At 45.5% G+C, this 144179-nt stretch overlaps 2 protein-coding genes and 2 pseudogenes across 5 annotated transcripts; all 4 read left to right on the top strand.

Annotated features, from left to right (window-relative positions):
• Positions 1–11747: 11747 nt before the first annotated feature.
• Positions 11748–39984, top strand: LOC148474079 (ficolin-1-A-like; annotated as a pseudogene). The gene is made up of 8 exons (XR_015872925.1): positions 11748–11829; positions 20074–20187; positions 20297–20373; positions 20864–20885; positions 24707–24834; positions 26483–26612; positions 34997–35131; positions 39642–39984. The product of XR_015872925.1 is annotated as a ficolin-1-A-like (transcript).
• A 23673-nt stretch (positions 39985–63657) lies between these two features.
• LOC148474078 (ficolin-1-B-like) lies at positions 63658–123324 on the top strand. Of its 3 annotated transcripts, XM_088459187.1 has the most exons (8): positions 63658–63739; positions 70459–70572; positions 70690–70752; positions 72680–72709; positions 77611–77738; positions 79915–80044; positions 97655–97789; positions 123074–123324. In XM_088459187.1, the coding sequence occupies exons 1-8, from the start codon at positions 63658–63660 to the stop codon at positions 123322–123324; spliced, it is 933 nt and encodes a 310-aa protein (XP_088315313.1). The 3 variants fall into 3 exon arrangements, with proteins under 3 accessions (XP_088315313.1, XP_088315314.1, XP_088315312.1); XM_088459188.1 differs by lacking the exon at positions 72680–72709 and having other exon boundaries at positions 70699–70734; XM_088459186.1 differs by lacking the exon at positions 72680–72709.
• A 4824-nt stretch (positions 123325–128148) lies between these two features.
• Positions 128149–130145, top strand: LOC148474077 (lamina-associated polypeptide 2, isoforms alpha/zeta-like). Its single transcript, XM_088459184.1, has 2 exons — positions 128149–128245; positions 129133–130145. The coding sequence occupies exons 1-2, from the start codon at positions 128149–128151 to the stop codon at positions 130143–130145; spliced, it is 1110 nt and encodes a 369-aa protein (XP_088315310.1).
• A 756-nt stretch (positions 130146–130901) lies between these two features.
• On the top strand, positions 130902–132375 carry LOC148474076 (uncharacterized; annotated as a pseudogene).
• The last annotated feature ends 11804 nt before the right edge of the window (positions 132376–144179 follow it).

The following is a 144179-nucleotide window of genomic DNA, read 5'->3' as shown; positions in this document are numbered from 1 at the left end:
AAGTGACATATCTTTAGATATCTGGATATGTAATGTGGGTGGGGTGCCAAAAGAATGGGAAGACAGATTGTAAACCAGCTACTGTTGAGGAGGGGGAGGAGATGTTAAGGGCTCTGGACTTTGAGAAGTTAATTTTAAAATTGGATAAATCTCCAAATTTCACAAATTCAACCATTAGGTGAGGTAATGATATAGTTGGATGGGATATGGTGGCTAGCAGATCATCCGCAAATAAAGCAAGTTTATGTTCCACTCCACCTGCATATATGCCTGAAATTTTAGGATTGACCCGTATAGATCTCGCTAAAGCTTCCATACAAAGTTTAAAGATTAATGGAGATAGTGGACAACCCTGTTGAGTGCCTTCGTAATGGAAAAGACCTCTGACAGGCTGCCGTTAACTCTAACTCGTGCAGAAGGAGTCTCATATAAGGCTAAAATCCTATGAAAAGCAAGAGGACCCAGTCCCATGTGACCAGGCACAGACCTCATGAACGTCCAACTGATCCTATCAAATGCTTTTTCAGCTTCAGTTGACAAAAGAATGACAGGAGTATTCTTATGGGATGCTAGATGCATAAGATTGAGGACCTTTGTAGTATTATCGCGTGCTTCTCGGCCTCTAACGAAACTGACCTGGTCACTATGGACCAATTGAGGAAGTAAGGGATGGATCCTATTGGCTATGAGTTTGGCGTATAATTTAATGTCAACATTAAGGAGCGAGATGGGTCTGTAACTTTGGCACAGGGAGGGGTGCTTACCTGGTTTAGGGATGACTGAAATATCAGCTTCCAATGATTGATTAGAAAACAGAGAATCTGCAGAAACAGAATTGAAAGCACGAAGCAACATGGAAGCCAGTGTTTCTTTAAAAGTTTTGTAATAGGCTATGGTCAGATCATCGGGGCCAGGGCTTTTGCCTGAAGGGGAGGAGGAAATAGCTAATTCAACCTCCTTTAACATAAAAGGGAGCTCCAATGATTCTCTATCAGATGGAGAAAGGGCAAGAAAGGACACAGAAGAAAGATTATCTAATACAGTTTTAGAAGAAGGGGGGTGATGACCGTGCAGAGGAGTCTGTCAGATTGTAAAGAGTAGAGTAGTATTGTTGAAAGCAAGAAGCTATTTTAGAGGGTATGTGAGTGAGATGAGCCAGAACTATCTTTGATGGTATGTATAAACCTAGATGATCGCTGAGTTCTCAAGGCCCGAGCGTGCTTTAGACAACTCGAAGTAGGTATCACCCAAGAGGGAAGACTTGTGGGAGGTCTCAAGTTGACTAATACGCTGAAGCAAGGCCGAGATCTGCGTAGACTTCTGTTTTTTAATATAGGAACCCAATTGAATGAACTTGCCTCTGAGTACACATTTATGTGCCTCCCAGATAGTAATCTGAGAGACATCAGGAGTGTCGTTATGTGCAAGATAATCAACTAGAGTCGCAGTAATCTCAGCTTTGCAATGGGCGTCTTATAATAGAGACTCATTGAGTCGCCAAGTCCACTGTCTTGGCGAGGAATGGGGTAAAGCTAGCTTCAGCGAGACTGGAGCGTGATCCGACCATGTGATTGGGCCAATAGAGGCATCAGCGAGCAAGTGGAGATGTCTATGACTCAAGAACAGATAATCATGGCAGGAGTATGTTTTGTGAGGGTGGGAGAAAAAAGAATAGTCATGAGTTGAGGGATGTAAAACTCTCCATGAGTCGGCCAACTGGTAGTCATGAAATGTCTTCCTAACTTGGCGATATTTAGCATTTGAAAAACTAGGGGAGCTATTAGAAGTATCTAGAGTAGGATCCAGAGTCCAATTGAGGTTCCCTCCTATAACTACTATACCCTTTGTCAGGGGTTCAATCTGATCTAGAGTGGATTTGAGGAAAGTATGTTGGGCATGGTTGGGAGCGTATATGTTAATGAATGAGAAAGCTTGATTAAAAAGTTGACAATTTATCAAGAGAACCCTACCTGGGACTAGTCTATGGACAGTTATGTCGGTAATGGGAAGCTTCTGAGAAAAAAGGATGGCAACTCCCTTTGACTTCCCCTCAGGGTTATTGCTAAAAAAAGAAGTAGGAAAATGGTGATATCGGAGGGAGGGAGTTTTCGGGGCGGATTTAAAATGTGTTTCCTGGATCATTGCCACATCTACTCTACTGGTCAATAAAGAGCGCAAAAGCTTGGACCTTATTTCCGGGATGTTTAGGTCCCAGGCATTAATAGAAGAGATATGTAGTTTAGTGTCTGTAGTCATTGGAAGAAGCTAGGTATGGAGAGTAATAAGGATCCCAATGGGAAAGGAAAAAGAGAAAATTAGTGGGGAAAAAAAGAAAAAAAAAGCACACAAAAGTAGTATACAATACTAATACAAAAGTAGTATACAATACTAATAGTAACAATGAGAATCCCGCGACTGAGATCATGGAACATAACACATTGTCCAAGATCTCAGTAAGTGAAAACATGGAGTACGGGGTAAGGGGGCACAGGGGGTCTATGTCTAAATGCGGTCCTACTAACTAAAGGAACAAAAATGACAAAACATTAACATCTCATCTGTATAAAAAAGAGAGTAAGATAATGGGATCATTGTTGGAGCAAATGTAATGATACCAACATAGACCAATAATAAATGTAATAGTGTAAACCGTATCAGAACATATAGGAACAGCATCAATAGGTTGTAATCCCAAATAAGGAGGAATTCTACCAAACAAGAAATAAAAACTAGAACAGATGGAGAATAAAGATACCTGAAAAACAGTGAGCAAGGAATAACCTCAGGCAATGGAGGATTGAAATGAATGAGTAAACATCAATACTCATTTAAACTAATCACTCTTCTTTTGTTAATAAACATGACCCACTAATCAGGAGATCTCATGAAATCATTTAAACCAGCTGTTTTACTAACCCAGAGCATAATCTGCAAACTTTAAACCACCTGACTAATGGAGACCGAGCAGAACAAACACACCCCCATGATGTCACAGTTTGACCTATAAAAACTGCCCACATCAGGTTGACACCCACCAGACTCCCTAAGGAAGGCCAGAAGGCCGACACACGTTGGAGAACAAGCATTCCAGCAACTAACAGACCAGGACAGGACACCGTGACAGCTCCAAGTCTCCTTCCTACCCAGGGAAGTAAAGCGTGCAGACACCCAGATGCTCCGTTCGCGGACGGACCTTGCTGTCTCCCAACAACACTGTACTGACTGATGGACGCTGCTCCAGAGGACACCGTGGGGACCACGCCGGTGTGCAACTGAAGTGCACACTCCGGAATATGGCCCAGACGATCGCGGTGAAAAGCAAGAAGACATCGGACAGGTGAGGCCTCACCAGAGACTGTACATGCCAATCAGGCTAGGGACTTGTTAATTGAGAACCATAGTGATGCTCTGCGGTGGGAGTGAGGGACGTCTCACCACCCACCGATCTCCATTCAGACACCTCATATTTCAGTTGGCCATTGTAAACTCTGCAGTAGCCATTTATTTTTACCATTATCACTTCATTCTTCTCACTTTTCTTTAAACCTCCTCCCCCCCTGTGTCCCCGCCCTATTTCATTAAACCACACAAGCGGATTAATTAGATTAAATCAAGCATCTGCATAATCTATATTCCCTGAGCATTGACTCAAATAAAAGGGATTTCATTTCTATTGCATTTGTTGGCATTGTTTCACCTGGTTCTATACTCACTCACTCATATTTAACGTATCGTGTTGATGTACCAGGCGCAGACCTTCTGTACATGTTCACATGTACCAATACTAAACTGATACAATAGGAGAATAAGGGATTTTCTCCACTAAGGTTTTTATGGCCTACCCCCTTTTTAGAAAAGAAGAAACACCCAAAGTGAGCGCCCTGTCCATTACCTATTTACCAGTATATAAATAACTGGTAACAAATAAAGAAATAATAAAATAAATAATAAAAAAATGCCCATGTGTGAAAAGTGTATGTAGGCAAGGCCATGAGACTGTTAAAAATCAGAATATTGGAACATGTTGGCAGTAATATAGATGCCAAACACAAGACCCTTTTATATGACCAAACACGAGAACCTTACGTCTAAACGACTAAAGCAAGACACTTCCTGAAACACCACCATGGAAGTCCCAATGGCCTAAAGGCATTTGGGATGAGACATATCAAGTTAGGATTTCGAGGTGGAGATCTGGACCAAGTGCTTTTGAGATTTGAGACAAAAATTATATTTTTATTGGATAGTCTCCAACCCAAAGAATTAATTTAGGGAAATAGATGTTCCTCATTATTAGAAATTCACATGGGTTTTTAGTTTAAGTTCTCTAATAATATGTTGATGTGACATATCTGTATGAACAATATGTAATTTTTTATAAACCCCATTTTAAACTTGAATAATCTTTCATATTACAATATATCATCTAATCTAATCCTGATATGTGGTATTACACTATAATAATTTTTTGGAATTGTACAATTCACTATATGGATGGAATTTTTAAACTTTTTTGCACACATTATTTTTCACATTATTGCTTAGCGCTACATTCATTTCATATATTTGCAGTCTCTGGATGCTGTCTAATATTGTTGTAATTATGTTTAATTTATTATTGCCACATTCTATTTTTCCCTTATTATCACTTGGCACATTATTGGATAAATTAGTGAATTTCATACTATTGTATATTTTGCAATCACTTTATAATATCAAATTATTAGTTATCACACTGTTGGGTTGCAGTGTCATATCACCTTTTTTCATTTTCTTTTTTTGTGTTGTCAATTCGGCACATATGATACAGGTTGTCCATCACCTTTATATCATCATTAAAATTATCCATTAATATTTTATTTTGTCTTATTTTTGATGTTTTTGACTACTGATTAATAGTTTAGATTTAGCATAAAATTATTTAATTTAGTAGGGATGAAATAAGGGATGGATTTACACACATATATATATATATATATATATATATATATATACACATTAGATGCGCATTAATGTTAAAGTGATATTAAGCCATTATGATATGCACCCATATTGAAGAAATATATTTTGCGTCTCTGATAAAGCTCTATAAGTATATGGAATACATTTAATTAATATTAATTAAATATTTTTTGGATCCATTAATATAACCTATAATAAGTATTTGTTACCACTGGTATCTGTAGTATGACAGCATTATCATAAGAAATGTATTCTGTATGTTTGATAGCCTTCAAGTGCACATGGGATATAATTAATCAATATGTATAAGTATTCACCCATATTAGCTACTAAAGAATGTGCTGATTATTTGAATTTATTTTGGATCCATTTACAAGGAGATTTTTTTCCTGGTTACCTCATGCAAATATTGCTGCAAACATAAGATATCCTTAGTACCTGGATCCAGCTTACTGTGCATGTGATAGAGATAAGAAATGGCATGTTAAGTTGTACCAACCAAGTGACTGGTGTGTATGTCACTAATATGGAGACAACATCCGGCAGCCAACTTCCAGTTTGCACCTTAAATAGAGGGTCCCTGCATTTTTGTCTCATCACAAGGTTCAATAACTGAAGTAGAATGTACGTATGTTCCTCGATTGTCCAGGTGCGGGAATGCAAACAAAGCTCCCTGGAAACCATTATCTATGTTGAGACGAAACTCAACTGTCTGCATTATCTAAATGGAATCGGTATGAAATACCGACACTCGGGACCCAGGCAGTCAGAATCCCGACGCCTGGATCCCGAAAGTGTGATAATGATAATGTGAGCCATATATTCACATCATTGTAGGAGTAACATATTATCTATTGATCCTATATGAGGATTGTAAAGGTCGCATGACCGCAACTATGATAGTAAATATCTAAACCAACGAATTCTAGTTCACTACGTCTATCTCTCCAATTGCACTCAGGTCACATGACATTATCTGACCTATTGTGAATGCTTAAGAAACTGTGGGTCACGTGATCGGGAAGCCGGTCACGTGATCGGGAAGCTGCTCACGTGACCGCAATTGTGAATGAACATACAGGAATGTTCCTTTTATTATATATGGTAGGACAGTGGTTCCCAAACTGTGCATCTAGGCACCCTGGGGTGCCTCGGGACACTTGCAGGGGTGCCTCAGGTTGTTGGTCCAGCACCAAGTCAAATTATTTATGGTCAATGTAATGTAAATATGTGGACAAGCAGAAGCACAAACCTGTCCACCACCACATAACTGAGCCTAAGGATGACAGGTAAGTTCATTTACTTCATGTACTACTTCACTACATTTTCTTCTGAATTTCTCAATAACAAACTTTTGGCTTAGGGGTGCCGTGAAAACAATGCCGATACTCTAGGGTGCCGTGATTTCAAAAAGTTTGGGAACCACTGTGGTAGGAACACTCGTTTTTGTATTCTTTTATATCAGTGTGATCCCTCATATGATTGCCTTCATTCATTTCATTTTATTGGGTATTATTACTTAAAAAAATAAAAATAAAGAAAAATCCATTTGATTTTAACATATGGCTTGGTTAATTGATTAGATGCATCTGTAATTAATCATGCAATGAAAGCAGCTTAAATAGCAGTGTCTACATGGCTTATTCATTCATTTGCTCCTGACGAAGGTGCGGGTAACTTCCGCACGGAAACGCGTTGAGCCCTGCCAATTGGACCCCCCACTTACTAGAGCAATTGGAGGACATCTAACACAGCTTCCCGGACCAGGAATTTGGAGTCAAGTATTTTCTTTTAAGACCAATCCAAGATAAAGGACTAACATCATATGCAAGGACTTCTTGCTACAGTGCCCACTTGGTAATGTACTCCTATCCACTGGGAATAACGCCGGGTATATATTTGCTGCTGGACTCAGTGACTCAAACTAGTTTTGTGGGGCAATCCCAATATTTGCAAACTGCATAGTGCACGTTACATTCTTATTTTATGTTCATGATTTTAAATGTTCTTAAATAGTTTTTTGACCAAGCCATGTGTATATGATACGTAACTATAGCCATGCTATGGTCTCCACAAGCGCTGTATTCTTGTTGCTCATGTTCCTGTGTAGACTCCTCGTCTTGCCCAGTGGCGTGGTTCTGGGCTGTGTGTGCATTGGCTAAATTTCCAGTTGAACACACATGGTTGATGGTTCCCTGGTCATGGTTTTTGATCGGTTGGGTCTTTTAACTTTGCCTTCGGCTATGGCATGGTCTAAAGATTATGAGCCTCACCCTTGCTTTCCAGTGTGGGTAACTACGTTTGCTCTTGCCTCTGGCATTTGTGTTAGTGCTGCTGGTACACCATAGGTTCGCTGTTCGTTTCCGCTATCTTAGTCGCTGTCTGGGTTTCTTTGTTGTTTTGCATTGACAATTTTCAAAATGGATTCATCACCATTAGCGATGGGGCCCTCAAGGGATTTTGCCATGTTTTTGGCCTGGACAATGGAGCCTAATTGGCTGTGGCATTCCTGGCAAGTTTTTGCAGGTTTTTAGATCGGGCAAAGTTATCCCCACCCCACCCTCCCGCTTTTTCTCCCTCCCTCCTTCCCCTCCCTGTGCAAAAATATTTGTAGCATGTTTTAGGGTTTTAGTTTAGTTTGTGTTTATGGTGGCTGGAAAGAACTGCAGCCGGGAGGTCAGTGAGCTGATTAATAGGTCACTCCCCTTTGATATACCTTTTGGCTGATTGTCCCTGCTGGGACCAGCAGCCTTGGTTGACTAACCGGGCTTTGGAAGGTATGGGGTAGTCTCATGTGACCTATGGACTTGCTGAGTGGGCATTTGGCCCCTGCAAGTTTTTGTAGTCATCTGATTGGTAATCACTGATCGCTGCGGGCTGCTGTTTCTTTTGGTCGCCACCATCGTAAAGTTATTATTTATTGATATTTAAATAAAAAGGCTGACCAGTTTAAACACCACATCTGTCTCTGTGTCTTTATTATACTGTAGTTTAAGTTTATTGTTTAAAATTAGAGATGAGTGGTTCGGATTCTGTGGAATCCGAACCGCAACGAACATTGGGGATCCGAGTCCACCTGAACGCTGTTCGGGTGTTTCCCGCCTGACTCGGATCCCCCTTCGAGGCCGAACGGCGGCCTCCTGATGTCGGATTCTTGCAAGAGAATCCGACGTCAGGGTTACTAGTGTAGGGCAGAACGCAGTGATAGTGGTCTGCCATACAGAGAAACAAACACACAGCCGACAGCGGCAGCTGTGTGCTTGTTATAGCAGCCAATGAGAGTCAGACAGACTCTCATTGGCTGCTGCATGGAGGAAGCCGGCTGGAGCTCACTCATGAGCTCCGGCTTCCGGCTCCCTCCGCAGCGCATAATAGAGCAGAGTGGATAGCGGCAGGAGCTGGGATTCAGGTAAGTTTTTTTTTTTCTTATTTATTTGTGTGTGTGTGTAAGGGGGCACTCCTGGGGTCATACTACTTGGGGCACCACTGCTAATGGGGGCATACTACTGGGGGTACTACTAATGGGGGCACTACTAATGGGGGCATACTACTGGGGGCACTGATAACGGGGCATACTACTGGGGGCACTACTTATGGGGGGCACACTACTGGGGGCACTACTAATGGGGGCACTGCTACTGGGGGGCATACTACTGGGGGCACTGCTAATGGGGCCACTACTAATGGGGGCATTACTAATGGGGACACTGATAACGGGAGCATACTACTGGGGGCACAGATAATGGGAGCATACTAGGGGCACTACTAATGGGGGGCATGCTACTGGGGGGCATACTACTGGGGGCACTGCTAATGGGGGCATACTAGGGGCACTACTAATGGGGGTGCATTCTACTGGGGGCATACTAATGAGGGGAATACTACTGGGAGGCATACTACTGGGGGCACTACTAATGGGGGAATACTACTGGGGGCACTTCTAATGGGGGCACTGCTGATGGGGACATACTAGGGGCACTACTAATGGGGACACACCACTGGGGGAGCATACTACTGGGGGGAATACTACTGGGGGAATACTACTGGGGGCACTACTAATGGGGGCACTGCTACTGAGGGCATACTACTGGGGCACTACTACTGGGGGCATTATGTAAGGGTCACTACTGTGGGCATTGGGCCTGATTCAGGGCCGCTCGCGAGCGCTGTGCGCTCACAAGCGGCCCAATGTTTTGCTTCTGCGCATGCGCCGCGCCCGCGTGCGCGAGCCCCAGCGAGCGACTGAACTTCAGTCACTCCGGGGGGCTCGCTACAAGATGGGGCGGCTGTCGATGGTGAGTGACAGCTCGCCCCGTTTTGTAGGCGTGGAGGGGGGGCGGCTGCACAAATGCAGGCGTTCCCTTAGGATTGCCTGCCGTTTGTGGGAGGCCCTACTGACATCACTCGTGATGTCAGTAGTGGACCTCCTGCTCTAATAGAGCAGAAAGCCCACTCGGGCTTGCGGGAGCCGAGACCCTACCACAGGGTCTCGTTGCAAGCTCAATGGTCGCGATAATCGCGACCATCTCCAGCCCGCTTGCACAAGCTGTGGGTGGGCACCCACAGCTTAGCGAGCAGGCAGCAGAAAAGAAAAAAAACAAGCCCTGATTCAGAGCGAGCGCTCCCCAACAGCGAGCGCCTCTGAATCAGGCCCATTGTGTAAAAGGGTCACTACTGTGGGCATTGTGTAAAAGGGGCACTACTGTGGACATTGTGCAAAAGCGGCACTACTGTGAGCATTGTGTAAAAGGGGCACTACTGTGTGTCGTAACATAAATAATAGACACTACTTTATGGTGTAATGTGAATCAGGGGCACTATGTGCAGTGTAATGTGAATAAGATTGCCATAGCCCACTTTGTAAACAAGTTCTGTGACTCTGCTGGCCGTACCCCACTGGGTGGGTGGGAGGGCCCAAGGACAATTCCATCTTGCTCTACTTTTCATTTCTGCCACTGCTGTGTGGCAATGTTTCATAGATGTGCTTTAAACTGTGGTGTCTGTGCCGCTGCTCTGTCGCTTAGTAACCAGTCAGCTCACTGCAACCTTTGGCCAATAATGGTGAAAACAATATTATAAACTGTGAGGTGGTCTAAATTGACTGGAAATTAATGTTATCGAGTTTAATAATACTCTAGGAAGAAAAAAAAAAAATGTATGTGATTTTAGCTTTTTTTGTCAATTTTTGTAAAAAATCCAAATCCAAAGCCAGTCACTGCAGTTTGGCAAATCCAAAGCCGGACGACGAATTAGAACCAAATCCGAATCCAGCAAAAATGGTCCGGCGCACATCCCTATTTAAAACGCATAAGGTTATGTTTAAGTGTCAATTGCCGCTAGGGCGTTTACACATCAACCACTTGGCATTACTTATACGCTGTATTATCAGCCAGAGATCTACCTGGAAAATGACGTAGAGATTGCCATCCTGCAGCCTAACCCTAATCTCAACCCTATAACCCTCCCACATTCTATCCTTAACTGCCCCCCCCTGCAGCCTAATCCTAACCATCCCCTTTGGCACCCTAACCTCCCATCCCACAGCCTAACCCTAACCCTCCCCTTCTGCAGCCTAACCCTACCCTCCAATCCCACAGCCTAAACCTAATACTTTCCATTTGAAGTTCTCTGCATTTTGACCGGTCGGCAGAGCCTGCCCTACAAAATTAGTGCCCTAGGCAAGATTTTGGGTGGTGCCCTCTTCCCCGTAAGATACTGAAAAGGATACAGCAAGATGCGGATGGCGGACCCACTTTTCCAGTCTCAGGCTGGCAGGCCGCAGCTGTGTGTGATGACTGCTGGAGGCGGAGCCCAGAGCCGTGAGGTGTGACTCACTACTCCGAGCTCCGCAAAGGCCCATGGTGCAGCAGCCTCCTGTGACCCTTTACTAAAGTACTGAATGAGCCTCTGCCCATGCGCAAAAGCTCATTCTGAATGTGTGACCCCCTCAGAGCCGGCTTGATGCTAACCACTAACCGCCGTCCAGGTGCGCCGGCCTCACATACTGCTGCCGGCTGTGCTACCGCTGTCCGCTCACTGTTTGTTGCTGCCAGGCTGTCAGCTGAGCTCTGATCGTGGATGATGTGCAGCGGCAGTAGCCGCTGCCAGAGTCTCTGCCCAGCTGGCAGCAGGTGCACCGGCCTTGCCTGCACCAAACCTCCACTGGCTCTAGGACGGACCTTGGATGCCCCTAGGCATTCCAAAAGCCCTAGGCATTTGCTTAGTTTGTCTATGCCTAGGGCCGGCTCTGCCGGTCGGGATCCCGTAGCCGGTATATTGCACGTCAGTATTCTGACTGTGAGGATGCTGACTACTTCCCATAATGGGTGCAGGGTGTAGGGTGCACAGGGGTCCCTAGATCAAGGGTCTACAATGATGCAATCATGGTACCACATCCCTGATCCTGAACATGGCTGCACCTTGCCCCCAACACCTCCCACCTGGCTTCACCCTTCCCTAGGTGACAGCCGGAAAGTCGGAAACTATGGCTACTGGTAATATAATGTCCGCTTATAAAAACAATGAGAGCAGCTTTCTACAATACAAAGCTGTGGCAGACAGTGGGCACACATTAAGTGGCTTCCAAGACAAAAAAAAATTGTATGTGGGAAAAAATCTTGTCAGTGTGGTTAGTAAAAAGCTGAATGTCATCAAATAGTCTTTTATGCTGACATAATGATGACTACATGTCAGGAAGTACATTAGGACACATGTTTTACACAGTACATATAAAGCTTCAGAATGTGCTGCAGGGAAATAGTCATCAGCAGCTCCAGGGAACAGCCATGAGGGGACGCACTCGCAGCTCCATCTATTATCTGCTCTGGCTGAGCGTCATCCTTTGCTCGGCGGAGGACACGTGCCCAGGTAGGTGATTGATGGGACTGCTGCAGTGGCATAACTAGGGGAGGTCAAGCTGGGCACGTGCCCTAGGTGCTGTGTTGGACCTGGCGGCAGGGGACACCGCCGACCTCCATCAAGGAGCAGCCAGCAGCAGTCAATAAGAGTCTGGCAGATTCTTATTGACTGCTGCATCCAGGGTGGGCACCGGGCTGGAGAGGCGACTCCGCTATCCTACTGCATTTGCTGGATGCCCGCCGAGATTTTGTTACCAGCAGGCGCCCAGCAGCTCCTTCCCTGCAGAGGCAGCCGAATGCTGTAGGTCACTCCTGAGCGCTGCCTTCCGGCTCCCACATTGAGTGAAGGGACGGAGCAGTTGGATGGCGGCGGGCGCAGGTGCGGGGCTTCAGGTAAGTATAGTATTGTGTTCTGTGTGTCTTTTTGTGTAAAAGACACTACTACTGGGGGCACAGAATAAGGGGGCACTGTATGAGGGGCACTACTGGGGGCACTGTATAAGGGACGCTACTACTGGGGACACTGCATAAGGGGCACTACTACTGGGGGCACTGCATAAGGGGCACTACTACTGGGGGCACTGTATAAGGGGCACTACTACTGGGGACACTGTATAAGGGGCACTACTACTGGGGACACTGTATAAGGGGCACTACTACTGGGGACACTGTATAAGGGGCACTACTACTGGGGACACTGTATAAGGGGCACTACTACTGGGGACACTGTATAAGAGGCACTACTACTGGGGACACTGTATAAGGGGCACTACTACTGGGGATACTGTATAAGGGGCACTACTACTGGGGACACTGTATAAGGGGCAGTACTACTGGGGACACTGTATAAGGGGCACTACTACTGGGGGTACTGTATAAGGGACACTACTATTAGGGACACTGTATGGGGCACTGTATAAGGGATGCTACTACTGGGGGCATTGTATAAGGGGCACTACTGGGGGCACTGTATAAGGGGCACTACTACTGGGGACACTGTATAAGGGGCACTACTACTGGGGGTACTGTATAAGGGACACTACTACTAGGGACACTGTATGGGGCACTGAATAAGGGACGCTACTACTGGGGGCATTGTATAAGGGGCAGTACTACTGGGGGCACTGTATAAGGGGCACTACTACTGGGGGTACTGTATAAGGGACACTACTACTAGGGACACTGTATGGGGCACTGTATAAGGGACGCTACTACTGGGGGCATTGTATAAGGGGCACTACTACTGGGGGCACTGTATAAGGGACACTACTACTGGGGGTACTGTATAAGGGACACTACTACTAGGGACACTGTATGGGGCACTGTATAAGGGACGCTACTACTGGGGGCATTGTATAAGGGGCACTACTACTGGGGGCACTGTATAAGGGGCACTACTACTGGGGACACTGGACCTCATTCAGAGTCGGTCGCGAGCGCCGATGCGCTCGTAACCGACTGGATGGTTTGGCCTGCGCACTACTACTGGGGGCACTGTATAAGAGGCACTAATACTGGGGGCACTGCTGCTGGTGCACTGTATAAGGGGCACTAGTACTGGGGGCATTGTATAAGGGGCACTACTACTGGGGGCACTGTATAAGGAGCACTACTACTGGGGACACTGTATAAGGGGCACTACTACTGGGGGCACTGTATAAGGGGCACTGCTGCTGGTGCACTGTATAATGGGTACTACTACTGGGGGCACTGTATAAGGGGCACTGCTGCTGGTGCACTGTATAAGGGGCACTGCATACGGGGCACTTGTACTGGAGGCACTGTATAAGGGGCACTAATACTGGAGGGACTGTTTAAGGGGCACTGCATAAGGGGCACTACTACTGGAGGCATTGTAAAATGGGAACTACTACTGGGTAACTGCTTAAGGGGCACTACTACTGGGGGCACTGCATAAGGGACACTACTACTGGGAGCACTGTATAAGGGGCACTACTTGGGGTGTTAAGGTGCATAAGGAATGGAAAGGAATGTTCCCAGAGTGAGGATAAACGGTGGCATGTCATGCTGACACCAGCACCCCCATTTTTCATCAACTACGCCCCAATGGCAAGTGGCCACACCCATTTTTAGCATGCGCATACAGTTGGGGAGGGGAGCGCAATTTTCTTCTTGCCATGGGCGCCAAATATATATATGTCACATCAATGTGATGCGATATATAGTGGTATTTTGCGTGAGCCACTTCATGTTCTGCATGAATAGACGCATGCACAAGTCCCTGAAAGCAAAGTGATACGTTATACTCCAGACAGGAATCGCGAAGGCAGCAAGATTTCACTGATAAATCACGGTAATAGCAGTTTTTTTTTAATGCCATAATAAGTGATGATTTTACTAAATAGGCCCCCTAGTGTCTCTCCTTGCAGCTTTCTAGGTAAAGTAACAGATCATACTCCCTTTCATAAATGTATTATGACATTTTATAATATACAATTGATTATTAGATGGGCAGTGAAATACTTGTGTGACAGCTGTCATATTATTTAACCTCAAACAACATAAATCACTGAAATACAGTATGGTGCTCTTCAATGAATAGAATATAAATGAATGTGTATGTACAATGATGTAGTTGTGAGACTACACAGGCTCAGATTGTTTTAAAAAATAACACTGGGGAACAGTCAATCTGTTGCCAGGTATTTAAGAGTCGATTTCAATTAAGTTTGTGCTCCTGATCATCAATATGCCATGCTTATTTTTCAATTGGCTCTAGTTTTTGAGATATGTACATGTCGTTAATATTTCTGAAAAATTAAATTAAACAATGTTAAAAATAGTTAAAAATATATTTTTTTTTTATTCTGATTTCATTTGATTTGTAAAATGTTATAAAAAGACACAGGATAATTACAAACAGTACATAAGTGTTAGAAAGCTATGAGAACCGTTTTTTGTAGGATTTTCTTTTGTATTCTTGTTGCGGGCAGTCCCTCTGCAGACTCCAACAGTAATCGGCCATCATGTGACGATCCCACCTTCCGTGATCTCTTTCTTCCATTAATGTTTGTTAAATCATGCGCTCCCAGACCTACTGATAGCAGCTGTCTAATAATGTGGTTAAATCAATGACCCAATTAAAGGCATATTGTAAAAAATAGACGTGCTTATGTTGCAAAATGTGCTAATGATATCAATGGATCAGTTGGGGGATCTGATCAGAACAATTGAATATGCAAGGTCTCAGCAATGATGAATGACAAACAAACACTCAATACATATGACTCATAAAAAATGTTAATAGCGCTTTCTGTGAAAATGTTTTATGTGGTGGATCTCCCCATGACTGCCAGTGGGATAGGAGCACTGAAAATACTCGCCCTACCTTTCCCTGTCAGAGTCTCGCTTTGTGTGCGACTGGCGTCTTCAGCGTGGCTGTTGCTGGATCAGCTGTGCTGTTTTCCATCCGCTGACAGCCCACCTGGAACGGCGTCTTTCCACACACCCTCGTAGATGCTGCTCACATGAGGGGAAGCAGAGATCCTCGCGCTCACCAAATGGTGACGTCAATGGGGGTCCGACACCAACGCGTTTCGTCACGTGTGACTTTATCAAGGTTTTGTCTTTTTTACTTTTTATGGGGAAAAAGAAAGAGTCTAAAACATACCCCCCAAAACCAGATATATAGACCATATTTATAATATTAAATACTATTAGACTCAGGGTCAACAAACTAGATATACAATAAAAGGAAAAAGTTAAAATAATAAAAATACAATAAAATAAGTAAAGAAAAATAAAGGTAAAGAAATAAAATGTGATGAAAATAAAAATAAGATGAATCGTCTTACAATGTTCGAAACATATGATAATTATATATTGTTAGCTATTCCTCAGTGAGAATAAGTCCTACAAAGTGATATCATTATGTACCGATCCCAGCTATCAAGTTATTCGTCTCATCAGAGCCCAAGTGGTATTGTCAAAAACTTTCATAATATTATCGGATGTAGTAATGGGTAAAAAGTCTAAGTATATTTCCCATTTCAAGATAAAGATCTTGACTCCCCTTTCAATATCAAAAAGAGCAGTGCGTCTATCAAAATATATTACAGTCAACAATTCAAATTTCAACAGTTCTAAAGACGGGACTCCTTTTGATAGCCAATACTGTGAAATCTGTTTTTTTGCTAGGGTTATAATAGTCGTTAATAATGGCAACAATGTATTTTGAATTAGATTTGGAGCCCAGGAAGAAAAATCTGCTAATAGAAATGCTTTCCAAGAAAAAGGAAGATTGCTCTTTGTAATCTGTTGGGCAAAATTATGAACCTTATACCAAAATTTCTTGACCTTAGAGCACTGCCATATATTATGAATAAAGGTACTAGAAGATGAGGAGCATTTTGGACAACAAGCAAACTTAGGGTCTGAGTCGGTAATTGTGCTCCATTGTGCTTGGGGAAGATAGGCTCTATTAAGAAATTTTATATGAATTTCTTGGAGTTTAGCTGATTTTAGCCATTTTAGGATCGATGGGAGTTGGTTCATGGTTCTGTTGGAAAATATAAAGTCAGGAAAATCCTGTGACCAAGCGGACCATACTTTATACCATAACTTATTGATATCTTGTATCAACAAATCATTATACAGATAGCACAGTTTAAATTTGTGAGTAGAGGCTAGTGTGAATATTGAATAAATAGGGGTTAGTGAGTCATGATGTAAGAGCAAGTCATACGAGCCAAAATCCACTTTACTTTGGATGTAATGCCTGAGCTGCAGATACATATAAAAATGTGAATTGGGAATATTGTACAGGTCCCTAAGCTGCTGAAAAGAATAAAGATCAAACACGTTCCGAATGGCTGCCAATCCGTTTCGTTTCCACATCAGGTAGAAAGAATTTGAGAGCGAGGGGGCAAAATCGGGGTTACCCCATAATGGTATGAATGTGGTTTTGCTGAAATTTGAACCAAGACTTTTATGTATAGAAGACCATGCTCTATATGTGTCCATAAATAATATATTTTGAAGAATCCCTTTTGGCAATTTAGAACAAGGTAAATGGAGCAATGCTGGTGGAGCATAAGGTTTAAACAGTTCCTCTTCTAGTAGTTGATTTGTAAAATCAGCTTGACCTAAACACCAGTCCGAGGCATATCTAAAGGCAGCCGTGCAAGAGTGAGAGAAGATATCCGGAAGACCTAGTCCCCCTTTACTTTTAGGTTGAAGTAAGCGATTTCTAGCAATTCCAGGTTTCTTACGGTTCCATAGGAATCGTTGAAATGCCTTTGTACATCTAGAAGTGTCATTTTTGGATAGGAACAAGGGTAGCATTTGAAGCGGATACATCAGTTTAGGGAAGAAGTTTACCATTTTTAAATCGACTTATATAGAGGAAACAATATTTTCACACCAAGATTATTGGGTAGTAAGTAATATTGAAGTGAGGATGCCACATATCATATTTACAGTAATTCAGGTTTTTGATTCTATTTGTTTAATGGTGCCACCTACTGATTAGAATATATAGACCAGAATTTTCAAAAAGAAAATTCTGGTCCATTTTTAAATCGACACAAACAGACCATTGATGCTGAGAATAAGCAATTTTTTCTAAGACTAACTTGATATTTTCATGCCGTTCTTTGTTTTGTTGAATGACCGATAGGAATCGACGCTAATTTATTCCCATTGTGCAGTAATACGCATGTTAAGCTCCTTTTAGAACTATCCAAAAAGTGCCGCCATACTTCAAATGAAGAAAATAATTGAATTTTATAATTTTTCATTCATTTGAAAGCTGGAGCCAATTCAGCTATAGCAAAGATCTAGGACCTGCGAGTACTCCCAAACCGATCTTATGTCCTTGGTAAGAAAAAATATATATTTTTTTGTTCCCCAGTGTAATTGATCAAAATAAGAGATATATAGAATAAACACATAATAAATAAAATATACACATATTAAAAGTATAATTACATACATAAAAAGCAAAAATAATTATATTCTTTAAAATACATAACTGCTCTGTCTTTCTGTAAGCAGGTTGAAAGTATGCTTAGTGCAGTCAGAAAAAAAGCATATCAATGGTTACTAGTGCTTGAATAGTTAAAAGAAAAAGTTGCCTAATAGTAAATGCATAAGATAACCGAACAAGCTGTTAGTAAAAATACAAACATTATGCTGGCAACCCAGCAGGGGTTAATAAGTTAGTTTAAAAAAATAAAGTTAAGACCGGTACACACTAGACGATGCAGGATCCGGTAGGGGCAGGGCCGTAACTAGGGGTGTGCGAGCAGTGCGGCCGCACAGAGCCAGCTCTATGTGGGCGGCACCGCAGCTCGCTCACGGTCCCTACATCTGGCTAGCTGGGTGCCTGTAATGGCACCCTGCAGCCAGAATCTATGCAGCGGTGCCGCCTGGAGCATCCTTAGGACGTTTCAGGCGTGCCCAACACTGCCCTTACAGCAGAGGAGGGGGCACATGTGCAGACTCAGTGCAGGCCCTTTCCTCTCTCTGGCGGTCCAGCAGTGCAGTAGATTCTGGCATTGTGCCAGATTCTGCTGCGCATGCGCTGGTCTCCAGGAAATTGGCGCCCGCGCCATATTACCGGGGATAGCAGTACCACGCATGCGCGAGTCACTGGGAAAATGGGCGCCAACAATTTTCCCAGGGTTGTTGCTAGATCCAAGTTGGAGAAAGGACCTCTGACATCACAACCACGTGACCACTACAGCAGGGCCGGTCCACTACCAGTATCACTATCCACGTGGGCATAGAGGGAGAATATAAACCGTGCCCAAAGCATGGTGAGAAAAGCGAGCCCACAAGGAGACACTTTTGGCTCCTCGTTCTGAACCTTGTCCTTTCCCCTTTTGTCTCAGGTCACGTGGTTGTGATGTCAGAGGTCATGTGACGCACCTCGTTCTAGACCTAACCATTTTCCCAGTGATTTCTGCTGCTCTGCTGCACCGGTTTGGCACTGCAGAGCAGCACTATGGACAGGTAAGTATAAAGACTATGGGTGCTGGGTTTGCTGTGTGGGCCCCCCTGCACCGCACACCCTGCACCCATTATAGATACGCCCATGTGGGCCGCGCTAATTAGATCGCCCGTCAGTCCCGCATGCAGGGTCGTCGGAGGATGTTGCTGATGACATGCACGCATCGTTCTGACATAGTGGATACACGCTAGAAGGAGTGGGCAATAAACGGCCCTCCAGCTGTTGTTGAACTACAAATCCCAGCATGCATTGCAACATTTTTAGCATGGCCAAATAGCAAAGCTGTGGCAGAGCATGCTGGGATGTGTAGTTTTACAACATCTGGGGGGGGCACTTATTGCACACCCTTACGACTAGACGATATGCCCGATATGTCGCAGCCGTAAGCTAATTAGTAGTAATAATATTCCACCTCAATATTTATACAGCAGCAATAGTTACCACGTAGTATGTCAGTCTGGACTCTAAGGGCGGTATTCAATTGTTTTCATGGTCCGGATCTCCCGTCTATAGTGACGGGAGATCGCGGGCCGCTATCCAATTGTTACTGCTTTTCGTGCTGATCACGCTCAAAGTTTGGGCGCCCAAACAGGACACTTTTCGCCCATTTCAGCTCGCTCCCCCCTGGGGCTGCGAGCTGAAATGGAGCGCTGGCAGCTGATCGCGCCCGACAGGAGCAACATTTGAATAGCTCCATCGGGCGCAAAGGGGGCTGGAAACAATTGAATTCCGCCCTAAAGGTGTCTAGGCGTGGCCACACTTCTTTGCAAATAGCTGTAGTAGAATTCATGTTTGTAGTAACACAGCAGGATGGCTACTATCTGTAGAGGCGGCGCGTAATCAGCTGGCAGGCTCTCAACCACGCTCTACGCATGTGGGGATGCGCACTTGAGGGGGGGAAGTCTACTCTGCAGAAGGTAGTCAGCTGGCAGGCTCTCAGTCACATTTCCCCCGCATGAGGGGTTAAAGTCTGCGCTGTAAAGGGTAATCAGGGATGGTTATACTTGCAGCCAAAAAGGAGGTGGTGCCTCTGTGAAAGGGGACGGAGCCTAGTGGTACCGCCATTCACATCACTGTGGGTACGAGCCGAGCACTCTCACCAATTCTATGCCCATTACTGATGAGCCCATATCCCTTTTATAGCAGGGCATGCTGATTTTGGTTGCTTTAAATCAGGACTGTGAAGGACACTAGGTCCCTTGCTGACCCCTGAATGCGCCTGAAGATAGCGGGTAACTGATTGCAGCCCATGATAGTAAATATCCTCTTTTCTCACCACAGATTTGAAGCTCATGGGGGTCGGGGGATCAGAAAAAATGACTATTATAAGGGGTTGTGCTGGGACCCCAGGAGCACCAGGACATCCCGGAATGGCAGGATCCACTGGACCAAAAGGTAATAATTCTGCCGGCACACAATGCCATGTCAGTTCCTGGACCACAGCAGATTGCAACACAAGGAACAGACCCGCACCTTTCTAATTGTTTATATCTCATGGTTCCAGGAGACCGAGGAGATAAGGGCTCACCAGGAATTCCTGGGTACGTCGGTCCCATGGGATTGAAAGGTAAATAGATTGCAGTATCCAGAACATATACAATATAATGCATTATATACATTTCAGGAGTTATTGTAAAAGAAATAAATTCAGATGTTAACTTCTAACCAGTAGTGAAATGGGGAACCTTCTAGACTTCCCTAATGGTAAGGGTGGTTCTGGGAGGGGCAATTCCAATATGTTTAGTGAGATTTATGGAAGTGCTTATAATGTTGTTGCATGGTAATAGCCATCTCAATGGGTATTGAGTGTAAAGCCTACTACAGCAGGGCTCATCCAACATTAATAAATCACAAACTATAGCAAGACAAACGGCCACACTCACACGGGTTCTAAGCATTGGCTAGTAAACTTGTTTATACAGGTAAGTCGATGACTTCTAGAATTAATTGTGCTGGGTGTCAAGGAAAGCCCGGCTTATCAGCCCAGGCCTGGGGTGCCCTGGAGAGAGGGACCCCCTTTTTGGGGGCCTTGCCACCTCCCCGGGGATCCCCTGCTTGGGCTGACTAGCAGCCAGGTGTAATGCTTTGTCTGAGTCCAGTGCTGGTTATGGAAAATACAGGTGATCCCTACTCAATTTGTTCCCTGTATTTTCAAAACCATGACCAGCTTGCTGAGGCTAGTGCTGGTTGTGCTAAATACAGGGGACCCCTATATCTTTTGTCCCCCCGTATTGACACATTCAGGTCTGGCTCTGAAAAGTCCGGGCTGGTTGTGATTTTAAGAGGGGATCCCACGTAATTTTTTTTATTTTAAAACTTTTGAAGCTTTTTACACACAGATGCAGGCACGGATCTCACTGATCTGTGCATGCATCTGTGTCAATCAGACCTGCTCATGCTAAAATTGAAAGCATGAAGCAGGTTTATTCATTTGGGGATTTTCATTTTTTAGTGGGATTTGATGTTCGATTTGTACATGGGAATGCAAAATCAAACATCAAATCACTGTTGAAGGGGCGATATAACTGAAAACTTTACAGCTTGTATATATATGTATGGCCATGTGTTTCACCTGCCTGATTATAAATGGCCAAGCATTTCTCCAGGGACAGAGTATGCGCACTGATATAAGACAGCCGTGCATACCTAGGTTACAAATATCGGCTGTCTTGGCACATGCTCAAAGACTACAAACACTGGCGTAACTATAGAGGGTGCAAGGGGTGTGCTTTCTATGAGGCCCGGCGGCTTCGGAGGCCCACTGACCCAGCAAGCAACCCCCTGCACCCTGCCAAATACATGTATTTTTTATCAGGAGCAAGTCGAGAGCCAATAGGAGCTTGTGGACCAGCAGCCAATCAGCAGTGGCTGCTGGTCCGCGTGTTCTGTTTGGCTCATGACAGGTGCTTGACTAAAAATGACATTGGCTCTCTTAGAAGCAGGGAGGAGGAGTGGCTATGATGACATCCTCGGACCTCAGCCACGCCTCCTCCCTGGTTCAGTAAGTTCTGTGAGGAGAGAAATTTTACTATGGGGCCCTCACACCTCTGGTTACTCTCCTGGCTACAAAGATGGCTGTGCATTCCACCAGCCTTCGGGGAGGGGAGGGGGGGGGGTGAACCTGCACTTTGTGTAAGGATGGACATGTGTTCCACAATTTAAAAATTCGGGCGTCTGGATAAACAAATATCTATTCATTCAGCAATACAGCACAATACATTAAATATGCCTTACACATCCCTGGGTTGGGAATACTTTCCTATAATCCTCCTAAGGGACCTGGTATCACTATAGTACCAAATATTTATATAGATAACACATTATATAATATCTAAAAAAAACTTTACAAAATATAAAAAAACATATATTTCAAAATTTTCAATATATAAAACTTCATAAATAGGACCGAAAGACATATTACATGAGGACCTTAGGACTAGTGCCCACACTAAAAATAGTGTGCAACTCAATTCCTCACTTGTATTTTTTCTCTAGTTATATTTGCACTAGTTGAATGCCACAAAAATAAATAAATTTAGTTGAATCACAATTATGTGTGTTTTTAAAATGTGCTGACACACTATGTGTCGGAAGACCCTTTTTTATGTTCCGCAAATGTTCGGACTTTCTTTCTTTGAGTTTCTGTGAAGTTCTACCTACATTACTGTTTAATGTTGCAGGAACATTGTAATATTTCCTTCTTGCTGTGGCAATTAATGAATTGCTTGATTTTGTATTCTCTTTTGGGCCCCTATTTACTGCAATCTGCATTTAAAATGCAGTTGTAGTGTGATATTTCCGACTAAAGAAATATCACATGGATGTACTAACATCTGCATGCAGGGACAGAGCTTGCGATAAAGCTCTGCCCTTGCGAATCCCGTCTTCACACTTCTGGCTACCACAACCCCCGACCATGACCTTTTTCACAATATATTTTTAGTAAATCTGGGCAGATCACATTTTCCATTACAAGTATGGGAAATGCGATCTGCTTACTAAAAATATGTGAATTGCAGGGATTGGAGTGATTTTTCACGAAAACTACTCCAATTGCCCTTTAATAAATGTATGTGATACTAAATAATGTGAAGTGTGGAAACAGTAACACCCTTTTTTATAATATTCATAATATTTTAGTAAAAATAATGTTAATAAATAATAAATATGCCCCTTGATGTGTAAGGAGAGCTCATTTTGATCTAAAGAGTATGAAATAGTCTTCAACCCTTGTTTGTGATTAATAATAGTATACAGGAACGTAACATCCCCAGTAACCAATTGTAATAGTCAACAAAACCATAGAGTTGCAGGGCGAACACAGGATTTTTAGAGGAAATATTCCACGCTACCATGCTGGGCATGTCCATTATGCAAGGAGGCCTGGCTATCCATTGCTTACAGTACATCTTACATCTGGCTTTAATACTAGCCAATGCCTCCCCAGCCATTGACCTCACTGCACGTCACCGCTGTATACCTAGGTACCATTCTCATTGTCTATTACTTTTTTGTCTTTATGATTTAAAGGGATAATTCCACCCAAGTAAAACCCAAATCCAAAAGTTGACTGACCTGAGTACTGACATTCATGCTATCCAGAGGGTTCATGAACGTTTTGCAAGCATGTTCCGCTGCCCAACTTTCTCTAGTGGACAACATGCTGCCTATGTGGAAAAAAAGCTGGTGTGGCAGGAGCAAGGAGAGGATGGGAGAGGACTCTCCTGCAGTCCCACCATCAGAATTTTCTGATTATGGTGGTATTGTCCTGTTACACCTATTCAAGAGGAGCATGTAAGATGGCAATATAAAAAGTATTATTTCCAGAGCTGTAACTAGACAATTTGGTGCCCTGTGCCAGAAAGAGCATTGGTGCCCCTCCCTCCCAATTTTAAATAGAGACAGTGCACGCCCAAAAAAGAGGAATTGTCTTGTGGGGAAGGGGCATGGCCCCACAACAGTGCTCCCAATTCACATTACACCACACAGTATTGTCCCTTATTCACATTACACCACACAGTAGAGCCCCTTTTACACATACAGTACTATACAGTAGTGCCCCTTACACATTACACCACACAGTGTGGATGGGAGAAGGGAGTTTGGAGCTGTGAGAGGAGAGAGAGAAGGAAAGGGGAACCCGTATGGGGAAGGGAGGCTGCTGATGATGGAGGTATTTTGGCCCTGTCATTGGAGGGACGTGTGTAGGGGGTGAGAATAGGGGGGTTTGGAACTGCGTGAGGGGAGCTAGAGCATCAAAAGTTACCCTGTGTGGGGTGGGGTGCCATGAATGGGAGAGGGACAAGTTTGGAGCTGTGTGAGGGGAGTGAAAGCAGGAGAGGAGAACAGGTATGGGAGGATCGAGGGTGCAGCATATGGGATGGAGTATGGAGCTGTGTGAGAGGAGAGAGTGCAGCAAAGGATGATCTGTGTGTATGTGGAGGGGGGTGCTGTGATTGGGGGGAGGAGTTTGGAGCTGTGTGAGGGGAGAGAGACCAGGAGAGGAAGTAGCTGGGAGCACAACTATTAACAAAACTGCAACAAGTGGAGATTGCGGTGGCAGCTGGCTCCACCCCTATGGCATCCTGCGCACTGTGCGGTGGCACCGACCACACCGCCATAGTAACGGCTTTGATTAATATTATAACATTCTATAAACAAATCACAGTGTAGTTTGCAGGTCACAGAGCTCCATCTGGACAGTAATATATATGATGGATTTAGATGCTCTTGAAAAGTGTCTCTAGAAATTATTTTGAAACATTGGAAACTATTTATATATATGTACTTAGTTATACTAGAGTGTCAAATAATGTGTACAGTGTCCAGTTGGGTGTTGGTGACAGATAAGCTTTAATGTATGGTTCACGTATTCAATTCACTTAGAAAATAAAGTACCAATTACTTTATTTAGCTGCCCAGAACTGCAAGCAACTTCTGGACCAGGGACTGAGTATTACTGGCTGGTACACAGTTTACCCATCAGGTGGCGAACCTCTCCTAGTGATGTGTGACATGGAAACTGATGGAGGAGGATGGCTGGTAGGTCGGTTCTGAGTGTCTGATTGGTTCATGTTTATTGGAAGCAGTCATTCATGTTGGTGATGTAACAGCTACTGGATCATTTAAAATTAAACAGACTTTAAATGGTAATCAGCTGCGCATTGCCCCACTGAAATCACCCCCCCATTCAAATGCACATACTGTATTTATATCATACTTGCCGACATTCAGCTCCCTCCTTCCGGGCGGGAGCTGAATGCCTGCATACTGTGGGGGGCGTGGCCGGATACTGATGCCTTATTGGGGGAAGAGCCCCGCCCCCTCTTCACAATGCAAATCGCATCATCAATGCGAATCGCGTCATCGCCGCCCGCCGCTGCGGGGATTTCTATTAGTGGACGGGGGGCAGGCGGCAGCCTGGAGGCTTGCCTGCCTTTCTGGGGGTCGGGAGCGGCACCCGATATTCGGGAGGCTCCCGACCAAATCGGGAGGGTAGGCAAGCCTGATTTATATTAGAGATGAGCAGTTTGGTTTTGTTGGAAACTGAACACACCCGAACTTTGAGATTCCGAGATGAACCGACTCCTGGCTCGGATCACTTTGGGGTCGGATCTCAGATCTACAACACAAGTCTTGCATATTTTTGATGGTATATAAGTCCCTCCTTCATGATTTAAGGTGTTATTGATGTTAATAATACTGTTGGATCAAAAACAGGTCCATACATTACATGGTTTTAGCTGTTTTTATCAATTTTAAAGAAAACCAAAACCAAAACACGGGGGTCCACGCACATCTCTAATTTATATCAGGGAAAAATTCAATTTGGATCTTCAACTGTGGTTGAACTACAAGTCCCCAGCATGCTCAGCCATCTGGCAGAACACACAGTATATACAGGGTCTGATTCAGAGCTGGGAGCAAATAAGAAAAAATAGCAATTTACACCTTGGTTAAACCACGTTGCACTGCAGGTGGGGCAGATTTCAAATGAACAGAGAAGATGTATAGTTGGGAACGGGTGCAGGGTTGGACTGACCTACAGGGGTACAGGGGAAATCCCCAATGGGCCCCAATGCCTCTGGGCGTCAGGTTCCAGACCTCAAATTATAGTTTGTTACTCTATTAGACGGTCAGTTACCTGGTGGAGCAGGACCACTGATCAGCATGGGGGCTTGGTTCCCTTCTATAGAAACTACACCAAGAGTTACCTAATGGTAAGCCAAGCATGTGTGTTGTCTGGCCACACCCCCTCTGGTGGAAGACCACTCCCCTTAAGCATGGGGCCCTACCACTGCATTCCCCCGGTGGGCCCTTCATGTCCCAGTCCGACACTGAAAGGGTGTGTTCTAGCTTATCTCAATATTTCAGAGTGAAAGTAAAGCTGCCCAGTATTTGTTCTCTACATACAAAAGCAGACGGTATTTTCCCTGCATGTCAAAACATAAATGTATTCGCATCCCTGCATGGCAACATGGCTTGTTCCGGGAGCAAATTGCTTCTTTTCTTAAATTTTGCTCCTAACTCTGAATGTGGCCCATAGTGTTTGCTTGAGAATGTAAGGTATGCGCAATTACACAATATGGAATCTCCCCTGTGAGTATTGTAGACTCGCCCAGCAGCTAGCACTTCAGTGAGCACAATATTGTTACTATATGATTTGTGGACGTCATTCCTCTCTTCTCAGGTGTTCCAGAGGCGGGTGGATGGTTCTGTGGATTTCTATAGAGACTGGAACAACTACAAGAAGGGATTTGGATATCAAGGCGGCGAATTCTGGCTGGGGAACGATAACATTCACCGTCTCACGTCTTCAGGTTTGGTTGCACTTAGTAAATATTTGATTATAGTTCAGTGCATAGAACTGTGTGCAAATCCTAATAGGACTCAAAGTGCTTTACATTTGCCTTTGCACCACAAAATACAAAACCAACTTAACAAGGGACATTAGTGAAATGCTGGGTGAACAGGTAAGTCTTGAGTGAGTCTATTTTTGAATAGACTCTAGAGTGGAGGCTTCATGAACTGTGCGTTCCAAAGACTCGGAGACACAAAGCTAAAGGCTCAACCCCTAGATGAATTATAGGTACTGCTAATAGTCCTTCGTCAACTGATCGCAGTAATCAAGCGGGACAGTACCTTGGGCCCCGGTCATGTAGGGCTTTATAAGTCAGTAAGCCAATCTTGAAAACGATTTGTCATCTTACAGGCAGCCACTGAAGGGAGTAGAGAATGGGTGTTATGTGTTTGGACCAGGGCTGGTTGGTTAATAGCCTGGCAGCTGCATTTTGTACCATCTGCAAGTGGTGGAATTCTTTTGCTGGGAGACCAAGTAGTCTAGGCGTGATGATATAAATGCATGTATTACTTTAGGTAGATCTTCTGAGAGAATCAAGTGCTTGATTCTGGCTATGTTCCTCTGAAGAAAGAATGATACCTGATGCTTAAGTGTCAAGCCACTATCCAGGACAACTCCAAGATTCCAGACATGTTCAATGTTTTGTAGTTCTGAACCCCCAAGCGTATGTCCTATTGCTTGTCTATGCTGCAGCCTTGTCCTTTGATCCATCATCTGTTTTATCAGGGTTCAGTCACAACCAACTGGCACTCATCCACTCCTGGAGATAGGATTGGTATTGGGCTCTTAGTACCTGGAGCAAAGGACACAGTGGTGTAACTATAGAGGTTGCGGGGGGTGCACTTGCTATGGGGCATCCAGCCCAGCAAGCGTCCCCCTGCACCCTCTGTAGCCCGGCCAGCCAAGTTGCTGGTGCAACTGGGAACGCTGGTTTCTGAAGCGATCAGAGACTAAAGACACCTCTGATCGCTTCATAGGCCAAAGTTCCCAGTAATGCAGTGCGATGAGAGGAGCCTGCATCTGCTGCTGTAGTTAGTCAGATCCAGTCAGCGACACCGTCTACGCGGTCAGCTGGCGGCCGGAGTGGACTGGAGTGTGAAGAGTGGTAAGTACTGCACAGGGGAGTGGGGCCACAGTATAAGGGGCAGTACTAGGGGCATTACTGAGGGCACAGCATAAGGGGCACTACTAGGGGCATTACTGGGGGTACTGCATTAGGGGCATTACTGGGGCAAAACATAAGGGGCACTGCATAAGGGGCACTGCTTAATGGACACAACTGGGGGCACTGCATAATAGGCACTGCATCAGGGGCTTTAATACAGGGGGTACTGTAAAGTGGGACCGGGCATTACTGGGGCAAAACTGGGGCATTACTGGGGCAAAACATAAGGGGCACTGCATAATGGACACAACTGGGGGCACTGCATAATAGGCACTTCATAAGGGGCTTTAATACAGGGGGTACTGCATAAGGGGCTCTAATACAGGGGCACTACTGGGGGCACTGCATAATGGGCAATGGGGGCACTGCATAAGGGATTTTAATACAGGGGGAACTGCATAATGGGCACAACTGGGAGCACTGCATAATGGGCACTACTGGGGGCACTGCATAAGGGGCTTTAATACAGTGGGCACTGCATAATGGGCTCTAATAAAGGGGGCATTACATAATGGGCACAACTACAGGGGGCAATGCATAATGGGCACAACTACAGGGTGTACTGCATAATGGGCTCAACTACATGGGGCATTGCATAATGGGCACTGCACAGGGCTCCAACTACAGAGGGTATTGCATATAGAGCACAACTACAGGGGCACTGTATAGTAAGACCTAAGGGGGCCCCTAGGAAATTTTGCTATGGGGCCCCCATACCGCTGGTTACACCCCTGAACGGACAGGTACAGCTGTGTATCATCTGCATAGCAGTGGTATCCCAAGCCAGGACATCTGATTATTTTACCCAGTGGTAGCATGTATACTGCAAAAAGCATGGGAGATAGTATAGAACCCTGTGGGACACCACATGAAAGTGGCACTGGTGATGAGAGTTAACTCCAGAAGAACCTCTCTGTGACCTGCTGTTGAGAAATTTTTTGAACCTGATAAGGACTGTGCCATCCACTCCACAGAAGTGTAGGGAGAAAAGGAATCCATTGACAAGCAGCAGATGCCTTGAACAACATGTCTCACTGCAGTGCTATGTTCCCAGGCTTCAGGCACCAGAGTCCTATCCGATAACCAGCACAATCGGCTCTTATCTGATAACCAGCACAATCGGTTCCTATCCGATAACCAGCACAATTGGTTCCTATCCAGTAACCAGCACAATCGATTCCAATCCGATTGTCAACTCAATTGATTCCAATCATATAATCGGATCCATTTCCATCAGCTCCTATTATAACTACTCCAATTATTCTTGTCCGTAGATCTGGGGCGTAGGCCTCAGAATTCTCGGAGAGGTCCATATAGTAACAGAGTAGAGTCCAGTCTACCTGAGCTTACCTCCTGAGTCCAGTCTACCTGAGCTTACCTCCTGAGTCCAGTCTACCTGAGCTTACCTCCTGAGTCCAGTCTACCTGAGCTTACCTCCTGAGTCCAGTCTACCTGAGCATACCTCCTGAGTCCAGTCTTCCTAAGTTACCTCCTGAGTCCAGTCTTCCTAAGTTACCTCCTGAGTCCAGTCTTCATGAGTCACTTCCTGAATCCAGTCTACCTGAGCTTACCTCCTGAATCCAGTCTACTTGAGCTTACTTCCTGAATCCAGTCTACCTGAGCTTACCTCCTGAATCCAGTCTACCTGAGCTTACCTCCTGAATCCAGTCTACCTGTGCTTACCTCCTGAGTCCAGTCTACCTGTGCTTACCTCCTGAGTCCAGTCTACCTGTGCTTACCTCCTGAGTCCAGTCTACCTGTGCTTACCTCCTGAGTCCAGTCTACCTGTGCTTACCTCCTGAGTCCAGTCTACCTGTGCTTACCTCCTGAGTCCAGTCTACCTGTGCTTACCTCCTGAGTCCAGTCTACCTGTGCTTACCTCCTGAGTCCAGTCTACCTGTGCTTACCTCCTGAGTCCAGTCTACCTGAGTGTACCTCCTGAGTCCAGTCTTCATGAGTTACTTCCTGAGTCCAGTCTTCCTGGGTTACCTGCTAAGTCCAGTCTCCCTGAGCTTATCTCCTGTGACCTACCTGCCTCGGTTCATGTAACTGCACATGAGCAGAAACTACATCAGACCCGCTAGACTTCTGATCTCGGATTCCACAACTGAGCCACCAGTATCACAGTCAGGAACACAAGATACCACAGTTCTGACACTTTGGCCATATGGCCTCAGATGATGAAGTTTTGAACTCGCTGCGAGGGATACTTAAGTATGTAACTCACAGCGGGGGATAGGTTACACCAGAGCAATTCATCATTGCTTATGTGAGGGGACAACTGCTCCGAAAAGCAGCTGTCCCCATGGTTAGTATCGCAGCTACAGATGTAGCTGCATTACTTACCTTTTCCCTGGTGCCCCCAGGCTACGCATGCGTGACTCTAGGTCATGCATTCGCACAGCCGCTGGCGAGGTAGTGAGGAGGTGGCTCAGGGATCCCTCTTCGCATCCCCGGAACTCCTTCCCATTGGAAGGAGCAGGGATCCAAGAACAAGGGCCATCTGAAGATGGCACTTGCACTCGGCAGCAAATTCCAAAAACTTTCAGTTTTCAGAGGTTGCTGAATACCGGGGAGGTCCTTATGGACTCCTGATGATGAATAGTCCAGTAACCTAAATATGAGGAAACTAGCATTTCTGCATGGTTACCGGGCCATTTATCTTTTAATGAATAGTACCCTTTATCTGCAAAGAATTTTGCGAACTCATTGCATCTTGACTGGGAGAGGGATTCATCAAGCTGCAGGCAAGCTGGCAAAGCATCTCCACTGTATGGAAAAGCTGAGTTGGCCTATAGTTTGCTGCCATGATATCATTTGAAAGAAACTCTGTTGATTGTTGATTGATATTCTCCAATATGTATGATTAGTTTTAACTTATCCTCTACCTGGTTCATCTTCCTCCATCGCCTTTCAAGTGTACGACCCCTTTTATTGAGTTCACTAACACTATTGTCAAAGCAAGGGGCTTGACGGTGTGGTATGTGGGGTCGTATACGCACAGGGAGCCACTCCCCCTCCCCTGCGGTTCAGTCTTGGGTTGTGAATGACAGAATAGTTCCTTGGAGCTGCAGTTTCCACCAAAGGTGCTGCATTTCCGTCTAGCCAAGTCTCTGTAACACAGGCAAGATCTGAAGATTCAATAAGGTCAGCAATTGTAGCAGTCTTGTTTCTTATAGATCTGGCATTAGAAAGGACGGACCTGATTGGGCATACAAGAGGCCTGTAGTTTTCTTTATATTTAGTGTGGGAGATCTGGGGATGTCAGTCACAGAGCGAGAATTTACAGATCCGTTCTCCCAAGCACAGGGTGTCTGTTAGGTATCACTTCTATTTGTCTCCTATATGAAACTGGTGAGTCTAAAGGCAAGGAACTTAGATGGTTGCAGCGGATAAAAGATTTTCGGACTTGCTTCCCACGACTGCCCCGCTGCGTTTTTTTGACAATGCCAAGGGATTTAAGAATGGAGGCCTGTGCTGGATTAATAGGAACTGGCGCTCGTGGTGGGCAAAGTGAATTTATAATACAGTGGATCATCAATGAGAGAGTTAGAGCCTCATTTATCAAAGAGTTTTATCACTCACAACGAGTGATAAAACTCGTTGTGTATAATAAATGGTGCTCCAGCCCATCAGCTCCCAAATGTCATTTTTCAAACAGATGACAGCTGGGAGCTGATTGGCTGGAGCACCATTATCATACACATCAAGTTTTATCACTCGTTGTGAATAATAAAACTCGTTGATAAATGAGACCCTGAGTATGAATTGCAGTTGATGATGAGAGAACGGTGTTTTGTTTTTACTTTTTTCTCAATTCTGTGTGTGATCCAAAAAGTTATAATTGGATTCATGAACAAAGTCTAATTTAATTTGTTTATTGTCATATTGTCAATTGCTTCTCTCTTATACAAAAGGTATATTTGAGCAAGAAGTATCTAAATAAGCTCTCTTTTCTTTTCATTTGCTGATTTAAGGTGCGTACACCTAAACGAAGTTAGTAACCAAAGATTTTAGTAAATGATTTTCGTTCAGTTTTTCCCTTGAAAAAGTGAATGAAAATCGTTCACTAAAAATCGTTGGTTACTAAAATAATGAACGATTTTCAAAAACGATGAACGATTAACGATTTTTTAATCATGCATACAGTGAATGGAAATCGTTCTTCGTTTATCGTTCATTCTGCACAACATGAATGATTTTCTGAACGAAAATCGTTTGTTGGACAGTCAGAATGGACGATGAACTACAAACTACAAACATGAACACGCATGAACGATTATCGTTCATCGTTCAGCTTAAAAAGATAAAAGGTTGTACAAACGATTTAACGATAACGACGTCGTTATAGTTAAATCATTCAAAAAATCATTATGTGTGTACGCACCTTTAGAGTCACACAAATTATTCCAGAATAAAGCAGGCTTGAGGAAAGGTGTTAGAAGTAGAGATGAGCGGTTCGGATTCTGTGGAATCCGAACCGCTCCGAACATTGGGGATCCGAGTCCACCCGAACCCTGTTCGGGTGTTCACCGCCTGACTCGGATCCCCGTTCGGGGCCGAACGGCGGCCGCCTGATGTCGGATTCTCACTAGAGAATCCGACATCAGGGCTCCTATTGTGTAGAGCAGAGCGCAGTGATAGCGCTCTGCCCTACACAGACACAGACACACAGCCGCCAGCGGCAGCTGCGTGTTTGTCACAGCAGCCTATGAGAGTCACACAGACTCTCATTGGCTGCTGTACGGAGGGAGCCGGCTGGAGCTCACACATGAGCTCCGTCTTCCGGCTCCCTCCCCAGCGTGTGACAGCAGAGTGGACGGCGCGGGAGCGGGGAATCAGGTAAGTTTTTTTTTTTACTTGTCAAAGGTCCGGGGGCGCTACTGGGGGGGTCTGCTACTGGGGGGGCTATACTACTGGGGGGGTCTGCTACTGGGGGGACTATACTACTGGGGGGGTCTGCTACTGGGGGTCCATACTATTGAGGGGCCTGCTACTGGGGGGGGCAATATTACTGGGGGGGTCTGCTACTGGAGGGGGTCTGGTACTGGGCGTCCATACTACTGAGGGGCCTGCTACTGGGAGGGGCTATACTACTGGGGGGGTTTGCTACTGGGGGGGTCTGCTACTGGGGGGGCCATACTACTGAGGGGCCTGCTACTGGGGGAGCCATACTACTGGGGGGGCTTACTACTACTGGGGGGGGCATACTACTGGGGGGGCTTACTACTACTGGGGGGGCCATACTACAGGGGGGCCATACTACAGGGGGGCTACTACTGGGGCAGCCTACTACTGAGGGGGGCCTGCTACTGGGGGCAGCCTACTACTGGGGGGGGCATACTACTGGGGGGGCATACTACTGGGGGGCCATACTACTGGGGGGCCATACTACTGGGGGGGCTGCTAATGGGGGGCATACTACTGGGGGGGCCTGCTAAAGGGGGGCATACTACTGGGTGGCATGCTAATGGGGGGCATACTACTGGGGGGGCCTGCTAATGGGGGGCATACTACTGGGGGGCATTCTACTGGGGGCACTGCATAGGGGACCCTACTACTAAGGGGACTGCATAGGGGGCACCACTGCTGGGGGCATTGTGTAAAGAACACCGCTACTGTGGGCATTGTGTAAAAGGGGCACTACTGTGGGCATTGTGTAAAAGGGTCACTACTGTGGGCATTGTGTAAAAGGGGCACTACTGTGTGTCATAACATAAATAAGAGACACTACTTTATGGTGTAATGTGAATCAGGCCCTACGTGCGGTGTAATGTGAATAAGATTGTGCACTGTGACTCCTTGGGCCGTAGCCCACTATGTAAACAAGTACTGTGACTCTGCTGGCCGTACCCCACTGGGTGGGTGCACTACTTTTCATTTCTGCCACTGCTGTGTGGCAATGTGTCATAGATGTACTTTATACTGTGGTGTCTATGTCGTTGTGCCGCTGCTCTGTCGCTTAGGAACCAGTCAGCTTACTGCAACCTTTGGCAAATAATGTTGAAAACAATATTATGAGCTGTGATATGGTCTAAATTGACTGGAAATTAATGTTATTGAGGTTAATAATACTCTAGGAAGAAAAAAAAGACCAATTTATGTGATTTTAGCTTTTTTTGTCAATTTTTGTAAAAAAATCCAAATCCAAATCCAAAGCCAGTCACCGCAGTTTGGCAAATCCAAAGCCGGACGACGAATTAGAACCAAATCCAAATCCAAATCCGGCAAAAATGGTCCGGCGCACATCCCTAGTTAGAAGCCATTTCTATTGTATAGGTATGGATATACAGGTATTTAGTGTAATATTATATCCCTTTTATAACACTTGTTATGGGAGAGCTTTAGTTTTTGATGTAAGTCAACTGCAGCCCTCACAAATGCATTTTGTTATACTGCACATGTGCAATAAAATGAAATGTAATTTTGAGCTTAGTCTGACTTGCTGGGTACACACTAACAGATATATTGGGCGATCAATTGTTCGGCCAATATATCTGGTGCCCATCGGACAGTGTGTACCAGCTATATGTATGTGAATGACGTCGTTCACAGACATATCGGGTCGTCTCTGCTGCAGAGCCGATGGCAGATATATCTGCAGATATATCCCAACCGCCTGTACGAATGCATCAGAGACCGCGGGGAATGGGTGGAACACAAATGCACGCTGCCTCTCCTCCCAACTGATTACTTCCTCCCCCTCCCGCCTCCAAGATTTTGCCCGTGCTGCTCCCTAATTCTGGAACTCTCTCCCTCTCCCTATCAGACTCTCCACCTCTTTGTATCCACCTCTATACATATATTCAACAGAGTGATACTCCTGCATCTCTGCAAAGCCCGATTCTTACAGGGTTAATGTCCAATTTGGCCACATACATTATTGAACAAAGTAGACAAGACTTGAGTGAGAACTTCGTGGACAACTGGGGCCCATTAGCGCAACTGAAAGCTGACCAACTACACCAGTTCTTAGTGGTCATCTTCTGGTCCCATTTATAGCCAAGTCAAATAATGATCAACTCGATTGTATTACCATAGGGAAATGCTGTCACTTTGATACTGGGAAATCCCCTGGTACTGGCTATGATGTCATCATGTGTGTGGCTTAGCATAAATTGCTTCCCGATCTCATTTCTCATTGCTGATCCGTGAATCTTCTCTGTTGTCATTATCAGGAACGTTCCAGTTACGCATCGATCTCACCGATTTTGCAGACAGCCAAATTTATGCCTTGTACAGCAATTTCTACATTGCAGGGGAGAAACAGAACTACGCAATGACTGGTATCGACTATGTGAAAGGAAATTCAGGTATTACTGTGCAATCCTCCCAATAAGGCAAGACAAAGATGGGGGAAAGTTTGCAAATGTACCTAATGTACCCAAATTCCCCCTGTACCTAAAACATGACTTTTAACTGTAAACCCAGTACATTTTGTCCAGCAAATTGGGGACTGATGCAGATCATACATGTATCTTCTTTGTAAACATGCCATTGTGGCAACAGGGCCGTAGCTAGGGTAGTGCGGCCGGTGCCATCGCACAGGGCACCACGCTGTTTGGGCCTGTCAAATTTCTGTTTATTAACATTCTTGCTTGTAGCTTCCTCTTATTTCATCCCCAGCATCTCCTGACCTCCCCTATCTCTTCCCTGGCCCTTCCCCATGAAGCCATGGCCCTTCTTTGGGTGCATTATGTCCCTTTGAAAAATGAGGGGGGCGCCAATGCTCTTTCTGGCACAGGGCACCAAAAAGTCTAGTTACGGCTCTGAGTGGCAACATCTGTTTGGTGCAATCTAATATGGCCTTGGTCCTTACAATATGTGGTCCCCAATGACACTGTACCTATGTGCTTGTGGTGAGCGCATTTAAAGGACGACTTCATACATTCTGGACCCAGAAGAGGAAGGAGGCTCCATCGGGCTAGGTTGTGAAGGACAGTTATGGTGGATGTCAGATGACTGTTCTAAGTTTTCTATAGGGTCTGGTTCATGGCTCATGTTTCATGTCTCAGCCTTCTGCCGTCTCTCCTCTTTAGAATCAATGGCTGCATCGTCATTGGGGGCTGGTGATGCTTCTGCCTTCCGTAGCTGCACACACTCTCCCTATTACCTTACATATCAAATGTTCCCCATTAGAGTGCAAGCTCATCTTTACCTTGTGTTTCATGGCATATGTAATTAGTTTATATTAGTATCTAATGTTTGTACAGTGCTGCATAATATGACAGCATTTTACAAATACAACATAGTAATAGTAATGGAAGCTATGGAGATTGTACTGGGTAAGTCACTAAAAAGCCAGGGTGACCCACACGTCACCAGATGGACAGACTAGATCAAGGCAGATGTACAAGGGGAAATGTTGCACAGGTACTAAGCTTTGTGCTGGGGCTGCAAACCTGAAGAAACTAAACAGGGGTAAATAATGTGTTATTGGGGATTACGGTGGTCAGAATGCTGGCGCAGGAATCCCAACACCTGTCAGAATCCCGGTGCTGGCATCCCGAACCGCCAGAAACTCAAATTAGTTTTAGGGTTAGTCACTAGTGGGAGGGTTAGGCCCTAAGGGGGAGGGATAATTTTTACGGTGCAGGGGGGGAGGTTAGGTTTAGGCATTAGGGGGGAGATTAGGTTCAGGCACCGGTGGAGAGAGGGTTAGGGTAGGGAGAGGGGGAGGGTTAGGATACCTACCAACAGGCGTCGGTATCCTAACCCTGTCAGGACGCCGGCATTGGGATCCAGAGCGCTGGCATCCTGTGGGAACAGGCTCTGCAATATTATTGTGTGCTACAGTAGACTACAGGACCAAACCCTTTGTACAAGTCACCAAATCTTGTAAAACATATGTACAATAAGGGCATGCGTGCCTGCCGGTATTAGATCCAGCCAGCGACAAGCAGCGGATGACAACGCGGGAGCGCTGGCCAGGTAAGCAATGCACAGGGGAGGGGCACCAGTACTGAGGGCACAACATAAGGGGCATTACTAGGGGCATTAGTGGGGAACAGCATAAAGGGCACTACTGGGGGCACTGCATAAAGGGCACAACTGAGGGCACTGCATAAAGGGCACTACTGGGGGCACTGCATAAAGGGCACAACTGGTGGCACTGCATAAAGGGCTCTATGGGGCACTGCATAAAAGGCACTACTGAGGGCACTGCATAAAGGGCACTACTGAGGGCACTGCATAAAGGGCACTACAGGGGCACTGTATAAGGGGCACTACTGGGGGCACTGCATAAGAGGCTCTAATACAGGGGGCATTGTATAATGGGCACAACTGCAGGGGAAGTGTATAATGGGCACACCTACTGGGGGCATTGCATAAAGGGCACTACTACTAGGGGCATTGAATAAGGGGCACTACTACATTGGGCATTGCATATTGGGCACTACTACAGTGGTCATTGTGTAAGGGGCACTACTATGGGCATTGTATAAGGGGCTTTGCCAGGACAGACCCCCACGTCCCTTGCTGTGAGGTCACTCCCCCTTTTTTTGCATACCACGCCCCCATTTTTTGCTTGGTAGATCAGGAAAGGTTTTAGGTTTTAAAAGTAGATCACCAAGTCCAAAAGTCTGGCCACCCCTGATGTAGAGGTTTCATTAAACACAAATCCCACTCTCCTTATATCAGTGGCAAACACAGGATTCCTAGATTGGGTTTTCAAATGCCTGATTTTAGAGTGAGCATGGCCAGTCAATGAAGAGGGCATAATTAGAACTTAACCAGCGTCATACAAAGGGTATTGTGTGTCATATTTCCAGCATATACAGGACCAGCAATCAGTAAGCCATTTAAAGCAGTAGGGCCATCCTGTCTGAGCTGAATGTATTTATTTCAGATGTGGGCACCATTCCAAATCATTAGAGCAGATATATTGGCCGATCAATTGATCGGCCAATATATCGGGTGCCCATCGGCCAGTGTGTACCAGCGATATGTCTGTGAACAATGTCATTCACAGACATATTGCATCGGCTGTGCTGCACAGACGATGGCAGACTGATCGCCCGTACACTTGCAGCAGAGGCCACGGGGAGGGACACGCCCCCAGGCCAGAAACAGATGATGGTCGTTCAGTGTGTATGAACGAACATCATCTGCAGATATATGTGTACCAGCTTAGATTGTCTGTTGCCAGCTCCTGTTGTATCTATTTGTTTGGAATATAATCTAACTGTATTATTACTTTTGTTATTAAGCATCTTAAGTATTATGATGTAAATGGGCTTAACCAGCCGTATTCAATTTGAGCGGACGTGTGATACTTTTCCGCCTCCCAGGCTTTTCGTCTACATTGCGTGTTTTGCAGGTGGAAAAGTATCGCGCGTGCCTGCATATCCCCGTATTCAAATTGAAAGTACGCAAAAACAGGACCCGGCGAAACTTAAACAAGTGGAAAGTTATGTCAGATTTGGGGAAATCAGCCTGACACCCCCAAAAGATGCTCTAACATGGGGGTTCCCTATGGTAACCTCCGATTTGGCTTGCAGAAGGTATTTGGTGTTTTTATACAGGCTCAATAGCTGCAAAATAGCGTTTTTGTATAAGTGATGTAGAATAGTATTCAGGAGGTTTTTTTGCAGAAAATAAGTTATCTCAGGAAATTTGGGGTACTTGAAAATGGGGGTCAGCATATTTAAAAGTTGGTAAAGTTAAGTTTAAAAAATTGTAAAAAATCCATCTGCCGCATTCACCTGCAATCCAAAACACACTTGGGGCATACTTGGGGACCCCCCTGGATTCTAGTTCGCTAGTTTTTAACTTTGTCCCCCAACATATTTCTTTTCACCCATAATTGAAAGTGATTTTCTTTTGGTGTTCTTAAGTTTTTTGTATTTTTTTAAATTGACGCAGTTTACCTTTGGGCGACTGAAGGCTGCACAGGGGTTACCGACACGTTGCACCCCAAAACCCCAACTCTGCACTTATTTCCGCCTGCTATTCATAGGCGAAACTTTTCCACCTATTACATTGCATTGACTTTCCGCTTAGCCGGAAAGTCTTTCAAATTGAATACGGCGATACTTTTCTGCCTGGCGAAATGACGTCATCGGCGAAACTTTTTCGCCGATTCCAGCTTTTCGCCTCAATTTGAATACGGGCCAGGGATGTAACCTTGTCTTGAGTGATGTCAGATGTTTTTGTCTCAGTCATTTAGTTATTTCAAATGTAGATACTTAGGTATACTGTTTGTTCATTAGTTGTTCCTCATAAAAGACTGTGTATATAAATCTGGTCATGTAACATCTAATGCATTACATTTCTACATGTATCTCTGTCCTGACTGCTGCAAAGTATTTGATACAAGTATTTGATACTTGTATCAACTTTTCAAAGCTCCTCTTATTTCTTTGTTTCTGAGACCAAGCACAATGTCGTTGTTACGTTACTTACAATTATGTGCAACAGTGCAAACCATTTTTGCACATCATTTTTAATGTAACATGAAACACTGATTAATTACATCTAATGATCTTGCTATGATGACAGGGGCACACACAGACGCAGGCCTCTGTGTATCAGTGATACTAACGTTGTGAAGCGCGAAACCTTATTGGCCAGGGACTAGTAGTATCCTAAACTTCTATAGTACTCAACAAAGTTTTCAGTACCTAGATTAAGGATCCCCTTACTGAGCTGCAACATTACTATATGCTGGAGACTGCAGCAGCCAAAAATATATATATAATTAGTAGTACAAAATGTATTTATCGTTCTTTATCTGGATGTCCAGGCAGTTGATTAGGGGGGTACTTTATACTCTGTTTGATCAGCAATTTGGAATGTCATTATGTCTCCTGTCTGTTCCAGGTGACTCACTTACACTGCACAAAAATTCCCAATTTTCCACCAAAGACCGAGACAATGATGAATCCACAAGTAGCTGTGCCGAATCGTTCAAAGGAGGGTGGTGGTATAAATCCTGTTATTGGTCTAACCTGAATGGCCTCTACTGGAAGGGCGGCAATCACGACTTCCTACTCGGTGGAATTAACTGGAACGCCGGCCAAGGGTATAATTACTCCTACAAAGTTTCAGAAATGAAAATTCGACCACAATTCTGAGAAAAGTTTCAAAAGCGAAACTGTAGATAAGGGGTGAAACTTATCCTACGAATTCGATATAAGAGAACCCCACGCCATAATATACGGTATAAAAGGAAATGTTATTGTATTTTGCATTATTAAAATACATTTATGCTTATTATTAATTGTCAGTTGAATTTGTCCTCATTGTAATATTTAACCAGTGAATTAATTAAAGCTCTAACAACCGCAGCAATGTAACTTGGTCTGTTATGCACTTTCGCGGCCCTCTATCATATAAAGTGTAACACAAAGTATTAGTAATATATTGATCTCTTCATAAACAATTTTCAAGAAAGTCTACTCATGGTGGCTCCCTGCACTATAAGAAGAGCTAATTCCACTTGTATATAAAGTAAGGTAAAGCAGTAAACACCGGTACTCCTAAACCAAATTCATGTGAATACAGGATGATACAGATATGCAGAGTCCGCACTCTAAAGATCCAATAGAAGAACAGGAAAACTTATGGTAACAAGTATATATCATAATATTTGCCTAATTAAAAACAAATGAAATATTGCACACAGAGGCATATTCAATTAACCGCGGGGTTCACCCCACAATGAATTATCGCGATGCGTGGGAAAAAGTTATTTAATTAAATAGCCTTTTCCCTATGCAGTAAATCGGGGATTAACATGCGCTAACACATTGATTCCGTGTAGAATTCTAAATCAATGGGTTTTCCCTGCTGATTGAATATGCCTACCACGGCTAGTTGAATATGCCCCTTAGAGCAGGGGCACCTTAAGAGAGGAGGGGGCCCGTGTGCATTCCCCGTGTGGGTCCCCCTCCCCTCTCCGACTAATGCGGCTGACCGGCCACCGCAGTATCAGTAGCCTCTGGGCTCTAGAGTGTGCCTAGAGTCTACTACGCATGCGGAGAATGCCGGAAAAATGGCCGTGGCATCCATTTTCCGGTGTTCTGTGCAGCGCTGACACCCGATGCGGGACCAAGGACAGGTGAGTTTTAGATAATATGGGTGCAGAGAGTCCTGTGCGGGACCCCTGGACCCGGGGGCCCATGTTCACTGCACACCCTGCACCCATTATAGATACGCCCCTGCCTTAGAGGTGATTTCCTCTATACAACATCACCGAGACTTCAGAGCAAGAAAAAATATATATAAGTAATTTTAACAGCAATTGTATTCTGAAGTCTGCCCACAAGATGGCAATAAATAGCAACCATGATCAAAAGGTTAATAGATGTTAAACATAAGTGTGAAGCTGGGTACACACCACACGACTGTGATAGAGAAAGTTGTAGTAGATAGATGCAGTGGGTCGGGAGCAGGAGCGTATCTATGATGGGCGAAGGGTGTGCGGGGCACACAGTCCCATGGGTCCTGGGGGGGCTTGCACCACACACCCTGCACCCATAAAACTTACCTCTGCGGAGTCCCACATTGACTCCGGTGTCTGCGCCTTTAAAAACGCCTGGAAAATGGCCGTCACACCCATTTTCCTGTCGTTTGCACATGCGCAGTACAGGGAAAATGGCCGACGCTGCCATTTTCCCGGTGACCTGTGTATGCGCTATAGACTCTGGGCACACTCTAGTGCCCAGAGTCTATAAGTGCGGCGCTGGACACGCACCGCTCAGTGCGCAGCCGGCCGACGGACAGAGAGGAGGGGGCCCGTGTCGGAGACTGCACACGGGCCCCCTCCTCTCTAGAAATGCCCCTGGTCGGGAGGGTGACTGCAGGCAGCATTGTCACTGTGTAAGTCAGACGCACACTACAAACTGCAAACAGGCTACTGTGTGTGGCGCTCCAAATAGGCTCCTACTTATTAAAAGTGAACCTGCACATTTATTTTTCACAAAGAAATCACTGCAGTATACAGCACTTTGGGGGAGATGTACTAAGCTCTGAAGAGTGAAAAAGTGGAGAGTGATAAATGACCAACCACTCAGCTCCCAACTGTCATGCCACAGGTTGTGTTTGGAAAATGACGTTTTTACAGGCGCAGACACCGGAGCCGACGTGTATGATGAGACACATGTCTCTTGTGTATGAGGGCAAAGACAGTGTTAGATTTCAAAATTATTTGTAAAAAAAATAATACAGTGCTGTATTTGATTGGGGATACGTTCAATATCCTGACATTTATCGGAATACAAGCGCAGGTATCCCAACATGACCCTCTCCAGGAAGGACACAATGCTCTGGTCCTGGACTTCCCTGGTAATTTATGATTGGTGGAGGCTCCAGAGGCGGGGCTGCAGTACAGTCCAAAATTCAAATAGGGGAGTCACACCAACTGCCAGTGAGTCCCAGCCTGTGATGTTTGGCAGTGTGTGAGATGACAGTTGGTGTGACTCCCCTATTTGACTTTTGAACTGCGCTGCAGCCCCGCCTCTAACCAGGGAAGTCCAGGACCAGAGCATTGTGTCCCTCCTGGAGAGGGTCATGTTGGGACGTATGTATCCCGACCGCCGGCATCTCGAAGGTAAGTAACGGGGTGGGGTTAGGTTACGCACTAACGGAGGAGGGTTGGTTTAGGCACCGGGAAGGAAGTGTTAGACTTAAGGGGTGAGGTTAGGTTTAGGCATCAGGGAGGGAGGGGTAGAGTTAGGGGTTAGGTTAGGTATACTTACCTTGAGCCATTGGCAGAGCAGATTGTAGGGAGCGCAGCATTTCGCTGCCTGGGCTGCAGGTCTTCCCCCGGAGGTCCCCGCCCCCTCCTCAGCAGCAGCTCACCAGAGCAAGCACCATGTTATTAAGCTCCACCCACCTCACGGAAAAATGCTGCAATTCGCCGGTCAATCTGTTGGAGGCGGAGCCAATATGAAGCTATTCCATTAGAATTGTGTCATTTGGCCCCGCCATTTTCCCATTTACTGTACCCGCAAATCGCGCATTTTGCAGTGAGGGAGATGGAGCTTAACATGGTGCCTGTCTGCCAGGTCCTGTCCCTGGGCCCATCTCATCCACAACCTGTGCAGTCTGCAGATGCTGGAAGGTAAGTGTTTGTGTATAATGTATGTATGACTTGTATGTATGTGTGTTTATGTATGTGTGTGTGTGTGTAATGTATGTGTGACACATGCATGTGTGATGTATACAGTATATGTGCGTTTGTACGTGAATATATGTATGTCACACTTGTCCACTTTGCTGCCCCCTCTTCCAGGGGCTTTCCTGCACAAATATACTATAAACTTTTAATACAATTATATTGATAGGGGCCCCCATAAATCATAATCTGGCCTCGGCCCTCGGTATGGTAACCTAGTCGGAATTCCGGCGTCTGGATTCTGACCGCCGGGATCCCGAATTCCGGCACCCAACCCATTTAATTGAGCTGCACCTCAAAGAAGATAAGACCCTCTATTCCTACCTTTTTTCTGTTGTTTAAAAATAAATCCTGCAATCTTTTCTATTTTAATTCAAATTGTAATTTTCAAGCGAGTGTTTTGAGACGCAGAAAAGATTACTGTACTATATAGTTAGAACTAGGCGCAATAACAAATAAAAATTGTCAAATATATATAGTGAACTCACAGCAGCCTCCCGGTAAATAAATCTGAATGACCAATTAATACTAAGAAAAAATGCAATCAATTCACATCTTAGGGGGCGCGCACAAAATATTCCAGAACACATATAATGAAATAAAATATTTATTACATAAAATAAAAAATATATATAATTAAACCATAAAGTAAGGCCTAATAAAATCCAACTTTCACTTTAAAAAAGAGACCACATCCACCTTTATATATATATAAAAAAAAACTTTTTCCAATATAAATGCTCCCAAGGTTGGATCTGATGCAGGGTTTATTCCGTTTATAATGGGAACATAATTAACCCAAATCCGGACGTAGTAAAACCTTTCAATATAGTAGAGCCTCCAGTCCTATTATGGGTATCTGGCCAATAGCAAAATTAATAGAGCAACATTTGTCCCGGTATAATTACCCAGCTGTCTTCCGACCCTCTGTCTCCTAAAGCAGGGTACACACTGACAGATATATTGGCCGATCAATTGACATTGGCAAGTTTGTACAGGCAGTCTGCAGACCGCCCTAACCTTCCCCCCTAGTGCCTAACCCTAACTTCCCCTCGTTAGTGCCTAACCGTAACCCCACCTCCCCGCAGCCTAAACCTAACCCTCCCGGGGGGATGCCTAACCCTAACCTCCCCCTGGGGTTGGCTAACCCTAACCCTCCCTTCCCCTAGCCTAAGTCTAACCCTCCCGGGGAGGTGCCTAACCCTAAGCCCCCCCAGGAGCCCCTAACCTAATCCCCCCCCCCCGCGGCTGTCCACACCCGGCTCACCTTCGTTTGGTATGCCGGGGCGTCGGGCTTCCGGCGGAGGGATAATGATAGGCGTCAGGATTTCCATGCCTATCATTAGTCCCCTGCCGGGATTGCACAGCCGGAAAGCTGGCGATCAGCATTTCAACCGCCGGCTTCTTAACCACATCCCGGGTCTATAGAGTATCAATCCCTTAATGCGTTTCTCCATCCAGGTGATCTGATGGTTTAATCAGAAGGTAAGTATGAAACAGCTAGCATTCAATAAGTCCTTATATACCGCTCTTATCCTATCACAAGCAGGTATGCTAAATATTATATTACGAATCGCATGTGTCCATTTAATAATTAAAACCGTATGTGTTCCTAATAGTAAGCAGACATTTTCATTTCATCAGTTTAAACAAATATCTAATTACAAATTTATTTGACAGTTAAAAGCTAATCTTCCTAAAATAAGAAACAATTAACAAACAAAATATAAAATAACAATCCCTAATGCATCACTCGTAAGTGCAACAGACCTGAGTATGAAGTGAAAGTTGGATTTAATTAGTCCTTGCTTTATGGTTTAATTATATATTTTTTTATTTTATGTAATAAATATTTTATTTCATTATAATATGTATTCTGGAGTATTCTGTGAGCACCCCGTATATTACTGTTCTAACTGCGTACGTTAGTATCCCCATCACCCGCACACTAAAACAATTACTGAAAAGGAGGCCTTTTCTGCTCCTGGTGTGTAAAAAAAAAACAGCCAGTCTATTATAATCGAATAACAGAATTTGCATAGTGTGTTTTTGAGACACAGTGGTACAGTATATTTACTAAAGTGCCACTTTCTAGAAGTGGAGATGTTGTCCATAGCAACCAATTAGATTCTACTTATCATTTATCTAGCACCTTCTAGAATATAATAGCTAGAAGTGAGTTTTAGAAGTGATGTTGCCCATAGCAACCAATAAGATTCTAGCTATTATCTTCTAGAAGGTGCTAGTTAAATGTTAAGTGGAATCTGATTGGTTGCTATGGGCAACATCTCTTCTAAAACTCACTTTAGTAAATTTACCCCTAAGTTAGAAATCGTGGTATGATCTATAATCTCTCTTAAGAAAGTATAATGAATCGATATCGCTTTTTGAGTAGGTACTGGTCTGCTCAGAAGTCGATCCAAATTATTCTCCCAATCCTTATCTGAGAAATGACTCAACAAATGTGATACATAGAACCGTACTTGTAGAAAAGCCAAAGGGTATGGACTGACCACTGCATATGATGCTGAGATTTCAGAATACGAGAGGATATGTTTTTCGGGAATACATACAAATTACCGCCGGACACAAGGCCGGCGGTTCAAATCCCGACAGCGGCAGGCCGACACGGCTGAAAATCCTGATCGTCCCAAGGTAAGTATCAACTAACCTAACCTAACCCCCCTAACCCTAACCCTCCTTAGGGGAGCCTAACCCTAACCTTCCCCCCAGTGCCTAAACCTAATCCCCTCTCTAAGTGTCTAAACCTAACCCCCCCTTCCCCGCCGCCTAAACCTAAGTCCCCCGGGAGGGTGGCTAACCCTAACCCTCTCTCCCCCTAGCCTAACCCTAACCTCCCGGAGGGATGCCTAACCCTAAGTCCCCCCGGGAGCCCTAAACCTAACCCTCCCCCCCCACGGCTGTCTGCAGCGGCGCCCGGCATCACCTCGATCGGGATGCTGGGCGCCGGTCTCCCGGCGTCGGTAAAATGACAGGCGTCTAGAAGTAGACGCCTGTCATTTAACCCTCGCCGGGATAAAGCAGTCGGGAAGCCGGCCATCGGGATTACATCTGGTTTGAGTCGTTTCAAATGAGTTAATATTCTTTTCCGTTTTATAGAAGTATGTAGTCCACCAACATTCCAGGAAATAACAGCTAACGGCTGGGGCGGAAGGGGTGTGGAAAAAAAGTCCGTTCTAGAAGACGGCATGGCTACTCAACCCATTCACCCATAGATATTTTGCATGGAATCTCATTCATGGCGTCCCATATGGGTCCGTGTCGAATTCTGAACATTACCCTACACAGAGTTGAGTTGAATACATTAGAAATACATTGAAATCATAACCAGAATCACGACCGCCTTTAATAAGCAGACAACATATCTCACCGTACCTCCTACCACCTTTTTCTAAATTTTCCATAACAAAACTATAGTGGGCACCCACTAAATGTAGAGGTGCGCACTTCAACATTTTAACATACCAAATGGGAGAAGGAGGAAAGGAAAAAGAAAAACAAAATTTAGGGATTTATCCCATAGAGAGTGTATATTAGGATACTCAAAGGAACAAGCACACTTAAATTACCAAAATATAACAAAAATATTAAGTGTTCTGTGTTCCTGCTCAGGCAGAGCATTTCCAAACAAATAACAATGTGAAAATAATCTTAGAGAACAATCATCTGTTGGGAGATTGACGTGGAGACATGTTAGACATAAAGTGTGATTTAGCCAAAGAAGAGGCCGTAAAAAACAGATTAGATCCTTTCTCCAGGACTAGAAGCTTCGCAGGGTACAATAAGGCAAATCTAATATTCTTGTTATGCAGAAAAAAGCAAACTTCAGAAAATTCCTTTCTCTTTTGGCTTATTAAAGCAGAAAAATCTTGGAATATCAGAATTTTGTGGCCCATGACCAATAATTCTCTCGATCTACGAAATCCAATCAAAATATGCTCCTTTGTTCTGTAATCAAGGTATCGTGCTACTGTATCACAGGGCGTGACCTCTGACGACCTCTCTCTTCTTCCATCCTCACATCGAGCTCTCTCGATGTGAGGGATATCTATAGTATCCAGGATCCCCAAGGCTGTGGGAACATCTGTGGTAAGGAAAGATATTAATCCTGATCCAGATATAGTTTCAGGAACATAGAAAGGTTGTTGCAAAGGGCAACAGAAGACAAAAACTCGCTTTTTGGGGCACTCTTCAAGAAATAATCATTGAAAATTACATAATAGATAATAAATTGTTAAAATGTAACCTTTATTAAGTTCCCTCTAAAAAGAGTGATATTTAATACACTCTAAATTGACAGACAACAATAAACATTTAGTGGATATCACGCAGATCATACTGAGATGTCATATAATAATGTATATGAAAGGCAAAAATTTCTCTCTAATAAATTGTTCTAAATGAACCCTGAGGTAGAAAATTAATAAATATAACAAGATGTATAAATACACTCTAGCCCTCAGGGGTGAACCACTCAAATTTACTAATAATGCTACCTCTATTTATATATTAAATATTAGAATGGAGATAAATGAAAATATAAATTAACACAGCATGATAGTACTGAAACATAAAATGTACTCTATCTGCTAGAAATAAGATGATAAATAACTGTGTCATGTGAAGGCACTGCAATTGCACCTTTTACAATAATTTATCAGGGGTCCCTGACTGAAAATAAGGATACAATCAAAAAATGCTAGTACAATGTATATAGATGAATGAATACAGGCAGAATCAATAGCTGCAAATGGATGAGAGAAAATAAATGAATCCCAATGAAAGTTGATCAGTGGCTCCTGTCTTCAGAACAAACAGGACTCGTCTGAAACACATATATACATGAACCTAACACATGATTAGATCTACAAAAACAAACTAGATCTAAATAAAGCAGAGATGCAGTATAATAATCATAAGGTCAGTCTAAGTGGAAAGATTTGTAATTAGGTCACTCATCCCTGTTGTGAGAGATCTATAATGTGATGTTGCTCAACTGACCACATAATAAATATATATATATATATAGTAAATCACTTGTTTTTTTGCTGAAGCAGATCTATGCTGAAATAATCCATATCACATGGTCAAATAGGTGGTGCAATACAATGATATTAAGGGGCCTATTCATCATACCTGGAATCCGTGCTCTGCATGCGCTGTTACAATCGTAAACCTAGCGCATGCGCAGCACTACTTACAGCTGAGGTAAGTTTGTGTGCGCCCCCTCCGCTCCCCTCCCCCCGCACATACCTGCCCGCTGCAGCGCCTCCGGCTCTGTCCTGCTGGTCTGTCATGTGGTCTCCCAGCAGCACACAGTGCAGTTTAGAAAAAAAAAATATATTTTTTTTTTTCTAAACTTTATTGTGTTCTGCTGGTAGAACACAATGTCAGCATTGCAGACGGAGCCAGAGGACGCATCAGAGCGCCGGAGGGAGGCGCTGGGGGACCTGCACAGCTGGAACCAGGTAAGTCTCACCTGCTATTTGCCACCTCACAGTGGCGAATAGTAACTCTATCAAATTCCGAAAATACATAATTTTCGGAATTTGATGAATACCATAATTTCCATATCCCCATACTAATGTACTAATGTACTAATGTATGGGGAGTGTGGAAATTAACGTAGGGGAGCTTAGCAAGGAGATATCAGTGATATCTCCTGTGCTAAGTGGCTTCATGAATACTAAAATAACGTTATTTAAGGAAAATTTACTTAAAAACTTTATTTTAGTGTTGATGAATAGGCCCCAGAATCAACTGAATAGAATATGGAGAATTTCAAGTCACCTATGTCAGTGAGTGAAAGAAGTAAGGTCCATTAGTAGTGCCCCTAGTAGTATGCCCCGAGTAGTATGCCCCCATTAGTAGTGCCCCCATTAGTAGTGCCCCTAGTAGTATGTCCCCAGTACTATGCCTCCATTAGTAGTGCCCCTAGTAGTATGCCCCCATTAGTAGTGCCCCAGTAGTATGCCCCCATTAGAAGTGCCCCCCGTAGTATGCCCCCATTAGGAGTGCCCCTAGTAGTATGCCCCCAGCAATATGCCCATATTAGTAGTGCCCCCAGTAGTATGCCCCCATTAGTAGTGCCCCCAGTAGTATGCCCCCATTAGAAGTGCCCCCAGTAGTAGTGCCCCCAGTAGTATACCCCCATTAGTAGTTCCCCTAGTAGTATGCCCCCATTAGTAGTGCCCCCATTAGTATGCCCCCATTAATAGTGCCAATAGTAGTATGCCCCCATTAGTAGTGCCCCCAGTAGCGGCCACCCCCCCCCCCATGCAGTTCCACAGATTGGGGAGCTCTGGGTCACTGCTTGTCAGTGTAAAATAAAAACCCCCGGAGTGCCGGGACATGGCCGTATAATTGCTAATTTATCTGTCTAACTCAGATCAACCAGTTTCATCTTTAAAGACAACAAATTGAATGTAAACACTTATTGCAAACAGGAAGATAAAGAGGGAAAAACCTCTGCACAAGACTATTATGTTAATCACTTTATGAACAATAAACCCTGTATTTATTTCCTGCTCAGTGGTGTACTGTTCCATGGTGCTGCCAGTGACAATCAATAAAGCCAATCACAGAAGAGAAGAGAAGGAAAAGGGGTTGTCTTGTATACACATAACTTTTCATGAATTTACAATTAAATTGTTTTTTGACGAAACCAGCAAAATATTTCTAAAACCATAAACAGCACAAATAGTTTGTAAAAAATAATGTAAAAAAAATAAAAAAATGTGCAGTAATTAAAGAAATGTGATTTAAAATAAATGAGTCCAGCAATGTCTTTATTTAACCTTTGGCCATGCAGATTTCTGCCTTGTGAAATATGTTGCAGGTATGTTGTGTTTCTAGGGGTCTATGTACTGAGCCTTGGAGAGAGATAAATTGGACGTAGATAAAGTACCAACCAATCAGCTCCTAACTGTCATTTTTCAAACACAGCCTGTAAAGTGACAGTTAGGAGCTGATTGATTGGTTCTTTATCTCCATCCACTTTATCTCTCTCCAAGGCTTAGTACATAGCCCCTAATTTGAGCTATAAAATATTGATTATCAGAACGGACAACTCTGCCACATAGTATTGGTTATCTCTCCTTATCAGACAGACACAGAGTGTTCCTTTATCTGTGCTGCTCTCATCAATGTGTCAGTGTGGGTATGTATTACAGTGGCCAATCATCACCCTCATATTTTAATTTATAAACCACTCCCCACCTTTATCTCAGATGTCAATGTTACAGATGTTAAAAAATCCATCCATATAGGGAATAATACAATTCCAAAATATGAAAATACGATTATAGTGTAATACCACATATCGGGATTAGATTAGATGATATATTATAATATAAAAGATCATCCATGGTGAAAGTGGGGTTTATAGAAAAATAACATATTGTCCATACAGATATGTCACATCAACATTTTATTAGAGAACTTAATCTCAAAATCCATGTGAATTTCTAGAAATGAGGAACAACTAATTCCTTAATTAATCCTCTTGGTTGGAGACGGTCCAATACAAATATCATTGGTCTCAAATCTCAAAAGCTCTTGGTCCAGGGACCACATTCAGAGCCGCTCACAAAATGCGAGCACTCGCTCTGAATGAGGGCAGCCGCATCTCTAAAATGAGCCGGCTTCCTGGCCACTCGCTAAGCTGTGGGTGACCACCCACAGCTTTAGCGAGCGGCCAGGTTGACGGTCGCGATGGTCAAGACCATCGTGACCATCGGGGCTTGTGACGAGACCCTTGTGGTAGGGTCTCATCTTCCGCAAGCCCAGTGAGCTTTCGGCTCTATTAGAGCTGGAAGCTCACCACTGACATCACGAGTGCGCTTGCGAGCGGGTCTGAATGAGACCCCAGATCTCCACTTCGGATTCCTAACTGAATTTGTCTCATCCCAAATGCCTTTAGGCCATTGAGACTCCCATGAATATTTATACATATTGAATAACTATATCCCATATGCAAAGTCTATCAAACATACAGAATACATTTCTTATAACACTGTCGTACTACAAATACCAGTGTGGACGTATACTTATTATATGTTATATTAATGGATCCAAAAAATATTCCATTAACATATTCATACATATTAACTAAATGTACCCCGTATACTTATAGAGCTTTATCAGGCATACAAAATACATTTGTTCAATACGGGTGCATATCATAATGGCCAAATATAATTTTAACATCAATATGGGTATAATGTTTATCGGGACCGGTTCTTAAAGAACCAGCAACAACCGAATTTAGGGGTACCGTGTCGAACTGAGTCCCGGTTCGGATCTTCCCGTGGTTCGGAACTATGCTAACAGGTCAAAATGACATCACTTTAGCTGTTTTTGTTTTTGTTTTTTAAATACAGATCCAACACCAAAACACGTGAGGGTGGATTTGCAAAACCCAACCACAAAGATGTTTCCTGATCTAAAACAAAAACACGGGGGTAGGCGCGCATCTCTAGTTTATATATTTAAAGCCATCCCTGATGTCATCTCTACTAAATTACATTTTCACGGATACAGTATGTTCAGGAAATCAACTGCCACATAAGTCCCAGCCAATCAGCTTTTAACTGTCAGTTTATAGGCTGTGTTTGAAAATTGATAGGAGCTGATTGGCTGGGACCTATCTTTCTCCACGTTATCTCTCTCCAAGGCTTAGTGAATAGACCCCGATAGTCTGTTACATTCTTAAAGTTCACACTTACCTGCTACTATCACAGGGGTCACAAAATGTGAAATTCTGCTGACTAAAAGAAGCCGTTCGAATCCAGACAACTATAAGAAAAGAAACAATGATGTGACAGATTGAAGAAACGAGGATATAGTAATAGAATTATTAAACATGCAAAAACACTAAAATATATTCTTGTGATGCCTTACTCGTACCAAAATGTAAACACAATACAGAAGACCTAGATAGATTTATTGTAATTTTTAATAAGAAGTGTAGGGAGACTGACAACATCCTGCAAAAACACTGGACTGTTCTTCAGGCAGACATGGTTCTAGCTGCCATTTTACCATCAAACTCCAAAATATCTCATAATATTAAAGATTATTTGGTTCCTAGTCACTTACAACCAAGTAAGACTCCTAAATATAAAAATAATGGTTCAAATGGCTGCGGCCGCTGTAAGACATGACTATTTATTGTCCCAATGCAATGGTACTATGACAAATGTGGTCCAAGTGGACTATTACTAATCACATTAATTGCACTACAGTAGGTGTTGTATACCACCTCAAATGGGCAGCACGGATGGTGTAATGGTTGGCATCACTGCCTCACAGCACACAGGTCATGGCTTTAATTCTCTCTACGCCCTCACTATATGGAGTTTGTATATTCCCCCAGTGCGTGCGTGGGTTTCCTCCGGGTACTCTGATTTCCTCTCACACTCCAAAAATACACTGGTAGATGAATTGGCTCCCAACACAAATTAACCCTAGTGTGTATGTGTGAGCATGTGGTAGGGATATAGATTGTAAGCTCCACTGGGGCAGGGGCTGATGTGAGTGCCCAAATATTTTCTGTAAAGCACTGCGGAATATGTGTGAGCTTTATAAATAACTGGTAATAAATAAATAATAAAATAAATAATATATAAAATAAATGCCCATGTGTGAAAAGTGTATGTGGGCAAGACCATGAGGCCGTTAAAAATCTGAATATTGGAACATGTTGGCAGTAATATAAATGCCAAACACAAGAACTTTTTTTATTGGATAGTCTCCAACCCAATGGATTAAATTAGGGAAATAGCTGTTCCTCATTATTAGAAATTCACATGGGTTTTTAGTTTAAGTTCTCTAATAATATGTTGATATGACATATCTGTATAAACATTATGTAATTTTTTATAAACCCCACTTTAAAATTGAATGATCTTTCATATTATAATATATCATATAATCTAATCCTGATATGTGGTATTACACTATACCTGGAATAATATTTTGGAATTGTACTATTCACTATATGGATGGATTTTTTTGCACTTTATTACACACATTATTTTCCACATTATTCCTTTTATCACTACATTTATTTCATATACAGGTATTTGCAGTCTCCAGATGGCTTCTAATATTGTTGTAATTATGTTTAATTTATTATTTGCACATTCTATTTTTCCCTTATGATCTTCACACATTTTTGGATCAAATTGTGAATTTCATACTATTGTATGTTTTGCAATCACTTTATAATATCAAATTATTAGTTATCACACTGTTTGGTTGTCATGTCACCTTTTTGTATTTTCTTTTTTGTGTTGTCAGTTGGGCACATATGATACAGTTTGTCCATCATTTCTATAGCATCATTAAATACTTATCCATTAATATTTTATTTTGTCTTATTTTTAATGTTTTTGACTACAGATTAGTAGTCTAGATTTAACACAAAATTATTTAATTTAGTAGGAATGAAATAAGGGATGAATTTAGATATATAAACATTAGATGTACATGAATGTTAAAGTGATATTAGGCCATTATAATATCCACCCAAATTGAAGAAATATATTTTGTGTCTCTGATAAAGCTCTCTAGGTATATGGGATACATTTAATTAATATGCATGAATATGTTGATTAAATATTTTTTGGATCCATTAATATAACATATAATAAGTATTCGTTACCACTGGTATCTGCAGTACGACAGCATTATCATAATAAATGTATTCTGTATGTTTGATAGCCTTCAAGTGCACATGGGATATAATTAATCAATATGTATCAATATTCACCCATATTAGCTACTAAAGAATGTGAATGATGATTATTTTTATATATTTTGGTTACATTTACAGGGAGATCTCTTTCCTGGTTACCTCATGCAAATATTGCTGCAAACATAAGATGTCCTTAGTACCTGGATCCAGCTTACTGTGCATGTGATAGAGATAGATATGGTATGTTAAATTGTACCAACCAAGTGACTGGTTTGTATGTCACTAATATGGAGACAACATCCGACAGCCAACTTCCAGATTGCACCTTAAATAGAGGATCCCTGCATTATTGTCTCAGCTTCATCACAAGGTTCAATACCTGCAGTACAATGTACGTATATTCCTCGATTGTCCAGGTGCAGGAATGCGAACATACTGTAGCTCCCTGGAAACTATTCCTTATGCTGAGACGAAACTCAACTATCTGCATTATTTTAATAACTAGACAATAGTTGAGTATTACTTGGGTTGTTTGTTGTTTGCTACTTGTAATACTTGTAATACAGTGTGTTGATTTGCATAGCACTTTGATCTGAAAACAACCCACAGTATACATTTACTGATTTACAAATGACAATATGAGTGTGATGATTGGCCACTTTAATACATACCCATACTGGCACATTGATGAGAGCAGTACAGATTAAACCAGGGATGGGGAACCTCAGGCGCGGGGGCCGTATAAGGCCCCCGGAGTGATTTGGTCTGGCCCTCAGAGCTTTTTTCTGCTGGCCTCATCTGGCTAGCAGGGTGCCTAGAATGTCACCCTGCAGCCAGAATCTATGCAGCAGAGCCGCCTAGAGCATCCTTAGGACGTTTCAGACAGTCACACCGCTGCCCTAACAGCTCCCCGAAGCATCCTCAGGATGCTCCGGGCATTGCTTTACTCACTGGCGATTGTGGCTTAGTCCCCATGTGACTTACACGGAGGGGGCGTGGCCTGCACCGGGCCCGCGAATAATGTTATATACAGTCAGGTGCATAAATATTGGGACATTGACAGAATTTTCATATTTTGGCCTCTGTTCACCACCACAATGGCTTTGAAATGAAACAAGCAAGATGTGCTTTAACTGCAGACTTTCAGATTTAATTTGAGGGTAATTACACCCAAATCAGGTGAACGGTGTAGGAATTACAACGGTTTCTATATGTGCCTCCCACTTTTTAAGGGGCCAAAAGTAACGGGACAAACTAAACAATCCTAAATCTAACTTTCAGTTTTTAATACTTTGTTGCAAATCCTTTGCAGGCAATTACAGCCTGAAGTCTGGAACACATAGACATCACCAGACGCTGGGTTTCATCCCTGATGATGCTCTGCCAGGCCTCTACTGTAAATGTCTTCAGTTCCTGCTTGTCTTGGGGCATTTTCCCTTCAGTTTTCTCTACATCAAGTGAAATGCATGCTCAATCGGATTCAGGTCAGGGGATTGACTTGGCCATTGCATAACATTCCACTTTTTAGCCTTAAAAAACTCTTTGGTTACTTTTGCAGTATGCTTCGGGTCATTGTCCATCTGCACTGTGAAGCACCGTCCAATGAGTTCTGAAGCATTTGACTGAATATGAGCATATAATATTGCCCAAAACACTTCAGAATTAATTCTGCTGTTTTTGTCAGCAGTCACATCATCAATAAATACAAGGGAACTAGTTCCATTGGTAGCCATATATGCCCATGCCACGACACTACCACCACCATGCTTCACTGATGAGGTGGTATGTTTTCGATCATGAGTATTTCCTTCCTTCTCCATACTCTTCCCATCACTCTGGTACAAGTTGATCTTTGTCTCATCTGTCCATAGGATGTTGTTCCAGAACTCTAATAGCTTTTTTAGATGTTGTTTGGCAAACTCTAATCTGTTCTTCCTGTTTTTGAGGCTTACCAATGGTTTACATCTTGTGGTGAACCCTCTATATTCACTTTTGTGAAGTCTTCTCTTGATTGTTGACTTTGACACATGTACACCTACCTCCTGGAGAGTGTTCTTGATTTGGCCAACTGTTGTGAAGGGGTTTTTCTTCACCAGGGAAATAATTCTTCTGTCATCCACCACAGCTGTTTTCCGTGGTCTTCCAGGTCTTTTGGTGTTGCTGAGCTCTCCGGTGCGTTCTTTCTTTTTAAGAATGTTCCAAACACCTAATGTTTTTGCTATCTCTCTGATGGGTTTGTTTTGATTTTTCAGCCTAATAATGGCTTGCTTCACTGATAGTGACAGCTCTTTGGATCTCATATTGAGAGTCGACAGCAACTGATTCCAAATGCAAATGTCACACCTAGAAGTAACTCCAGACCTTTTACCTGCTTAATTGATAATGGAATAACGAGGGAATAGCCCACACCTGTCCATGAAATAGCTTTTGAGTTGATAGTCCCATTACTTTTGGCCCCTTAAAAAGTAGGAGGCACATATAGAAACCGTTGTAATTCCTACACCGTTCACCTGATTTGGATGTAATTACCCTCAAATTAAATCTGAAAGTCTGCAGTTAAAGCACATCTTGTTTGTTTCATTTCAAAGCCATTGTGGTGGTGAATAGAGGCCAAAATATGAAAATTCTGTCAGTGTCCCAATATTTATGCACCTGACTGTATATCAAAATGGCCCTCGGCAGGAAAAAGGTACTCCATCCCTGGATTAAAGGAACACTCTGTGGCTGTCTGATATGGCTCTTGCCTCGCTGTTGGTTTATGCTATTTTAGTCGCTGTCTGGGTTTCTTTGTTGTTTTAAATTGCCAATATTTCTAAATTTATTAACTGGGGAGCGTCCCGCCACTCGTCACGATTACTGATGGGACCTTCGAGGAATTTTGCCCTGTTTTTGGTCTGGATAATGGAGCCTGATTTTCTGTAGTACTCCTGGCAAGTTTTTGCAGGTTTTTACATCGGGCCAAGTTATCCCCACCCTACCCTCCTCCTTTTTCCTCCCTCCCTCCCTCCTTCCTTTCCCTCCATGTGTAGAGAATTTTGGAGCATGTTTTAGGGTTATAGATGGTTTAGTTTGAGTTTATGGTGGCGGGTTTGGCTCTTAGTGACTGGCGTGGCGGGATAGAACTGCAGCCAGGAGGGCAGTGAGCTAATTAATAGGTCACTCCCCTTTGATAAACCTTTTGGCTGATTGTCCCTCCTGAGGCCAGCAGCCTTGCGGCCATATTGAATTAGTTTCGCGCCCGCGATACTTTTTCACGTGCCGTACTTTTCGCCGACTTCGCGTGCTTTAGACGCGAAAAGTTATTGGGCGCACTCCCGCTATTCGCCGTATTCAATTCCAAAGCATTTGAAAACGGCACTCGGTGAATGCAAAAGACGCAGAAAGTCATGTCAAAATTGGGGAAATCAGTCTGTACCCCCCCTTGAGATGCACTAACATTGGGGATCAATATAGTTCAGCCCTAATAGCCTAACAAAGCGTTTTAGGGTACTTAACTTGTGTAAATTGTCTGCAAATAGCGTCTTTGTGTAAGTGGTGAAGAATAGCATTTCATTGTATTTTTTGTCAAAAAGAACTACTCCAGTCAAATTTGAAGTACATGAAAATGGGTGCTAGCATATTAGTTTTTCTCTAAAGTGAAGTTTTAAAAAACGGAAAAAAAAACCGCACCTTCAGCATACACCTGCAATCCTCCAAACACCTGGCCCATTGTTGCAGACCCCCCAGAAGTCTATTTCACTACTTTTTACACTTGTCCCCCCACTTTGCACGTTTTTGCCCCCAAATTCTAAAAAAAGTACTTTTTTGGGGTGTTTTTTTTAAAGATTTTTTTGACGCAGTTTACCTTTGGGGGACTGTCCAAATGGTGCAAAGTGGTTTCCGCACCTTTGCACCCCAAATCCGCAATTCTGCACTTTTTTCCACCGGCTATTCAGTGGCAAATCTTTTTCACATATTACATGGTAATGACTTTTTCCGCCTGGCGAAAAGCCGCAATTCGCGATACTTTTTCGCAAATCTCGGCTTTTCGCACCTAATTGAATAGTTGGCTAACCGGGCTTTGGAAGGTATGGGGGAGTCTCATGCGACCTATGGACTTGCTGAGTGGGCAATTGGCCCTGCTAGTTTTTGTAGTCATCTGATTGGTAATCACTGATCGCTGCGGGCTGCTGATTCTTTCGGTCGCCACCATCGTAAAGTTATTATTTATTGAAATTTAAATAAAAAGGCAGACCAGTTTAAACACCACATCTGTCTCTGTGTCTTTATTATAGTTTAAGTTTATTGTTTAAAATGCATAAGATTAAGTTCAAGTGTTAATTGCCGCTAGGGCATTTACACATCAACCACTCGGCATTACTTATACGCTGTACTATCAGCCAGAGATCTACCTGGAAACAGTGGCGGAACTCCCGGAGACATTGGAGTCAGTTGCCGCCGGGCGCACAGCCCTGAAGGGGGCATCTGGCTCCATTGTCTCCAGGGTCCCAGCCTTTCCACCTCCTTCCACCGCATCTACCGCCGGCTTCACTTCACTGTCAATAAAAGAAAGCCAGAGAGAGGAGCCGCTGAGCTGAGCGCCAATCAGCATCAGCGGCGCTCCTCCTCCGGCTCCACTACACACTCTACATGCTCTCGGCGGGCCGCGGACGTCACCACGCATCATGTGACCACCCGCGACCTACCCTGGCTGTGCCTGCCCCGTGCTCCTCTGAAGAGCCGCCCGACACTGCAGACAGAGTGCAGACGGAGTCGGACCGTAGTCGTGGAGATAAGACTTAGACACTGTCTGTGTAAAGTGCGGCTGGGACCCGGGAGACAGGATCTGCGTGGGCAGCGCAGCAGGCTGTGGCACTGTGACTGGGGACTCAGGCAGCAAGAATCAAGTAAGTGAGTGTCTGTCTGTCTGTCACAGTGTCTGGCAAGCCAAGCAAGTGGGGTCATTATCTGGCGTTGGACTCGGCGGAGGGGGGGGGGGGTTTGAGGGAGGGGGGGGATGATAGATCTACTATGCATATATTTATAATGCTTATTTTTTATCACTGCCATGTTGGGGGGGGGGGTGGAGGGGTGTGCTGAGGGAGCGGGGGATGAAATATTTATAATGCTTATTTTTTATCACTGCCATGTTGGGGAGGGGGAGGGGTGTGCTGTCATGACAATAACATACCTCTTGGATAATTTCATATGTGGCACAGATCAAAATAAACACGTGTGCAACGATTTTCAAAATTCCATTAGTGCTAGATAAGTTCAGTGAAGCTAGAGCCTACAATGAGGAAAACACGTTATCATTTGTAGTAAACATAAATTCTGGTTACCAATATATATGATAAAACATGATTTAGTATACTTTTATTACATGAAAACAAGATAAATAATTTTACATATTTCAAAATATGAAGACGCTTAGACTTTCTTTTGATTCTCAATAGATTGTTATTTAGCTACAGATCTCTTTAAAAAACCAAACTAATTTAATACATTACTTTGTCTTTCTGGCTACTATCCTGTGCTTTTGATATCATTAGAGTAATTTGTTAGGATTGTCAGTTAACATGGAGGGACAACTGTCCAGCACCATGTCGCTCTCACATAGTGGCAAGATGGCACCGTGCATGCCAGGGGCAGAACTCTGGGAGACAATGGAGGCACCTGCCGCCGTGCTCCAGCACTGAAGGGGCACCTCCTCCATTGCCCACAATATATTCACCCCACTTAGGGCTGTAACTATGTACCCGGAGTGTACCACCACAGCCGCCCAGTACATGGCACCTCTTCCTGCAACCTGAGAAGCCACCATACACTAGTGCAGAGCTCCGTGTCAGACCATCAGCTGCCGCATCCGTCTATCTATAGTCTTTCCCCACTCATTGGTGTTGCTGCTCCTCATCAGCTTCTTTTGTCAATGTAACACATCCGGCACCCCCCTCACCCACAACTCTAAATAAGTACCAGAAACTCTCCACTTTCTCTGTTATTATCATACATCTACAGTAATTGGCACCACCATATTATACAACGATGGGCCAGATTCAGATTTGGGAATAGAGTAAGAAAGAGCCAGTAACGGTGCATCTTGGTAACATCATACTGCACTACAGGTGGGACAGGTGTAACGTGTACAGATAGATTTAAATTTGCAGTATAAATATAAAGCTGTCTAGCATTTGTGGGCTACTGTAAGTGCAAAAGCGGCCCGCAAATAAAAGTATGTATTTGCACCCCTTGCGTTGCAGCATGGATTGTACAGGTACAAGTTACTTGCTCTATTTTATTCTATTCCCAAATCTGAATCAGGCCTATTGTACAGAGGATATTATATCAATCATTTTCTGCCCCAATGAAGCTTAAGGTGCATATCCACAACGCGACCTTACTGAGCGATTGCACGATTACGACATGGTAATCGTGCAATCGCTCAGTAACCGTGCACAAATCATGCAGTTTTATGTTGGAAACGACCAGCGATGCGCGATCCCGCTGGTCGTTTCTGACATCAATCATCTTTAGGACATGCCGGTCAATCTGCTGATAATGACATATTGCCCATGTTTAAAGATGAATGGAGGATGTCTACACTGAACGATCAATCGTAGGCACTGCAGGGATGTCATAATCGTACCATCTTCCCTGGGCTGCGTAGTGAATACACGGCATTAAAGTCTAAACAGAGTATTTGGAACAATACACACAAACATGGGGATACCATATAAACTCCACACAGACAGTGCTGTGGTCAGAATCAAAGGCGAAGTCCCAGGTCTATGAGACAGCAATGTCAATGGTGTATCTATAATGGGTGGATTGGGTACAGCATCTTGACTGGGCAAAATCCTGATGGTGCAAATACCAGCATAACCCTAAGCCCCTCCCACAGCCTAACCCTAACCCTCCCCTCCTGCAGGCTAACCCTACCCTCCTGTCCCACAGCCTAACCCTACCCTCCCGTCCCACAGCCTAACCCTAAACCCCTCCCACAGCCTAACCCTAACCCTTCCCTCCTGCAGCCTAACCCTAACCCTCCCGTCCCACAGCCTAACTCTACCCTCCCGTCCCACAGCCTAACCCTAAACCCCTCCCACAGCCTAACCCTTCCCTCCCACAGCCTAACCCTAATCCTCCCGTCCCACAGCCTAACCCTACCCTCCCGTCCCACAGCCTAACCCTAAACCCCTCCTACAGCCTAACCCTGACCCTTCCCTCCGACAGCCTAACCCTAACCCTCCTGTCCCACAGCCTAACCCTAACCCTCCCCTCCCACATCCTAACCCTAACCCTCCCATCCCACAGCCTAACCCTACCCTCCCGTCCAACAGCCTAACCCTAACCCTCCCATCCCACAGCCTAACCCGCCCCTCCCACAGCCTAACCCTAGCTTTCCATCCCAACAGACTAACCCTACCCTCCCGTCCCACAGCCTAATCCTCCCTTCCCACAGTCTAACCCTACTCTCCCATCCCCCAGCTTAACCCTACCCTCTCCTCCCACAGCCCAACCCTACCCTCCTGTCCCACAGCCTAACTAAAACTTCCCCTCCAACAGCCTAACCCTACCTTCCCATCCCACAGCCCAGCCCTACCCCCGTCCCACAGCCTAACCCTCCCCTTCTGCAGTCTAAACCTACCCTCCCATACCACAGCCTAACTATAACCTCCCCTCCAACAGCCTAACCCTACCTTCCCATCCCACAGCCTAACCCTAACCCTCCCGTCCCACAGCCTAACCCTAACCCTCCTCTTCTGCAGCCTAGCCCCACCCCCCATCCCACAGCCTAACCCTCCCCTTCCGCAGCCTAACCCTACCCTCCCATCCCACAGCCTAACTATAACCTCCTCTCCAACAGCCTAACCCTACCTTCCCATCCCACAGCCTAATCATAACCCACCCCTCCCACAGCCTAACCCTAACCCTCCCACAGCCCAACCCTACCTCCCCATCCCACAGCCTAACCATAACCCACCCCTCCCATACCCTAACCCTCCCACAGTCTAACCCTAACCCTGCCATCCCACAGCCTAATCCTACCCCCCCATCCCACAGCCTAACCCTAACCCTCTCCTTCCGCATCCTAACCCTACCCCTCGTCCCACAGCCTAACCCTACCCCCCGTCCCACAGCCTAACCCTCCCCTTCCGCAGCCTAACCCTACCCTCCCATCCCACAGCCTAACTATAACCTCCTCTCCAACAGCCTAACCCTTCCTTCCCATCCCACAGCCTAACCATAACCCACCCCTCCCACAGCCTAACCCTAACCCTCCCACAGCCCAACCCTACCTCCCCATCCCACAGCCTAACCATAACCCACCCCTCCCATACCCTAACCCTCCCACAGTCTAACCCTAACCCTGCCATCCCACAGCCTAATCCTACCCCCCCATCCCACAGCCTAACCCTAACCCTCTCCTTCCGCATCCTAACCCTACCCCTCGTCCCACAGCCTAACCCTACCCCCCGTCCCACAGCCTAACCCTCCCCTTCCGCAGCCTAACCCTACCCTCCCATCCCACAGCCTAACTATAACCTCCTCTCCAACAGCCTAACCCTTCCTTCCCATCCCACAGCCTAACCATAACCCACCCCTCCCACAGCCTAACCCTAACCCTCCCACAGCCTAACCCTAACCCCCGTCCCACAGCCTAACCCTAACCCTCCCACAGCCTAACCCTACCTTCCCATCCCACAGCCTAACCACAACCCACCCCTCCCATACCCTAACCCTAACCCTCCAACAGTCTAACCCTAACCCTGCCATCCCACAGCCTAACCCTACCCCCCATCCCACAGCCTAACCCTAACCCTCTCCTTCCGCAGCCTAACCCTACCCCCCGTCCCACAGCCTAACCCTACCCCCCATCCCACAGCCTAACCCTACTCTCCCCTACCACAGCCTAACTCTACCCCCCCGTCCCACAGCCTAACCCTCCCCTTCCGCAGCCTAACCCTACCCTCCCGTCCCACAGCCTAACTATAACCTCCCCTCCAACAGCCTAACCCTACCTTCCCATCCCACAGCCTAACCCTAACCCTCCCGTCCCACAGCCTAACCCTCCTCTCCCACAGCCTAGCCCTACCCCTCCGTCTCGCACCTAACCCTAACCCTCCCCTTCAGCAGCCTAACCCTAACCCTCCCGTCCCACAGCCTAACCCTCCCCTCCCACAGCCTAACCCTACCCCCTGTCCCACAGCCTAACCCTAACCCTCCCCTTCCGCAGCCTAACCCTACCCCCCCATCCCACAGCCTAACCCTAACCCTCCCCTTCCACACCTTAACCCTACCCTCCCGTCCCACAGCCTAACCATAACCCACCCCTCCCGCAGCCTAACCCTAACCCTCCCCTCCCACAGCCTAACCCTACCCTCCTGTCCCACAGCCTAACCATAACCCTCCTGTCCCACAGCCTAACCATAACCCTGCCCTTCCGCAGCCTAACCCTAATACTTACCATTTGAAGTTCTCTGCATTTTGACTGGTCGGGATCCAGTAGCCGGTATATTGCACGTCAGGATTCTGACTGTGAGGATGCCGACTACTTCCCATAATGGGTGCAGGGTGTAGGGTGCACAGGGGTCCCTAGATCAAGGGTCTACAATGATGCAATCATGGTACCACATCCCTGATCCTCAATATGGCTGCACCTTGCCCCCAACACCTCCCACCTGGCTTCACCCTCCCCTAGGTGACAGCCGGAAACTATGGATACTGGTTATATAATGTCCCCTTATAAAAAAAATTAGAGCAGCTTTCTACAATACAAAGCTTTGGCAGACAGTGGGCAAACATTAAGTGGCTTAAAAGAAAAATAAAATTGTATGTGGGAAAAAATCTTGTCAGTGTGGTTAGTAAAAAGCTGAATGTCATCAAATAGTCTTTTATGCTGACATAATGATGACTACATGTCAGGAAGTACATTAGGACACATGTTTTACACAGTACATATAAAGCTTCAGAATGTGCTGCAGGGAAATAGTCATCAGCAGCTCCAGGTAACAGCCATGAGGGGACGCACTCGCAGCTCCATCTATTATCTGCTCTGGCTGAGCGTCATCCTTTGCTCGGCGGAGGACACATGCCCAGGTAGGTGATTGATGGGACTGCTGCAGTGGCGTAACTAGTGGAGGTCAAGCTGGGTACGTGCCCTAGGTGCTGTGTTGGACCTGGTGGCAGGGGACGCCACTGAACGCCATCCAGGAGCAGCCAGCAGCAACCAATAAGAGTCTGGCAGATTCCTATTGGTTGCTGCAGCCAGGGTGGGCAACGGGCTGGAGAGGCACTTCCGCTACCTACTACATTTGCCGAGCGCCCGCTGAGGTTTTGTTACAAGCAGCCGCCCAGCAGCTCCTTACCTGCAGAGGCAGCCGAAGGCTGGAGCTTACTCCCGAGCTCTGCCTTCCGGCTCCCACATTGAGTGAAGGGACAGAGCAGCCAGATGGCGGCGGGCGCAGGTGCGGGACTTCAGGTAAGTATAGTATTGTGTTCTGTGTGTCTCTATATGTGTAAGGGACACTACTACTGGGGGCACGGAATAAGGGGGCACTACTACTGGGGCACTACTACTGGTACACTGTATAAGGGTCACTACTACTGGGACACTGTATAAGGGGCACTGCTTAAGGGGCACTACTACTGGGACTCTGTATAAGGGGCACTACTACTGGGGGCACTGTATAAGGGGCACTGCTTAAGGGGCACTGTATAAGGAGCACTTCTACTGGGGGCACTGTATAAGGGTCACTACTACTGGGACACTGCATAAGGGGCACTTCTACTGGGGGCACTGTATAAGGGTCACTACTACTGGGACACTGTATAAGGGGCACTACTACTGGGACACTGTATAAGGGGCACTACTACTGGGGGCACTGTGTAAGGGGTACTGCTTAAGGGGCACTGTATAAGTAGCACTGCATAAGGGGCACTACTACTGGGGGCACTGTATAAGGGGTACTGCTTAAGGGGCACTGTATAAGTAGCACTGCATAAGGGGCACTTCTACTGGGGGCACTGTATAAGGGTCACTACTACTGGGACACTGTATAAGGGGCACTACTACTGGGACACTGTATAAGGGGCACTACTACTGGGGGCACTGTATAAGGGGTACTGCTTAAGGGGCACTGTATAAGTAGCACTGCATAAGGGGCACTACTACTGGGGACACTGTATAAGGGGTACTGCTTAAGGGGCACTGTATAAGTAGCACTGCATAAGGGGCACTTCTACTGGGGGCACTGTATAAGGGGCACTTCTACTGGGGGCACTGCTTAAGGGGCACTGTATAAGTGGCACTTCTACTGGATGCATTGTATAAGGGGCACTTCTACTGGATGCATTGCATAAGGGGTACTATAACTGGGACCCTGTATAAGGGGCACTACTGGAGGCATTGTATAAGGGGAACTATTACTGGGGCATTGCATAAGGGGCACTACTACTGGGGGCACTGTATAAGGGGCACAGCGTATAGGGCAATACTACTGGGGCTATTAAGGTGCAGATGGAAAGGAAAGGAATGTTCCCAGAGTGACGATAAACGGTGGCGTGTCATGTTGACACGTCCCCATTTTTCTGTCACCATGCCCCTAACGGCATGTGGCCGAGCCCATTTTTGGTGCACGCGCACAGTTGGGGAGGGGTGCACCAATTTTCATCTTGCCCTCGGCACCAAAAACCATAGTTACGCCACTGGACTGCTGCTATAATATTATCTGCAAACTGCACACATTAATGGTTTTATTATAACGTGCAATACTGTATTTCAGCAATTACTGATTTAGGGGTCTATTCATGGAGCAGTGAATAGTCCTGTTTAGCTGAAAACAGGGATTTTCACTGCCTTTGTCAATTCATACAGTGGGTTACCGTGGAGAATGTTATTGGCACCCGCTTTGTGTATGAATCGTATCACCATATGTTTGTATGGTGAGTGCGATTCATAGAAGTCAGAAGAGCAGAAAGCTCAGCTTTCTGTTCTTCTCCTGCAGTACAGATTAGCCCAGCTGAGGATGGAGTATTATGTACTGCGAACCGTACAGAGCAGGGTAATTGCATACTTCCCTGCTCTCTGCCCGGTACTCGGCGTTGGCTCCGCATCCTTTTTCTCAGCGTCCTTTCTCTCAGAGGCCGACGCATGCACAGTGAGAATACAGACACATCGGGCACCCGATACACTATGTCCAGGGATCACATTGGGGCCCGACACTGCAAGAAGACACCGGACAGGTATGTGCTCATGAATGGCTACTAAACATCACTATATATCGCATCAATGTGAGCCACTTCATGTTCTGCATGAATAGACACATGCACAAGTCCCCGAAGGCGAAGCGTTACGTTATACTCCAGACAGGAATCATGAAGGCAGCAAGATTTCACTGATAAATCGCGGTAATAGCAGATTCATTTTGTTTATGCCGTAATAAGTGATGATTTTACTAAATAGGCCCCCTAGTGTCTCTCCATGCAGCTTTCTAGGTAAAGTAACAGAACACAGGGCCTGATTCAGACCCGGTCGCTCTGACAGAGCGCTCGTTCTGAATCAGGGCCAGGTTTTGTTTTTTTTAGAACGGCCTCCTGGCCGCTCACATAGCTGTGGGTGACCACCCACAGCTATAGCGAGCGGCAATTATGATGGTCGCGATGGTCAAGACCATCGCGACCATCGGGCTTGCGACGAGACCCTTGTGGTAGGGTCTCGTGGCCGCAAGCCCCAGAGAGCTTTCGGCTCAAATTGAGCTGGAAGCTCTCCCACTGATATCACTTGTGATGTCAGTGGGGCTGCCCCAAACGGTAGGCGTTCTCATGGGAACGCCTCCGTTTGCCTGGCCATGCCCCCGGCCCACCTACCAAAGGGGGCGAGCTGTCACTCACCATCGACAGCTCGACCCCTTTGTTGCGAGACCCGGAGCGACGGAGTGCCCATCGCTATGTGGGTCTCATGCATGCGCACGAAGGAGTCGGCTCCGTCGTGCGCATGCCCAGTGGGCCACCATCGACCCGGTTGCGAGCGCTCAGCGCTTGCGACCGGGTCTGAGTCAGGCCCTCACTTCCTTTCATAAATGTATTGTGACATTTTATAATATACAGTACAATTGATTATTAGATGGGCAGTGAAATATTTGTGTGACAGCTGTCATATTATTTAACTTCAAACAACACTCCATAAATCACTGAGCTACAGGGGTAAATTTACTAAGAATCGTGTTGGTCCCGATTTGTCCCGTTTTTCAACTCGGACTGGATTGATTCAAAACGCCCGTTTTTTTCACTTTAAAAATCGGGAATTTACCAAGGCCCCGGTTTTGATAGGATTGTTTTGATTGATGGTGTATTTGGTCGATTCTGGCCGCTTTGAAGCCCCGATTTCACCACCCGAATTTATCTCTCGAACAAGCAGCCTGCACATATCAGTGAAATATGTGGACTGCTTTTTTTTTCTTTTAAGTTTTAAGGGTAAATTTATATTAAAAAATTGACGTGAGGTCCCCCCCAAAAGGCTAACCAGCCCCGGACTTGCCAGCCAGTCCTGGTTCTTACCTGCTGCCCGATGTTCACGTCCCCTTGTCAACATAATGTATCCATGGATGTGCCTGTACAAAAACTCCGATACTCATCTTTTGATCCACGATGTTCTCAGCAGAAATCCATTAAGGACCACGGACACACTGTAACTACATGCTTCAGCATTCAGCGAATGACAGCTCATGGGAATGAGCTGTCATTAGTCCCGGGCCGCGAGCCAATCAGCGGCGGCTTTACATTAGCGGCCGCTCATTGGCTGGAACCCACGTGGACCCAGCCAATGAGCGGCCGCTAATGTAAATCCGCGACCGTGGGTTAATGGCACCCTGCTGCCAGAATATATGAAGCCTTAGGACACTTCAGGTGTGCCCAACACTGCCCTTACAGCATCCCAGAGCATCTTCAGGATTGGGCATTGCTATGTATATTAGCGGTCGTAGTCCCGCCCCCTCTGTGTGATGTCATTTAGATGGGGCGTGGCCTGCTCCGGGCACCGGTAACTGTACTTACAGCGATGGGCGGGGGATCCGACATCAGCAAGTGCATACACATGGAATGACAATGAGGTCCATGCTGCAAATGCCAGGGGCATTTTTCGAGAGGAGGGGGCCTGTGTGCAGACTCAGTGCAGGCCCCTTCCTCTCTCCAGCGGTCCAGCGGTGCAGTAGATTCTGGCTTTGTGCCAGATTCAACTGCGCATGCGCTGGTCTCCGGAAAAATGGCGCCCACACCATGTTACCGGGGATAGCAGTACCGCGCATGTGCAAGTCACTGGGAAAATGTCCGCCGACCAGGGGCATCTTAAGAGAGGAGGGGGCCCGTGTGCACTCCCCGTGCGGGGCCCCCTCCTCTCTCTCCGGTGGCCGGCAGCCGACTGACACGGCAAGCCAGCCACCGGAGCCTTAGTAGACTCCGGGCACTAGAGTGTGCCCGGAGTCTACCACGCATGCGCAGAATGCCGGAAAATGGCCGCGGTGGCCATTTTCCGGTGTTCTGAGCAGCGCACCCGACGTGGGACCACAGACAGGTAAGTCTAAAATAATATGGGTGCAGTGTGTGCGGTGCGGGGCCCCGCACACACTGCACCCATTATAGATACGCCACTGCCGCCAACATTTTCCCAGGGTTGTTGCTAGATCCAAGTTGGAGAAAGGACCTCTGACAAAACCACGTGACCGCTACATCAGGGCCGGTCCACTACCAGTGTCACTATCCACGTGGGCATAGAGGGGGAATATAAACCGTGCATGAAGCGTGGCGAGCAAAGTGAGCCCGCAAGGAGACACTTTTGGCTCCTCGTTCTGAACCTTGTCCTTCCCCCTTTTGTCTCAGGTCACGTGGTTGTGATGTCAGAGGTCATGTGACGCACCTCGTTCTAGACCTAACCATTTTCCCAGTGATTTCTGCTGCTCTGCTGCACCGGTTTGGCACTGCAGAGCAGCACTATGGACAGGTAAGTATAAAGACTATGAGGCCTCGCGCTCGGTGAAAAAAACCATTGATTCTGCAGTTTACACGGAATCAGTGTGTTTCCGCACGCGAGTCCCGATTTTACGGCGCGGTAAAAAGGCTGTTTAATTAAATAGCTTTTCCCCACGCCTCGGGGATTTTGGACTGCTATTAGTCGTGGGGAAAACCCTGCGGCTAATTGAATATGCCCTTATGGGTGCAAGGTGTGCAGTGTGGGCCCCCCTGGACCCAAGGGCCCGTGTGCCCCGCACACCCTGCACCCATTATAGATATGCCCCTGTGGCCCCCGCTAACGATATCGCCTTTCTGACCTGCATGCAGGGTCAACGGTGGATGTCGCTGATGACGTGCGATCGTCAAAGACATAGCAGGTACACACTAGACGATGTGCCCGATATATCGCTCCGATCCGCTGGATTGGACAAAATATCATCTAGTGTGTACCCGGCTTTAGTTTAAGCAGCCGTAAGCTACTTAGTAGTAACAATATTACACTTCAATATTTGTACAGCAGCAATAGTTACCACATAGTCAGTGGCGTCAATAGGGGAGTGCGGGTCGCACCCAGATGTCACCCACCGAGGGGTGACACCAAAGTGCCGGCTCCCTTAGTGTGACAGGAGCTGGGTGCTGCACTTAATTCTACTGTAGAATTAAGTGCAGCACTCAGCTCCTGTCACAGTGAGGGAGCCGGCATTACAAGTACACTAGTCCCCGGGGGCAGCCCGCACCTCCCGGAGCCCCGGAGAGACTAAGACCAGGGTTCGGGTGCGTGGCCATGCCCCCACACCAGAGGCCATGCCCCTTGTCACAAGGCCACTTCCCCTTTTCCCGGCGCATGGCTATGCTGCATGCACTGCTCCGCTGCCCGCATCGGGTACTTCTAAAGGTAGGGACGCCACTGCACATAGTATGTCAGTATTGACTCTAAAGGTGTCTAAGCGCGGCCACGCTACTTTTTAAAATAGCTGTAGTGGAGTTCACATTTGTAGTAACACAGCAGGATGGCTACTATCTGTAGAGGAGGCGGGTAATCAGCTGGCAGGCTCTCAACCACGCTCTACGCATGTGGGGCTGCCGGCTTGAGGGGGGAAAGTCTACTCTGCAGAAGGTAGTCAGCTTGCAGGCTGTCAGTCACATTTCCCCCACGTGAGGGGTTAACGTCTGTGCTGTAAAGGGTAATCAGCTTGTGGAGCTGCGGGCGTAGTGATGGAAGCCTGCACTGCCTAGGGAGCAATTGTGGCAGTAAAATGGTTCCAGTGGTGTTCTCTTTGGCAATAGAGATGCGGCAGGCCAATGCCTGGGTAGCAGGAAGTAACGTTTTCCAACGCGTTTCATCTTCTAACAACTAGAGACTTTCACATCTTAAGAAAGTCTCCCGTTGCTAGGAGACGAAACACGTTGACTATGTCTCTTCCCGCTACCCAAGCATTGGTCTAGGGATTCCAACATCAAATCCAGCAATGTGATGCATCTAGCCATCGCATCGCAACCATTAGATAGTATAACCATCGGGATGGTTATACTTGCAGCCAAAAAGGAGGTGGGGCCTCTGTGAAAGGGGACGGGGCTTAGTGGCACCCCCATTCACATCACCGTGGGTGCGCGCCTAGCACTTTCACCAATTCCATGCCCATTCCTGGCACATGCATACCCCAATTATAGCAGGACATGCTCATTCTGGTTGCTTGAAATCAGGACTGTGAAGGACACTAGGATCTTTGCTGAACCCTGAGTGCGCCTGAACAGATAGCGGGTAACAGATTGCAGCCCATGATAGTAAATATCCTCTTTTCTCATCACAGATGTGAAGCTGATGGGGGTCGGGGGATCAGAAAATATGACTATATTAAGGGGTTGTGCTGGGACCCCAGGTGCACCAGGAGATCCCGGAATGACAGGATCCACTGGATCAAAAGGTAAGAATTCTACCCGCACACAATGCCATGTCAGTGTAACTGTTCCTGGGCCACAGCAGATTGCTACACAAGGAACAGACCGGCACCTTTCTAAATGTTTATATCTCATATTTCCAGGAGTCCGAGGAGATAAGGGCTTACCTGGAATTCCTGGGTACATCGGTCCTATGGAATTGAAAGGTAAATAGATTGCAGTATCCAGAACATATACAACATAATGCATTATATACATTTCAAGAGTTATTGAAAAAGAAAAAATTCAGAACTTCTAACCAGTAGTGAAATGGGGAACCTTCTAGACTTCCCTAATGGTAAGGGTTGTTCTGGGAGGGACAATTCCCATATGATTAGTGAGATTTATGGAAGTGCTTATAATATTGTTGCATGGTAATAGCCATCTCAATGGTAATAGCCATACTCAATTGAGTATAAAGTCAACTACAGCAGGGCTCCTCCACCATTAATAACCCACAAAATATAGCAAGAAAAATGGCTGCACTCACACGGGCTCTAAGCATTGCCAGTAAACCTGTTTATTCAGGCAAGTTGATTACTTCTAAAATGAATTGTGACTCCAAGCCTGGTGCTGGGTGTCAGGGATAGCCCGGGCTATCAGTCCAGGCCTTGGGTGCCCTGGAGCGGGGGACCCCTTTTTTGGGGGGGTTCCCACCTCCCCAGGGATCCCCAGCTTGGGCTGACTAGCGGTCAGGTGTAATGCTTTGGCTGGGGGACCTAGTGAAAGGGTTCTCCTGGCTGTGGCATTACACCCCCGCTCGAAAGAGTCCAGTGCTAGTTATGGAAAATACAGGGGACCCCTACTCATTTTGTCCCCTGTATTTCCCAAACCAGGACCAGCTCACTGAGCCAAGTGCTGTTGTGCTAAATATAGGGGACCCTTGCGTCTTTTGTCCGCCGTATTTACACAACCAGGACTGGCTCTGAAAAGTCCCGGGTTGGTTGTGATTATTAGAGGGGAACTCACGTCATTTTTTTTTTATTTTAAAAAGTTTAAAAAGTTTTACACACAGATCCATGCACGGATCTGACTGATCTGTGCATGCATCTGTGTCAATCAGACCTGCTCATGCTAATATTGAAAACATGAAGCAGGTTAATTCATTTGGAGATTTTAAGTAAATTTTTTAGTGGGATTTGATGTTTGATTTGTACATGGGCCACACTTGCCTACTCTCCCGGGACAGCCGAGAGCCTCCCGATAATTGGGTACCGCTCCCGGCACACCGTTAGACTAGGCAAGTCCCCTGTAATGGCCACCAGCACTCCGTGAAACCCCCGCGCCCACCGCAATTCACGCTGATTCACGTCATTGTAGCGTAGCCCCGCCTCCTGCATTATAATGCCAGTATTATTGGCATTATAAAGCAGGGGAGGGGGGGCACTATGACGCCCCCGCTCTGTCTACCTGAACCGCCCCACCCTCCCTGCTGGACGGACCTGGCAGCCCCCTCCCGGAGCCTCCTGCAGAAATGTGGGTAAGTATGACATGGGCATGCAAAATCGAACATCAAATCACTATTCAAGGGGCGGAGATATCACTGAAATCTATACAGCTTGTATCTATGTGTTTCACCCACCTGATTATAAATGGGCACACATTTCTCCAGGGACAGAGCATGCGCACTGATATAAGACAGCCATGCGTACCTAAGTTACAAATATTGGCTGTCTTGGCACATGCTCAAAGGCTACAAACACAGGCGTAACTATAGAGGGTGCAAGGGGTTCGCTTGCTATGGGGCCCAGCGGCTTCGGAGGCCCACTGACCCAGCAAGCAACCCCCTGCACCCTACCAAGTACAGCGTTAATGTATTTTTAATCAGGAGCCAGTTGCGAGCCAATAGGAGCTTGCGGACCCGCAGCCAATCAGCAGTGGCTGCTGGTCCATGGGTTCTGTTTGGCTCGTGACAGGCGCTTGACTAAAAATGACATCATCTCTGCTAGGAGGAGGCATGGCTATGATGACATCCCTGGACCACAGCCACGCCTCCTCCCAGCTTCAGTAAGTTCAGTGAGGAGAGAAATTTTGCTATGGGGCCCTCATACCCAGGGCCGGATTTCCCACTACGCATCCTAGGCGCTCGCCTAGGGCCTGACGGGAACCAAGGGGCCCGTGGATGTGTCCCTTTGCCCAAAGAAATCTGCCCGATCACAGCACTTCAGAGGAACACTGCACGTCCCGTCTCCACTCCCAGAGAGTCCCACGCCGCTGTCTGCACAGTGCTCTCTCAGAGAGTGAATGTGCAGACTGTCAGTGTGCCGCAGCCGCCTGCGCATGAGGGAAGGGTGTGTGCACAGACTCACTGCCACCGGGTCCATGGCCCACCGCCCTGTCCCTCCCAGCTGATCCAACTAGCCTCACTGCAGCCCGCCCCAGCAGCCACTCTGCCAGCCTGCCAGGCCCGCCACCGCCCACCAGCAGCAGTGGTGCTACACCCAGCAAGGCCAGGCAGGTACGGTATATCACAGTCAGTAGGTGTCAATAGGGCAAGATACACACATTCATATCATATACAAACTGTAAATATATATACTGTATATATCCAATAGGTGTCACTAGGTCAAAACTTGACCTAGTGACACCTACTGGATATATGCACAATTTTTACAATGTCACTAGACACATATATATATATATATACAGGTTGAGTCTCCCATATCCAAATATTCCGAAATACGGAATATTCCGAATTACGGAATAATTTTGGCATGACTGAAATAATAAAACCTTTGATTTTTGATGGTTCAATGTACACAAACATTGTCTAAGGCACAAATTATTAAAAATATGGTATAAAATTACCTTCAGGCTGTGTGTATAGGGTGTAAATGAAACATAAATTTATTTCATGTATGTACACAAACTTTAGTTGAGCCACAAAATTATTGAAAATATTGTATAAAATGAGCTGCAGGCTGTGTGTATAAGGTGCATATAACACATATATGCATTTTGTGTGTATATTGGGGTCCCATCCCCAAGATATTTCATTATGATATGCAATTATTCCAAAATACGGAATATTCCGTTATCCAAAATACCCCTGGTCCCAAGCATTTTGGATATGGGAGACTCAACCTGTATATATATATATAATGATATATATATATATATATATATATATATATATATATATATATATAGGGGCATGAATCAGGAACTCACATATAGTGCTATGGATTGTTTGAGGGAAGGAGGCCCCAAACTGGTGTCTTGCCTAGGGCCCCATGAGGTCTAAATCCGGCTCTGCTCATACCTCTGGTTACGCCCCTGGCAAAAAGATGGCCATGCATTCCACCAGGCTTCAGGGGGGGTGTATCTGCACTTTGTGTAAGGATGGACATGTGTTCCACCCTTTAAAAATTCAGGCACCTGGATAAAAAAAAATATCTATTTGTTCAGCTGTACAGCACAATACATTAAACATGCCTTATACTGTGGGGCAAAAAAGTATTTGGACAGCCACCGATTGTGCAAGTTGTTGCACTTTAAAAGATGAGAGAGGTCTGTAATTTCCATCATAGGTACACTTTAACTGTGAGAGACAGAATCAGAACAAAAAATTCCGGAAATCACATTGTATGATTTTTAAACAATTTATTTGTATATTCTTGCGGAAAATAAATATTTGGACAATCAAAAAGTTTAACTCAATTATTTGTAAAGTAACCTCGGTTGGCAATTACAGAGGTGAAATGTTTCCTGTAGTTTTTGACCAGGTTTGAACACACTGCAGCAGGTATTTTGGCCCACTCTTCAATGCAGATCTTCTCTAGATGTGTCATGTTTTGGGGCTGTCGCCGGGCAACACGGACTTTCAACTCCTTCCACAGATTTTCTATTGGGCTGAGGTCTGGAGACTGGCTAGGCCAATCCAGGACCTTGAAATGCTTCTTACGGAGCCACTCCTTAGTTGCCCGGGCGGTGTGTTTGGGGTCATTGTCATGCTGGAAGACCCAGCCACGTTGCATCTTCAATGCTCTTACTGAGGGAAGGAGGTTTTTGCCCAAAATGTCACGATACATGGCCCCATTCATCCTCTCCATAATACGGATCAGTCGTCCTGTCCCCTTTGCAGAAAAGCATCCCCAAAGCATGATGTTTCCACCCCCATGTTTCACAGTGGGTATGGTGTTTTGGGATGCCACTCATCATTGTTCTCCCTCCAAACACGGCGTTCTATTTTGGTCTCATCTGACCACATGACATTCTCCCAATCCTCCTCTGGATCATCCAGATGGTCACGGGCAAACTTTAGATGGGCCTGGACATGTGCTGGTTTTCAGGCGCTGCAGGATTTGAATCCACGACGACGTAGTGTGTTACTAATGGTAACCATTGTGAGTGACTGTGGTCCCAGCTCTCTTGAGGTCATTGACCAGGTCCCCCCGTGTAGTTCTGGGCTGATCCCTCACTGTTCTCAAGATCATTGATACCCCACGAGGTGAGATCTTGCATGGAGCCCCTGGTCGAGGGAGATAGTCAGTGATCTTGTATTTCTTCCATTTTTTAATAATTGCGCCAACAGTTGATCTCTTCTCACCAACCTGCTTGCCTATTGTCAAGTAGCTCATCCCAGCCTTGTGCAGGTCTACAATTTTGTCCCTGGTGTCCTTGGCCATGGTGGATAGGTTGCAGTCTGACTGTTTGAGGGTGTGGACAGGTGTCTTTTATACAGTTAACCAGTTCAGACAGGTGCCATTAATACAGGCAATGAGTGGAGGATAGATGAGCTTCCTAAAGAAGAAGTAACAGGTCTGTGAAAGCCAGAATTGTTGCTGGTTGGTAGGTGTCCAAATATTTATTTTCCGCAAGAATATACAAAAAAATTGTTTAAAAATCATACAATGTGATTTCCGGAAATTTTTGTTCTGATTCTGTCTCTCACAGTTAAAGTGTACCTATGATGGAAATTACAGACCTCTCTCATCTTTTAAAGTGCAACAACTTGCACAATCGGTGGCTGTCCAAATAGTTTTTTGCCCCACTGTACATCCCTGGGTTGGGAATACTTTCCTATAATCCTCCTAGGAGACCTGGTATCACTATAGTGCCAAACAGTTATATAAATAACACATTAGATAATATCTAAAAAAAAATTACAATATATAATAAACATATTTTTCAATATATACAACTTCATAAATAGTACCGAAAGACATATTACATGAGAAACCATTTCATTTAAAATTCTAAATTTGTGACCTAACTAAAAATAGTGTGCATCTCAATTCCTTTTTTCTCTAGTTATTTTTGGACTAGTTGAATGCCTCAAATATAAATTAAATTATTTGAATCACAATTATGTGTGTCTTTAAAATGTACACAGTAGTGTCCCTTATTCGCATTACACCGCACACTACTGTCCCTTATTCACATTACACCCCACAGTAGTGTGCCTTATTCACATTACACTGCACAGTAGCGTCCCTTACTCACATTACACCACACAGTAGTGTCCCTTATTTACATTACACCGCACAGTAGTGCCCCTTATTCACATTACACCGCACAGTACTGTCCCTTACTCACATCACACCGCACAGTACTGTCCATTACTCACATTACACCGCACAGTAGTGTCCTTTATTCACATTACACCGCACAGTAGTGCCCCTTATTCACATTACACCACACACTAGTATCCATTATTCACATTACACCGCACAGTAGTGTCCCTTATTCACATTACACTGCACAGTAGTGTCCCTTACTCACATTACACCCCACAGTAGTGTCCCTTATTCACGTTGCACCGCACAGTTGTGGCCCTTATTCACATTACACCACACAGTAGTGCCCCTTATTCACATTACACAGCACAGTAGTGTCCCTTTTTCATGTAACATCGCACAGTAGTGTCCCTTATTCACATTACACCACACAGTAGTGCCCCTTATTCACATTACATGACACAGTAGTGTCCCTTATTCACATTACACCGCAGAGTAGTGTCCCTTATTCACATTACACTGCACAGTAGTGTCCCTTATTCACATTACACCACACAGTAGAGTCCCTTAATTACATAACACTGCACAGTAGTGCCCCTTATTCACATTACACCGCACAGTAGTGTCCCTTTTTCACGTTACACCACACAGTAGAACCCCTTTTGCACAATCAGTGCTATACAGTAGTGCCCCTTACACATTACACCACACAGTGTGGATGGTAGGGGGAGCTAGGAGCTGTGAGAGGAGAGAAGGAAAGGGAAACCTGTGTGAGGGAGGGGGGCTGCTGATGATGGGAGTAGTTTGGACCTTTCATGGGAGAAAGACCTGGAAAGGGTAACCTGTGTGGGGGAGGGGGTGAGAATGGGGGGGTTTGGAGCTGTGTGAGGGGAGATAGAGCAGCAAAAGGTATCCTGTGTGGGGTGGGGTGCCATGAATGGGGGAGGTACACGTTTGGAGCTGTGTGAGGGGAGAGAGAGCAGCAAAGGATAACCTGTGTGTATGTGGAGGGGGTGCTGTGATTGGGGGGAGGAGTTTGGAGCTGTGTGAGGGGAGAGAGAGCAGCAATGGATAACCTGTGTGTATGTAGAGGGGGGGGGTGCTGTGTTTGAGGGGAGGAGTTTGGAGCTGTGTGAGGGGAGAGAGACCAGGAGAGGAAGGAGCTGGGAGCACCACTATTAATAAAAGTGCAGCAAGTGGAGATTGCGGTGGCAGCTGGCTTCACCCCTATGGCATCCTGCACACTGTGCGGTGGCACCGGCCACACTGCCATAGTTACGCCCTTGATTATTATTATAACATTCTATAAACAAATCACAGTGGAGTTTGCAGGTCACAGAGCTCCATCTGGACAGTAATATATATGATGGATTTAGATGCCCTTGAAAAGGGTCTCTAGAAATAATTTTGAAACATTGGAAACTATATATACTGTATGTACTTAGTTATACTAGAGTGTCAAATAATGTGTACAGTGTCCAGTTGGGTGTTGGTGACAGATAAGCTTTAGTGTTGGTTCACATATTCAATTCACTTAGAAAATTAAGTACCAATTACTTTATTTAGCCGCCCAGAACTGCAAGCAAATTCTGTACCAGGGACTGAGTCTTACTGGCTGGTACACAGTTTACCCACAAGGGGGCGATCCTCTCCTAGTGATGTGTGACATGGAAACTGATGGAGGAGGATGGCTGGTAGGTGCTGAGTGTCTGATTGGTTCATGTTTATAGGAAGCCGTCATTCATGTTGGTGATGTAACAGCTACTGGATCATTTAAAAATAAACAGACTTTAAATGGTAACCAGCTGCGCATTGCCCCACTGAAATCACCCATCCCCCCCCCACACACCATTCAAATACACATATTTATATTAGAGATGATCAGTTTGGTTTTGTTGGAAACCGAACACACCTGAACTTTGGGATTCTGAGATGAACCGACTCCTGGCTCGGATCTCTTTGGGGTCGGATCTAGGATCTGAAACACAAATCTTGCATATTTTTGATGGTATGTAAGTCCCTCCTTCATGATTTAAGGTGTTATTGATGTTAATAATACTGTTGGATCAAAAACAGGTCCATACATTACATGGTTATAGCTATTTTTATACATTTTAATCACTGGGGTCCGCGCACATCTCCAATTTATATCAGAGAAAGACTCAATTTTGATGTTCAACTGTGTCGGGATGCCGCTAGTTAGAATACCGACAGCGGCATCTCGAGTCCTGATACCCATAGGAAACACAGGTAAGTGCTTTCCTAACCCCTACCCTCCCTCCCCGGTGCCTAAACCTAACCTCCCCCCTAGTGCCTAAACCTAACCTCCCCCTCCCCCCACCCTAATCCTAACCCTCCCTCTCCAGTGCCTAGCCCTAAATCTCCCCCTAATGCCTAACCCTAACCCCGCTAACTAACCCTAACTTCCCCCTAACACCCCGATACTTACCTTCGGGATGCTGGCGGTCTGGATACTGGTGCCGGGATCCTGACCTTGTGGGATTTCGGAGCCAGTATTCAGACTGCAGGCATCTCGCATGCCTGGATACCAACTACATCCCGCCCCCAGCATGCTCAACCATCTGGCAGAACACACAGTATATACAGGGTCTGATTTAGAGCTGGGAGCAAATAAGAAAATATAGCAATTTACACCTTGGTAAAACCATGTTGCACTGCAGATGTGGCATTTTTTCAAATGAGCAGTGAAGGGGTATGCGGTCAGGAAGCTGGCGGTCGAAATGCCAACCGCCGGCTACCCGACTGTCAAATCTGGGCATGGGACTAATAATAGCCATCAAAATCCCGATGCCTATCATCATCCCTATGCCGGGATTCTGACGCCCAGCTTACCGAATGAAGGTAAGCTGGGCGGTGGGAGCGGACAACAGCGGGGAGGAGAGGGTTAGGTTTTAGCTCTCCCGGGGGGGGACTTAGGGTTAGGTACCCCCCAGGATGGTTAGGCAGCGGGGAAGGGGGGGTTAGGGTTAGGCACCCCTGGGAGGAGGTTAGGGTTAGGCACTAGGGGGGGAGGTTAGGGTTAGGCACCCCTAAGGGAGGCTTATAGGGGTTGAGGGGTAGGGATAGATGACATGATTACCCCATTGGGATCTTCATTCTGTCTTTCGGTGCCAGTATTATGTCCGCCGGTATATAATACCGATTCCCAGAGAAGGTGTATAGTTGGGAAAAGGTGCATTGTTGGACTGACCCACAGGGGTAGAGCCGAAATCCCCAATGGGCCCCACTGCCTGTGTGTGTCAAGTTCCAGACCTCAAATGATAGATTGTTACTCTATTAGATAGTCAGTTACCTGGTGGAGCAGGACCACTGATCAGCATGGGGGCTTGGTTCCCTTCTATAGAAACCACAACAAGATTTGCCTAATGGTTAGCCAAGCATCTGTGTTGGCTGGTTAAACCCCCTCTGGTGGAAGACCATCCCCTTTAAGCATGGGCCTCTGCCACTGCATTCCCCCGATGGGCCCGTCATGTCCCAGTCCGACACTGAAAGGGTGTGTTCTAGCTTAAGTCAATATGTCAGAGTGAAAACAAAGCTGCCCAGTATTTGTTCTCTACATGCAAAAGCAGCCGGTATATTCCCTGCATGTCAAAACATAAATGTATTTGCACCCCTACATGGCAACATGGTCTGTTCAAGGAGCAAATTGCACCTTGTTTGCTCCTTTTTAAAAATGTTGCTCCTAATTCTGAACTTGGTTCATAGTGTTTGCTGGAGAATGTAAGGTATGCACAATTACACAATATGGAATCTCCCCTGTGACTATTGTAGGTTCGCCCATCAGCTAGCACTTCAGTGGGCACAATATTGTTACAATATGCTATATGGACGTTATTCCTCCTTTCCCAGGTGTTCCAGAGGCGGGTGGATGGTTCTGTGGATTTCTATAGAGACTGGAATAACTACAAGAAGGGATTTGGGAATCAAGACAGCGAATTCTGGCTGGGGAACGATAAAATTCACCGTCTCACGTCTTCAGGTTTGGTTGCACTTCGTAAAAATATGATTATAGTTCAATGCATAGAGCTGTGTGCAAATCTGTCTCTATTAGGCTTCTATATGTACAATAATAATAATAATAATAATAATAATGATGATGATGTTATTTATATAGCACGTTTCTCCTAATATGACTCAAAGTGCTTTACATTTGCCTTTACACCACAAAATACAAAACCAACTTAACAAGGGGCATTAGTGAAATGCTGGGTGAATAGATGAGTCTTGAGTGCGTCTATTTTTGAATAGACACTAGAGTGGAGGTTTCATGAACTGTGCAGGGAAGTGAGTTGCAAAGAGCCGGAGACACAAAGCTAAAGGCTCGACCCCCAGATGAATTCTAGGTACAGCTAATAGTTCTTCGTCAACGGATCGTAGTAATCAAGTGGGACAGTACCTTGGGCCCCGGTCATGTAGGGCTTTATAAGTCAGTAAGCCAATCTTGAAAACGATTTGCCATCTTACAGGCAGGCAGTGAAGGGAGTAGAGAATGGGTATTATGTGTTTGGACTGGGGCTGGTTGGTTAATAGCCTGGCAGCTGCATTTTGTACCATCTGCAGTAGTCTAGGCGTGATGGTATACATGCAGGTATACCTGATGTTTAAGTGTCAGATGCCACTATCCAGGACAACACCAAGATTCTAGACATGTTTAGTGTTTTGTAGTTCTGGACCCCCAAGCTTAAGACTTGTTGCTTGTCTATGCTGCAGCCTTGTCCTTTGATCCATCAGCCGGACCTCTGTTTTATTAGGGTCCAGTCATAGCCAAATGGCACTCATTCACTCCAGGAGCTCATCTAGGCAGCCATATAGGGTTGGTATTGACTTCTTAGTACCTGGAACAAAGGACAGGTACAGCTGTGTATCATCTGCATAGCAGTGGTAGCCCAGGCCATGGCATCTGATTATTTTACCCAGTGATAGCATGCATACTGCAAAAAGCATGGGAGATAGTATAGAACCCTGTGGGACACCAAATGGCAGTGGCACTGGTGATGGAGAGTTTACTCCAGAAGAAACTCTCTTTGACCTGCTGTTGAGAAATTATTTCGGCCATCCAGTCCACAGACGTTTTTCAGGCACTCAAGTAGAATCCTGTGGTCCATGGTATCAAATGTTGCAGAGAGATCCAGAAGGATTAAGATTGAACAGTCACCTTTGTCTCTTGCAATCAGAAGATCATTAAGCACACATACCAGGGCTGTTTCAGTGCTATGTCTTCTCCTGAATCCTAACTGGAATGAATCATAAATATCATGGGTTGACAGGCGGGTTTCTAGTTGAGGTGCCACCACTTTCTGAATAACCTTTCCTAGAAAAGGAAGGTTTAATACTGGTCTGTACTTGGACATGCAGGGCCAAATGTAATAGGATGAGAGTTTAGAAAATGTGAGTTTTTTCACACGTTTTAACTCGACCAATGTAATAGGGTCCGAGAACAAAGCAACAGAGCAAACTCGCATGTTTTTCAGACTCAAAAAATTCTCACAATTTAAACTCTCATCCAAATGTTTTTCCATTTTAAAGATAAAACTTGACCAATGTGAGAGTTTACAGCTAAACTCTCACATTTTATAAACTCTCACCCTATTACATTTGGCCCACAGTCGGGGTCTAAATTAGCTTTTTTAAGAATTGGTCTAACAATTGCTTCCTTTAATGGCTCAGGAAAAGTGCCTGTCTGTAAAGAGCATTGAACTATTTTTGAAAATACAGGGCCAATCATGTACATACACCCTATTAAAAGCTTGGTTGAGGCAGGGACCAGATCATAGGTTGTGGGACGTAACAGTCGGGTAATTTTAGCAATGTCTTTTAAATCCATTATGTCAAAGCTGCTCCATGGAAACAGGTGGCTTACCTTGGCAAGCTTGGAAGTTTGGCACTCCTTTGATGGCACTGTAGGGTTTCTAGCCCAGATGGAAGATAATTTAGGTCAGGAATCGGTGTACTGCGCTGCAGATCTTACCTGCACGCTGGAGTGTGGGCGTGTTCAGATCAGCTACTCAGGCCGGCTGTCCGCTTCCTGGTTGGTGCTGCCACCTCATGTGTACCCCATGTTGCACAGGCCACAGTTCACCCACAATGTTCCTGCCATCTCCAGACCTGGGCGCCTCCATGACACTTTCTGTTAGCTGACCGCTGACTTTCCAGTTGCTGTCTCAGCAGCGGTCACATTTCTTTACTCCATTCAGTTTCTGGTTCCCTTTCCTCGAATCATGCTTCTCAGAGTGAACACCATATCCTGGCAGCTAATCAAGGTAGCATGTATACTGCAAAAATCATGGGAGATAGTATATTGCCCTGTGGGACACCACATGGCAGTGGCACTGGTGATGAAGAGTTTACTCCAGAAGAAACTCTCTGTGACCTGCTGTTGAGAAATAATTTGAACCTGATAAGGACTGTGCCATCCACTCCACAGAAGTGTAGGGAGAAAAGGAATCCACTGACAAGCAGCAGATGCTTTGAACAACATGTCTCACTGCAGTGCTTACATACCCAGGGTCCAGACGTCAGACTCCTGCTTCTATGAAAGTCCTATCCGATTACCAGCACAATCGGATCCTAGCCAATAACCAGCACAATCGGTTCCTATCTGATAACCAGCACAATTGGTTCCTATCTGATAACCAGCACAATCGATTCTTATCTGATTGTCAACTCAATTGATTCCAATCATATAATCGGATCCAATTCCATCGGCTTTATTATAACTATTTCAGTTATTCTTGTCCGTGGATTTGGGGCTTAGGCCTCAGCATTCTTGGAGGTCCAGACAGTAACACTGGGAAACCCAGCCAGCATGCCACGACCTGCACACCGGACGCAGCAAAAACCATATACCCTTGTGCGGTTCCCTGGAGAAGACCACCGGTGTGTTTACACTCTGCGCCTCTGGTTTGGGGATTTGCCAACTTCCTGTGCATGTCAGGATCTCAGTCCCGGAGTCCAGTCTACCCGAGCTCACCTCCTGAGTCCAGTCTACCTGAACTTACCTCCTGAGTCCAGTCTACCTGAGCTTAGCACCTGAGTCCAGTCTACCTGAGCTTACCTCCTGAGTCCAGTCTACCTGAGCTTACCTGCTGAGTCCAGTCTACCTGAGCTTACCTCCTGAGTTTAGTCTACTTGAGCTTACCTCCTGAGTCCAGTCTACCTGGGCTTACCTCCTGAGTCCAGTCTTCCTAAGTTACCTCCTGAGTCCAGTCTACTTGAGCATACCTCCTGATTTCAGTCTTCCTGAGTTACCTCCTGAGTCCAGTCTCCCTGAGCTTATCTGCTGTGACCTTCCTGCCTCAGTTCACATGTACATGCACAGAAACTATATCAGACCCGCTAGACTTCTGATCTCGGATTCCATCACTGAGCAACCAGTATCACAGGTTGGAAAGCAGGATATCACAGTTCTGACATTTTATCTGCAAAGAATTTTGCAAACTCATTACATCTTGACTGGGAGAGGGATTCATCAAGCTGCAGGCAAGCTGGCAAAGCATCTCCACTGTATGGAAAAGCTGAGCTGGCCTATTGTTTGCTGCCATGATATCATTTAAAACAAACTCTGCTTTCTTACATTTGATTGTTGATTGATATTCTCCAATATGTATGATTAGTTTTAACTTATCCCCTACCATGTTCGTCTTCCTCCATCACCTTTCAAGTGTATGACCCCTTTTATTGAGTTCACTAAAACTATTGTCAAACCAAGAGGCTTGACGGTGTGGTATGTGGGGTCGTATACGCACAGGGAGCCCCTCCCCTGCGGTTCAGTCTTGGGTGACAGAATAGTTGTTGGAACTACAGTTTCCAACATAGGTGCTGCATTTTCCTCTAGCCAAGTCTCTGTAACACAGGCAAGATCTGAAGATTCAATAAGGTCGGCAATTGTAGCAGTCTTGTTTCTTTTAGATCTGGCATTACCAGAGAGCCTGTAGTTTTCTTTATATTGAGTGTGGGAGCTCTGGGGATGTAAGTAACAGAGCAAGATTTACAGATCCGTTCTCCCAAGCACAGGGTGTCTGTTAGATACCACTTCTATTTGTCTTTATATGAAGCTGGTGAGTCTAAAGGCATGGAACTTAGATGGTTGCAGCGGATAAAAGATTTTCAGACTCACTTCTGTTAAAGTGAAGAATCATGTTAAAGCATGACTCCATCTTGTGTTCAAATGGTAAGAAGAAATTATATTCTGTGTGAGACATTGTGCCTGAGAAGGACCTCATTCCTTATCTATCTATTCTACCTTTTAGGCATGTATTCATATAGAATAACTTATGTTAGCCAATTAAGACTATAGTACAGTGTATTCATCCTTTGTATTCAATTCTGATTTATATGACAGGAAAGATAAGAGATTCTATACTTCTATTGTATTGTATTGTATTTATTGTTGTCATCAGCAAAACAAGTTTGACAGACGAAATTACATTGCACTTTTTTAAAACAGTGAATAGCAATCCATGGTAAAGGTTATCACAAACAATTTCACAAAAATAATAAAATTAAAATTAACTAAAGAGATACAATCATAGCATTCAACATGCGCACAGCAGATGGAAGAAAACTAACCCTCAAGCGACTCGTACGTGCCCGAAGTACTCTAAACCGCTTTAAAGATGGGAGCTTATCAAAAAATTCATGAAATGGATGGCTTGGATCCGATATGATACCTTTGGTTCTCTTTAGAACCCTAAGCCCATAAACATCATGAATAGTTGGCAGCTGCACGCCAATGATTTTGCTGGCGGTCCTAACAACCCGTTCCAGTGCACTTCTTTCACTCGCTGTGCAGTTGCCATACCAGATAATGATACCAAACGTCAGAATGCTCTCAATTGAGCATCTGTAAAAGTTTAGCATAGTTACTTTGCTAACTCCCGAGGCCCTCAAACGTCTTAGGAAAAACAAACGCTGTTGCGCCTTTTTAATTAGGGACAGTGTATTTAAAGACCATGTCAAATCTGCCGCAACCTGGATACCCAGAAATTTAAAAGACTCAACTATATCAACATCCTGGTTGTTAATAGACACTGGCAATTTCTGCTCTAAACATCTCCTACGAAAATCAATTACCAGTTCTTTTGTCTTGTCACCATTTAGGAGCAAGTGATTATCACCACTCCAAGAAACCAAATTTTTGATCTCTTTCCTATAATGGGACTCATCAGTTACAAATAGACCCACTTAACCCCAAGTCAAACAACTTAGATGTTAGTGAGATGGGAATAACCGTATTAAAAGCAGAACTAAAATCAACAAAGAGTATCCGAACATAAGAATCCCTCACTTCCAAATGAGCTAAAATAGAGTGAAGTGCTGTAAGTACCGCATCATCAGTGCAACGATTTTTCCTATATGCAAACTGAAAAGGATCAAAATCTACTGGGAAAAAAGATTGAATATGTCCTAATACCAGCCTTTCAAAGCATTTAATTATCAATGAAGTTAGTGCAATTGGGCGATAATCATTAAGGCATTTTACTACCCCCTTTTTTGGAACTGGAACAATATTTGCCTTCTTAAAACATCTCGGCACTACACAATTAAAAAGGGACAAATTAAATAAGACCGTTAATATCCAACTTAACTGGTCTGCACACCCCTTGAGGACTTTACCGCTAATCCCATCCGGGCCGGCTGATTTACACAAATCAACCCGACGTAGACATTTAATCACATCATACTCCTCCAACATAAGAGGAGACTCCCCCACCCGGGGAATTTGGGGCGTAACAGAAAAACTATTCTCTTGATCAAACCTAGAGTAGAACAGGTTCAAATCTTCAGCTAATAGATTATTGTCATTGCTAATCACCTCCTTTTTTATTTTACAACCAGTAATATCCTGGATCATCTGCCACAGGCTTCTCGGATTCCTGTTATCATGACTTCTAGCTTCAATCTTTGCGGAGTAACTAATTTTAGCCCTCCTAATACCTTTCTGCAATTCACATCTGGAAGATTTCAACATTTCTAAATCACCAGATTTAAACGCTCTATCACGAGCCTTGAGTAGAGATCGAACTTCCCCGTTCAACCAAGGCTTCACGTTGGGAAATATTTTAATACTCTTTGTTACTGTAACACTATCCGTACAGCAACCGATGTAACCTAATATCAATGATGCTAGAGAGTCAATATCTATATCGCCATTTACCCTACTCTCATCAATAAACAAATCCCAGTTTGTGAATTCCAACATATCCTGTAATCTAGTCAGTGCGTCCTCCGGCCATATAGTTACCAGACGTCTGACCGGTCGCACTCTCCTAACTAATGACCTGTAAACAGGTATGAGAAACAGGGACATATGATCGGATCTGCCAATATGGGGGCAAACAACAGTTTCATAAGCTGACTTGAGGTTTGTATACACCTGGTCCAAGGTACGCATGCCCCTAGTTGGAGCCGATACATTTTTATATAACTTAGGCAATACTTTCCTCAGGTCAGCTTGATTGAAATCACCTGCTATAATGAAAACTGCCTCAACATACACAGATTGTAATTTCGCAATTTCCTCGTAAAGAATTCCCAGGGCAATTGTCACATTAGCCTGAGGGGGAATATAAACGGCAATGATAATTGCCACCGAAACTTCTCTGGGCAAATAAAAGGGTCTACATTTGACAGACAGATATTCAATATCCACTGAGCAATGATTACCAATACAGATAGCATCAATACACCAGGTACGCAGGACATACAAACACAGCCCCCCACCCCTACTTTTCCCTGATGAAGAAGTTCTGTCTGCTCTGAACAGAATCCTGTTTCCAAAAGAGACCGCAGTATCCAGAACTAAGTCATTTAGCCAAGTCTCGGTAAAAATTAATACAGAGCAGGACTCCAGATGCTTCATGTATGAAAGAACTGCATGTAATTCATCCAGTTTACTAGTCAGGGACTGAACATTTGCTAGAAATAAGCTAGGCAAAGGGGGTTTGATAAAACATAAATTGAGCCTGGCTCTAGTACCAGCTCGTTTACCCCTTTTTTGCCTCCTCTCCCTCCTCCGATGCCTCTTCCAACCCTGCCTGCGTCTCCAGGGATAACCGAGTCTCCAGAAATGCCCCCCTCCAGAGCGCTGCCCACCAATCTCTACTTCCATTGCCGTGCACATGGCTCTTCTCACAACTCCAGTCTCCAGACCAGCCACCACTCACCACCCCAGCTGCGACAGACCCATCCAGGGCCGCCACGCTTGCAGGCACAGTAACTCCAGGGGCAGCAGACACACAAGCTCCAGAAGCGGCAGCAATCCCAGCCACCCCCGCTCCACCCACAATGCCTGTGGCTGAGGGGTTACCCGGGGCTGTACCTCCCTCAGAGACCTGCACAGCCTCCGCGCCGGACCCAACAGCCCCTGCAAGCGGCTCCACCCCAACACACGGACACCCGGACCACAGGAATCGCCATCACCGGCACCAACGGTAAGTGCAGCCGCAGCGTATACACGCGCCGCCATTTCCCAAGATGAAGACAATCCTGTATAAGCCACGATGGGGATCTGCTATTTCCACCGTTCTATTCAGAACAGTGGTGTAAAATGTCAGACACTGTCTACTATCAAGGATTTATAGTCTCCAAGCCTAGACATAGCTAATAAATCTGTCAAGGAGATGTAATTTAAATATGTATCTATAGATACTAATATTCATTTATTGATAAGTTAGGCAATACTGCCATCTACTGATGATGTATCTAATGCTTGAAATATATTCATAGATATTATAATTAGATTAGATAGGCAAAATTACTGAGCATGTGCAGACTAGATTTCTTTGTCTCTATGTTAATTTGAGTGCTATAAAATAATCTGTCTGTCCAAAATAAAGGCAGAGTGGTTTTGGAAACACACAGGTCTTGATGTTTCCCAACATTCTCCGGCCGTAAAATGCATTGTGTTAACTGGTGGCTGACCGCTGTATGTGAGTTGTGGAGGATAAGATCAGCGTTATCACTTCCCACGACTGCCCCGCTGAGTTTTTTTGACAATGTCAAGGGATTTAAGAATGGAGGCCTGTGCTGGATTAATAGGAACTGCCACTCGTGGTGGACGAAGTGAAAGTATAAAGCTGGAAATGTACAAATTGCGAATTCAGGCAATATCACAGGGATTTATTAAAAATCCCTTACAGGGACAGAGCTTGTGATAAAGCTCTGTCCCTGCAAACTCCCTCTGCAGCATTAGCACTGTATTTTGAAAAAAATACAGTGACAAGGTGACCACGCATGTGCCGACTGGCCGCTGCTCCCCCTGCAATCGCGACTCCCCCCGCGACCCCCCCCCCCTTAATTTCACTTACCTCCGGTGATCGGGGCTCCGGTGATGTCACTAAGGCTCCGGTCAGCTGGAGCCACGGAGGACATCATCGGAGCACCGATCACCGTCCCTGGACTCAGGTAAGTTTTATTGTTTAACTTTTTTTTTATCAGTGATCAGCGTGTGATCTATTTAGACCACACAGCTAATCACTAGGGCCGGCTCCGGGCTCTACTCTGCCCCTTAGAGCAGAGCAGGAGTCCGGAAACCGGAGGTAAGTCTGGATAATGCCACCTCCAGGTGGCGTTATTATCACAGGGCTTCCCCCGGTATTTTTTCCCCGGTATTTTTTCACATTTTATTTTTAGTAACTACCACACAGATTGCATTTCCCATTACAATTATGGGAAATGCGATCTGCTTATTAAAAATTTGATAATTAGGGCTTGGAGTAGAATTTTATGAATCCTACTCCAATTGCCCTTTAGTAGATTTAGGTGAAACTAAAATATGAAAACACCCTTTTTTACTTTATGTTAGTAAAAATAATGTTAATAAATAGAGCCCTTAGGGGCCTATTCATCATAACTTAATATTCTCTGGAGGTAATTAGATATAGAACTCGCATGGAGTTCTACCTAATTACCGGAGGAATTCGTTATTCCTCCTCTCCATAACTATCTATTTTGAAAAGCTGTCATTTTCGTGATGACAGCTTTTCGGGAAATAGATGGTTTTCCCTGTGTACACTAACTTACCGCAGCTGTAATCAGTGCTGTGCATGCACTGTTACATTCGTAAAACCAGCTCATGCACCTCCCCCCCGTCGCCCACTTACCTGCCCGATGCAGCTGCCTCTGGCTCCGGTGGCTGGTCAGACACGTGTTCTCCCAGCAGAACACAGTACAGTTTAGAAAAAAAAAAAACTTATTATTTTTTTCTAAACTTTACTGTGTTCTGCTGGGAAAACACGTGTCTGACCAGCCACCGGAGCCAGAGGATGGACCAGAGTGCCGGAGGGAGACGCCGGGGGACCTGACCACACTGACGCAGGTAAGTTTTACCTGCTATTCGCCACCTCACATTGGCGAATAGTAACTCCATCAAATTCCGAAAATAAATAATTTTCGGAATTTGATGAATAGCATAATTTCCATATCCCCATACTAATGCACTAATGTACTAATGTATGGGGAGTGTGGAAATTAACACAGGGGGACTTAACCAGGAGATATCAGTGATATCAGTGATATCTCCTGTGTTAAGTCTCTTCATGAATTTTATGTTAATTAAGGAAAATGTCCTTAAAAACGTTATTTTAGTGTTGTTTAATAGGCCCCCCAGACTCATACAAATAATTCCAGATTAAAGCAGGCTTGAGGAAAGGTGTTAGAAGCCATTTCTATTGTATAGGTATACAGGTATTTAGCATAATATTATATCCCTTTTATCACACTTGTTATGTCAACTGCAGCCCTCACAAATGCATTTTGCTGTACTGCGGACGTGCAATAAAATGAAATGTAATTTTGAGCTTAGTGTGACTATTGCTGGGTACACACTGACAGATATATTGGCCAATCAATTGATCGGCCAATATATCTGCTGCCCGTCGGCCAGTGTGTACCAGCGATATTTCTGTGAACGACGTCGTTCACAGACATATCGCATCAGCTCTGCTGCAGAGTTGATAGAAAATATATCTGCAGATATATCTGTCCATCAGCCAGTGTGTACGGGCGGTCTCCCGACCACCCTTACACATGCAGCAGAGGCCACAGGGAGGGAGGCGGAACATGCCACCCAGCTGGCGGGATCCGCGGCCAGAAACAGATGGTCTTTCAGTTTGTATGAACGACCATCATCTGTAGATATATCTGTAGATCACTCGATCTGCACATACAGTCAGGTCCATAAATATTGGGACATTGACAGAATTTTCATATTTTGGCCTCTATTCACTACCACAATGGTTTTGAAATGAAACAAACAAGATGTACTTTAACTGCAGACTTTCAGATTTAATTTGAGGGTAATTACATCCAAATCAGGTGAACGGTGTAGGAATTACAACAGTTTCAATATGTGCCCCCCACTTTTTAAGGGCCCAAAAGTAATGGGACTATCAACTCAAAAGCTATTTCATGGACAGGTGTGGGCTATTCCCTCTATATTTCATTATCAATTAAGCAGGTAAAAGGTCTGGAGTTGATTCTATGTGTGACATTTGCATTTGGAATCAGTTGCTGTCAACTCTCAATATGAGATCCAAAGAGCTGTCACTATCAGTGAAGCAAGTCATCATTAGGCTGAAAAATCAAAACAAACCCATCAGAGAGATAGCAAAAACATTAGATGTGGCCAAATCAACTGTTTGGAACATTCTTAAAAAGAAAGAACGCACTGGAGAGCTCAACAACACCAAAAGACCCGGCAGACCACGGAAAATAACTGTGGTGGATGACAGAAGAATATATATCCCTGGTGAAGAAAAACCCCTTCACAACAGTTGGCCAAATCAAGAACACTCTCCAGGAGGTAGATGTATATGTGTCAAAGTCAACAATCAAGAGAAGACTTGACAAGAGTGAATATAGAGGATTCACCACAAGATGTAAACCATTGTTGAGCCACAAAAACAGGAAGACCAGATTAGAGTTTGCCAAACAACATCTAAAAAAGCCATTACAGTTCTGGAACAACATCCTATGGACAGATGAGACAAAGATCAACTTGTACCAGAGTGATGGGAAGAGAAGAGAAGGAAAGGAACTGCTCATGATCCAAAACATACCACCTCATCAGTGAAGCATGGTGGTGGTAGTGTCGTGGCATGGGCATATATGGCTGCCAATGGAACTAGTTCCCTTGTATTTATTGATGATGTGACTGCTGACAAAAGCAGCAGAATTAGTTCTGAAGTGTTTCGGGCAATATTATATGCTCATATTCAGTCAAATGCTTCAGAACTCATTGGACAGCGCTTCACAGTGCAGATGGACAATGACCCGAAGCATACTGCAAAAGCAACCAAAGAGTTTTTTAAGGCTAAAAAGTGGAATGTTATGCAATGGCCAAGTCAATCCCCTGACCTGAATCCGATTGAACATGCATTTCACTTGATAAAGACAAAACTGAAGGAAAAATGCCCCAAGAACAAGCAGGAACTGAAGATATTTGCAGTAGAGGCCTGGCAGAGCATCACCAGGGATGAAACCCAGCGTCTGGTGATATCTATGCGTTCCAGACCTCAGGCTGTAATTGCCTGCAAAGGATTTGCAACAAAGTATTAAAAAATGAAAGTTAGATTTAGGATTGTTTAGTTCGTCCCATTACTTTTGGCCCCTTAAAAAGTGGGAGGCACATATAGAAACCGTTGTAATTCCTACACCGTTCACCTGATTTGGATGTAATTACCCTCATATTAAATCTGAAAGTCTGCAGTTAAATCACATCTTGTTTGTTTCATTTCAAAGCCATTGTGGTGGTGAATAGAGGACAAAATATGAAAATTCTGTCAATGTCAAAATATTTATGGACCTGACTGTATATCTTTGCAGTATGTACCCAGCTTTACACATGCAGCCCCCTAAGCCAGGAGAGACACACAGGCTTCTTATAGTAAAGGGGTATTTATGTCACTAGGAGGTGCAGCCTATTCAGAACTTATTAGATACACCAGATAGAAGGTGTAACACTTGTGTCTTCCAAAGCCATTATGTCAAGGTACATTTAAAACATTTTGAGTCCCACACTGTAGGTAAAATAATTTGGGGTCCACTATTGTACTTGACTTTTGTGACCTTATCTCCCTTCACACTCCTGCCCGCCCACTTCGCTCCAGAAATGCACGCCACCTCTCCTCCCAACTGATTACTTCCTCCCACTCCCGCCTCCAAGATTTTGCCCGTGCTGCTCCCTACCTCTGGAGCTCTCTCCCTCTCCCTATCAGACTCTCCACCTTTATACATATCTTCAAACGGGCTCTCAAGACCCACTACTCCATCAAAGCCATCCAGCTCTCATCCTAATCCGCTGCCCCATGCTTCTTCCTCACTGTCTCTCTCCTCTGCGTCACCCCTGTCTGTCTACACCTCCGCTTTAGATTGCAAGCTCTCACGAGCAGGGCTTTTTTCCCATATGTGCTTTTCCTTCCCTCATGTATACCGTTATCTCTTCCCTACTGCATACAACAGCATCTAACCCTTGGGTCCTGCCGTCCTGCTGCTTATTGGGTATTATGGGCCTGATTCTGCAAGGATCATAATTGCAAAGCTTCATGCAGGCTATAGATATATGATGTATGCACGCAGGCCATAGATATATGATGTAATGCATGCAGACTATAGATATATGATGTAATCCACGCAGGCTATACATATATGATGTATGCACGCAGGCTATAGATATATGATGTATGCACACAGGCTATAGATATATGATGTATGCACACAGGCTATAGATATATGATGTATGCACGCAGGCTATAGATATATGATGTAATGCACGCAGGCTATACATATATGATGTATGCACGCAGGCTATAGATATATGATGTCTGTACGCAGGCTATAGATATATGATGTATGCACGCAGGCTATAGATATATGTTGTATACATGCAGGCTATAGATATATGATGTATGCACGCAGGCTATAGATATATGATGTATGCACGCAGGCTATAGATTGATGATGTATGCACGCAGGCTATAGATATATGATGTATGCACACAGGCAGCTTTGCAATTGCGATCCTTGCAGATATGGCAATGCAGCAGTAGGCATCACGCCCCCTGTGTATTACTTATCTGAGCTGCGTTGTCCAACGCAGCATCGGTTAATCTGCGTATAATCGGCCAGCTGCGGTGACCCATGGGGTCCTGCAGCCGGCCGCTGCAGTTTAGAGGGGGAGGTCAGGAAATCTCCGTCAGCCGCGGAGATCCTGGCTTCTTCTCTCCCCCTGCAATGGTGGAGAGATGCCTCCATTTTGGGAAACGGAGGGCATTGCAGCCCCCTCCCCGCCCACAAATGGCAGCATACTGTCAATTACTGACAGTCTGCTGCCAGTCTGCGAGCGTGTTAGTAGGATCCAATCTACACACTCGCAGAACGGGTCCTGCGCCTGCGCAGATTCCCAAACATCAGGAGTGCAGTAGCGTGGGGTGATGGAACTAGCGTACACTACTGAATCAGGCCCTATGACCGCTGATGCAGCAATGTGTATACACCATGTCAATGTCCTGCAGTGTTCTGTACTGTAACTCATTTATTTCTTGTTTCGTTCATACTGGTTCTGTTTATGTACCTTGTGGCAACCTATAAAGGACAATAATAATAATAATAATAATAATAATAACATTTGTGATAAATTGTGTGTGTGTTGCAAATCTGGGTTTCTCTACCTACTGAAAATAATATTTATCTACCCTGGAGCTGTAGAGCGCTGCGTGTAGGAGATTGTGGTGAAGGTGTACTGGGGCTGAGGCCAGTAGATCATAGCCACCAAGATTTTGTCATGTTCCATAAAAGGGTAGTGAATGTGCTTACTCTTCGTAGGCACTTCCTGGTATGAAGTAAGGTTAGCCATCCACCATCGATGGTTATCAATCATTTGATACAATTGATGGTAGAGCAGTTACAAACAATTCTTGCGCATCTCAGTTGCTTCTCACCTATGGCAGGTACAGGACGACAACTTGGCAACAACGGAGCCTTCACACATAACAGAAGCATCCTGTCTGCGAGTTGTCAGAGTTGCAGCCCATTCTGAGCCGTGGATTTGGAGGGTACACACTATTTATCAGTGACATTTTCTGTACCAAGCACGGGCGAGATGTCAGTGTAGTTATTAGGGATGATGGGGCTGGGGAACACATGATTGTATAGATGTGTAAGATTCAGAATAAGGGTGGATAGTCACATAGGACTTATCACCGCTGTAGGCATCTGGAATTGCGACCACATTGCGTGTGATTTAGAATTAGACTCCACATAATCTCTGTATCCAGGGTGGTGGTAACTGGTGGTAACTGGTATGTCACTATAATCTTGTACCAGAGGTGCTTGGTTGGTTGTGAGAAGAAATAGTTATATAGTGCAGATAGAGGGCTTCATTGGGAAATCTATGCTATAGCAATCTCAGCTGCGATCCCGCACTCAACTACTGTCCGAAAATACACTAATGCTGTATCCGCAGGGATGTGTATTGAGAAGCCCACCTGGGCAGTATCAAAACAAAGCACCTATGTACAATTACGCAGCTGCTATCGCTGATCATTCGATAATCCGGCATCTGAATAACCCTGTGGTCACGCAGAATGGCCGCCTGAACTGAGATATCGGAACTACTCTATTTGTGTATGGAATCGCAGGTGCAGGCTATGACACACCCCAAAAACAGCCAGGATATGCCTGCGTTCTTTGCCACCACTCCCTCCCTGATTGTCAGTCACTGTGCAAAGACTAAGCTAATCATATAAAATATATATTTTATATATATAAAATAATATAAAACAGAATGCTGGAGAAACTGCGTCCTCTGGGGTACCCTGGCCAAAATAACTGATGGACATACCCAGCGATTATCCCCTATCAGAGTAAAGTTTCTTGAAAAAGGTAATGTCCAGAGGGAACATACAAACTCCACACAGATATAGCCTTCGTCAGGAATTGAACTCATGATGTACATGCCATAAGCCAGTAATGTTAACCATCATACCACCATGCTCGTAGGCCCATGCAAGGTTTCCTGGCACCCTAGGCAGAACTCTTAAACCCCCACCCCCACCCCAATGTGTGTTGTGTGTCAGTAAGTGTAATGGCTCTGTAGACAGTATAAACTATACTATCTACAGTGTCATTATACTTACTGACACACACATACATTTGTTGTTAATATATATAATATATACTGTCTATTGCAGCGCTATTATACTCACTATGAAGCCTCAAGACTGACTGAGGGCCTGATTCAGACCCGCTCGCAAGCGCTATGTGCGAGACCCGGATAGCGATGGCCACACCGTCGCTCCGAGTCTCGTACCAAAGGGGGCGTGCTGTCGATGTTGAGTGACAGCACGCCCCCTTTGGTGGGCGGGCCGGGGGAGTGGCTGCCGGGGGAGTGGCTGCCCAAACGGAGGCGTTCCCATGTGAACGCCTCCATTTGGGGACGGCCCCACTGACATCACGAGTGATGTCAGTGGGAGAGATTTTGGCTCTGTGAGAGCCAAAATCTCTCTGGGGTTTGTGGCAACGAGACCCTACCACAAGGGTTTCGTCGCAAGCCCGATGGTCTTGACCATCGCGACCATCTTCCTGGCTGCTCGCTATAGTTGTGGGTGGTCACCCACAGCTATGCGAGCGGCCAGGAGGCCGCTCTAAAAAACAAGAATGCCGGCCCTAATTCAGAGCAAGCCCCAGAGAGATTTCTCACAGAGCCAAAATCTCTCCCACTGACATCACTCGTGATGTCAGTGGGGCCGTCCCCAAACGGAGGAGTTCCCATGTGCAGCCACTCCCCCGGCCCACCCACCAAAGGGGGCATGCTGTCACTCAACATCGACAGCACGCCCCCTTTGGTACAAGACCTGGAGCGACGGTTTGGCCGGCGCTATCCGGGTCTCGCGCATGTGCCCGATGGAGCCGGTTCCGTCATGCACATGCGCACTGGGCCACCATCGACCCGCTTGTGAGCACATAGCGCTCGTGAGCGGGTCTGAATCAGGCCCTGAGTCTCTAAGTTCTCAGGCTCTCAGCCCGGGCGGCACTGCTCCTTGTCTCTGAGGAGAAGCAAAGAGAAGTATAGAGGAGACCAGGGGGTGGGCGCCACAGAGGTGATTGATACATTCACTTGTAAACAACAAATGAAAGCAAGCACACATCAGTGGCAGCAGTGGGCACAGCGGGCAAACGTTGCAGCTGCGGGGAGTGAGGAGACCAGTGTGGAGCATACCTGGCCGAGGTGGCTGCGGCTGCTGCTAGAACATTATCATATACACAGCCATGAGCCATAGCACAAGCAGGCACAATTATTAGCGGCGTGCGGCGCCCTCCAGCGGCTGGCACCCCTAGGCAGCTGCCTAAAGCTGGGAAAGTGTCTTACTGTACCCCAGCACACTAGACATCTGGATCAAAGTAAACAGAAGCCATAAAGGACGTTTCCTCCCAGTGTCCCACTAGGTGTATTATTACTGTGCTTGCAGCAACACACACCGGGCGGCTTATCCTGGTTACTGCCTCCTAGGGACCCTTATTCAGCTTTCTACCATATCACCCTCCCACTCAGGAGCAGAACTTAGGGAGACAATGGAGGCCCCTGCCGCCGGGCTCCAGCTCTGAAAGGGCACCTCCTCCATTGCCCACATCATACATTACAGTGTCAGCGGCTGTGACGGGGGGGGCACCAAATTATAACTTGCCTCCGGGCATCTGGGATGAACTTACGCCACTGCTCCCACTGCGCTGTGGTCATCCATTGTTGCATGTATCACCGGGTTCCACCCATGTGAAATTAACACATACAAATGATTCAACCAAAATTAAGAAGATGGATAATGGGGTTTTTTTACATTTTAAAAAGGAATCAGTATAAAAAGGAAGAAAAAGAGATACAAAGCAGTGACACAGTGACACCCCGGCATCTCTGCAGTGCCCGGTCCTTACAAGGTTAATGTCCAATTTGGCCACATACATTATTGAACAAACTAGACAAGACTTAATTGGGAACTTCATGGACAACTGGGGCCCATTAGCGCAACTGAAAGATGACCAACTACACCAGTCCTTAGTGGTCATCTTCTGGTCCCATTTATAGCCAAGTCCAATAATGATCAACTCGATTGTGTTCCCATAGGGCAGTGGTTCCCAAACTGCGTGCCTAGGCACCCTGGGGTGCCCCAGAACACTTGCAGGGGTGCCTCAGGATGGTGGTCTAGCACAAAATCAAACGATATATGGTCACTGTAATTTAAATATGTGGACAAACAGAAGCGCAAACCTGTCCCCATCACATAACTGAAACTAAACAGGACAGGTCAGCACAATTTACTTTACTACAATTTTTTTCTGAATTTCTCAATAACAAACATGTGGCTTAGGGGTGCCGTGAAAACAAGGCTGATACTCTAGGGAGCCGTGATTCAAAAAAGTTTGGGAACCTCTGCCATAGGGCATTGCTGTCACTTTGGAGGTACAGTACATGCTGTGATACTGGGGATCCCCCGTTACTGGCTGTGATATCATCATGTGTGTGGCTTAGTATAAATTGCTTCCCAGTCTCATTTCTCATTGCTGATCCCTAAATCTTCTCTGTTGTCATTATCAGGAACGTTCCAGTTACGCATCGATCTCACCGATTTTGCAGACAACCACACTTACGCCTTATACAGCAATTTCCGCATTGCAGGGGAGAGAGAGAACTACAGACTGACTGGTATCGACTATGTGAAAGGAACTGCAGGTATTACTGTGCAATCCTCCCAATAAGGCAAGAACTAAATGAGGGAAAGTTTGCAAATTCCTGATGTACCCAAATTCCCCCATAACCGTTTTACCTAAACCGTCACTTTTACCTGTAAGCCCAGCACATTAGCCAGCAAATTGGGCACTGATGCCCATCATACATGTATCTTCTTTGTAAACACTCCACAGTGCAAATATTTGTTTGATGTAGACCAGTATGGCCTTGGTCCTTACATTATGTGGTCCCCGGTGACACAGTGCCTGATTCAGGTTGGATCGCAATGATGCATTCACATGCAGCTGTCTGCAGTCAAAGTATGCAAATCCCATAATCGCTAGAAATACATTAACACGCCCACTATGTTTTGCCATGCGATCACGGTATGAAATTAGGCGCCCACCAGCCTGACACAAAACGGCAACTTTCCCTTAGTAACATACGTCATCTCCAGGAAGTGTATTAAACAATCGGTAACATCGGCTGACATCGGACCCATACGCAGCACTTGTGGCTGACCATACCCTACCGCAAGCACTCCGAGTGCTGCCGAGTGTAATTCAGCCATGTGACGTGTATGCTGACGCTGCGTCTTAATTATGCACGCCCCTGATTTGGCGCTCAAACGCATAGACACACCTGCATTCGCACCACTTCACCCCTGTTACCACTGACCCCCTCCTGTCACCACCCACAAACCACACATCCTGTCGCTCATGCTTGCGGAGCGTCTGTGTACTGGCTGTGATTGCTTCCCGATCACAGTGACTGGTTTGCACACGTGCACTGCGTCTTATACGCATGCCCAGATTTTTGAATATCTAATTAACCTCTATACCTTAAATGTCGCTATTTAGCATTATGAATAGTCGCACATAAAATAAACACTTCTAGACCTTGAGTGTGGTTCCAAAGCACAAAAGTTATTATTTACAAAGAAAAAGATACTTCGCATTTTGATATAAACAATGAGTGCAAGGTTTACATTCATTAAGGTACAGTCGATACATACGCCAGCACACCTGACCCAGTTACAGTCATCAATCCAGAAGCCTGCGGTCATCCAAGAAGAATGGCTACTAACTGGGACCAGGACACAGGCTATATACCCTAACAGATCATGATAACAACAACGTAGACAGGCAAACATAATTCCATTGGTTCTTGCTCTTGGTCTTTGTAGTACGCTGTAGTTCATAGGACAGTTCACTAGGGGTTTGTCTGACTTCTCCAGATTGCATTGTCTTTCTTTAATTGATTTAAATTAACTACAGACTCAGCATACAGAGTTTTACATTCTAACCAATAATTCACTATGATCCATACCTCCCGAACGCATGATCCGACAGGGTATCAGTACAGTACCAAACATGAAATGTCTACGATATTCTATACCATTAATATCAAATACATACATTTGACATCATAATTAATAACTTTAATATAAACCATAATGTGCAGGAACCTTTTATGAGTGCGTGTGTATTTATGATTATATGTAAGTATGCGTTGTGCGTCTGAGCACAGCGTAAAAGGTGCTCTGTGTGCAGGGGTTGTGTACAGCGCACACATGCTCTGTGTGTGTGTTTATATCTGCAATAGCAACTGTGTATACATGTGCACACATTGTGGATACACATGCGATTGTCTAAGTGCATGCATGTATATATCATGAATTAATATATATATTTATGCGTTAATTGGCATATTTTGATATTACTTCTGTCTGGACTACAAAATGACAGACAATGGGTTTCCACAGGTGGCCAGAAGATGCTTGATGAAATCACAAATGTAAATGCTAGTTTGTTTAGGCATCAGACTTAAAGACAATGGTTTATTTAGAGTACAATTCAGACACCAGGCCTACAATGGCTAGCTAAACGTCTAACAATTGTTTCCAAATTCACCTTCAGAACACTCCTTCTGAGCATATCAGTGTCTGTATTATACTTCAATTTTCATAGGCATACTGTATCTGTGTGCAGTGCAAATGCTCACCATCTTTGTGTATTCTTAATTATTTGTCACAGACAAATCCACTGAATATTAATGTAAGGACTTTAACAGTGTGCAGTTAGTACGGCATTCGCACAACGCTAAAATAGCGCCGTATACCATCTGTATGGCATTGTGCTAAAGACGCAAAATGGCGTCTTCAGATATTCTTAAAGATTTGGTCTCAGCCAATCATCCAGCTTCGACACTCCACCCTTTGATAGCAAACAATACGCTATCACATTCTGTCCTTAACAAATTTTAACCAGGCATTACAAAGTATTATTCAAATTTCCCGAATGGTATGACACAGATTTGTCATGGAAACGTTAATGATGCGTCTCAAGGAGGGTAAAACAACCCTTATACGCCATCTGCGGATCCTTAAGGGATCATTGGCAGGATGTGGGAACCCATCTAACCTATAAAGGAAGTTTTTTGGGGGACTTGGGATGACATTATCTAGGATGTTGGATGGAACCTATATAATACATTTTATCATTTGATGGTACACTCTAGTTCAGGATTGTAATACAGTTCTTCCTTGACCTTGGTATCCATATCACCACTGCTTACCACCATCATCTCGATTTCTCTATTCGCTCTAGTACATTTTCCGCACTTCAACACATTAGGAACACATCGGACACAAAAGCCAATTACTAAGATGACACTTATTATAAGGATCAGAAGTTTACCCATTGTAGCAACCAATTCCTGGACCCACTCTCCTAGACCGGAGAACCATTTCACCGGGTTCAACCAAGTGAACCACTCCTCTACTTGTTCCTCAACTTCAGTCAGTGAAGCATTATGGTTCTTCTGGAATTCCCATTTTAGCTGCAGAATTTCGTCCATCTTCCGGTCTATCACCTCCTTGGGGTCACTAGTGTTATTAGTAATATACGTGCAGCACTTTACACTGAACTGGGTGGCCAATGTCACATAGTATCCTCCTGTGACAGCTGTTAAATAATTTAACACTAGTCTATGTTGCACAAGTTCTTTCTTATAAGCTTGTAATTCTTTACCTGTATATCTGAACGTGTCATCATACATCTCGGTGAAATTATCTATTAATTTGGCAAGATCTTGGATATATCTAAAATTTAAAGTACCCCGAGCGATCCTTGTGGGATCTAGTGTTACCAAAACTTGGAAACCAGTTGTCTCACTAATCAACTGTGTAGCTGTATGTATGTCACCAGGTATCATGTTTCTTTTGTCACGGTGTTCATAATGTGTATGAAGATATGGAGATGGTCTGTTTTTATGGATATCAAGCATTTCACCATGTGTAAGGGTCATAATTTCTGGAAGTATTCTTCCCAAGTAACATAAACATTCTGAACTCGGAGATTGAAAACATCATAGTCATTGAACACATTTCTCTAGCAAATAATCCTACTTCAGGTACTCCCATTTGGTCATGTTAAGGTCCAGAGGATTTTCCGGCTCTGTGGTGCAAACCATGCTAAGAGCTCGGAAGCCATCCTCTGCAAGAATCTACCATCGTGTGTGGCATACGTTCTTCCAGTGGTGTCGACCTAGAGGTTATGCCCCTCGGGAGTTCCACCTGTCTAGAGTGTTGGCTTTCCTACAGGCTGGCCTAGACCATGGGCTTCGCCTTGCTTCCCTGAAGGTGCAGGTGTCTGCCCTGTCAGTCTGGTTCCATTGTATGATTGCTGCGTTCCTTGATGTGTGCACCTTTATGCAAGGTAGATAGACAAGATATGTTGTAGCCACCAGCGCCCCTGAACTGCTGCTCAGTCCACACTCTAGGTCACCAATCCTTTAAAGTACATATACATAAAATGAGTGGTCCACAAGTGCAAAGTTCCTCTAACACTTCCGGTCCTGATAATCCCCTTGTCTGGAATTCCTCACCGTCTCAGAAAGAGAAAAGAGAGGATGAAATAATCTATTATGTTCACATATCCTTCTACAATATTCAATTTATGGAGGTGTTCTTCCCTTTGAAAACTCACCTCACACCAATGAGATGAGTGCAAGGTGTTCTTCGCATTCAGCCACCTTTTGTTCCACCAGTGGCTCCTTGGGATTTGGCTGTGGTCCTGAGAGCTCTCCAGGGACTGCCGTTTGAACCACTGGGCTCAGTTGACCTTAAATGGCTTACAGCTAAAACGATATTCCTTCTGGCCATTGCTTCGGCCAGACGTGTTTCTGACTTAGGGGCTCTCTCCTGTAGACCCCCTTTTCTGATTTTTAATAGGAACAGGGCGGTGCTTCGCACTCGTCCTAGTTTCCTTCCTAAAGTGGTTTCAAGTTTCCACATCAACAAGGAAATCATTGTGCCGGCTTTTAATTCACCTGAACTTTCAGTGGGTGAGGCCACTTTGGATGTTGTGCAGGCCTTAAGGATTTATGTTGACCGCACTTCTTCCTTTAGGAAGTCGGACGCCTTGTTTGTCCTCTATGGTTTCCGTAAAAAAGGGTTGGCCTTCTTCAAAGCTAACTTTGGCAGGTTGGATTCATATGGCCATTTCAGAAGCTTATCTTCATGAAGGCCTTCCGGTTCCTTTTACTCTGTGAGGGCTCATTCCACTAGGTCTGTGGGTCCTTTGTGGGCAGCTCGACGTGGTGCCTCTGCAGTCCAGATCTGCAAGGCTGCCACGTGGTCTTCTGTCCATACCTTTGTGAGGTATTACGCTTTTGACACCTTTGCCTCTCAGGATGCTTCCTTCGGGCGGCGGATTCTCCTTTCAGTACAGGAGCGTCCCCACCCTTAAAGGATACTGCTTTGGTACGTCCCCAAGGTATCCTGTGGATACCCTATGCACCCTGATGTAGAAAATATGAGATATGGTAAGAACTTACCTTTGTTATCTCTATTTCTACGAAGTCCATAGGGTTCCACAGGACTCCCACCCTGTCGCACCTGTGCTGCAGATGGGCTTTACTCTGGTCACCGGTTTTTCCATCTCCCTCTGGTGAGAATGTGATTCTTGTGTGTGTCCAGATCTTTCTTCTCTCTCTTCCTTCTCCTCCTCCGGCCTATGGCTTGGTACGTAACTGAGATGCCTTGGCTCGGGGGCGGGGCATAGGAGTGGGGGACCCTGATGCATCCTGGGAGGCTGAAAACTTAACTCTATGGTACACGATGCCTGACGTCATCACCTATACCCCCAAGGTATCCTGTGGAACCATATGGACTTTGTAGAAATAGAGATAACAAAGGTAAGTTCTTCCCATATCTCATATTTTACTGATGCAGCAGATGCTGCAGCTTGGTAATGGGGGCACCTTCATCATTCGGCCCCCTCGCGAAGTGATGCCGCGATTAGCTGGTGATATGGGGGTGGGGCTTGTCATATTGGCTCTGCCCCTTCTGCTGATGTCAGAGGGAAACGTTCCGTCAGTGGGGGGTTTCTATGTACTGCATGAGCTGGAGCGGAGGCTGAGGAATCCGAGGGCTGTCAGTGGGGATGCAGGAGATGCTGGCGCAAGGCTCCATCTCTCAATAAAGTTAAAAGCTGCGACTCCTCACTTGCCTCCCTCAGATGCGGCCCTGACAGAGCCCTGGTGCATGCACTAGCGCTGCTGGCAGTAGGGTTAGCATAGCCTGGACAGCGGGACTCTGGGGCGCCCTCCAGGGGCGGGCGCTGTAGGCAGCTGCCTAATGGACTGGTAGTGCCTGCCCTGCCTTCCCCTCTCCTTACTCCTAACTGTAACCCTCCCTGATGCCTAAACCTTATCTCCCCCCTTAGGGCCTAAACCTAACCTCCCTGCACCCTCCCCCTAACCTCTCTCTCCCTACCCCTAACTCACCCCCTTTAGTGTCTAAACCTAATCCCCCCCCACAGCCTAAACCTAACCCTCTTGCCTAGTGCCTAACCCAAATTCTCCCCCTAACCCCACAACTTACCATTAGGATGCAGGCGCCAGCATTCTGAGTGTCGGCATCCCAACAGCTGGGATTTCAACTGCCTTCCAGATTTCTATATCTACATATAGATAAAAGATATCCAGTACCCGGCACTCCTCAGTAATTGTTCAAACGAATGCTCCGGTGCTCTCCTAGGGTGTTATATAGCCCATATATATATTTCCATTGAAGGCGGAACTCAGAAGACTGTTTTAAGGTGCTGTAAAAAGTTTATTAAAGGATTTTTAACAGCACCTTAACACAGTCTCCTGAGTGCCGCCTGCAATGGAAGTATGTGTGTGTGTGTGTGTGTGTGTGTGTGTGTGTGTGTGTGTGTGTGTGTATATGTGTGTGTGTATGTGTATATATATATATATATATATATGTAGCGTTCCCGCTAGGCTGTTTTAGCGGGGTGTGGCGCCCTGCCCTCCTTCTGGAAGGCAAAAATCGCCCTGCCCTCCAGAAGGAGGGCAAAAAGTGCCCTGCCCTAACAGCCTGCGGGTGCCATCTTCACCCGCTGGTCGCAGTGTCCCACGGGTGAAGAAATGTGCGGGGACCCGGTCACCGCCAGAGAATAGATGCCGGGCGCATACGCCCGGCATCTATTCTCCATGTCTGCAGCGCTTGGGGGCTGCGTGGCGTGTCCGTAAGTGCCGGGCACGCCCCCAAGAGTGACGAAAAGGGGACACGTATTTTAGACACGCCCCCTTCTCAAACGTGCCCTCTCTAGCTCCGGCGCCCTGCCTGCCGCCGGAGCTAGAGTGATCACTGTATATATATATATATATATATATATCTATCCGGTCCAGTATTTGGCCAGCGCTTCCATCTGTGTCCAGCCAGTGTGTTGTTTTATTACAGGGCCTTTTGCTAAGCCAGCAACTGGAGCAGTGTCTGGGAAGGTTATCAGTCACTATAGCAAGTGGGGCTGGCTATCTGGGGGTGTTTAAATTAATGTATTGGTCACCTTAACTAATGTTCGCACGATTGAGAAATTCAATTGTTTTGTTCAGGCGCCTGTGTGGCCCGATAGCACTGGGTTTAGCTGGGCTGTTGGGAAATGACTACGCAATATTAGTGTTTTGTCCAGCCAGATCAAAATAATTGCGCGGTATAATGTGTATAAGGATTACTACTGTGTGACATAACGTGAATAAGTGACATGACACTACTGTGCGGTGTAATGTGATGAAGGGGCACTACCGTGTGACGTAATTTGAATTGGGGGTACTCAGTGTCTCTGCCCTTACCCTCCTTGTAACTCCCCCACAGTATCCCTACCCTCACCCTCCCTGTAACTCCCCCACAGTGTCCCTATCCTCACACTCCCTGTAACCACCCCACAATGTCCCTGCCCTCACCCTCCCTGTAACTCCCCCTCAGTGTCCCTGCCCTCACCCTCCCTGTAACTCCCCCTCAGTGTCCCCGTCCTCACCCTCCCTGTAACTCCCCCACAATGTCCCTGCCCTCACCCTCCCTGTAACTCCTCCTCAGTGTCCCTGACCTCACCCTCCCTGTAACTCCCCCACAGTGTCCCCGTCCTCACACTCCCTGTAACCACCCCACAATGTCCCTGCCCTCACCCTCCCTGTATCTCCCCCTCAGTGTCCCTGCCCTCACCCTCCCTGTAACTCCCCCTCAGTGTCCCTGCCCTCACCCTCCCTGTAACTCCCCCTCAGTGTCCCTGCCCTCACCCTCCCTGTAACTCCCCCTCAGTGTCCCTGCCCTCACCCTCCCTGTAACTCCCCCTCAGTGTCCCCGTCCTCACACTCCCTGTAACCACCACACAATGTCCCTGCCCTCACCCTCCCTGTAACTCCCCCTCAGTGTCCCTGCCCTCACCCTCCCTGTAACTCCCCCTCAGTGTCCCTGCCCTCACCCTCCCTGTGACTCCTCCTCAGTGTCCCCGTCCTCACCCTCCCTGTTACTCCCCCTCAGTGTCCCCGTCCTCACCCTCCCTGTAACTCCCCCTCAGTGTCCCCGTCCTCACCCTCCCTGTAACTCCTCCTCAGTGTCCCCGTCCTCACCCTCCATGTAACTCCTCCTCAGTGACCCTGTCCTCACCCTCCCTGTAACTCCCCCTCAGTGTCCCTGACCTCACCCTCCCTGTAAAAGCGTTCCCGCTAGGCTGTTTTAGCGGGGTGCTGCGCCCTGCTCTCCTTCTGGAGCACCCTGAGGGCAAAAAACGCCCTGCCCTCACCGTGCAGCACCCCGCTAAGACAGCCTGCGGGCGCCATCTCTACTCGTGGGTCGCAGTGTCCTGTGGGGGGGAGAAATGTGTGGTGACTCTCCCTCAGTGTCCCCGTCCTCACCCTCCCTGTAACTCCTCCTCAGTGTCCCCGTCCTCACCCTCCCTGTAACTCCTCCTCAGTGTCCCCGTCCTCACCCTCCCTGTAACTCCTCCTCAGTGTCCCCGTCCTCACCCTCCCTGTAACTCCTCCTCAGTGTCCCCGTCCTCACCCTCCCTGTAACTCCTCCTCAGTGTTCCTGACCTCACCCTCCCTGTAACTCTCCCACAGTGTCCCCGTCCTCACCCTCCCTGTAAATCCCCTTCAGTGTCCCTACCCTCACCCTCCCTGTAACTCCCCCACAGTGTCCCTACCCTCACCCTCCCTGTAATAGCGTTCCCGCTAGGCTGTTTTAGTGGGGTGCTGCGCCCTGCCCTCCTTCTGGAGCGCCCTGAGGGCAAAAAACGCCCTGCCCTCACTGCGCAGCACCCCGCTAAGACAGCCTGCGGGTGCCATCTCCACTCGTGTGTCTCAGTGTCTTGCGGGGGGGAGAAATGCGCCCGGCATTGATTCTACCTGTTAGCAGCACCTGGGGCCTGTCAAGCGTGTCCATAAGTGCCGGGCATGCCCCCAAGAGTGAAGAAAAGGGGACGCGTCTTATAGACATGCCCCCTTTTCAGGTGCAGAAGTGCCCTCACTATCTCCGTCGCCCTGCCAGTGTCCCAATATTTATGCACCTGACTGTGTGTATATCTATACAGTCAGGTCCATAAATATTGGGACATTGACAGAATTTTCATATTTTGGCCTCTATTCACCACCACAATGGTTTTGAAATGAAACAAACAAGATGTGCTTTAACTGCAGACTTTCAGATTTAATTTGAGGGTAATTACATCCAAATCGGGTGAACGGTGTAGGAATTACAACAGTTTCAATATGTGCCTCCCACTTTTTAAGGGGTCAAAAGTAATAGGACTATCAACTCAAAAGCTATTTCATGGACAGGTGTCGGCTATTCCCTCGTTATTTCATTATCAATTAAGCAGGTAAAAGGTCTGGAGTTGATTCTAGGTGTGACATTTGCATTTGGAATTAGTTGCTGTCAACTCTCAATATGAGATCCAAAGAGCTGTCACTATCAGTGAAGCAAGCCATCATTAGGCTGAAAAATTAAAACAAACCCATCAGAGAGATAGCAAAAACATTAGGTGTGGCCAAATCAACTGTTTGGAAAATTCTTAAAAAGAAAGAATGAACCGGAGAGCTCATCAACACCAAAAGACCTGGAAGACCACGGAAAACAACTGTGGTGGATGACAAAATAATTATTTCTCTGGTGAAGAAAAACCCCTTCACAACAGTTGGCCAAATCAAGAACACTCTCCAGGAGGTAGATGTATATGTGTCAAAGTCAACAATCAAGAGAAGACTTCACAAGAATGAATATAGAAGGTTCACCACAAGATGTAAACAATTGGTGAGCCACAAAAACAAGAAGACCAGATTAGAGTTTGCCAAACAACATCTAAAAAAGCCATTACAGTTCTGGAACAACATCCTATGGACAGATGAGACAAAGATCAACTTGTACCAGAGTGATGGGAAGAGAAGGAAAGGAACTGCTCATGATCCTAAACATACCACCTCATCAGTGAAGCATGGTGGTGGTAGTGTCATGGCGTGGGCATGAATGGCTGCCAATGGAACTGGTTCCCTTGTATTTATTGATGATGTGACTGCTGACAAAAGCAGCAGAATGAATTCTGAAGTGTTTCGGGGAATATTATATGCTCATATTCAGTCAAATGCTTCAGAACTCATTAGACGGCGCTTCACAGTGCAGATGGACAATGACCCGAAGCATACTGCAAAAGCAACCAAAGAGTTTTTTAAGGCTAGAAAGTGGAATGTTATGCAATGGCCAAGTCAATCCCCTGACCTGAATCTGATTGAGCATGCATTTCACTTGATGAAGACAAAACTGAAGGGAAAATGCCCCAAGAACAAGCAGGAACTGAAGACATTTGCAGTAGAGGCCTGGCAGAGCATCACCAGGGATGAAACCCAGCGTCTGGTGATGTCTATGCGTTCCAGACTTCAGGCTGTAATTGCCTGCAAAGGATTTGCAACAAAGTATTAAAAAGTGAAAGTTAGATTTAGGATTGTTTAGTTTGTCCCATTACTTTTGGCCCCTTAAAAAATGGAAGGCACATATAGAAACCGTTGTAATTCCTACACCGTTAACCTGATTTGTATGTAATTACCCTCCAATTAAATCTGAAAGTCTGCAGTTAAATCACATCTTGTTTGTTTCATTTCAAAATCATTGTGGTGGTGAATAGAGGCCAAAATATGAAAATTCTGTCAATGTCCCAATATTTATGGACCTGACTGTATATATATTAGGGGTGTGCACCGGCCACTTTTCGTGTTTTGTGTTTTGGTTTTGGATCTGGATCTTTCTTCGTGTTTTGGATCTGGATTGGTTTTGCCAAAACCACCCTTCCGTGTTTTGGGTTCTGGGTTTTGTGTTTTGGATCTGTATTTTTTTGAAAAAAAGCATAAAAACAGCTAAAATCACAGAATTTGTAGGTTTTTCTGCTCCTATGCTATTATTAACCTCAATAACCTTAATTTCCACTGATTTCCAGTCTATTCTGAACACCTCACACCTCACAATAGTGTTTTTACGTCCAAAAGGTTGCACCGAGGTAGCTGGATGACTATGCTAAGCGACACGAGTGGGCGGCACAAACACGTGACCCATCTAGGCGTGAAACTGCAGTGGCAGACAGGATGGCAGTTTGAAAAACTAGGCCCCAAACTGTACATAATGCAAAGAAAAAAAATAGGTGCAAGATGGAATTGTCCTTGGGCCCTCCCACCCACCCTTATGTTGTATAAACAGGACATGCACACTTTAACAAACCAATCATTTCAGCGCCAGGGTCTGCCACACAACTGTGGCTGAAATAATTGGTTCGTTTGGGCCCCCACAAAACAAGCTGGCAATTAATCTGTCCCTGCACAAACTGGCTCTACGGAGGCAAGATGTCATCCTCATCCTCCTCATCCACCGATTCCTCACCCTCTTCAGTGTGTACATCCTCATCCTCACAGAGTATTAATTCGTCCCCGCTGGAACCACAGGTCCCTCTGTACGTTCTGGAGGCTGGTCTCCCTGGAAGAGTTGATAATTCATTTTATGAACATCATCTTCTCCACATTTTGTGGAAGCAACCTCCTACGCCTTTCGCTGACAAGGTTCCCGGCTGCACTAAACACTCTTTCGGAGTACACACTGGAGGGGGGGCAACTCAGGTAAAATAGAGCCAGTTTGTACAGGGACCTCCAAATTGCTTCTTTTTCCTGCCAGTACAGGTACGGACTGTCTGACATGCCTATTTGGATGCTGTCACCGATGTAATCCTTTAACAGACAGACGCACGCTTGTCGCTGCTGCTTTGAGGATGCAAGTGCGGCTACAGCCCACACAATTCACAAAGACAGAAAAAAAAAAAGAATTTTATTGTTTGTGTAGCACACTTTGAGGGTGTCACCACCCTTTAACAGACAGACGCACGCTTGTCACTGCTGCTTTGAGGATGCAAGTGCGGCTACATCGCACACAAGTCACAAATACATTAAAAAAATAGTTTTTTATTTTTTGGAGCACTTTGAGAGTTACACCACCCTTTAACAGACAGACACACGCTTGTCGCTGCTGCTTTGAGGATGCAAGTGCGGCTACAGCCCACACAATTCACAAAGACAGAAAAAAAAAGAACAATATTTTTATTGTTTGTGTAGCACACTTTGAGGGTGTCACCACCCTTTAACAGACAGACGCACGCTTGTCGCTGCTGCTTTGAGGATGCAAGTGCGGCTACATCGCACACAAGTCACAAACACATTAAAAAAATAGTTTTTTATTTTTTGGAGCACTTTGAGAGTTACACCACCCTTTAACAGACAGACGCACGCTTGTCGCTGCTGCTTTGAGGATTCAAGTGCGGCTACAGCCCACACAATTCACAAAGACAGAAAAAAAAGAACAATATTTTTATTGTTTGTGTAGCACACTTTGAGGGTGTCACCACCCTTTAACAGACAGACGCACGCTTGTCGCTGCTGCTTTAAGGATGCAGGTGCGGCTACAGCCCACACATTTCACAAAGACCGAAAAAAAAAGAACAATATTTTAATTGTTTGTGTAGCACACTTTGAGGGTGTCACCACCCTTTAACAGACAGACGCACGCTTGTCGCTGCTGCTTTAAGGATGCAGGTGCGGCTACAGCCCACACATTTCACAAAGACCGAAAAAAAAAGAACAATATTTTAATTGTTTGTGTAGCACACTATGAGGGTGTCACCACCCTTTAACAGACAGATGCACGCTTGTCGCTGCTGCTTTAAGGATGCAGGTGCGGCTACAGCCCACACAATTCACAAAGACAGAAAAAAGAAGAAGAATATTTTTATTGTTTGTGTAGCACACTTTGAGGGTGTCACCACCCTTTAACAGACAGACGCACGCTTGTCACTGCTGCTTTGAGGATGCAAGTGCGGCTACATCGCACACAAGTCACAAATACATTAAAAAAATAGTTTTTTATTTTTTGGAGCACTTTGAGAGTTACACCACCCTTTAACAGACAGACACACGCTTGTCGCTGCTGCTTTGAGGATGCAAGTGCGGCTACAGCCCACACAATTCACAAAGACAGAAAAAAAAAGAACAATATTTTTATTGTTTGTGTAGCACACTTTGAGGGTGTCACCACCCTTTAACAGACAGACGCACGCTTGTCGCTGCTGCTTTGAGGATGCAAGTGCGGCTACATCGCACACAAGTCACAAACACATTAAAAAAATAGTTTTTTATTTTTTGGAGCACTTTGAGAGTTACACCACCCTTTAACAGACAGACGCACGCTTGTCGCTGCTGCTTTGAGGATTCAAGTGCGGCTACAGCCCACACAATTCACAAAGACAGAAAAAAAAGAACAATATTTTTATTGTTTGTGTAGCACACTTTGAGGGTGTCACCACCCTTTAACAGACAGACGCACGCTTGTCGCTGCTGCTTTAAGGATGCAGGTGCGGCTACAGCCCACACATTTCACAAAGACCGAAAAAAAAAGAACAATATTTTAATTGTTTGTGTAGCACACTTTGAGGGTGTCACCACCCTTTAACAGACAGACGCACGCTTGTCGCTGCTGCTTTAAGGATGCAGGTGCGGCTACAGCCCACACATTTCACAAAGACCGAAAAAAAAAGAACAATATTTTAATTGTTGTGTAGCACACTTTGAGGGTGTCACCACCCTTTAACAGACAGATGCATGCTTGTCGCTGCTGCTTTAAGGATGCAGGTGCGGCTACAGCCCACACAATTCACAAAGACAGAAAAAAGAAGAAGAATATTTTTATTGTTTGTGTAGCACACTTTGAGGGTGTCACCACCCTTTAACAGACAGACGCATGCTTGTCACTGCTGCTTTGAGGATGCAAGTGCGGCTACATCGCACACAAGTCACAAATACATTAAAAAAATAGTTTTTTATTTTTTGGAGCACTTTGAGAGTTACACCACCCTTTAACAGACAGACGCACGCTTGTCGCTGCTGCTTTAAGGATGCAGGTGCGGCTACAGCCCACACATTTCACAAAGACCGAAAAAAAAAGAACAATATTTTTATTGTTTGTGTAGCACACTTTGAGGGTGTCACCACCCTTTAACAGACAGACGCACGCTTGTCGCTGCTGCTTTGAGGATGCAGGTGGAATCTAGACGGGATTTGGAACCGCGGACACACTACCTCCATCAATTGTCTAAATCCCACTGCACTAATGGCGGATACCGGACGCACGTCTAACACCAACATAGCAGTCAAGGCCTCAGTTATACGTTTTGCTTCAGGATGACTGCTGTCGTACTTCATCCTCATCGCTAGGGACTGTTGGAGGGTCAGTTGTTTAGTAAAACTAGTGATGTTCCTACTTCCTCTCTGGGATGATGAACAACTCCCAGCAGCAGCAACAGCACTAGGAGGAAGTGGTTCTTGATCTTTCCCTATTTTATTTTTATCGGAGAAAGTTTGGTCCTCCATTTATGTTATATTGATATATACGTGCGGCTAAAGCGCACACAAACACAGAAAATATTTTTTTATTTTTGCTGGAGAGTAGTGCACTTTGTGGGTTACACCACCCTTTAAGAAATGAGCCAGCCGGCTCTTTACTTATGGGACACAGGCGCACGCTTGGCGCTGCTCCTTTGTTGATGCACATGCAGCCACAGTGCACACAAGTCACAAACACAGAAAATATTATTTTTTTTGGTTTGGAGTGTACTTTGGGGGTTACAGCACCCTTTAACGGTCAAGCCAGCCGGCCCTTTACTTATGACACAGGCGCATGCTTGGCACTACTTTGTTGATGCACGTGCGGCTACTGCGCACACAATTCACAAACACAGAAAATAAATTTTTTTTTGGTTTGGACTGGAGTGTACTTTGGGGGTTACAGCACCCTTTAACGGTCAAGCCAGCCGGCCCTTTACTTATGACACAGGCGCACGCTTTGCACTACTTTGTTGATGCACGTGCGGCTACTGCGCACACAATTCACAAACACAGAAAATAATTTTTTTTTTGGTTTGGACTGGAGTGTACTTTGGGGGTTACAGCACCCTTTAACGGTCAAGCCAGCCGGCCCTTTACTTATGACACAGGCGCACGCTTGGCACTACTTTGTTGATGCACGTGCGGCTACTGCGCACACAATTCACAAACACAGAAAATAATTTTTTTTTTGGTTTGGACTGGAGTGTACTTTGGGGGTTACAGCACCATTTAATGGTCAAGCCAGCCGGCCCTTTACTTATAACACAGGCGCACGCTTGGCACTACTTTGTTGATGCATGTGCGGCTACTGCGCACACAATTCACAAACACAGAAAATAATTTTTTTTTTGGTTTGGACTGGAGTGTACTTTGGGGGTTACAGCACCCTTTAACGGTCAAGCCAGCCGGCCCTTTACTTATGACACAGGCGCACGCTTGGCACTACTTTGTTGATGCACGTGCGGCTACTGCGCACACAATTCACAAACACAGAAAATATATTATTTTTTTAGCACTTGGGGGAGCACCCCTGATGGACAGAGCACCCCCTGGTCAACACTACAGTACCCCTTTAGGACTGGGACACTGCACAGGACTTTGGAGTGGACACAGCCCCTATGGAGAACTGACTGCACAACACAGTCCAGCCAGCCCCTATGGACTTTGAAGTAGTGGACAACAGCAGCACTACACTACACTACACTACACAGCCCAGCCAGCCCTAACTCCCACCCTCCCTCTTCACTGTCCACAGCCGAGTGAGAAAATGGCGCCGACGCGGGTACCTTATATAGGATCCAAAACCCGCGAGACTCGGAAGGCGGGATGATGACGTTTTGCCTCGATCTCAGAGCCGAGTCAGGCGGGAAAAGTCGAGCCTGACTCGGATCGGACTCGAATCGGGGGGGCCTGGGGGGGTTCGGATTTCAGAAATCCGAAGCCGCTCACCCCTAATATATATATATATATACATATAATACCAATGGATGCAGGCACTCCCTTCAATTGGTTCAGGCCATGGTGCTCACTGGGATCAACAAACAATACAACAGAAAAAAGTGTCACTCTTCGGTTTTAATCCAAACTCATCATCAGGTCCTAATGACGAGTTTGGATTAAAACTCGAAACGTTGACTTAAGAGACCGCAGTGATTGCTTCATTGATAAGCCCGAAGAGTGACACTTTTTTCTGCTGTATTATATATATATATATATATATATATATATATATAATTAATTAGAGATGAGCGGGTTCGGTTCCCAGAGAACCAAGCCCACCCGAATTTGGCATATCCGAGTCGGATTCAAACAGGCTCGGAGGTTCCCGCCTTACTCGGATCTTGAAACCGAGGCAAAACCATAGAGACGGAAATCTCGCGGTTCGCGAACTTTCGTCTCTATGATCAACGTAGTATATAAGGGACCACGCGACGGATGCCATTTCCACTCAGGCTTTGGAGACTGAACAAGGAGTGTGGGTAGTGTAGGGCTGGGAGAGGTGCTGGTGCTATCTGCTGTGTCCTGGGCTGGTGCTGATCCATTCTGGTCTCTCTGGTCCCGGTGCTGTCATTATCACTGTGCTGTCTGCTGATCTATTCTGGTCACGGTACTGTCACTATCACTGTGCTGTCTGGTGATCCATCTGGGCTGTCTGCTGTGTCCTGGGCTCTTGTGCTGTGTCCATCTCTGGGCCCAAGTTCTGGACTCCAAAAGAAAAAAACAAAGTGAGAAACAAAAAATCAAAGTGTCTTTTTATATTTTTCTGTGTGTGTGTGTGTGTGTGCAGGCGTGTTAGGCTTAACCACAGTAGCGCACAAGAGCCAGCCAGCAACGCACGTTGCAACCTTGTGCTGCCCAACTACAGTCGTGCTCAAATTGTGCTCTGGGCCCAAGTTCTTCTGGAGTAGAAAAAATATAAAAATCATCATTTGTCTTTTTTTCTAATATTTTTGTGTTTTCGCACAACTGCACGTGTGTGAATTTTCTAACCGCACCTTGGCTACATTATTGGTGATTGTGACACTGCTTCTAGACTGCAGAAAAAATATGGAGGGCTGTCACATGACAGGAGAGCAAGGCCAAGAACCACATGTTGTAGCTGCTGCCAGCAGTGCAAGGCCGTCAACTTCCTCAACCTCTAGGAAGGCCCATGCCCCAGGGCTTAAGTCACGCCATCGATATGGTAAAGCTGGTTTTACTGAAATTAAGAAAAAAAAAATTGAAAGGATATTTGACTTTAGATAAACAAAAAATTGGCAATATGCCATTCACTACACAAAGTGGCAAGGAAAGGATAAGGCCTTGGCCTTCTTACTTTATGAAGAACACTGCTGATTCTGATAGCCCTTCTGCTTGTAGTAGTAGTGGTGGTGGTCCAATTAAAAATGTGAAAGTTGTTAAGACAGCTCCGGAAATACCAACTGTGTGCCCTGAGAAATCGAAATCACAAATCCCCGAGGAGAGTGCAAGTGTGCCTGCGGTTGCCATGTGTGAGCCCGACCTAAATACTAATGTACTGGAGGATCCTTCAAGTTCCAACATTTGTGTGCCCTCTGTAAATGTGGGGAAGGGCAGTCAACATCTTGCACACGTAGTCATTGAGGATGCTTCTGTGGAATTGCACATGGAGGAGGAGGATATTTTGGTGGATGAAGGCGCTAAGGATGATGAGGATGTTGATGATGAAGATGTTGGTGATGAGGATGTTGATGCCGAGGATGTCCTTTGTGTAAGTAAGGCAACAGCTGTTGCCCATGGTTTGAAAAAGCCAAAGCCCATTGTTGTCATGCCAGGACAAAAGACAAAAAAATCTACTTCTCACGTGTGGAATTATTTCCATCCCGATCCGGACAACAGTTGTCAAGCCATATATGACCGTTGCCATGCAAGAGTGAGTAGAGGGAGGGACCTAAACCACCTAGGAACCTCCGCCTTGTTACGTCACTTGGAGCGCATTCATCAAATATCAAAGTGTACGTTGCCAAGTTCCAAAACTGAAAATGTAACAAGTCCAGAATCACCTACCTGCTCCCTCTCTGTGAGATCCAAGCGCCTTCTATCTCCAACACCAATACCTGCATCATCATCATCAACATCCTCATTCATGATCGGAAGTAATTTAAAAAAACAATTGACTATTAAACAGTCCTTTGATAGAGGAAGTAAGTATAACAGCTGTCACCCAGTTTCACAGCGGATCACTGACGCTATGATTGCTGTTCTAGTATTAGACGGTGAAATAATAAAAAATGAGGATGATAGTGTGGAGGAAGTGCAAAAGGAGGATGAGGGGGAAATTTGTGTCCTATCTGACGCTAATGTGGATGTTGATGATAAGGATGTGGTTTACGTAAATCAGCCACCAGTGGCAGCAGTTCTTGCTAATGATAAAAAGAAAGCCAGAAAAGCAACGTCTTGGGTGTGGAATTATTTTAATCTAAATTCTGACAACAGTTATGAAGGCATCTGTTCCATTTGTAAAGCTAAAGTTAGCAGAGGAAGGGACGTTAACCATCTAGCACCTCCTCCCTGTTACATCATTTGCAGCGAGTTCATGCAATTTGTTTAACAAAATTATAATTTGTAAATTAATAACAAGCAGTCCAGTATCAGCTACCAGCAGTTTGCAGTTGCACCAACACATGCAATCTCCACCAACACCCTCATCATCAACCTCCTCAATAATTGAAGGTAGTCCTTCCAAAAAATGTTTTGTGGGGGCCCAAACAAACCAAGGAGTTCAGCCACGAAAGTGTCAGTCCTAGTGACTAAAGTGCTTGGTTTGTTAAACTGTGCATGTCCTTTTTAACATCCCACATAAGAGTGGGGTAAGGTGGGAGGGCCAGGGCCGGATTAACAATGGGGCTGATGGAGCTTCAGCTCCAGGCCCACTATCAGAATAGGCCCACAGAAATATTTGCTGCGTGCGCTGCTGTAGACAGGACTTTGTTTTCCTCCTACAGCAGCCTGCCAGTCAGTAGCTGTCCGAGGCCCCGCCCCCCTCCCGGCCGACATCAACCCCCCTTGGCTGCGGCGCCGGAGGGTTAAAAGCTGACAGCACATGATGGCGGAGCAGTGGAAGGCTTCACACTAGCCTTCCCAGCATGGCTAACTCACAGTGACTCTGTACCGCTTCCGCGCCGCCTGACGTCACTGCGTCTGACATCACATAGATGCCGCCCTCCACCAGCACCGCGCCCTGGTCTGAACTTGAAGAAGCCCGCCCCGGCCATGTCCTCCAGCAGAAGGCTCAGCAATGCAGACACAGCAGCTCTGTGAAGGTGGCCTGGCAGTGTTGTCTGATCCACCGAGTCCTGACTGAGGTGAGATGCTGGTCAGTCCTGCTGGCCAGGCTGCCTGGCTGCTGCTGATAGTGTAGAATAAATGTAGTATAATGCAGGGCAGGCCACTTATCAAAATAATATCAAAATAAATATATATATTTAGAGTATAATCTATATTATATACTGTCTGTATATATATATATATATATATATGCTGTGTTTATAATATATGTGTGTGTGTATGTGTATATATATATATATATATATATATATATATAAAAATATTTGTAGGGGTGCACTCACCAGACTTCAATCAAAGGCCTCAATGACAACTTTATTCCATAGAACATTAAATGTAGGATTAATGTTCTATGGAATAAAGTTGTCATTGAGCCTTTGATTGAAGTCTGGTGAGTGCACCCCTACAAATATTTTTTATATTGGTGGTTTTTGGTCTTACCTGGACCACATTTTGATGTTGCACCCCAGCGACTATTGCTCTGAAAAGAGTGCGGAATAGACAGACATATATATAACTATTTACCAACACAAGGCCAGCACTTCACAATCAAAGTTTAAACTTTCCCTGGTGCCCTCAAAAATATACAATACTTAATACTAGAAACCAAGCTGCGGCACTCACGGGTCTTGAAATAAAGTATGCACCACACAGGGTAGTTTGTATGAACGAACTGTCTTGTGTGGTGTTATATAATTCATTTCAAGAACCGACGATGCTTGGTTTTGTGTGTGTGTGTGTGTGTGTGTGTGTGTATCGTATTATATATACATATACACTGCATATATAATATATACACACAGTGTATTATATATATATGTGTATGTATGCAGGACCGCCATCGGGGGGACCATCGGGACTACTGTCCCGGGCCCGGACAGTAAAACAGAAAAGGGTGGCCCGGCCTGCTCCTGCCCGCTGCCGCTACAGCCAGTGTAGGTTAAAGAGTCCTACACCCGCTGCTGCTGCTACTGCCAGGGCTAATGATGTACTGTATATGGGACCCCCGGGCGGTCCACTCCCCAACCTGCCGCTACTAAAAGGCCCTCCAACCTAGGGGTGCCTAACCCTGACCCCCCCAAAAAAACCTAACCCTAACCCTGCTATGCTCCATAAACCTAACCCTCCCCTCCCTAAAGCTAAGGCGCCCCGGACCGTGCGTCTAGCTCTGCATATCAATATACAGCACTGTAAGGAGAGGTGGGACTAGCCGTACATACTGTCAGCTGTAGCTCGCACCTTATATATATATATATATATATATATACATACATACAAAATCCTCAAAGGTGGCACTCCCATATACAGAAAATAATTTGCAGGTGCCCTCCAGTTAAGGTCAGCCAAGGATGACCCCACAAATAGAAGTCCCCACAGGCGGCACTCTGACATCCAAATAACAGCACAGGAAGATGTGATTGTTATCACCAACGTGTCGGAGTGTTTATTCCAGCCCCTTCATCAAGGTACAACAATGGTATATACATATAATAAAGACATTTATACTCACAATACCCCACATGCAGTCCACACCGCGTGTTGCCAGGGTAAAGGATAGCCAGGCTGTGGGTGTCTCCACTCTCCTAGGACTGACGCTGTACAAGCATTGGTGTGGAGGATAGGTGTGATGATGTCATCAGCAGGTGACCCGGCCCCAGATGCTGCGCGGTGTGGACTGCACGTGGGGTATTGTGAGTATAAATGTCTTTATTATATGTACAGTATATACCATTGTTGTACCTTGATGGGGCTGGAATAAACGCTCCGAAACGTTGGTGATATCAATCACATCTTCCTGTGCTGTTATTTGGATTTCAGAGTGCCGCCTGTGTGGACTTCTATATATATATATATATATATATATATATATATTAGGGATGTGCAGGCTCGGATAGGTTCGAGTTTGCACGTGGAGTTCGGATTTTTCCCTCCAAAAAAACGGAACTCAGAACGAGGCAAAACGTCATCTTACATGGACGAACATCATCATTCCTGGACAAAAGACCAGGAATGATGATGTTCGTCCATGTAAGATGACGTTTTGCCTCGTTCTGAGTTCCGTTTTTTTGGAGGGAAAAATCCGAACTCCACGTGCAAACTCGAACCTATCCGAGCCTGCACATCCCTAATATATATATATATATATACACACACACATATATTTAGAGTATATATATGTGTGTGTGTGTGTATAGCTATATATATATATACAGTCAGGTTCATAAATATTGGCCTCTATTCACCACCACAATGGCTTTGAAATAAAACAAACAAGATGTGATTTAACTACAGACTTTCAGATTTAATTTGAGGGTAATTACATCCAAATCAGGTGAACGGTGTAGGAATTACAACGGTTTCTATATGTGCCTCCCACTTTTTAAGGGGCCAAAAGTAATGGGACTATCAACTCAAAAGCTCTTTCATGGACAGGTGTGGGCTATTCCCTCGTTATTTCATTATCAATAAGCAGGTAAAAGGTCTGGAGTTGATTCTAGGTGTGATATTTGCATTTGGAATCAGTTGCTGTCAACTCTCAATGGGCTCTATTTACTACAATCCGCATATTGAATGCGGATTGTAGTGTGATATTACCGAGTGAATTCGCATTGCGAATTCAGGCAATATCACAGGGATTTACTATAAATCCCTTGCAGGGACAGAGCTTGCGATAAAGCTCTGTCCCTGCGGATCCCATCCGCACTGTAGTCGCGGTATTTTCGGAAAAAATACCGCAACTAAGAGCCCGCGCATGCGCCGACCGACCACCGCTACTACCCCCCCACCGACGCTAAGCCCCGCCCCCGGCACTAAGCCCCGCGATCACGGACCCCCCCGCGACCCCCCCCTTCATTACACTTACCTGCATCCTCCTGGCCTCCGGTGATCTTCTCCGGGCTTCCCGATCAGGTGATCTCCCATACTGCACTGGGGCCCGATCACCTGATGACCGGGCCCCAGTGTACTATGGGAGACCAGCTGACCGGAGAGGAGCCATCACCGAAGGCCCGATCACCGGTCCCTGGATTCAGGTAAGGAAAAGAAAAAAATGTTTAATTTTTTTTTTCTTTTTTGTACAGCAATCAGCTTGCGGTCTGCTTAGACCACATAGCTGATTACTGGTACCGGCTCCCGCCTCTGCTCTCCCCGTTAGAGCAGAGTGGGAGCCCGGTAACCGGGGGAGACCCTGGATAACGCCACCTTCAGGTGGCGTTATTATCACAGGGCTTCCCCCGGTATTTTTTTACAATTTATTTTTAGTAACTTAGGTCGGATCACATTTCCCATTACAATTATGGGAAATGCGATCTGCTTTACTAAAAATAAGTGATACTGGGGGTTGGAGCAGAATTTTACTAATTCTACTCCAATTGCCCTATAGTAACTACAGGTGAAACTAAAATAATGTGAAAAGGGTGTGAAAACACCCTTTTTCACTTTATTTTAGTAAAAATAATGTTAATAAATAGAGCCCAATATGAGATCCAAAGAGCTGTCACTATCAGTGAAGCAAGCCATCATTAGGCTGAAAAATCAAAACAAACCCATCAGAGAGATAGCAAAAACATTAGGTGTGGCCAAATCAACTTTTTGGAACATTCTTAAAAAGAAAGAATGCACCAGAGCGCTCAGCAACACCAAAAGACCCGGAAGACCACGGAAAACAATTGTGGTGAATGACAGAAGAATTATTTCCCTGGTGAAGAAAAACCCCTTCACAACAGTTGGCCAAATCAAGAATGCTCTCCAGGAGGTAGGTGTATATGTGTCAAACTCAACACTCAAGAGAAGACTTCACAAGACTTCACAAGAGTGAATATAGAGGGTTCACCACAAGATGTAAACCATTGGTGAGCCACAAAAACAGGAAGACCAGATTAGAGTTTGCCAAACAACATCTAAAAAAGCCATTACAGTTCTGGAACAACATCCTATGGACAGATGAGACAAATATCAACTTGTACCAGAGTGATGGGAAGAGAAGAATATGGAGAAGGAAAGGAACTGCTCATGATCCAAAACATACCATCTCATCAGTGAAACATGGTGGTGGTAGTGTTATGGCGTGGGCATGTATGGCTGCCAATGGAACTGGTTCCCTTGTATTTATTGATGATGTGACTGCTGACAAAAGCAGCAGAATGAATTCTGAAGTGTTTCGGGCAATTTTATATGCTCATATTTAGTCAAATGCTTCAGAACTCATTGGACGGCGCTTCACAGTGCAGATGGACAATGACCCGAAGCATACTGCAAAAGCAACCAAAGAGTTTTTTAAGGCTAAAAAGTGGAATGTTATGCAATGGCCAAGTCAATCCCCTGACCTGAATCCGATTGAGCATGCATTTCACTTGATGAAGACAAAACTGAAGGGAAAATGCCCCAAGAACAAGCAGGAACTGAAGACATTTGCAGTAGAGGCCTGGCAGAGCATCACCAGGGATGAAACCCAGCGTCTGGTGATGTCTGTGCGTTCCAGACTTCAGGCTGTAATTGCCTGCAAAGGATTTGCAACAAAGTATTAAAAAGTGAAAGTTAGATTTAGGATTGTTTAGTTTGTCCCATTACTTTTGGCCCCTTAAAAAGTGGTTGGCACATATAGAAACCGTTGTAATTCCTACACCGTTCACCTGATTTGGATGTAATTACCCTCAAATTAAATCTGAAAGTCTGCAGTTAAAGCACATCTTGTTTGTTTCATTTCAAAGCCATTGTGGTGGTGAATAGAGGCCAAAATATGAAAATGCTGTCAATGTCCCAATATTTATGCACCTGACTGTATGTATGCATATCTATATATGTGTCTATAAATAAATATATATAATACATGTGTAAATATTATTAATATATGCACAGAGTATGATTGATTTTTGGATGTCTGAAAAAATGACAAATAAAAGCACAATTTTTAAATGAGATCGGAAGGGGTAGGTGCGAGATTAATATTTTTATCAGGGTGCATACAAACATAACAATTCCGAAGATAAATACCCAGACTGGACCAACAATGGCGCATCATGATCCCAATCACATTCTTTATTTACAGCCTACTTGTGGTATGGATGCTCTGGGACACTCAATCTCGTGAGACCTGTGACATCCTCACTTGCGAAGAAACGGTGCCATGAGGAAAGGGTCCTACGCATACTTGCCGACATTCAGCTCCCTCCCTCCTTCCGGGAGGGAGCTGAATGTCTGTATACAGCGGGGGGCGTGGCGGTGATAAAGTAATGGGGGCGGGTGCGTGACCGAGCGACCGTGTCTTCATGGCCCTGCCCCCTCTTCACATGCTGAAATTAACGACATTGCGAAACGGGTTGGGGCCACGATGACGCGACTCAGTGTGAATCACATCACCGCCCCCACCCACTGTGTGGGTTTCTATCAAAACTGCGGGGGCGGCCGCCAGGAGGCTTGCCTTCCTTTCCAGGGGGCTGGGAGCAGCACACAATATTTGGGAGGCTCCTGGCCAAATTTGGAGGGTAGACAAGCCTGGTCCTACGTGGTCCTGGAACATCGTTGAAACATCGCACCCTCTGTCACAGCACACAATAGGCCCTTCTTAAATTTCAGCTCCAGGCCCATGAGAACCTTAATCTGGCACTGGGGAGGGCCAGAGGACAATTCCATCTTGCACCTCTGTCCTTTACATTTGGCACAATTTGGGGCATTGCTGACTGAGATTATTATAGTTTATTAAACTGCCATCCTGTCTGCCATGTCTGTGTGGCAATGTTTCATAGATGTCCTATATTTTTTTAAACTGCCGTGCATTTGTGCCGCTGCTCTGTTGCTTACTTTAGCCAGCCAGCTCGCTGCAGCCTTCGGCCTATATTGGTGAAAAATAGTTAAATCAATATTGTGAGCTGTGAGGTGGTTAAAAATGCCTAGAAATACCTGAAAATGATTGTTATTAAGGTTAATAATACTGTAGGAACAAAAACAGGCCCAAATTATGTGGTTTTAGCTGTTTATATCATTTTTTGGAAAAATACAGATCCAAAACCAAAACCTAAAAGCAAAACACTAAGAAAAAAAATCCCAAACCAGGGGAGATCCAGATCCAAAACCAAAACACGGGGGTCGGCGCACATCTCTAATAATAATTATCAATACAAAATGTATTTATTGTTCTTTATCTGGATGTCCAGGCAGTTGATTAGGGGTGTACTTTAGACTCTGTTTGATCAGTAATATTTGGAATGTCATTATGTCTCCTGTCTGTTCCAGGTGACTCACTTTCCCAGCACAAAAATTCCCAATTTTCCACCAAAGACCGAGACAACGATGAATACAGAGTTAGCTGTGCCGAATTGTACAAAGGAGGGTGGTGGTATTACGCCTGCTATCGTTCTAACTTGAATGGCCTCTACCTGAAGGGTAATCACAGCAGCTATAGCCAGGGAATTAACTGGTACACCGGCCGAGGGTATAATTCCTCGTACAAAGTTTCAGAAATGAAAATTCGACCACAATCCTGAGAAAAGTACTACTGCTACTCAGATATAAGAACCCCACGCCATAATACACGCTATAAAAAAAAGTTTATGATTGTATTTGGCATTATTAAAAAATACATTTATGCTTATTAATTGTCAGTATATTTTTGTCCTCATTGTAATGTTTAATCAGTGAATTAATTAAAGCTCTAAAAACCGCAGCAATGTAACTTTGTCTATTATGCACTTTCGTGGCCCCTTACCATGTAAAGTGTAACACAATGTATTAATAGTATGTGACATCTGCATAAACAATTTTCATGAAAGGCTATTGGTCGTGGCTCCCTGCACTATAAGAAGGGCTAATTGTATATTAAGATGTAAGTGCCGACACTCCTAAACCATATTCAAGTGAACACAGGATTATACAGTTATGCAGTTTATAACTGAAGAGTCCACACTCTAAAGATCCAATGGTAGAACAGGAAAACTTATGGTAAGAAGCAGGGCTGGCTCCACAGCTTATAGCGCCCTGTGCCGGCCGAGTGCTCTGTGCTCCTTATCAAGCGCGGCGCAGCCATGCGTGACCGAAATTGGGGGCGTGATCTAATTGTCATAGGCCACGCCCCTTACGTGACATTATCTGAGGGGCGTGCCCGCATGGCACGCCTTCAAATAACGTCAGGCTTGGGGAGCCTCACTAGCTGGGCTTCCCCCAGCCCTCTCACGGCACTGAATGGATGCTGCGCACAGCTGCTGCGGTGTGGGTCCCCAACCTCCCGATTTGAAAATCGGGATGCTGGGAGGGGTGCACTCTCTATAGGTTATAGGTGGCGCCCCTGTTCGACCGCTCAGGACGAACCCCCCTAGAGCCGGCCAAGGTAACAAGTATATAACAACATTTTTGTCTATATAAATTCAAATGAAATATTGCACACTTTTAGGGTATATTTACTAAAGTGCGGGTTTTTAGAAATGAAGATGTTGCCCATAGCAACCAGATTCTAGCTGTTATCTTCTAGAAGGTGCTAGATAAATGTTAAGTAGAATCTGATTGGTTGCTATGGTCAACATCTCCACTTCTAAAAACCCGTACTTTAGTAAGGGATGTAGTTAATTGACCGGCTCAGGAGTTATGACAGGCATCAAGATACCGACGCCTGTCATAATCCCAATGCCGGAAGACAGAACGAGGTAAGTATGGGCACCCATTCTGTTAGCAGCAGGGGGAGGGGGGTAGGTTTAGGGCATCCCGGGGGACTTAGGGATAGGCACCTCCCTGGGAGGGTTAGGCTAGGGAAGAGGGCGTTAGGGTTAGGCACCCCCCCGGGAGGGTTAGGTTTAGCGACCGGGGAGGGGGGGTTAGGTTTAGGCGCTAACTGGGGGAGGTTAGGGTTAGGCACTAAGGAGGGTTAGTATACATACCTGATGCTGTTGGGATTTCCTCCCTTCGGCCAATCCCATTCCCTTTAGTAAATATACCCCTTAGAGACCATTTCGCCTATTCAACTGTAATCCACCTTTGCCCTCTCTCCAGGTTGATTTTAATCGATTTAAAATCGATCAAAATCAATTAACATCGATGTTGTGTTTCTGGAGGTAAATCACACATTTACTAACAAAAATGTTTTTTATTTTTTTATTTAAAAGATCTGTTTCTTTTGGCTTTCCAAGAATCACGTGAAGGAAAAAAAGAAAATGTTACAGGCAGATATCAATAACAGTAAATTACAATGTGCAATAGTTATACAAAGGTAACATGGAAAAAACAAACTGGTGTGTAGATTCAGCCGCTAAACATACATTAGGGAGATAGAAATATAGGCCCTGATTCAGAGCCGGACGCTCTGACCAGAGCGCTCGCTCTGAATCAGGGCCCACCTCCATTAATATGGAGCGTCCTCCTGGATGCTCGTATAGCTGTGGGTCACCACTCACAGCATATACGAGCGTGCAGAACGATGGTCGCGATGGTCTTGACCATCGCGACCATCGAAACTGCGAGCAAAAGCCTGCGGTTGGGTTTTTCAACCGCAAGGCCAGGAGTGATTTTGGCTCTATCAGAGCCAAAATCACTCCCACTGACATCACTAGTGATGTCAGTGGGGCCGGCTTCAGACGGTAGGCGTTGCCATGGGAATGCCTCTGTCTGGCAGGCACGCCCCTGGCACGCCCACCAAAGGGGGCGTGCTGTCAGTCACCATCGACAGCACGCCCCCTTTGATGAGACACTCCGAGCAAAGGAAAGTCCTTCGCTCGTCGAGTCTCGCGCATGCGCACGACGGAGCTCCCTCCGTCGTGCGCATGCGCAGTGGGGACCATCGACCCACTTGCGAGCGGACAGCCGCTCGCGAGTGGGTCTGAATGAGGGCCATAGTCCCAGTTCAAATAATAGTTGTATAACACTACAAAAATAACCAATGGACAATATTATAATATCCAAAGAAAAGTAAAATAGTACATATAGATATCTGGATCAAAGCACAAAAATAACAACAAAAAATACAAATGGTAGAACAAAAGTAAGAAAGAAAGGCAGTGCTGTAGTAGAATCAATGAAGAGAGAATATGTGGTCAATATCAGGGTGATGTACAGAGCATGTCCCCTAAGCATATATACTACCGTGTTTCCCCGATAATAAGACCTACCCTGAAAATAAGCCCTACCCTTACTTTTGTAGCCCGGTCTAAAATAAGCCCTACCCCGAAAATAAGACCTACCTTTTTTTCTTTTTGAGCTGGGAACGCTGCAGAGACCAGCGTTCCCAGTCATGCAGTGCGCGGGTGACATCATGATGTCACCCGCGCGCTGAGGATCCTGTGCGGCCGCGCCTGCTGGATCATATTAGATCCAGTCAGCGCGCAAGTGAAAGGGACATCCCGGACAGCGGTGACTCAGGTAAGTACCGTACTTGCACTGCAATAAGGGGGCCTGCATAAAGGACACTGCTACAGGGGGGGGGGCTGCATAAGGGGCACTGCTACACAAGGGAGGCTGCATAAGGGGCACTGCTACAGGGGGGGGGGCCTGCATAAGGGGCACTGTTACACAAGGGAGGCTGCATAAGGGGCACTGCTACAGGGGGGGCCTGCATAAGGGGCACTGCTACAGGGGGGGCCTGCATAAGGGGCACTGCTACAGGGGGGCCTGCATAAGGGGCTGTCAATGTTAGTTAAAATAAGACCTACCCCGAAAATAAGCCCTATGGTGTTTTTTGGAACCAAAAAAAAAATAAGACAGTGTCTTATTATCGGGGAAACACGGTATATATAGGAACATCCAGGTTTACAATTGATCAAAAAGAAATACAATATATAGGAATTTCCATATCATTCAAGATAACAGTCTGAGTAAATACCATAAGGTAGTCTCAGACACCTTCAAAATCTGAGCTTGCGTAGGAGAGTCGAGTGATTCAATATATTTTGAGACAATTTTTTATAAAAGGATGTAACCCCTGCTTGCAGCGCAGGGAAAACTGCTTGTCTATCATAATACAGGGTCTGGAGCATAATAGACTTAACTGTTCCCAAAAAGGGAGGGGAAGGGGAGGTCCAAGCACATAAAATTACTTTTTTAGCTACAGTGACATTGACAGTCAGTAATGGGACTATGCGAGATTTATCTGGACACAAGTCCCAGTTTATGAAATTAGCACATAATTAGAGATGAGAACCGAACCCACCCGAACTTTGGAATCCGAGCCGAGATCTGAGTCGGCTCGGGTTTTTCCGCTTGACTCTGATCTCAACACAAGGCAAAACATGCCTGTGCTGAGGGGCTGTGTGTTGACAATGTGAAGAGGATGGAGGGGGCTGCCTGTGATCGCTGTGGGGGCTGGCTAGGCTACTTGACACTCAGTGAAGAGTAAGGAGGGGGCTGTGATCGCTGTGCTGATAGGGCTGGCTACTGTTGTCACTTGTCAGGGGTTGGCTGCTTAATGTCCATAAGGGCTGTCTGTCTGTTGTCCATAGGGGCTGGTACTCACTGCTCTGTCCATCAGGGGTGCTCTTCATCTTCACCCCCAGTGTGAAAAAAAATTTAGTTTCTCCTTCATCCACTAGGGGACACTGGAGCCTCAGTACAATGGGGTATAGAAGTGGGTTAGCCGGGAGCTGGCACCTTTAATAAAAAAACTTGAATGGTGGCTAGCTCCTCCCCCTCTATTCCCCCCCCCCAGGTCAGTCTAAAGTTTGTGCCCTGGGAGCTGGACCTATGCTCCATTAAGTCACACTAAGAGAAATTTTAAAGAAATTATTTTGAGGATACAGACATGCAGCCTACTGCCCCTGCCTGTCTGCACTGCTGGAGCTGCCGGGGAGACCTCACCGCCTTTGCCTGCGGTCCGCGCTGAGGTCTCCAGCTACAGAGACCTCAGTCTCTGGGGAGCCCTAGATGCGCTGCATGCGGCGCTTGTCGCGGGCTTCCTTCAGCTCAGACCCCGCTGCCGGCAGCCATGGTAGTGTTAAGGTCTGTGCATCCTGGCTCCCCGACTAGCGGGAGAGCCAGGACTTCATTCAGGTGGGCAAACAAAACAGCAGCGCTAGCGCGGTGAAGGCGCCATAGCGGAGGGGGCGGAGCTTAAGTCCATCTTCTGCTCCTGCCTCCCAGCGTCCCCAGTGCTTCTGCAGTAGACGCTGGGGGCCATTTTAGAGGAAGGGCTGCTCCTGGAGACTGCACATAAGAATCTGATTAAGGCCAGTAAAGAGGTTTATTTTAAGGGCTGTTTATAGCTCTATTGTAGAGCTGCTAAGGGGGCATAGCAATCTCCCTCTCTGCCCCCCCTTGGTTAATGTGTAGTCTCTATATCTGTCCTCTCACCTACTGTGTGTGTGTGTGGTGTGTGTGTGACAGAGTGCTGCAGCATGGCTTCTAAGGGATCTAAAGCTGCACAAAAGTCCTTCTCATGCAAAAGATGTGCAGAGAAGTTCACACAAGAACAATCTAACTCCTCTCTGCTGTGTGATACGTGTGTGTCTCAGCCGCAGGCTGCCGACACTCCATCCCAACCGTTATGGTCTGATCAAATAACTTCGGTTATGACTAGACTCTCTGATGAGCTTGAAGCAGCTCGCAGAGACAGGGAGGTGATCACACACAGATCACCTGAGCCAGATTGGGCACGTTCTTTAGCCAAATCTGTGGAGGGACCTACTAAAGTTATGTCCCAGGCCCCTCCTGCAGCCTCGTTATATAATGTCCCTAATAAGAGACTTTGGGCCTGATTCAGAGCCGGACGCAAGTGGCTGCTCGTTCGCTCCGAGCGATGTTTGCCCAACTGCGCATGCGTACGGATTGTAATACGCATGCGCGAACCAGTCAGTGCGGCCAAAATTCATGTGCTCGCAAAATAGCGAATGCCTGATAATTTGAGTGACAGAATGAGGCGTATGTGGGTGGTAACAGGGGAAGGTGCTTGAAAACGGGGAGTGGAGATCCGATCGCAGGCGTGCTTAAAGGTCAAAACGGGCGTTTTATGGGTGTGCATAATTAAAACAGCAGCGTCATTGACCACGTCACTGGGTTTTTTTTAAGCCAGAACTGCTCGCAAAATTGTGGTAGCAAAAACCAACCACAAGAATAGCGAGCAGTTCATACCCTGGTCGATGTACTCGATTAATCTAATAAATAGCGGACATGACGTAGGATGCGAGCGGCCAGGGGGCGTAGTTATCCAAAAAACGACCGCAAGTTTCGTTCGCTTGTTCAGACCTAGAGGCGTGAACAGACCGCAAACAGCGAACGGTTCATTTGAATAGCCACCCCTATTTTCGGGACGAGCGAGCGCAAATAGCGACCGGTTCTGAATCAGGCCCTTATTCAGAATCCTTTACATTGGGATGATTCAGATGACGAGGAAGCGCAGGAACCTGAGGAGGGAGAGGTTCAGGAAGAGGTTCAGTTTCCTGATGAATCGGAACCTATATCACAGGGCGTAGATGCATTAATCACTGCAGTCCGCCAGGCTTTACACATAGAGGATTCAGAGGTGTCTTCTAAACCATCTATTTTTGGTAAGATATTTAGACAGGCTGTCACTTTCCCAGCTTCAGAGGAGTTGGATGATATCCTAACCTCAGCGTGGAAACACCCTGATAAGAGGTTTCCAATCTCTAAGAAAATTTTATCCTATTATCCATTTCCACCAGATAGTAGAAAATTATGCGAAACTCCCCCAGCTGTAGATCCCTCAGTATCCCGCCTTTCTAAAAAGACGGTGCTTCCTGTTCCGGGTGCTGTTTCCTTAAAGGAGTCCTCCGACAGAAAGCTGGAAAACACGCTAAAATCCATTTATACAGTGGCAGGAGTGTCACAGCGTCCAGCACTGGTTAGCTGTTGGGTTAATAAAGCTGTCGAAGCCTGGGCTACACAGCTTGCAGAAGGTCTCAGGTCAGGATCGCAGACTGAAGATCTCATTCAGCTGGCTGAGCAGATTGCAGAATCGGCCGCTTTCCTTGGGGAAGCTTCTAAGGACATATGTGGTCTTTCCGCTAGATCTTCGGCTTTAGCTATATCAGCCAGAAGAGCCCTTTGGCTGCATCAATGGCACGCAGATGCAGAGTCCAAGAGAGCTGTAGAAGCTCTTCCTTTTACTGGAGAATTTCTTTTCGGGACGGAGTTGGATAAGTGGATCTCACAGGCTACCAGTGGGAAATCCACTTACCTACCATCTGCGGCTCCCCCTCCTAGGCGACCTTCTGCGGGACCTTCCTTTTGGTCCTTTCGTCCCCCCGGCAGGTTTAGAGGATGCTCCAGGGGAGCTCTGGCTTTCTCCCGCGGGTCTAGAGGCCGTGGTAGAACTGCAACATCAGCTTCATCCGGGTCCCAGCAGGACAAAACAACAGCAAAGCCCTCCGCATGACTCTTTCATTTCTCAGTTGGGAGATCAGAGGGTGGGAGCTTGTCTTTTACATTTCAGGGAAGTGTGGATCAAGTCTTGCCAGGATGCCTGGGTCAGGGACATCATTACACACGGTCTGAAGTTGGACTTCAGAATAGATCCGCCTTCTCGTTTTTTCACAACCGGTTTACCTCTGGCATCAGAAAAAAGGGAGGTTATTCTAGAAGCAATACAGAAGCTGCTATTGTCCAAGGTGATAGTGGAAGTTCCGACCCATCAGAGAGGTCGGTTTTTATTCCAGCTTGTTTGTGGTGCCCAAGCCGGACAGCTCTATGAGACCCATTCTCAATCTCAGGGATCTCAACCCTTATCTTCAAACCTTCAGGTTCAAGATGGAGTCTCTCCACTCTGTTATAGCAGGACTCGAGAAAGACGAGTTTCTTGTGTGCCTACCTCCACATCCCTATCTGGCCTCCACATCAAGCATTTTTTCGATTTGCGGTCCTAGACTCACATTGGCAATTTCAGGCCCTACCTTTCGGTCTTTTGTCGGCACCAAGGGTGTTCACAAAGGTCATGGCCATCATGATGGCTCCGCTGCGATATCAGGGGGTAGTCATTGTCCCATATTTAGACGACCTACTGATCAAAGCTCCGTCAGTAGCTCGATTGTTAATAGACATTCAATTAACTCAGCATCTTCTCTTGCAACACGGGTGGATCTTAAATTTCAAAAAATCCTCCTTGACTCCGACACAACGTCTGCTGTTCCTGGGCATGATATTGGACACAGCGGAACAGAAGGTTTTTCTGCCTCAGGCCAAGGTCTCCTCCATTCAAAGCATGGTGCGTATCATTTTGCGGCATCGCAGAGTATCAGTACATCTCTGTATCCGCCTGCTGGGAAAGATGGTGGCGACCTTCGAGGCAATTCAATATGCAAGATTTCATGCCCGCCCCTTTCAGTTGGACCTTCTTTCCCAGTGGACAGGATCCCACCTATTTCTCCACCAGCGAGTCCTCTTGTCTCCCCAGACGAGAACATCTCTAATTTGGTGGTTGAATCCCTCGCACTTGCTGACAGGACGACGGTTCGCAGTATGGGATTGGATTCTCCTCACCACAGACGCAAGTCTAAGAGGGTGGGGAGCAGTGACCCAGGGAAGACATTTTCAGGGGCACTGGACTCAAAGGGAGGCAGGTCTACCCATAAATATTCTAGAGTTAAGAGCAATATTTTATGCTCTCCAACTGGCACAGTCTCTGTTGCAGGGTCAGGCAGTCCGAGTACAGTCGGACAATGCCACAGCGGTCGCCTATATCAACAGACAGGGCGGAACCAAAAGCAGAGCCGCCATGAAGGAAGTAGGCAGAATCCTGCATTGGGCAGAGGAATTCGCAGAGGCAATCTCTGCCATCTTCATTCCAGGAGTGGAAAACTGGGAGGCCGATTATCTCAGTCGGCAAGATATTCATCCAGAGGAATGGTCGCTCAATCCTCAAGTATTTCACCAACTAACTCTCAGGTGGGGTCGTCCACAGGCCGATCTCATGGCATCGAGGTTGAACCACAAATTACCAATTTACTGTTCCCGGACCAGAGACCCACAGGCAGCAGCAGTGGATGCCCTGACAACACAGTGGAAGTTCCACTACGTATACTTATTCCCTCCTTTCCCGCTAATTCCTCGCTTACTTCAGAGAATCAAACGCGAGAATGTCAGAGTGCTCTTCATAGCACCAGATTGGCCCAGAAGAGCGTGGTACTCACAGATAAGGAATCTGTCGGTAAACGAGCCGTGGCCGCTTCCTCTTCAAGACGACCTCCTGCTTCAAGACTTAAGGCGGCTTCGTTTGATGGCATGGCTACTGAAAGGGCTGTTCTTAGACAGAAGGGAATCCCGTCAAGTGTAATTCCTACCATGATTAGGGCTCGCAAGGAGGTTACATCTCAGCATTACTATTGCATATGGAAAGCTTATGTCACTTGGTGTGAAAGATGCAATTCACCTCCATCAGTTTTTAAGGTATCACGTCTACTTCTTTTCCTTCAGGCTGGCTTAACGGCAGGGCTTCGTCTGGGCTCCATAAAGGTACAAATATCCGCGTTATCCATTTTCTTCCAGAGAAAATTGGCCTTATTACCGGATGTCCAGACTTTTATCCAGGGAGTAGTCAGGCTTCAGCCTCCTTTTGTGTCTCCTACGGCACCATGGGACTTAGATTTGGTATTGGCTTTTCTCCAGTCTGAAACCTTCGAGCCGCTACAGAGGGTGGAGTTAAAGTACTTAACTTGGAAGGTGGTTCTCCTTTTGGCACTCGCCTCAGCGAGGCGGGTCTCTGAACTGGGGGCCTTATCATGCCGTCCTCATCTCATTTTCCATGAAGATAGGGCAGAATTACGCACACACAAATCCTTTCTTCCAAAAGTAGTCTCTGCTTTTCATATAAATCAACCAATTGTGGTCCCTGTGTTTAAGGATGACTCTCCAGCTTCTAGATCCTTAGATGTGGTCAGAGTGCTCCGGATTTATGTCGACAGGACTGCTTCGCTCCGTAAATCGGATGTTTTGTTTGTTCGGTTTGATTTGGCCCGACCAGGTTGGCCGGCTTCCAAACAAATTATTTCCAGATGGATTCGTCTGACTATTAAACAGGCTTATGTGGTGGCTTCCAGGCAACCACCGGCTTCTATTACAGCGCATTCTACGTGCTCGGTAGAACCTTCATGGGCGGCTGCTCGTGGGGTTTCTTTAAACCAGCTTTGTCGAGCTGCCACTTGGTCCGGAAGGCACACGTTTCTTAGATTCTACCGTTTTGATACTTTTGCGGCCTCCGCTTCAGAGTTTGGCCGTGCAGTTTTGCAGGGTTCTCAGTGCTCTCCCACCCGGGATGTGAGCTCTGGGACGTCCCCATTGTACTGAGGCTCCAGTGTACCCTAGTGGATGAAGGAGAAAATAGGATTTTGGTACTTACCGATAAATCCCTTTCTCCGATTCCACAGGGGACACTGGACGCCCACCCTGCGCTGCTCTACCTGCATTTGTTACTTTTTCCACATTCAGACGGTTGTTTGTTACTGTTGTCTGATTGGAATGTTGGTTTGTCTTTTATTAACCTTCTTTATATATGAATGCTGTGGCTTCTCTGTTTCCTTTTCCTTAATTTCCAGCTCCCCTCGGGCACAGTTGTTTAGACTGACCTGGGGGGGTATAGAGGGGGAGGAGCTAGCCACCATTCAAGTTTTTTTATTAAAGGTGCCAGCTCCCGGCTAACCCACTTCTATACCCCATTGTACTGAGGCTCCAGTGTCCCCTGTGGAATCGGAGAAAGGGATTTATCGGTAAGTACCAAAATCCTATTTTTTTTTCCGTGTGTGTACGCATTAGCCACACTTATCAGCAACGTAGCTGTGCAGGGCTGCTGCCTGTGTCATTTATCAAGAGGCTGCTGCCTCTTTCAGGGGTGCTCTCCCTCCCAAGTGCCAAAAAAAAATTAACCAATCAATCAAAGTGTTTTTTATCTATGTGTGTGTGCGCATTAGCCTCACTTATCACCAGCAACGTAGCTGCGCAGGGGTGCTACCTGTGTCATTTATCAAGGGGCTGCTGCCTCGTTCGGGGGGTGCTCTCCCCTCAAGTGCCTAAAAAAATTAATTCATAAAAAAAATAAGTGTTTTTTTCTGTGTGTGTGTGCGCATGTTAGCCACACTTTAACCAACGTAGCTATGCAGGGGTGCTGCCTGTGTTGTTTATCAAGGAGCTGCTGCCTCGTTCGGGGGTGCTCTCCCCTCAAGTGCCAAAAAAAAATATTTATAAATAAAAAAATTAATAAATGCTGGCGTAACCAGGGTAGTCCTAAAATGATTTTTTGGGAAGCCTCAGGTATCACTAAGAACTTTAAAGACTCGGAGTGAAGTGCCCTAACACGGACTAATACTGGTTGAGTTTCCTTGGTGACTACTCCTTTAGCTAGAGGCCATCCATCTACAGAGGTCAGGGAAATTGTGTGTTTGAGAGATGAACAAGGAATCTGTAGTTTATCAACTAGACTAGAAGTCATGAAGTTTCCGGCTGCTCCAGAATCCAATAGAGCAGAAACGAAAACAGGCTTAGACTTAAGATCCAAAGCTAGGGAAATTTTGAAATCTTTAGTATTAGGGGATGGGCTCATAACTCCTAACTTGATGTCCCCAGGGTCAGTTAGGAATGGGCGTTTCCCGATTTACGGGAGCAGGAGACCACCAGGTGACCCGAATCTCCACAGTATAGACAGAGGTTCTTTAGCATCCTTCTCTAACGTTCCTCTTTGGAGAGATGGGTTTGGTTCACCTGCATAGGCTCCTCATCTATAGGAGGATGGGGTGGATGGGTAGGCAAGGGAGGAGTGAATAACTTTTGCCGGTCAGTTCTGTGCTTTTCAGCCTGACGTTCTCTGAAGCGTAAGTCAATTTTATTGCAGAGTGAAATCATCTCATTTAAATTAGTGGTAAGCTCACGGGTGAACAGATCATCTTTTAGACGGTCCGAAAGGCCATGCCAAAAGGCTGAGGTGAGGGCCTCCTCATTCCACTTAAGCTCTGATGGCAAGATTTGAAACTGTATGTCATATTGGCTGACAGGACGGGTTCCTTGTCTCAGGTTCATGATACTGGACGATGCTGACAGTGTGTCCAGGCTCATCAAAAATCCTCCTGAATGATGACACAAGGTCTGCATAGTTATCCAGCAGCGAGTCTGAACGTTCCAAGAGTGGGGAGGCCCAATACAAAGCTGAACCAGATAACAAAGACACAATGTATGCCACTTTAGTTCTAGCAGTGGGAAAGTTATCAAGCTGTAAGGTAAAGTGTATGTCACACTGATTTAAGAAACCACGACAGAGCTTAAGATTGCTGTCAAATTTGCTTGGCATATGTAGGAGTAAACAAGGGGATACCTGGTCCCTGTATTACCAGGCACAGGAGGAGGTGTAGTTGCTTATGCCCCAGGGGTGGATAACGAGGTTTGCAGATTATCTTGCCGCTTGGACATCTCTTGTAGAAACTGAGCCATTTGATGCTGCATAGTTTCCAGGTTTTCTAAACGACCAGCAATACAGCAAAATAAATCCACTCCAGACTCCTGTTCCGTTGCCGAATCCATGGGGCCAGTGCAAACTGTGAGGGTCTGGGTTTGTTGTGGACCCGGGGTGGTGATAGGAGCAGACACAGAAGCAGATTTAAATAAAAAGGTGGAGCTTTTAATAAGTGATTTAGCAGACATGGAAATGGCAAAAGAAAAAGTCCAGGTTTTAGCACTAAAGTACACTTGATAACTGTGGTGGGGTAAATGGGAGAATGTCCAGATAGTGACAGGCAGGAAGTGTCCAGTATGCTGGTATGGTGAGCTGTAACGAAGTGCAGGCAGAGGTAATGAAGTCCAGCTGGGAGTTAGAGTGTAAGGCAAGGTGCAGGGAAACAGCAGGTTCAGGTACTCAGGCAGGGGAAAGGTAAATGGACGGTGCAGGGTAAGTCCAGCAAGTTTGGAGCAGGCAGGGTAACAGGCTAATAGCGCTTCCAGGCAGACAGGTAAGGCACAGGTACTCTCTCTCAGCTGCAGCTGAGAAACATGTTGCAAGGCTCTGGACCTTCCTAAGTAATGGTGCTCAAGGATTCTTCTGGGGCAAGGATTGATGTGAATGAGTAAAATATTTTTTGTAAATGTCTCCCCTCCCCTTCTCCCTCATAAATTTGCTTCAGAATCAAAAAATTAAATTCAATTTACTACCAATCAACCAGGGGTGTGCACCGGCCACTTTTCGTGTTTTGTGTTTTGGTTTTGGATCTGGATCTTTCTTCGTGTTTTGGATCTGGATTGGTTTTGCCAAAACCACCCTTCCGTGTTTTGGGTTCTGGGTTTTGTGTTTTGGATCTGTATTTTTTTTAAAAAAAGCATAAAAACAGCTAAAATCACAGAATTTGTGGGTTTTTCTGCTCCTATGCTATTATTAACCTCAATAACCTTCATTTCCACTCATTTCCAGTCTATTCTGAACACCTCACACCTCACAATATTGTTTTTATGGCCAAAAGGTTGCACCGAGGTAGCTGGATGACTATGCTAAGCGACACGAGTGGGCGGCACAAACACGTGGCCCATCTAGGAGTGACACTGCAGTGGCAGACAGGATGGCAGTTTGAAAAACTAGGCTCCAAACAGTACATACTGCAAAGAAAAAAAAGAGGTGCAAGATGGAATTGTCCTTGGGCCCTCCCACCCACCCTTATGTTGTATAAATAGGACATGCACACTTAACAAACCAATAATTTCAGCGCCAGGGTCTGCCACATGACTGTGGCTGAAATGATTGGTTCGTTTGGGCCCCCACAAAACAAGCTGGCAATTAATGTGTCCCTGCACAAACTGGTTCTACGGAGGCAAGATGTCGTCCTCATCCTCCTCATCCACCGATTCCTTGGATAAAACAGGAAAAAGGGATTTAGGTGACCCTGGACTGCTTACGGTCTGAGCCAAAGTTTCTGAACTTGACAGTAACTTTTTATGAATGCGCTGCAGGTGCCGTATAAGGGAGGATGTTCCTAGGTGGTTAACGTCCCTACCCCTACTTATTTCACCTTTACAAATGGTACATATGGCAAGACAGTTGTTGTCCGGATTTGGATAGAAATATTGCCAGACCAAAGAGGTGGAATGTTTGGTCTTCTGCCCAGGCATGACCGTGATGGGCTTTTTCATCCCACGGACAACAACTGTCTCCCCCGGAGCCTGATTTAAACAAACCACATCACCATCAGAATCCTCGCCAACTTCCTCCTCAGTGCCAGCTACACCAGTATCCTCATCCTGTTGTACTTCAACAGTGACATCTTCAATTTGCATATCAGCAAGTGGACTGTGGGTGCTCCTTTCAGCACTTGCAGGGGGCGTGCAAATGGTGGAAAGAGCCACCTCTTCCCGTCCAGTGCTGGGAAGGTCAGGCATCGCAACCGCCACCACACTTGGACTCTCCTTGGGGATTTGTGATATCTTCTTAGAACGCACAGTTCTTCGCTGTGCTTTTGCCAGCTTAACTCGTTTGATTATTTTAGCGGGAGGAGGGCTTCCATCGTCATGTGAAGCTGAACCACTAGTCATGAACATAGGGAAAGACCTTAGCCGTTCCTTGCCACTCCGTGTCGTAAATGGCTTATTGGCAAGTTTACGTTTCTCTTCAGATGATTTAAATGTTTTTTTCAAGGTCATTTTCCTGAACTTTGTCATTTGGGATTGTATGTGCCCTTTACTATGACATTGGGCATCGGCCTTGGCAGACGACGTTGATGGCATGTTATCGTCTATGTCATGACTAGTGGCAGCAGCTTCAGCACTAGGAGGAAGTGGTTCTTGATCTTTCCCTATTTTATTTTTATCGGAGAAAGTTTGGTCCTCCATTTATGTTATATTGATATATACGTGCGGCTAAGGCGCACACAAACACAGAAAATAATTTTTTATTTTTGTTGGAGACTAGTGCACTTTGTGGGTTACACCACCCTTTAAGAAATGAGCCAGCCGGCCCATTACTTATGGGACACAGGCGCACGCTTGGCACTACTTTGTTGATGCACGAGCGGCTACTGCGCACACAATTCACAAACACAGAAAATATTTTTTTATTTGGTTTGGACTGGAGTGTACTTTGGGGGTTACAGCACCCTTTAACGGTCAAGCCAGCCAGCCCTTTACTTATGACACAGGCGCACGCTTGGCACTACTTTGTTGATGCACGTGCGGCTACTGCGCACACAATTCACAAATACAGAAAATATTTTTTTATTTGGTTTGGACTGGAGTGTACTTTGGGGGTTACAGCACCCTTTAACGGTCAAGACAGCTGGCCCTTTACTTATGACACAGGCGCACGCTTGGCACTACTTTGATGATGCACGTGCGGCTACTGCGCACACAATTCACAAACACAGAAAAAAATTTTTTATTTGGTTTGGAGTTTATTTTGGGGGTTACAGCTCCCTTTAATGGTCAAACCAGCCGGCCCTTTACTTATGACACAGGCGCACGCTTGGCACTACTTTGTTGATGCACGTGCGGATACTGCGCACACAATTCACAAACACAGAAAATATTTTTTTATTTGGTTTGGAGTGTACTTTGGGGGTTACAGCACCCTTTAACGGTCAAGCCAGCCAGCCCTTTACTTATGACACAGGCGCACGCTTGGCACTACTTTGTTGATGCACGTGCGGCTACTGCGCACACAATTCACAAACACAGAAAATATTTTTTTATTTGGTTTGGACTGGAGTGTACTTTGGGGGTTACAGCACCCTTTAACGGTCAAGCCAGGCGGCCCTTTACTTATAACACAGGCGCACGCTTTGCACTACTTTGTTGATGCACGTGCGGCTACTGCGCACACAATTCACAAACACAGAAAATAATTTTTTTTTTGGTTTGGACTGGAGTGTACTTTGGGGGTTACAGCACCCTTTAATGGTCAAGCCAGCCGGCCCTTTACTTATGACACAGGCGCACGCTTGGCACTACTTTGTTGATGCACGTGCGGCTACTGCGCACACAATTCACAAACACAGAAAAAAAAAAATTATTTGGTTTGGAGTGTACTTTGGGGGTTACAGCACCCTTTAACGGTCAAGCCAGCTGGCCCTTTACTTATGACACAGGCGCACGCTTGGCACTACTTTGTTGATGCACGTGCGGCTACTGCGCACACAATTCACAAACACAGAAAAAATATTTTTTTTTAGCACTTGGGGGGAGCACCCCTGATGGACAGAGCACCCCCTGGACAACACTACAGCACCCCTTTAGGACTGGGACACTGCACAGGACTTTGGAGTGGACACAGCCCCTATGGACAACTGACTGCACAACACAGTCCAGCCAGCCCCTATGGACTTTCAAGTAGTGGACACAGCCCCTATTAACAACAGCAGCACAGCACAACACAGCCAGCCCCTATGGACTTTGAAGTAGTGGACACAGCCCCTATGGACAACAGCAGCACAGCGCAGCACAGCACAGCACAACACTACTCTGCACTACACTACACTACACAGCCCAGCCAGCCCTAACTCCCACCCTCCCTCTTCACTGTCCACAGCTGAGTGAGAAAATGGCGCCGACGCGGGTACCTTATATAGGATCCAAAACCCGCGAGACTCGGAAGGCGGGATGATGACGTTTTGCCTCGATTTCAGAATCCGAGTCAGGCGGGAAAAGTCGAGCCTGACTCGGATCGGACTCGGATCAGGAGGGCTCGGGGGGGTTCGGATTTCAGAAATCCGAACCCGCTCACCCCTACAATCAACCCTTTCTGTCCCTGCTTTCAACTACACACATACTCCAATTCCCTCTCTAATAAAAACATTTGTTTCCTGATTTGCCATAATGGAAGTTGAACTGCCACGTGTTTGTGCCGCCCACTGCTGCCGCTTAACTTAGTCAGCCAGCTAGCTTTAGGGCCTAAACTGGATGAAAACAATATAGTGACGTGTGAGGTTGTCAAAATTTACAGGAAACGAGTGGAAATAAATGTTATTGAGGTTAATAATACTGTAGGAACAAAAACAGGCCAATTTTATGTGATTTTAGCGGTTTTTATGATTTTTTAAGAAATAGAAAAAACAAAACACGAAGGCCGGTTTTGGTAAAACCAATCCAGATCCAAAACCAGCGGAGATATAGATTCAAAACCAAAACACAGGGTCGGTGCAAATTATATATATATACTGGCTCCAGTGCCTTCCTTTGGGGTCAGCACCCCTAATTTATACTTCCATGAATGAAGGTTCGGAGACTTATAAATTCAATACCCTCACCATAGGGGTTGTTTAATGTGGGTAAACTTTTCGGGGTCTTACACCCCTTCCTCAGGACAACATGGTGAGGGTATTGAATATATAAGTCTCTGGGGGGGCGTGGCCACGGCTGCAAAGGAGTAGGAAGCAACTTGTTGGAGCTCCCTGATCAATTATCCTGATCTGCCACCCTGAGCCCAGATACCTGGCTGTCTGTTGGTGTGCAGCACTTCTACCCTGTGCTGCCACTGTTGGAGTGTCCTGGAGCTGTTTAGAGTGAGTAGTGATCCTGTGCAGAACCCCTCTCGTCTCCCCTGCTTGAGTCCTTACAGCCATACTTGTGAAGCTACCTGTCTCCTCCCTCCTGCCTGTGTTTACTGCTGGCAGTGCAGAACAACCAGCTTCCTCTCCTTGTTATTAAATACTGCAGCTAAGAATATATAATTACAGAGCTGCCTGTTTTTTATCCTCTCTTCCTGTGTTTAATATTGGCAGCATAAAAACTTGGATTCTTCACTCCTTCACAGTGTACTGCTAGAAGAGATGAGCGGGTTCGGTTCCCAGAGAACTGAACCCACCCGAATTTAGCATATCCGAGTCGGATCCAAGCAGGCTCAGAGGTTCCCGCCTTACTCGGATCTCAAAACCGAGGCAAAACCATAGAGTTGGAAATCTCGCGGTTCGCGAGCTTTCATCTTTATGATCAATGTAGTATATAGGGACCACGTGACAGACGCCATTTCACTCTGGCTGTGGAGACTGAACAGGGAGGGTGGGTAGTGTAGTAGTGAGTAGGAGGTTACTTCCTCAAAATGTGGAAAAGATGATGTTCATTAAAATGAATTACAAATTCCACAGGAAGATCAACATTTACATCAAAAAATGACAGGCGCCTATGGTAGAATCCAGTGGGGACGAATTAATATTGTGTGAAGAAAGGATGTACACACTGATGGGGATGAAGGGGGTGATGACAACTTGTAATGTAAAGGCAGTTTGTGTATGGGATCATTTTCATTTCCATGTCCAAAGCACATTGGCAGCTTGTTTTATGGGGGTCCAAACAAACCAATCATTTCAGCCACAATTGACAGTCCTTGTCGCTGAAATGATTGGTTTGTTAAACTGTCCTGTTGCGTATACAACATAAGGGTGGGTGGGAGGGCCCAAGGACGATTCCATCTTGCACCTTTTTCCATTCCATTACGTGCTGATTGGGGCATTGCTGCATGACATTTTAAATTAATGTTATGGTTGGTTTAGGAACCAATGATTTTTTTTAATTAATTTATGATCAATTTAACAGCCAGGGGCAGCACCCAATGAATTGTTTTGTAATTAATTTATCATCAGTTTAACAGCCAGGGGCTGCACCCAATGAATTGTTTTTTAATTAAGTTATGATCAATTTAACAGCCAGGAGCTGCACCCAGTGAATAGTTTTTTAATTAATCTATGATCAATTTAACAGCCACGGGCTGCAACCAATGAATTGTTTTTTAATTAATTTATGATCAATAAGTTATTAGGTTACAAAAAGTTTTTTTTGTTTAATCTTAAACATAGCAGAAATGTTGTCCTAACAGATTATAAAGTTATATGATCTAAAACACTAAAGCCTATGGCCCTGATTCAGACCCACTCGCAAGTGGGCGTACGTACGTTCGGCGTACGTAAAAAAATATTTAAATTCAAGCACTCGCTCGTATTTTCGTACGCAGCTAAAAATCCGCCCCAAACTCAGGCGACCCCTCCTCTAACTAACGAGCGTGCCAAATAGCGAGCGTACATCCCCGAAATGGCTTGAAGGGAACGCACGCACAAGTACAAACTGGAAGTGGGCCTGTCAGATTCCGATTACCTGCTCGTTTATTCTGCCTACCTCCCTCAATCGTATCATGCCAATCAATGTATCAATTAGCTTAATTGTTGTTTTTTTTCAACACAATGCAATAAACTTTAATCTTGTCCGTGTTTGTGTTTACTCGCAGAATACGTACGGCTGAAACCTTCGCTTTTATTGTTCAAAAGACATGTTAGCCCCAATTAAACAATTGTTCTATTTGTTTGTATCCCCACAAATTTTCTGTGGTTCATTTCTTTATTTAAATTTGCTTACGCATGTCACTGCCTCAAGCCTATCATAACTCTCAAGAGATTTGTGGCCCTGTCGAACACATGACTCATACACTAACCAATAGAATTTGTCCTGTTAATTTCCCAAATACATTAGCCAATCAATTTTTTTTGGGTGCTTTATTAAAAATAATTTTCTAAAAAAACACCATTGCCATCATGAGATCCGCCGCATTCATCAGGCGCGAACTGCTGGTGCTGACGGAGGTGATGGACAGGCGGATCACCAGTCAGCCTCCACCCATCTCAAATAGCCGAAAGCGTTCCGCATATGCGGAGGTACGTCGCCGCCTGCGCTCCTTCGGCTCACGCCGACATATTGGCCAGCTGGAGCGCAGGTGGTCGGACCTGCACCGGCGTACGCCCCGCTTGCTGGCATGCTTTCGCATGCAGATCGAGGAAAGTAAGTTTTATGGACTGTGGTTTTCAAGTTTATCTTGTGGGCCCTAACTGCGTGTGCATGTTTTCATGTCTGTCCTATTTAGTCATTGTAGTCATATCTGCATGTGCATGTTTTCATGTCTGTCCTATTTAGTCATTGTAGTCATATCTGCATGTGAATGTTTTCATGTCTGTCCTATTTAGTCATTGTAGTCATATCTGCATGTGCATGTTTTCATGTCTGTCCTATTTAGTCATTGTAGTCATATCTGCATGTGCATGTTTTCATGTCTGTCCTATTTAGTCATTGTAGTCATATCTGCATGTGCATGTTTTCATGTCTGTCCTATTTAGTCATTGTAGTCATATCTGCATGTGCATGTTTTCATGTCTGTCCTATTTAGTCATTGTAGTCATATCTGCATGTGCATGTTTTCATGTCTGTCCTATTTAGTCATTGTAGTTATATCTGCATGTGCATGTTTTCATGTCTGTCCTATTTAGTCATTGTAGTCATATCTGCATGTGCATGTTTTCATGTCTGTCCTATTTAGTCATTGCAGTCATATCTGCATGTGCATGTTTTCATGTCTGTCCTATTTAGTCATTGTAGTCATATCTGCATGTGCATGTTTTCATGTCTGTCCTATTTAGTCATTGTACATTTTTTGTTTTTTTTTATTTCTTATTTTGGATTCCTGTTGAAACTAACCACAATATTTTTTTCATCTTTTAGGGGCACAGCAAAGACTACGGCATCATCGCCAGACAAGACGCCGGTCCCGGCCCCTCTCTCCAACCCCCAATTCCTCAATTACCCCCTCCTCCCCAGACCCTGTGGCCGAGATTTCTGGTCTACTTCCCCTCCAGCCCAATTCCCCCTCTCCTCCATCCGCCCCTCCTCCAAATTCCCCCTGCCAGGATTCTTCAAACACCCTGCCCCTAGGTTTGGGGAATGTAGCCACCTCCGAGGTGGTCCAGGGAGTGGCTTCTCGCTCTGGCGTTTTGCCGAACGGTATGTTTTTTTATTTTATTTTGGGCACCACAAACTGTTTGTATGTAATCATGTGTCGTCCCCATTTTTTTTGGCTTTCTGTCGCCTTAGGGTATTTTTGGGGGTTGTCTTTACCTGTTCCTGCTGATTTCACCATACACATATCACACCTGTGTGCATTTTTTTAGGGCCCTTGTATTTTTGGCCTAGGACATTTTGGGGTGCTGGGTTTTATCCGTGTAATGTTTTTTTTGGCCACAAGCTTTTAAGTTTTGGTTTGCTTGTTTTGAGTTTTTTTAGAATGTTGCTTCATTATTGATTTATTAATCCCCAAACTTTTGTCACCCACAGAGGAACAGAGGCGTCGGGCAGAAATCTGTCAGTGTGTGGCACGTATGCGGGAGCAAGTCACCGGGCTTCTGCAGGGCCTTGACCATCTGGCGGTCCTCCTTAGGAATTAGTTTTTTTTTTGTTTTTTTTTCTAATTGTTTACAATTAAATCAGTTTTAATTCACGCTCTGTCTCATGCGTTTTTAGTAAATCCAAGATTCTTTACACTGACATAAGTAGACTCTTCAAGCAAGGATTGCCACAGAATCTCACTACAGATTGTGTGTTGTATTTTGAAGGCAAACAGGCACAAGAAACCCCTCCCAGTACCAATGTCATTTTCCTTTTTTGGGGTGGACAACATGATAGTTTAGAACATTTTTCAGGTTCCTAT

The sequence above is a fragment of the Taudactylus pleione genome, unplaced genomic scaffold (assembly GCF_031769625.1).
Source record: "Taudactylus pleione unplaced genomic scaffold, aTauple2 ptg000897l, whole genome shotgun sequence".
In the NCBI taxonomy this organism is placed as follows: domain Eukaryota; kingdom Metazoa; phylum Chordata; class Amphibia; order Anura; family Myobatrachidae; genus Taudactylus; species Taudactylus pleione.
The sequence above is the reverse complement of the archived record's forward strand: the minus strand, read 5'-3'. Positions and strand labels throughout refer to the sequence as shown.

Bases quoted from the DNA above. Each gene is read 5' to 3' on its own strand.
- LOC148474078 (XM_088459187.1), top strand. From the start codon at position 63,658: ATGAGGGGACGCACTCGCAGCTCCATCTATTATCTGCTCTGGCTGAGC. The intron at 70,753-72,679 runs GTAAATAGATTG...GCGCTCGCCTAG, and splicing joins CGGTCCTATGGAATTGAAAG to GGCCTGACGGGAACCAAGGG. The intron at 77,739-79,914 runs GTAGGTGCTGAG...CTCCTTTCCCAG, and splicing joins CTGATGGAGGAGGATGGCTG to GTGTTCCAGAGGCGGGTGGA.
- LOC148474077 (XM_088459184.1), top strand. From the start codon at position 128,149: ATGGCTTCTAAGGGATCTAAAGCTGCACAAAAGTCCTTCTCATGCAAA. The intron at 128,246-129,132 runs GTGATACGTGTG...GGGATGATTCAG, and splicing joins ATCTAACTCCTCTCTGCTGT to ATGACGAGGAAGCGCAGGAA.